This window comes from Pyrus communis, chromosome 1 (genome assembly GCF_963583255.1).
Source record: "Pyrus communis chromosome 1, drPyrComm1.1, whole genome shotgun sequence".
NCBI lineage: Eukaryota > Viridiplantae > Streptophyta > Magnoliopsida > Rosales > Rosaceae > Pyrus > Pyrus communis.
The window spans coordinates 42,253,888-42,390,765 of record NC_084803.1 but is presented as its reverse complement, the minus strand read 5'-3'; the positions used below and the strand labels follow the sequence as shown (position 1 = coordinate 42,390,765).

Here is a 136,878-nt window from a genome sequence, read left to right as displayed (position 1 = left end):
ATACCATGTATAGTGTGTATGCACATTGGTAGTCCTGTATCGAGACTTTTCAATCCAAATCATACGCATGCGGCCACAGATAGCACCAAACGAATTGGAACCAACTCAAGCTAACCCACAGATAATATATCAAAATGAAATGCAAGAACAGAATATAAAAGACACAAAGATTTTAACGAGGTTCCTCAACGGTCAGTTTAATTGGAGTACGTTCTCGGAGCAGCAGGAGCTCACCCAATAATCCACTATCAATCAAATGGGAGTTTACTAAGTGTTGACAATCTCACAACCCAAAACTCATTACACCCAATAGCTCTCACATACCAAAGAAACAAATAGAGAAGGAAATATAATCAATAATTTCCTCCCTATACATAACTCAAAACTGTAACAACAACAACTACTTTGATGGATAATTGCTAACCAAGAAGAGGAGCACTTTCTTATTTTCTTCAACTGGGGGCTGCGGCACCCCTTTTACTTTTTCTCTGCTGCTCTTAAACAAAGGCAGCTGCTGTTGCCAATTAAAACCCCAGCCACACCCGTGGCTTTTCAAATGGACCAAAATAAAAAGGCCCCTTTAAATGGGCTGTTGGGCTTCCAAATAGAAGGCCACTCCAATTTGGTAGTTAAATGAATCAAAACCTGAATTGAAAGTGTTAATTCATTCTGACTTTTACCTAAATTTCAAGTTTATTTCTCTCATCCAAACATAGTGTCATTTTCAAAAACCTAACCATTAATAGTACGTACTAGAAAAATTACCCGTGCTTTGCTGCGGGTTTTGAAACTAATTATCCACAATAGGCATGAATAATTTGCACTGAAAGATGCAGTACAAAGGCAAGATGAACAGAGTTACACCCCAAGATGAACCAATGCAGATAAACACATTTCAAGACTAAATTCAACAAAATCACAAATCAAAACAGGCATCTCTAGAGAATTCAAATAACTAAGAGATGGGTGAAGTGAGATGATAAGATAAGCAGTTTGGATTTCGTTTACATTCAATTAAGCTGACATCAAGAGCTAGTGCACAATCAAAAGGATGAACTCCAAGCGACAGATTGTTAGCTGGGTAGAAAAAAAATGAAACAGGCACAAATTAAATTTAAATTTTCCGTCACCTAAATTGTAATTAAAACAAATACACATCTTAATCACAAAAGGATTTTCAAATGCCACAATGTTTAACAACTACTGTTCTATCAATTCCTAATCTTATAAATCATTTTGTGACAGCTGGGAACGTTTACTAAATAACAGAGAAAAAAGAGTAAAAATAATCAATCTTTGGGTTTGAAATAGAATCAAAGTTGAGCTTATGTACCAATGTGAAAGTTTTGAGGAACAACGGAAAGATTGCTGAGGTCCTGGTGGTAGCGGTGGTTGAAACTTGGAAGGGATCTAGTTTAATCTTATTTGCAGCGAAGCAGTGAGCGACATAAAAGGTGGAGGAAACTGGCGATCCCATTCGTCAAAATGAGCAATTTCATAAATTCATTGTGCTGCAGAGAAAATAAAGAAGAGACTGCACAATAAATACGTGAAAATCAGTAAAATCTTAAATTAAAACACAAAAGAAAACCTCAGAAGAAAACAACCCTAATTATCATTGAAGTTATTGAAAAAGCACCATAATTACAGAAGAATAAACTGAGAGAATCCACATTAAACAAAAAAAAAAAAAAAAAAAAAAAAAATCTCACATTCCGAATTCATAAATATAAATTATCACTATTATGGTTGATTATATGACATTACTACACATATTATGACCGAGTTCATTTCTCACTCCTTTTAAACTAAAGTGACAATTTTAAAGTGAGAGCTTACAATCTAAAACTTTAAAAATGTACAAAATGAGAATTGATATAGGTGGATATCATTTGCACGTACCAATTAATTTCATCATTTTCTGGGACCTTAAAATTGCCATTAGCAGGAACCTTAATTTTTTTAGTTGAATCCTAAAGAGGGCAAACCGTCCCCACATCTAATTTTAAACCTTTTAAGGTATCTAATTTTGAGTACCAACTCACCCTCCTATATCTGTCCGTCCATATGTTGTGTTCAATCCTACTGCACTACACAGAGAAGAAGGAATACGGACTGAACCTGCATTTTTACATTGATTAAGCATCCAATAGTATAAACAAATTAAGAAACAATATTAAGCCCTTCATAACTCTTTTTTGCCCACTCACCATCAGTTCTAAACGCTGCAAAGCACAGCCCAGAAGCTACAATTGCCAAAGGGCCTGAGGAAGATCCACCTGTACGCCTTTTGGTGCATGGGGAATTCTTCTTCTAATGAAACAAAATTGGGAAAAATAAATCAGTAAATAAGACTCAAGTGAGAAAACCAAGCAAACTGTGAAACAAAAGAAAATAAAGCTACTTGTATTTATCTCTCACACGGGTAAAAAGTACTAAATTAAAAGGAAAATTAATTTGGGTGTATCCACAAACTGACCATCCTGAATCTCCTGCTTAATTCTCTAAGCCACATTGTTTGATTTCGGCAGTCTATTGCCATCTATCTTTGATACGTCTTTGAGCAGAGGACCCCATGAAAGCTACAATGTGCACGGTTCTTACCCAAATTTGAATTCGAAGAAAGGCAAAATTAGGATTAGAGTTTTACGGTTCTCACCCAAATTTGGAAAAATTGAAGCCTACCCTCGACAATTCCAGTTCATACAACCTCAAATCACCATCACCTAGACGAATGTTAAACATGCAACACGAAAACGAATGAATTCCCTAAAATTTTGAAATTGGGAATGATCTGAATATGCACTAAAACCTAGAATAACTTACCCTTGAGTAGAGAGGGTTTTAGAGGGTGGTGACTGCATGGTGAAGCTCAAGAGTTAAAAAGATTTGCTTCTTTCTTTCCTATCGAGTACTTTTTGGTTGTAATTTCTTTTATGTGACATTTAGCAGAAGCTACATCTGTGTGGCTTCACATTCTGCAGAAATCCAGTTAACATATAAATTTATGAAAACGATCAGTCATAAGCTCTTTGGGGGGGGGGGGGGGGGGGGGGGGGGGGTGATTGGAGGGGAGAGAGAGCATACGTGCTAAGAAGTCACTGCAGCAGAACAATGGATTCTCAATACCATTTTTTCAAAAACTTGCATCTTCCAAATTATCAGATTCTCAATACCATTTTCTCAAAAACTTGCATACAACAGATTTAGGTTTCTTTCTTACCCAAACTGAAAAAAAAGATTTAGGTTTCTTTCTTATCCAAATCCACCAATTTGAATCAAATCTCTGCAGCCCTTTCAACCAAACACAAATTAATACAACTTTGCAATCAATAAACAAAACGCAAGTTAATACAACACTGCAATCAATAAACAAAACCCAGACTTTAAGAATTAAAATAATAAAAAATAATCTAGAAACCAAACCAAACCTATCAATCAATTCCTAAAATCAACATTAAAGTAAAATTTGGTCCAGAACAACTAAAATAAAAGGGCATAATGTAAGAACTTTTGTGTGAGAAATGGTCCAAACCATTTAATAAAGGAAATATGGTTATAGTATACGTTATATACATTAAGTACACGTTTAATATAGAGTGAGAAAATCATATTACTTGTACAAATTATGGATGGAAGACAGTTACAAAACTTGAAGAAAACTGACAGCAACTGCTACCATGATAGGTGGAGCAGTTGCGTCCTATAAGTCAGGTTTTGATCCTCTTTCTCGAGTAAGTTACAAGGTTCTTATAATGTGAATGCTCGCCCTATCGAGAGTAAGAGTTCCATTCCGTTTCCAAGAGAAAGGAAGGTCCAAATCTCATCTCAATCATCTCGTCTATGATAGCAAGTGCATCCCTAGTTTCTGCAAAATTATGATTTAATGAATATTATGACTAGTACAAATGCATGCGTGTATATTAGTTTGTAGTTCATCATACAAGGTTGATCTTGATCTCTGAATGACGTATATAATTAAGTTGAACACATAATTGTCATTTTACTGTTTAAACGAGGAAATAAAGCATTGACAGAAAAAACTTGGAGGGCATTTTCGTCACTTAACTGTTAATGAACAGTAACTTTAGGTAAAGAAATTTTTTTGAACTTGACGAGTAAATATAGTACGATGATGATGAGAGACAAAGCGGTTAAGAATCCCAAAACTATCCGAATCTTATTCTTCTGCAAACACGTCTTCCTCCTTATCTGAGTGTCCAGCTGCCTGAAATATTGTGCCTGCATCGCCAAACCAACACAGCATACGTAAGAAAGCGAATCCGACAAATTTTCCAGTTAAGAAAGCGAGGGCGGAAGCAGCACCATTGAAGGATTGCGATATCGATCTCGGTCTCGGCCTCTCTCTCTATCCCGATCTCGGTCTTGATCAGAATTGGCGGTGGTTGCGAGCGGTGCGGCGTCGGAGGAACGGCATGAGGGGCAGAGACTGGAGAGGAAATGGTGCTGGTGGCGGTTTTGACCTTCGGTTTGTCCTTGACGGCGTTCGAGGGCTAATTGCTCGCGATCGAGGACAGGAGCAGATCCAAGATCCAAAAAAACCGAACTGGATTGTTTGACACGTGACTCTAAAACTTGGACCGAAATATCTTCAACAATTTTTTGAATAAATTTATATTCATGCCTACAAGTTTAAAAGCATAAAAAAGAACATTATTATAATTAAACTAGAAGAAATCCCTGACTGTTCCATGTAATCAATATTTCAAGTGCAGACAGACAACTCTACTTAAAAAAAATAAAAAATAAAAAGTCAAACACTTGGACTAAATGAATAATATTACACTATATTAGAAGAAAGATATTCCACGTAATAGTAAAATACTAATCATAAAAATACAATAAAAAAATTCTTGTGACCCCAAATGGGTTGTTGGCATTATATATTAAGTATGGATGAATGGGTTTAGCTACGTGTTGATAAATTTTATAGGCCAAACATGATTTACCATCAAGATTACCGATAGTGTCTTAATTTAATCTCCTACTACTCGGTATTAGATTTTACCACACAAATTCTCGCTAGTATTAGGAGTGCAAACTCTTATATATTTGTTGTATATTATTTTATCATATGACCAATGTTGGATCATATTCTCCAATATGTGTTTGCTTCACATACTAATAATGAATAACTTAAACAAGTTTTCCTATAATATTGTGAGGGAATAATATCAAAATATTATGAAAAATGCTAAGGATAATTTCTCAAAAGTGATACTCTCCATGAACTTTTTGCCACCTCATTTTTTGCCGCAATGTTTTATAATGTTGGCAAGAGAACTAACACTAAACTATGAGATGTGAGAGAGCTTATGAAGAGAGTTCCACTTTGAGAGGGTCTCCTTAGCATTTCTCAAATATTATATATTTTTGTTAGTCTTTTTAACTAAAATAATTGCTGAAATGGTTATAACTCTTCATTTTGGTCACTGAAATTTAAAATCGATAAAAGTGGTTCTTGAGAGTATCCATCGTCAATTATTTTGGTCATTCTATGAGAAATCTTAGCTAAACTGAAGAAATCACTAGTTCAAGTGGAGTGATTGATTGGACAAAAATACACTCAATTTAACAGAGATTTTTTTTTCACGGAATAACCAAAATGATTAACGATGGAATAACCATTTCCATCGATTTTAAATCTTAAAGAACAAAGTAAAGAATTATGCTCATTTCAGAAAAACTATTTTGGCCAAAAAACCTTCATATTATGCTTATGAATTGAAGCTTATTAGTACATAGAGGTCAGAAAAATACCCGTCGGCCAGGAATGACCAGCCAGACAAATTTGCTGCTTTTGTAAGAGTTTCTCTCCATCTCAACACCTTGTCCATGTTATCATTGAGTTTGCTTTCATGGTCAGCAAGTGCCTTACCGAAACTCTTTCTTTGGTTCCTCACATCCGATGGATCCACCTTATAAAAAACTGGAAAAACCATCTGCTGCAGTTGTTCTTTACAGTGAAAGATGTGAACGAGTTCATCTAAGCACCAGTGTGAGGAAGCGTAGTTTTCGGAGAAGACAACAATAGAAATCCTCGACTGCTTGATTGCTTTGAGAAGCGCCAACGATATTTCCTCTCCTCTTTGAAGCGCCTCGTCGTCTATGAAGGTTTTGATTCCCTTCAGAACCAAATTGTTGTATAGATGACCTACAAAATTGTAGCGGGTATCCTCTCCTCTAAAACTGAGGAAGACATCATATGTCCATGAATGGGTGCAAGAAGACGAAGAGGAAGAGGCAGAGGCTCCTTCATTTGTCGTTGAATCCATGATCGTTCGATTGCTAAAAAGGATGAGATGCTGAGAGAATAAATGTCAACGACTGATCCGTCTCTTGTGTTATGAACTTATGATAAGGCCTGTTTTCTCTCAACTTCACAATATGCGAAGCAGTTTCCTTGCCATCTTCCACGCTGACCTGAAGTCAAGGAAATTAGAATATGCATTGGCATGTTCTAGGAAAAACCTGAATTGAACCAAGGCCACAAAAACCTGTGGTCGCTTGAAACCGCAGAATTCCGAGTATAATTCATGATGTAAAAGTATACCATGTATAGTGTGTATGCACATTGGTAGTCCTGTATTGAGACTTTTCAATCTAAATCATACGCATGTGGCCACAGATAGCACCAAACGAATTGGAACCAACTCAAGCCAACCCACAGATAATATATCAAAATAAAATGCAAGAACAGAATATAAAAAAACACTAAGATTTTAACGAGGTTCCTCAGCAATTAGTGTAATTGAAGTACGTTCTCGGAGCAGTAGGAGCTCACCCAATAATCCACTATCAACCAAATGGGAGTTTACAAAGTGTTGGCAATCTCACAGCCCAAAACTCATTACATCCAATAACTCTCACACACCAAATAAACAAATAGAGAAGAAAATATAATGATTAATTTCCTCTCTATACATGACTCAAAACTGTAACAACAACAAATACTTTGATGGATAATTGCTAACCAAGGAGAGGAGCACTTTCTCCTTTTCTTCAACTGAGGGCTGCGACACCCCTTTTACTTTTTCTCTGCTGCTCTTAAACAAAGGCAGCTGCTGTTGCCAATGAAAACCCCAGCCACACCCGTGGCTTTTCAAATGGACCAAAATAAAAAGGCCCCTTTATACGGGCTGTTGGGCTTCCACATAGAAGGCCACTCCAATTTGGTAGTTAAGTGAATCAAAACCTGAATCGAAAACATTAATTCATTCACTGATTGGTCTTCCTTATCAATCTTCATAAAATTGCCTTATGCTTCCTATGAAGCTCATAAATTGCAAAACCAGCTTACTTTTGTGTCTAATAAAATGGATGACACAAAACTTTTGCAATTTAAGACTTTCGCTGCTACTTTATGTGTTCTGAAATACAAAACTTAAGTACAAAACTCAATCCTCCTAGTACTTAGAACGCAACTAAAAATACATTTTTGCTACTCTATGGAATTCACAACATAAACTAAAGATTAAATCAATACTTTAATGCAACTAGTAAGTTTTGTTGCTTCCTTATGTTCATGAATTACAAACTAAACTAACTAACAGCTGCATAAAAACCTTCACAACTTAGTAATGTTGGGATGATACATTAGCCAGCCACATTAGCACAGCCATGTCAGCAGTGTTTGTTAGAATTGTTAGAAGGTTGTTAAAGAATTAGTTAACCTTGTAGCCGATTGACTTGGGATATAAAAGAACATATTGTAATTCATTTTGTGTGTTCTCAAGATAATACAAAGATTAGATTCTTCCCTCTCTCTCTCTCTCTCTCTCTCTCTCTCTCTCTCTCTCTCTCGAACATTCATCTTTCTCTGCTTACTTCTCTGTAATCTTAGTACTTCATTTCAATTCCTTTGGTTTGGTTATCATGGTATCAGAGCCAGGTTGATCCTTGGTGCCGTTTTTTCTTCCGTTGAAGCATAAAGACTGAAGATCCTTGTTTGGGTTTCTTGATTTGGGTTTTCTTCATCTACGGTTATTGATTCAAGATTGGGGTTTCGATTCATGGCTGCTGTTTTCTCAGTTGATTCTTGAACTTTTATGCACCGTTGGTGTTTGATAAATTGCTATAGGGAGTTTCTGTAAAAAAAATTCTGAGAAATTGTGTGAAAGTCGATGAAATTTCATAAAGTATGTGGATTAAAGATTGTGAATTGAAGATTGTGAAATGAAAATTGTAATAGACAACAGGGATAAATCTAAGATTCACAAATACTAGATTAAAACAGATAAGTCAAACTGGATGTCATGGTACTTAGGGGATTTCAGATTCACAGTAGTATAGTTCAAATGTTAATGCAGCATCTCCAGAATTACAACAGCATCATCACTCACTCCATCATCACTCTGGTACATCATCAATGTTGCCCATCTTTATGCAATCTGATTCATCTACAGACAATGGGCTATCTACACACTTTATGACAACCAGATTAAAGAGTGGTACTATGCCTAGAAAGAATTATGCAACATTAATTGCATCTTGTCCTGAACTAAATTCTCTTCAATTAACTGAGGATGAACCATTTGTTGGGGGCTTTTCCTTTCTGTCTGAGATTGTTGATGCTTCAGAGCCCTCATCATTTAGTAAAGCTGCAACATTGCCTCAATGGCAGGCAGCAATGCAAGAGGAATATGATTCACTTAGAGGACAAGGAACTTGGACTTTGGTACCACCTCCAGAAGATAGGGCAATAGTTGGGAGTCAATGGGTATACAAGGTTAAAAAGAATCCAGATGGGAGTATTGCAAGATATAAGGCACGATTAGTGGTTTTCATCTCCTTTGGTTATTAAAACAGTGTTGTTGGCTAGGGATACGTCAATTTCTCTAAAAGATTTTCGAGCATAGCTTCTTGGTGCTGAGGCTTACGTAGAATCCAAGATTACAAGTCTGTCATCCACTGTGTCAGCTATGTGTGTTCAAGATGAGTCTAACAATTCACTGCGATATCAAGAAGGCTCTCAAGGGTATGAACACGGAGAGAGCACTAATTCTAACAGATCACAGGGAGAAGTATACTTTGGTGGAGGATTTGATTATGTTGGAAATGGGGGAAAATCATTTCAGCCACAGCAGCGAAATAATTACCACAACTACAATAATAGGAGGTACTCTGGACATCACAACAACAATTTTCGTTCTAATTTTGGGGATAAGACAGGAAGTTCTACTTTTGACAGAGGAGATAGTTCAAATACTAGAGGCTCTCAAACCAGTTTTGGTGGGAATGGTTCAAATGGATCTTTTTCTGGAAATGGTTCAAGACACGGTAGTAATTGGCAGGGTAATACAAATTATAGGTCACCAGTGTCACCAGAATGTTAGATATGTTCTAGAAGAGGGCACATTGCCTATAATTGCTATTACAGAAGTACTCAACATCAGAATCAATCATTTGGAAATGGGAATGTGTGTCAAATTTGTGGAAAAAATGGGCACATAGCACTGGACTGCTACCACAGAAACAACTACTCATATCAAGGCAATCCCCTACCATCGCCATCACTTGCTGGTATGACTTCTCACGGATCGAATGGTATTGGTCCCAATTCAACTGTTTATGATTTTTCTACAGATGATACATGGGTAGTGGACACAGGAGCCACTCAGCACATGACAGCTAATCTTGATATCATCAATCGGGCTACTCCTTACAATGGTGATGCTAAGATCACTGTTGGTATTGGTGAAGGTTTGCAAGTTCAACATATTGGATCTTCGATTATACGAACATCATCTAATGATCTTATTCTGCATAATGTTTTACATGTTCCCAAAATAACTATGAATTTGTTATCAGTTAAAAAGTTATGCCGAGATAATGGTTATTGGTTTGTCTGTGACGATTTGATCTTCTTTATACAAGACAAGGCAACAAGAGTGATTTTGTACCAGGGAAAAATTGATGATGGTGAGTTGTTCAAGATACCAGTCAGGGTGTTTTCTCATTCATTTGCTGCAAAGTTGGGAAAGTGTGTTGCGTTCTTAGGGAGGAAAATAAAGACATCATTATGGCATAGGAGACTGGGACATCCTGCAGAAGAAGTATTAAGCGTCATGTTACAGAGTGCACAATTACCAGTTAGTGTTGATTCATCTCCTTCGATATGTTCAACATGTATTCAAGGCAAGATGAGCAAACTGCCTTTCCATGTAAACCAAGAGAGATCAAAATCTGTATTTCAAAAGATACATTCAGATGTCTGAGGTCCTTCACCTCAGAAATCTATAGAAGGCTATAGATATTACATTAGCTTTATAGATGATTTCTCTAGGTTTGTATGGATTTACCCTATGATGAATAAATCAGATACCTTCTCAGTGTTTGTCAAGTTCTACAATTTTGTGTTTAATCAGTTTAATACCACTATTAAATGTCTGCAATCTGATGGTGGATGGGAATATATGAGTAACATGTTCAAGAATTTTCTGGTAGATAAAGGAATTACTCATCAAGTGTCATGTCCTCATACCGCTTAGCAAAAATGAGGTTGCTGAAAGGAAACAGACACTTAGTTGAGATAGCTTTGACTTTGATGACAGAAGCAAACATTCCAATCTCTTTCTGGTACCACTCATGTTCACATGCAGCTTTGCTAAGTAACAGAATGCCCTGTAAAGGTTTAGAGATAAAATCACCTTATCAGGTTCTTTTTGGACAGAATCCAGAAGTGCATAATCTCAAAATTTTTTGAACTGCTGTGTATCCATTATTGAGGCCCTTTAATGCAAATAAACTACAATCTAGAGCCATTCAATGTGTGTTTATGGGTTTTGTTATGGGATATAAAGGGGTCATCTGTTATGATATTAAATCCAGAAAGTTTGTTGTCTCTAGGCATGTAATACATGATGAAAAGGTATATCATTTACATATTTTATATCAGTCTGTTTCCAGGAGTATATCAAATCATAAATCAGCACATCAGTCTCATGTTGTAATTCGCTTACCTGATACACTTGGAAACTCAGCAAGCACTAACCAAAGTTCGCAGGAGGTTTATACAGTGGCCACTACTGATTCAAGCAATACAACTGTGTGTTCTAATGGTACTGATGGGATTTCAGATTCACAGCAGTATAATTCAAATGTTAATGCAAAATTACAACAGCATCATCACTCTGGTACATCATTAATGTTGCATGTCCATTCACCCACACAACTCGAGGTAATTCTTCATATCTCTATGCAATCTGATTCATCTACAGACAATGGGTTATCTACACACTCTATGACAACCAGATTAAAGAGTGGTACTATGCCTAGAAAGAATTATGCAACATTACTTGCATCTTGTCCTAAACTAAATTCTCTTTAATTAACTGAGGATGAACCATTTGTTAGGGGCTTTTCCTTTCTGTCTGAGATTGTTAATGCTTCAGAGCCCTCATCGTTTAGAAAAGCTGCAACATTGCCTCAATGGCAGGCAGCAATGCAAGAGGAATATGATTCACTTAGAGAACAAGGAACTTGGACTTTGGTACCACCTCCAAAAGATAGGGCAATAGTTGGGGGTAAATGGGTATACAAGGTTAAAAAGAATCCAGGTGGGAGTATTGCAAGATGTAAGGCACGATTACGGGCTCAAAGGTTCTCACATGAGCATGATATTGATTATTTAGACACTTTTAGCCCCGTGGTAAGGCATACAACTGTTCAAATGATTCTAGCTTTGGCAGGAATAAAGCATTGGGATCTTAGACAACTTGATATCAAAAATGCATTTCTACATGGTGATTTACAAAAGGAGGTGTTTATGAAACAACCTAAGGGATTTGTAGATGCATCTCATCCTACATATGTGTGCAAGTTAATTAAATCCTTGTATGGATTAAAGCAAGCCCCATGGGCATGGAATTCTAAGTTCACTAGTTATTTGACAGCTCTACAGTTTGTTGCTTCATCATCTAATACAAGTTTATTTGTTAAAACAGATGGCCTAGATATGACAATTCTATTACTTTATGTGGATGACATCTTTCTCACAGATAAACTTCATCATCTGCTGTGTTTGAGCTTAAAGATATAGACAAACTAACCTATTTCTTGGGATTGCAAGTTCACTACAAAACCAGCGGGGACATATTTGTGAATCAGTCCAAATACATTAAAGATTTGATTCACAAGGCAGGAATGGATTCTTGTAAACCTGCAACAACTCCATGTAAGCCACATCAGCAGTTACTTGATGCAGAATGTACTGTTTTGACCGATCCCACACTGTATAGAAGCCTGGTTGGTTCATTGCAGTATTTGACCTTCACAAGGTTGGATATTGCATATGCAGTTAACTTAGTCTGTCAGTTTATCTCTTCACCAACAGAAGTACATTTTGCATTTGTCAAACGAATACTGCGATATCTTCAGGGTACAATTCACCATGGCGTTCTATATTCCTCAGACATGGTGCTTGATCTTAATGCATTTTTAGACTCGGATTGGGCAGCTGATCTCAATACTAGACGATCAGTTACTGGTTATGTTGTACTCTTGGGAAACAATCTGATATCTTGGCAGTCAAAATGACAGAATTCAGTTTCCAGAAGCTCTACAGAAGTTGAGTATAAAGCATTAGCTCACACTATAGCGAATGTTGCTTGGGTGCGAAATATTTTGAAAGATTTAGGTGTTGGTTTGCTTACACCTCCAATTATTCACTGTGATAACATGTGGGCCATAGCTTTGAGTGCCAATCCGGTCTTCCATTCAAGAATTAAACACTTGGACATGGACTATCACTTTGTTCGAGAACGAGTTCAAAAAGGTGATTTGGAAGTGGTATACATTCCTACTGATGAGCAAACTGCTGACATTTTAACAAAAGGACTTCACAGCCCTACGTTCATTCGACACTGTTACAATCTCAAGCTTGGGAATCCTAGCTGAGATTGAGAGGGGATGTTGGGATGACACATCAGCCAGCCACATCAGCACAGCCATGTCAGCAGTGTTTGTTAGAATTGTTAGAAGGTTGTTAAAAAATTAGTTAGCCTTGTAGCTGACTGACTTGGGATATAAAAGAACATATTGTAATTCATTTTGTGTGTTCTGAAGATAATACAAAGATTAGATTCTTCCCTCTCTCACTCTTTGTCTCTCTCTCTCTTTCTTTCTCTCGAACATTCATCTGTCTCTGCTTACTTCTCTGTAATCTTAGTACTTCATTTCAATTCCTTTGGTTTGGTTATTAAGTAAATCACGACAACCTTACATGAATGTGTTATGCCAACTTGGATCCTTATTTGACTAGTCATAACCGGCCACAAATTCAACTATATATATATAAGAACTGAAATTTAAACCCACATTCATAAATCAAACAAGTGAGGCACATATCAACATAATTAGCTAAACATCCCTTATGACATAAGCCACACATTTAAGTTGTTCCTCCCATTAATCAATTATATCTTATATTGAATGCGAGAAACAAATACCATAACTAGATGCGTATAATCATAAAAAAAGCAAGTTATTGCGCCTTACACTTAATCATACTATATGACAATGAATATGTTAAGCCAAATTCGTTTAGCAAGTATAACTGCATGTCAATTATTTCAATCATTACTTCCAAATAGTATGTACCAAACAACCGAAAAGGCTATTGTCTTTACAAGAACTTAACCAAATAGTATTAACCATGTATGGTACGAGTGTTAAAACATGAGAATACTGTCATGCATACAAATTCGAAAACAACCGTGGAACAATTATAGGATTGAAAACTGGACAATCCTAATAAAATCTAGAATATTTCAATCATGCATCTTTTTTTCACAAACTCGACTTTAAAATTCTAGGGAGAAACTTAAAACACTAACTTGAAAGAATCCATAAATTATGCTCAATTAATAAAGTACTCGAATATGGCATGTAGGAAAGATGAACCATCTTTATGCGAAATAGGCTCAACCATGTACTTCTCCTTATCGTGGAAATCGTATTGGAATCCTGCGCAATAATATGTTAGTTGACCAAAGTTTTCTGCACACTCAACACTCCTTCATACTCGAACTAATGGGGCATTCATATATGTTTCTCTGTGTTGTGAGTAGAGACCTTAGCCTTGTATTTGTATGGACTTAACCCTGATGAATCTTCCCGTAATAATATCATTAGGAATCCTTGCAGTCCAAGAATAATTGATACACCAAATCTCATTCCAAATAGGATAGAATTATGAGCCCTTATTTCCCAAGGAAATTCAGAATATATTAACTTTATTTGGGGTATAAGCTATTACTATTAACTAAATCCTAATCTTATTTATTTTCCAAACAATCCTTAAATTAACTGTGTAGATCTATTAAATTAACTGTGTAGATCTATTAACCGTTAGATTATGATCCTATGTCCAACTATATTAACCTTGGTTGAGGTCCCGTTAGCCTCAATTGATTGCCATTAAATGATGCTTATATGTTCTAGACCTTGCGTTCTTGCCAGAGCTACAGAGTTTGAAATGTCAATCTTAAATCTGGTCCATTGAATGCAGAAGATGGACAAAAACAAAAATAACTCAACCCACTACTGTTAATGTTGGTGCTGATGAAGAAGCATCTGAAGGTCCTCACGCTAGACCCAGCAGTTTCTGACACGACACGAAAATAACGTGTTTTGGATCAACACGATAACTAATCGGGTCATTATCGGGTGACGGGTATACATGTGGGTAACCCGTTTTGACCCGTTAAGAAAAAAATTATTATAATAATTTTAAAGTTTAATTACTAAAAGATTTATTATAAAATATAATAGCCATATTAATATATACAATATATTCTATATTAAATATATAGTTTTGTATTATTATTCTATATAAGTTGAAAAAAAAAAGTTTTAGTCGTTATTTATTTTTATTATGAGAGTTCCTTATTATCATTACTCGGATAAATTTTACTTAACATGTTGTTGTCCAAAATTAAAATAAACTAGTATAGTATTTGTATAGAAGTGTAAAAAATGAAAAAAAAAAGTTATACAATCATTCATAGTGACAAGCTTTACAACTTTTATGAAGATGTCATCTTCGAAATCCAACACTATAATCCATAAACCTGAAATTTATATTTAACCGTCTATTGTAATTTACGTTTTATTTTTGTTATTGAATTTCATTTTTAAAATTTTCTTTTTTGAAAACATGATCATCTGGCGGATGTAAGAAGATGAACGGTTCAAATATTTGATATCACGTTTCGATATTTACGGTTAACTGAAAAATGAGTCGATGTCATATATTTTGTAGAAACTTTATAAACATCAAACAATATTTTCACTAACCATAAAAATCTTAACACAATATCAATGATCCAAACCATTCATCTTCATGCATCCTCTAATAGATCATGTTTTCAAAAATGAAAATCCGAAAAAACAAAATTTGATGAGAAAAATGAAGCGTGAATGTAAATAACAATTAACGGTTAAATTTTGATCTATGGTTTATATGATTATAGTGGCGAATTTCGAAGTTAAGCTTTCATGAACGTTGTAAAGCTTGTCATTACGAGTGTATATATATATTTTTCTATATTTTTTACACTTCTACATTAATTAAAAAACAATTAAAGACTCTACTTAAATAACAGCCGTAAGATAAATGAAAATAAATCTATATCGTTGTATTCTATTTCACTTATATTATTAAAACTTTTCTGAATGAAAAAACCCCTTCTCTATTCCATTATTATCCAATTTAACTATTTGATCAAAACTAAAGCGTTAATCCCTTTCGAGAAAGGAGGGTTCAGCGTGCGTGCGAAAGGCGCCGCGTGCGCAACAAGGCATGTGGAGGTCTCAAGTCCCAACGACGACCGACGACGAGCAACGGCGAGCTGCACTCACTGAGAAACGGTGACCACCGGTGACCTGAGCTTCTCCAGTGGTGACCAAGGAGGGGCTGCGCGACAAGGCCAGAATAAGTTTCAGTCCCAACGACGACCAACGGTGAAGCGGCAGTGAGCTTCTCTAACTAAGCAATGATGAACACTGGTGAGTGTAGGAGAGATTCTTGACTGCTGCTGCGTGACTGCCCGAGCTTATCCAACGGTGACTAACGGCGGGGCTCTGTCGTAATACCAGGTACGTGTGGGTTTTTGCTGGATATCTGGGATATACAATGGCGAAGACTGGGGAAAAAATTGATGGTGTCGGATCTACAAGCGGAGGAGACTGAGACCAACCCTGTGGGGTCTCCAAAGTTTTGTTTAGGTTTGATTAGCCTCTCCGCCCCTATTTCCAATTCCATGTTCTCTCAGAAGCCCACATACTCTTAACCCCTTCCCTTCTTCTCTGCAATTAGTTGTTAAGCAATCTCTTTGCAGGTTTCAATATCATATTTTAATCATGTTATTGGCATTGTTCTACAGGGTCCTTTGCAGGTTTCAATATCATATTTTAATCATGTTATTGATATTAAATGTGATAATGAAGCTTTATAATCAGTGTAATGTATTATCTAATAATATGATGTTGATTTTGTCATCGGAGTTTCTTAGAAAGCTCGCAGGTTGGTTACTTTTCTGACTTGGGGATTTACTTTTATTTGTATTTTTTAGGAAATTGCAGAAACCTCGCATTGAGATTTGGTTCTTACCTCAGGATTGAAGACTGAATTATTGTAAGTTTGTTTTCTTTTTCTTTTGTTTTGTCAAGCGAAATCTCAATTATGCTCCACTATTGTTTTATAGTATTTTTGTTGATTTTGGTACACTCTGTAAAATGAGCTCTTTATCTTTGTTTGTTATAATTTTAACTACTCTAATTGATATGCCCAAGTTACAAATAAGGATTATTAGGGAAAAAAATTAGTTGTATAATTCCAGGAAAGGTGTAAATGAGAACTATCAGGGAAAAGAATAATAGTAGGATGTGACAATATGATATGTATATATTTATTTAGTATTATGTTTTTCATTTGATTATTTATTGGTTTAAAATATATTTTCCTTAATAGGTAAAGGGTCGGGTCATATTAACTGTTAATATTATTGGGTCAATTTACTCGTTTATTTTAATGGGTGTTACACGACACGACCCGTTAAGATATCAAGTATGACACGAAAACGACATGAACACAGAAAACACAACAGGAATGTCAGGTCTACCTCAGGGATGTTCCCTGTGTGATGATTTGCTTATTGTTTTTATCACTTTCTATTAATTATATGCACAGTTGATTATATACTATTTTATTGTGTATGTAATTATTGGAATGGAAAGTGAACAAAGTAGTCAACCAAAAGTAAGTAGAAGGGTTTGGAAACAATATGAAGAAGATGCATTGTTGTCCATACTTAAGGAGGCAGTTGTTAAGAATTTACGATGTGATAATGGTTGTTTCAAACCCGGAACAATGGTTCAGTTTGAAACAACTATTAATTTGAAATGTAATGATTGTAGTTGTGTTTTGTGAACCTTTTTTTTCTGTTATTGGAAAATATTTTGAATTTGATGTATGGAATTTATTATTTTTCTTTGTTATTTGAAAATTTGTGTGGTTTTCAATACGTATAAATATGAGAAAAGTGTATCAAACAAACAAAGATTTGTCAAATTTTTTTCCTTCCATTTTCTTATCCGGTTCAGTACCAAACAAAGTATAAATAATACGATGATGTGAGCCTAAAATAACCAAAGCTAAGGCCATCTCCCACCAAGCTGATCAAAAGGTTATAAATCAAAACATAACTCGTTTTTGATACAAAATTCATTTCCAATAGAAGGCTAGGCTAAAAACATTTGAGACCCACATGGCCAAAATATAGTCTTTGTTGTGCTTTGCAACTCCAACTTTTGACCCAAATGTATTGACATGGATTGGAATTTTTTTGAGATGGTGTGGATTTGATTTAAATTACCAAGCCAATAGTACATTACGGGCCTATTTCAAAATACATAATTGTATTGAGATACATACATTGCAAATTAAAATGATATAAATTATAAAGTATTAAACATACTAAAAACATAGTGAACAATCATATAATAAATGTTCATTGAAGTATTCAAAAGTCCCTTCCATTTCATTAAAAAAATGAAATGCAAAATAAAAATTATTCTTTTTTTTTTTTCAAACAATACTTGATTACTTAAAGATGAGTAGAAAGCTTATAAGGTGATTTATAATTTGAATGATTCTAATTATAAACACGAAATTCTATAAATTGACAATGAATAATTTAAAAAAAATTTAAATAAGAATTCCTACTCATATTTTTCCTACTCATATTTTAAGTAGTTAAGTATTATTCTTTTTTGACCACCTCCGTAGCCTAGGCGGGCGCGTATCTACTTCTCACCACTACTATAAATAGAACGATGATGAGAAACAAAGCGGTGAATCCCAAAACTATCAGATTCTTCTTCTTCCCGTTCTGCAACCACACCTTCCTCCTCATCTGAGTTTCCAGCTGCCTGCAATCTTGTGCCTGCATCGCCAAACCAATCAGTAACACAGCATACATAAGAAAGCGAATCCTACAAATCTTCCAGCTAAGAAAGCAAGGGCGGAAGCAGCACCATTGAAGGACTGCGATCTCGATCTCGATCTCGGTCTTGATCAGAATTGGCGGTGGTTGCGGGCGGTGCGGCGTCAGAGGAGCGGTTTGAGGGGGAGAGACTGGAGAGGAAATGGTGCTGGTGGCGCTTTTGATCTTCGGTTTGTCCTTGACGGCGTTGGAGGGCTAATTGCTTGCGATCGAGGACTGGAGGATCCAAAAAAACCGAACTGGATTGTTTGACACGTGACTCTATTCCAACTGGGTACTTTGCCACATTCAAATGGGTACCCTCTAAAACATGGACCGAAATCTCTTCAACAATTTTTTGAATAAATTTATATTCATGCCTACAAGTTTAAAAGCATAAAAAAGAATATTATTATAATTAAACTGAAGAAATTCGTGGATGTTCCATGTAATCAATATTTCAAGTGACAACTCTACTTAAGAAAACGAAAGTCAAACATTTGGATTAAATTAATAATATTAGACCATGCTAGAAGAAACATTTGAATATTCTACGTCATAAAAAAAATAAATATTTTTTTATGACAAAATTACTCCTGAACTATTTTATGCATTCATTTCAGCTGGTTTTGAACTTTTTTATTTGGGGGGTCATTTGTGTCCCATTCTTTTTGGTGAAGCCCATGACCTCAAATTGGTTGTTGGCATTATATATTAAGTATAGATGAATGGCATTTAGCTATGTGTTGATGAATTTTATAGGCTGAACATGATTCACTATTAGCATTACCGATATTGTCTCAATTTAATCTCCTACTAGTCGGTATTAGATTTTATCACAAAAATTCTCGCTAATATTAACAGTGCAAACTCTCATATATTTGTTGTATATTATTTTGTCATATTACTGATGTGGGATCATATTCTTCAATATGTGTTTGCTTCATATACTAATAATGAATAACTTAAACAAGTTTTCCTATAATATTGTGATGGAATAATATCAAAATATTATGAAAAATGCTAAGGTTAATATTTCAAAAGTGAGATTCTCCATGAACTTTTTGCCACCTGATTTTTGCTATAATGTTTTATAATGTTGGCAAAGGAACTAACACTAAACTATGAGGTGTGAGAGAGCTCATGGAAAGTTCCACTTTGAGAGGGTCTCCTTAGCATTTCTCAAATGTTATATATTTATGTTAGTCTTTTTAACTAAAATAGTTGCTAAAATTGTTATAACTCTTCATTTTGATCACCAAAATTTAAAATTGATAGAAGTGGTTCATGAGAGTGTCCATTATCAATCATTTTGATCATTCTGTGAAAAATCTCAGTTAAACTGAAGAAACCCCCAATTCAAGTGGAGTGATTGATTTGACAAAAATACACTCAATTTAACAAAGATTTTTTTTACGTAATAACCAAAATGATTGATGATGGACAATTTCAAGAACCACTTCTATCGATTTTAAATCTTAAGAACAAAATAGAGAATTATGCTCATCTCAGAAAAACCATTTTGACTAAAAAGCCTTGATATTATGCTTATGAATTGAAGCAAATAATAAGCTTATTTTACATTTGAATGATAGGTTTGCAAGTACATAGAGATCAGAAAAATACCCGTCGGCCAGGAATGACCAGCCAGACAAATTTGCTGCTTTTGTAAGAGTTTCTCTCCATCTCAACACCTTGTCCATGTTATCTTTGAGTTTGCTTTCATGGTCAGCAAGTGCCTTACCGAAACTCTCTCTTTGGTTCCTCACATCCGATGGATCCAACTTGTAGAAAACTGGAAAAACCATCTGCTGCAGTTGTTCTTTACAGTGAAAGATGTGAACGAGTTCATCTAAGCACCACTGCGAGGAAGCGTAGTTTTCGGAGAAGACAACAACAGAAATCCTCGAATCCTCAATTGCTTTGAGAAGCCCCAACGATATTTCCTCTCCTCTTTTAAGCGCCTCATCGTCCATGAAGGTTTTGATTCCCTTCTGAACCAAATTGTTGAACAGATGACCTACAAAATTGTAGCGGGTATCCTCTCCTCTAAAACTGAGGAAGACATCATATGTCCATGAATGGGTGTAAGAAGTAGACGAAGAGGAAGAGGAAGAGGCTCCTTCACTGGTCGTTGAATCCATGATCGTTCGATTACTAAAAAGGATGAGATGCTGAGAGATTAAATGTCAAAGACTGATCCACCTCGTGTGTTATGAACTTACGATAAGGCCTCTTTTCTCGACTTCACAATATGCAAAGCAGCTTCCTTGCCTTCCACGCTGACCTGAAGTCAAGGAAATTATAATAATGTGGCCGGCTTTCACAATATGCGCTTCCTTGACGTCTTTCACAATATGCGAAACTTTAGGAAAAAGATCAAATAAAAATTCATTGAAGCAATTGATAGAAAAATTAAAAAAAAAAAAAGGAAAATTAAAAATAGCAGAAATCTCTATTTTTAAAGAGCTAAAAATTCGAAGAAATTTTAAACCCATAGAACCGTAGATCTTCCAGCTCTCAAAATGACATTAAGTTGTAAGAATTCAAAATTTTCAAGGAGGACCTTTTGAAGTTTTGTTGTGGGTTTGATTTCTGAAATAATTTGGGGTTGCCTTGCCTGTAAATGCAGATATTGGGCATGAGGCAGTGCTACATTGATAGGTTCTGCAAAATTGAAGGTAGAGAGAGGTTGTAAGGGTTTAAAGAGATATTCGATTCATAAATAGCGAGTTTGATCCACATTATTATGCATTCAATTGTGTGGCTTAGCCTAATTTGGTTTTTATCATAGTCTTTACTGAACTATTATTTATAGTTGTTTTAATACAAGCGAATTACTTGCCAGGACTGGGCCGTGGGCAATTAGGGAAGTCAAGGATAAACTTACAAGTATTTTGGATCAACCGTTTTTCGAAGATCGATTGAGCAAAAGAAGGAGCTAATTGGAAGATTAAATAATTTTCTTGAGCAAGAGGAGCTATTTTGGAGACAGAACAAAAGAAAATTGGGTCAAACTTGGCAATTGTAACACCAAATATTTCCACCAAAATTCAAATAGAAGACAAAAGAGGAATTGGCTGCATAGTCTTATGGATGATGGTTGGGTATGGCATGAAGACCGTAAGGAAATGGAAGATGTGGTGGTATCCTATTTTTCCACCTTATTTACTTCCAATGGTGCTGCTAATTTCGAAGATATTTTATGTAATATCACACCTTCGGTAATAGAGGAGATGAACAACGACCTTGGGAGGCCTATCACGGATGAGAAGTGTGCAGTCTTCCAAATGCATTCCACCAAAGCACCTGAACCCGATGGTATGTCTCCCGGGTTTTATCAAAAACACTGGGGGATTGTAGGTCTTGATGTGTGTAATGGAATCCGTGCTATGGTTTTATCAGGGCAAATCCTAAGGAAGTTGACATAACCTTATAAGCCTGTGTAATGTTCTTTATAAAATTATGGTGAAGGTATTAACAAATAGACTGAAGCTAATTCTTCCCCATATCATATCTCCCACCCAGAATGCTTTTATTTCGGGGCGGTTGATTTCCGAATATTATTTAGTTGCCGCGGAAGTTGCTCATTATATGGATAAACGGTCCTCGGGGTTGAATGGGCTTATGGCATTGAAGGTGGACATTAGGTAATTCACCAACATGAATGAACACGTTTATCAACATTTAGGTAATAAACCAATTAACAACTTCCATGTCCTTTAGTTTCTAAAACTTTATCTACAAATTTAGTCTCCCTAGCATTACTCAAATTTGCAAACTAAATGATGTGTCACCAATAAGAAATAAGCATGTTTATCAACGTTTAAGTAATAATCCAATCATCAACTTTCAATTCATTTAGTTTTTAACATTTAGTCTAAAAATTTAGTCTCGCTAAAGTTGAATGGCGATCTGGTAGGGTATGTGCATCCCATAAGGGGAATTCGACAAGGGGATCCTTTATGCCCTTATTTATTTGTTACATGTGCCGAGGGCCTCTCGGCTCTCCTTACGTAGGCAAAATCCAATGGGGATCTGCAAGGTATCAAGGTGTGTTGCCTAGCTCCGAGTATTCAACATCTGTTCTTTGCAAATGACAGCTTTCTTTTCGCTCGGGGTACGCTCAATGAGTGCCAGAATATTAGGAAGGTATTGCGTGCGTATGAATTAGCATCCAGACAAGCAGTGACCTTTGAAAAGAGTTGTGTCTCTTTTAGTCCCAATCTCACAAATTATGAAAGCAACTACTTGTTGACTGTCTTGGTGTGAGGAGAGCGAACCTTCATGATAAGTATTTGGGATTACCAGTGCTAGTCAGGAAGTCGAAGAAGGAAACTTTTTCGTATGTGAAGATCGGCTTTGGAAAAAAACTACAGAGTTGGTGTGGTGGCTTATTGAGTTGCGTGGGGCGAGAATTGTTAGTGAAAATAGTGGCACAAGCCTTGCCTATGTATTCTATGCAATGTTTTCTTCTTCCCAAATTCTTATGTGAAGAATTAAACATGATGATTGCAAAATTTTGGTAGAGTGGTGATCCGGGCAAGCGGAAAATCCATTGGCTCAATTGGCGTCACTTATGCAAGCCTAAACACGAAAGAGGTCTTGGTTTAAGGGATTTCTATGCTTTTAACCTTGCCTTATTGTCGAAACAAGGATGGCGTTTCTCTCAACAACCTGACTTTTTTGCCTATTATGTTTTCAAACCCGCTACTTTCATATAACCGACTTTCTGGGTGCTCAGGTCAATGCCAATGGATCGTATATTTGGAAGAGTATTATTGGAAGAAAGCATGGGTGTATGTATGGTGCATTTGCTGTCATAGTTGTCATAGTGGTGACAGTTGTTGATTGTCCTCACCTTTAGTTGTAGGTAAAGCATAAATCAAGGAAGTACTTTTCCATGTTTTCTGCTTTACTTTTCCATGTTTTCTGCTTTGCTTTTCCTTTCTTTCTGCTTTGCTTTTCCTTGTTTTCGGCTTCTGTTTCTTTTCCTTTCTTCCGCTCATTTATATGAGCTTTCCTTGTACTTGGTTTCACATAATACAAAATATAGACATCAAAATTCAATATGGTATCAGAGCAGTGACCCTAACCGGCCTGTCTCTGTTGTGTTCTCTTGACAGATTTGTGAGTTTCTTGTCCTTCAATCATGGTTGAAGAAAGCTTAGTAAATTTGGAAGGAGACGGCTTTCATGCTACTCCACCATCACCACACTCAGATATTGATATCAACCCAAATCAACGTCTTAGTTCTGTCTTGCTAAATGAGTTTAACTATCTTCCATGGGAGAGAGCATTTTCTCTTGCTCTGGGAGGACGATCAAAGCTTGGTTATGTTAATGGTGCTATTCCAATGCCTGAGACTACCTCACCGGAGTATGATGCTTGGCTATGCAAAGACCAGTTGGTCATGTCGTGGCTACTCAATTCCATGGATCGTAAGATTGCAGAAATTTTTAGCTATGTTGAATCCTCCATGACTCTTTGGAAAAATCTCAAGGAAATGTATGGAAATCAGAACAATGCGGCTAGAGTGTTTCAGTTAAAGAAGGACATTGCTGGTTTGCAACAGGAAGGGAAGCCATTTGTGCAACATCTTGGAAAGCTGACCACTATGTGGAACGAGCTGAATGTGTATCGACCACACACCATCGACGCTGCTGTGCTAACTAAAAGAGCCGAGGAAGACAAAATATTCCAACTCCTAGCAAGCCTGAGCCCTGAATTCGAAGATCTTCGAAGCCATATCCTCATGAATCCCGACCTGCCTTCTTTTTCAAGTGTGTGTGCCACAATTCAAAGAGAAGAGGTTCGAAGGAAAGTCATGACCTTAGACATGAAGGCAAATATACCAGAAGCTAGGGCTTACTTCTCTAACCAAAAACTTGGTGAGGAGAGAGGCTACAAAGGAAAGAAAACTGGCTTAAAATGTAGCCATTGTGATGCTGGTGGGCACTCAAGAGACCGATGCTGGATTCTTCATCCAGAGTTAAAACCAAAGTTTCCTAGGGATAACAAAGGTGTCTCGAAAGGCTCGTACAACCTTTCTTACAAGGCAAATCATGTTGCCACAACTTCTTCTGATGGAGAACTGAAGTTCACCACTAATCCAGCTGCACTGATCAACGAGTTTGCTATGTTTCTTCACAAGAAACAAGGTCTTGGAGATAGTGAAGGACCACTAAATCAGTGTGACAACAATCAAACTGCACTACTAAGACAGTTTGCTGGCTTCCTGGCTGGAAATGAAGGCGTGGTACAAAGGGACATCCCAGGTATCTTACACTCCTTCTCAACTGCTCTCAACATTGGTAATGTGCATGATTATTGGATTATAGATTCTGGAGCCACTGATCATATGACTAACAAGTCTACAAACTTGCATAAATTTGAAAAATTTTCTATTCCATCTCAAGTGTCAGTTGCCAATGGAAAAAATGCTATGGTTGTGGGAAAAGGAAAAATACATTTGATCTCAAGTGATGTCGAGTCTGAGGCTCTTTATGTTCCCTCATTCCCTTTTCAACTTTTATCTGTTAGCAAGATCACAAACTCATTAAATTGTCTTGCCATTTTCTCTCCCAAAAATGTGATCTTTCAGGATGTAGTCACCAAGAAGACGATTGGTGAAGGATTTTTCTTAAATGGTCTCTACTATCTTTCCAAGCATATTCAAGTTCCCAAGGTTTTTCAAGTCACTTCAAGCTTAGCTCAAGAACAACAACTTTGGCACCAACGTCTAGCACATCCTTCTGAAAAAGTTCTATCCACCTTGTTCCCAAATATGTGCAAAGTTACAAGTCCTTGTGATGTTTGTCATTTTTCTAAGTTTACTAGATTACCATTTACTTCCTCTTTGTCTAGGGCTAGTAACCCTTTTGAAATCGTGCATTCCGATGTTTGGGGACCAACTATAGAGTCTTTTGATGGATACAAATATTTTGTAACTTTTGTGGATGATTTCACAAGGATTACTTGGTTGTATCTTTTGAAATTTAAAAGTGAAGTGATGGAAGTTTTTCAAGATTTTCATAGACTTGTGGCCACCCAATTTGCTTTAAAAATTCATATTTTACGATCAGATAACGGCACAGAATATATGTCTCATAACATGTCACACTACTTGAGCACGCATGGTATATTACACCAAACAAGCTGTGTTGGAACACCTCAACAAAATGGGGTGGCCGAGAGGAAGAATAGAGATCTACTTGAGAAGACTAGAGCTCTTATGTTTCACATGAATGTGCCTAAGAAGTTTTGGTCTCAAGGAGTCCTTACTGCGGCATATCTCATCAATAGATTGCCTAGTAAAGTGTTGAATTTTAAATCACCTTATGAGGTCTTGAAAAATAGAAAGATCAACTTTTCCCATTTGAGAGTCTTTGGGTGTACATGCTTTGTTCACATTCAAACTCAAAATCGTGACAAGCTAGACCCAAGGGCTGCCAAATGTGTCTTTCTAGGTTATTCATCTACCCAAAAAGGTTACAAGTGCTATAATTCAACAACTAAAAAAATGGTTGTTTCAAGGGATGTTAAATTTGAAGAACATGTTCCTTACTTCTCACAATCACTGGATTACTCTAGACAGGGGGAGCATTTGATGGACTTATTTCCTTTTCCATATCCAAATGGAGAAGATGCAACATGCACTCCTAGTGATCATGTGCCGGATGATGTTAACCTTCACTCGGTGGAACACCTTGAAGATGAAAACCCTTCCTCATCGGAGATTCACACTGCACCCTCCAGTGATCCTTCCAACCATGATGTTGTTCAAATACCTGTAGTTCAATCTCCTACAGTTCGTCGCAATCCTGCACGAGAAAGGAAACTTCCATCCAAGTTGCATGATTATGTGACCTACACTGCCAGATATCCCGTGACTGATGTTATTGATTATAGCAAAGTCTCATCTTCTTTTGCTACATTCCTAAGTGCCATTAATGAAGCTCGAGAACCTCAAATTTTTCAAGAAGCCAATCTTCACAGTGAGTGGAGAAATGCTATGGCAGATGAGCTTCAAGCCCTCCATGAAAATAACACATGGACTATAGTGAAACTTCCAAAAGGAAAGAAGGCAGTGGGGAGTCGTTGGGTGTACAAAACTAAGTTTCATTCAGATGGCACAATCGAAAGGAATAAGGCTCGCTTGGTTGCTCGAGGTTTTACACAAACCTATGACGTCGATTATAAAGAGACATTTGCTCCGGTGGCAAAAATGAACACTGTTAGAGTATTGTTGTCGGTTGCAATTAACAATGCATGGCCTCTCTTTCAAATGGATGTTAAAAATGCTTTCCTGCATGGTGAATTTGAAGAAGAGGTTTACATGAAGCTACCCCCAGGTTATCCTCAATCAAACAATCCAGAAATGGTGTGCAAACTCCATAAATCCATTTATGGTCTCAAGCAAAGTCCACGTGCATGGTATGCCAAGCTCAGTCATGTTCTGGAAAGGGTTGGTTTTTATCGAAGTATTGCGGATTCTTCCCTATTTGTTCGTTCCAGCTTAGTGGGTAAACTAGTTGTGCTCATTTATGTTGATGATCTAATTGTGACAGGTGATAATATGTCTAAGATTAATGCTCTTAAACAGTATCTCAACAACAAGTTTGCTATCAAGGATCTTGGCACTCTCAAATACTTTCTGGGCATCGAGATGGCACACTTTCACAAGGGTTTCTTCCTCAACCAACACAAGTATGTCATGGATCTTCTTCACGAAGCAAAAATGACAGATTGCAAGCCTGCTCGTACCCCATTGGATAGCAACTTGAAGCTAAAAACTCACGGTGATCCAGTTCCCAATTTAAGTTACTATCAAAGAATGGTTGGCAAACTCATTTATCTGACTATCACACGTCCTGATATATCATATGCTGTCAGCATTGTTAGCCAGTTTATGCACTCTCCAAGCATGGATCATTTGAAGATTGTTCATCGTGTGCTACGTTATCTTAAGGGTTCCATTGGTAGAGGAATTCTTATGCGCAACAATAGTCACACTCAGATCTCAGGCTATACCGATGCTGACTGGGCAGGCAATTCTCTCGATCGCAAGTCTACCACTGGGTTTTGTACTTTTGTGGGAGGCAACCTAGTTACCTGGAAAAGCAAGAAACAAAGTGTTGTTGCACGCTCTAGTGCAGAGGCAGAGTATCGTGCTATGGCGTCCACTGCTTGTGAACTTATTTGGCTCAAAAGCCTTCTGTTGACTTTAGGTTTTCCTCATCAACAACCCATGTCCCTACACTGTGATAATCAGGCCGCGATGCACATTGCATCGAATCCTGTATTCCATGAGCGAACTAAACATATTGAAGTTGATTGTCACTACGTCAGAAATCAAGTTCAGTCCAAGGTGATCGACACTCACTACACGCGCAGTCATGATCAACTTGCGGATATTTTCACAAAAGGATTACCCTCTGCTGATTTTCAACATCTTTTGTTCAAGCTTGGATCAATTAATCCCTTTGATCCAGCTTGAGGGGGAGTATTGGAAGAAAGCATGGGTGTATGTATGGTACATTGGCTGTCATAGTGATGACAGTTGTTGATTGTCCTCACCTTTAGTTGTAGGTAAAGCATAAATCAAGGAAGTACTTTTCCATGTTTTCTGCTTTACTTTTCCATGTTTTCTGCTTTGCTTTTCCTTTCTTGCTGCTTTGCTTTTCCTTGTTTTCGGCTTCTGTTTCTTTTCCTTTCTTCCGCTCATTTATATGAGCTTTCCTTGTACTTGGTTTCACATAATACAAAATATAGACATTCAAAATTCAATAAGTATTGTTGCTGAGCTGCCGGTGATACATAAAGGGCATCGGTGGCAGTTGGGTGATATGTAGAATATCAGAATTTGGCAAGATAATTGGTTGCCAAGAAACTCCTACTTTCGAATTTTGAGTCCACCGTTGGAGTACGAGGATTCTGAGGCCACAGTGGATAATCTCTTCCTTGCTGACTTGTGACAATGATATTTTGAGCTGCTGCATGATTTATTTTCTGAGGAGGAAATGGAACTAATTGTCAACCTTCCCCTCAGTATGCGTTCGGTTGTGGATTGTCGAATTTGGCATTATGAACGCAATGGGAAGTTCTAAGTCCGAAGTGCCTACCATGTGGCACGTGGAGTCATTCCTTCAGTTGGGGATGGCGCATGTGCTTCTTCTTATTCGTCTGATGATGGAAGGGAATAGTTATGGAAGAGATGATGGAAGGGAATAGTTATGGAAGAAATTATGGAATGCATGTGTTTCTGGGAAGGTCAAGATTTGTGTTTGGCGTGCATGTTTGGACTCTCTTCCCATAAGATCGAACCTTACAAAGAGGTGAGTGGCTGTGGATAATTTATGTGGTTTTTGTGGTTCACATGGTGAATCGACAGAACATTTACTAAGGTATTGCAGCATGGCGAAGGTGGTTTAGTTTGGTGGTTTGGAACTCAGGCTTGAGGATGGCAACACTCAACAACTTATGCAATGGTTACTACAAATTGATATGCACTTTCCACCTCGGTCTTTGACTTTTGTTTGATGACCTTACGGATGCTGTGGAAGAATAGAAATGATGCTATTTGACATGGATCTTTTTTTTTTTTCGCCACAAGAGATGGTGTTTCTAGCAGAGCGTTGGCTGCAGAAGTATCAAAAATGGCATAATCTGTTGCGAGGAAGTCAAACCGTACCCCCAGAAGTGGAGAAAACTTGATGTAGATTGGGTTAAATGTAACTTTGATGGGGCATGGATTCAACAAGGTTTACGGGGCCACTTTGGTATTGTTCTTCGGGATCACATGGGGGAGTTCATCGCTGCTGCTGCTTGTACCATTGGAAGGACACGCTCTGCTTTCCACGCTGAGCTCTTTGCTGCCCGTCAAGCTGTTTTGTTGGCCCAGGCTTATTGCCCAGTTGGTAAGAGTGTAGTATTCGAAGGAGACTCGATTATGGTATTGGCTGCCATGAAGGGTCAGGATGAAGATTGTTCACCTTTTGGTCCTATTATCAATGACCTTTGCTATTTACTCAAAACCTTGCCTCAGTTGTTGTTAAACCACGTTCAACAGGAAAGTATCTCGGCAGCGCATCGCCTTGCTCGAGTGGGAATTGGCAGTAATCAACAGTGTATGTGGTTTGAAGAACCCCCTGATTTGCTTAGGGATATTTTGCCCATGTATTGTCATTTGAGGATAAGTTTTATTGTTGTGCAGGACACTCTTTTTTCTTCGACCGGGTTGAAAGCTTTGGCAAGGTTTTATCGAGGCCTATAATGCACACTATCTTCAGTTTGTACGTTTTCTGATTTGCTCAATAAATATCATACTTTCTTAAAAAAAAAATATATATATATATACAAGCGAATTACTACTTTTAACTCACACTAGGCCCTGGAAGGACCGAGAAGGGAAAAAGTTTAAACCCAAAACAAAATAGATAGTTGAAAATGGAGGCCCAACAGTAATAATTAGGCGATACACACACACACACAAGGCATTGGCATGTTTTAGGAAAAATCCAGAATTCAAATTTAAAACTTTGACCACTCTTCCACATAACCAGACTTTCCATTTTAGTGGTGATTAGTCATTTTACCTTTCTCAACAATTATGCATAACCACCATATGCATGAAGAAGTCAAGAGCTTGTGAAGTCATTTAAATCTCTAGTCCTTATGAAGTCATTCTAAATGATAAAGAGGTCAAGAGCTTCGTGGCAATCGAAATGATAAGGAGACTCAATTGTATGACTTAGCGCAATTTGGTTTTTATCACAAGTAACTAATGAACTATTATACACAAGAGCACACAAAAATATGTTTAGAAATACATATATGTATAAATGTGTGTGTGTGTGCGCGCGCGCGCATATCATCAGGTGTCACCAAGGCACAAAGCGATCCATAAGCAAACACACAGTGTCCTCTGAACGCGAAGAAGAGTCCAAGTCCCTCTGGGTCTGAACCATCCTGCAGCTGTTCTCCTTTCGTGCTTGCTTAAACTCTCGTTGTTCTTGCTGCTGTTGTTCGGCGTGTACGGCTTTCGATGACAACACCAATCGCTTCTTAGCACCTACCTTCTCTTTCAGTTTACTCAGCTCGCTCATCCATGCCTCTACCACTGCAGCCATACTTTTGAATTACTTGAATGCTTGAAATATGCTGCCTACTTTGCTGTATTGGTTTTCTGGTTTATTAAAGCTAATAAGGAGAGCTGGCTGTATGCCTCTAGGGTTTATATACAAGAAGAAGTCGTGGCCTTCCTGTGGTTTGGAAGAAAAATCACTGTGTGCCACGGCCGTTGGATATACGGTCGCACACAGGGTATAAATTTAGGGATATACGATGGGGGTAGAGACAGAGCGGAGACGTGGGGTATAGGGGTTCAACTAGTGAATGAAAAGCCAAAAGCCATCCCAGTGGGCGCACAGAACTTGCTGTCGATTAGATTGTGGGCGTCTTTGCAATTGACATATTATTAAATGTGATGCTAGGAATACTGAATTTGTAAATAAAACTTTAGAAACTAAATGATTGGAAGTTGATAACTAAATAGTTATTTAAGCGTTGATAAATGTGCTCATTCCGATTGGTAATACATCATTCAGTTTGTAAAATTTTGTTTCTCTAACATTATCCTATTACTATTCATCAAGTCTTAGGTTTGATTCTTGTCAAAGGTGAATTTAAACCACATTACTACTAGTTCATTGTTAGGCTAGTCTACTTCATTATCTCTTAGTGTAGAAAATATCGTTCGGTTAACAAAAAAAAAAAAAAAAATTCTTTTAGGGCAACTCTAATGGTTGGGGGTTAAAACCTAACTTTCTAGTTCAGAAAATTTATATTCTAACCCAAAAATAGATTTATTTTCCAGTGATTTTAGCTTAAAATTTTAGTTCGAAATTATTAAAAAATGAATTTGGCCTAAATTTTTTTTTCCGGTAACTTCTAAAAAAATTAAATGTCATATAGATTATCCTAATTTATTTTTATAAACATTTTAACCTAAAAATATTTAGATTCCAATATATTATGAAAAATAATTGAACTGCATGAAACATGAAAGTGATGGAACAACCATTCGTAAACACTACCACCTCCCTTTCGATTGGTGTTGGAGTTGGAAATGAACTTCTCAATGATTTTAACCCATAAGACCTTTTTATTTTGATTTGTGCTGATGATACCATCTTCATTAATAGAAACTCATGCCAATCACAACACAATATCTTTATCATAAGATTTTTTTATTATTTTGAATTGTGCTGGTTCTCCACTGAAACTTCCAAGTTATTCCATGCATGAAACTCATGGAAAATATGTGCGTGAATTGATATGTGTACCACAAGTGTTGTAAACAAAAGTGTATTGCCTGCTAATTTGTGTCCTTATTTTTATCTACTACACAGACAACACATGCTTCTTGTTTTTTTTTTTTTTTTTTTTTTTTTTCCCCTTTTCTGTGGTAAATCAAACTTCTGGGGGTTATTTTGATTAATTTTTGAAAGACAATGATCAAAACGTAAAACTAAAGAGTAAAGAGGGTGCAAGATGTAATTAACGTTTTCCAATTGTTGGTGGCACCAAATAATGATTCCTGACGCGCACCGTAAATAAGAATATACCTTCTCCTCCCGGTTCTCCTAAGAACAGAAGGCCCTCCGTCCTCCGTCACAGTCAGAGTCACAGTCACAGCAGAAAACTAATTCATCGGTCTACTTAATTCTGAGAAGAATGGAAGCTACGAAGCCATGGATAAACGCTTTCAGAGAAAAATCAAAGCAAGCCACGCTGCTTTGGCTCGAGGGCTTCCGAGAGGCCTGCTGCCTTCATCGCGTCCTCATCCTCTGCCACCGGTCTCTCTCTCTCTCTCCCCTCTCTCCTCTATCTCCAATAATTACTTCAATCGCACGCTTTAATTATTTTGATTAATTTCGGTTCAATTGCCTTTACTTTTTGTTTGGTTGCCGAGAAAACGGAACAAGCAAGAGAAGAAAATTCGCTTTGTTTTGCATAATTAACATTTGATTTATTATCTTTAATTTTTTTTATGGCAGGTCGAGAAAGCTTATGATACGAACAGGACAGTGTTTTCTATTAAACGGCTTCATTTTCTTAGGAAGGTCACTCTCTCTCTCTCTCTCTCTCTCTCTCTCTCTCTCTCTCTCTCTCTCTCTCTCTCTCTCTCCCTCCCTCTGATGAGTCATGAAGACATTGCAATGACACAAGGATTGGCTATAAATCTGCGAGATTTCGTTGTGCTTTGCTCGTATTTTTCGACAGTTCAATTTTTTCTGTTGATTATGATGTTCTAGAGTAGTCGTATAGTATATTTTCATATACATCTTCCAATTTTTCTTGTTTTTTTGTGCCCCCTTCCGAGTGGTTTTTAGACCGTAGAAGTTCACGTTGATTGTTTTGGCGAAGTTTTTGGGTGCTCAATATAAGATGCAAATCCGGTTTTGTTGATCTTTCTGTGAGGTGTGAAAAATGTGAAGAACTACTTAAAATAACCACCTTTAAATGATTATATTAAGGTTGAGAAAGTTTGTAGCAATCCCTCGAAGTATTCTACAAAGATGAGCAACTAGTATTCAAATTTGGATCTTGCATTCTTTCTATTTCATCTGGTGAGGATGGAAAGATGTGAATTTAGGATGGACAAAGGGAAGAAAATCGAGGTTCCTTGTACTAAGATGGACTTAGGTCTACGGAAAATAATTGTATGTGGAAGCTATGAATAATGTTGATCAAACTTCAAAGTAGAGGGATTAGAATGATAGAAGAAAAGGTGCGCTTTATCTGATTGTTTGTTACTCTGACACTTTTGTCTTTCATACTAAGAAAAGCTTAAGAGAAGTTTGGTGTTCAATGCATTATACACCCATTGTTAATCGTCCCTTCTTTGATAATGGACTGTGGATAATCAAGGGAATGGTGTTTTCAAGCAGTTTATGTTTTTTTCACCCGTTGGACCCACAAAATTTTAAAAATGCCTGATTTTTTTTTTTTAATTGAACACTGGACATAAATCATTACAATAATCAACTACCTTCCCGTCCCAACTGTTGTGGAAATGACGTGTGGTATATTTTCTGATTCTTGAAGAACTACTCTAAACAAGAAAATTTAAAAAAACACTAAACAATAAAACATACTCAATTTGGATGGTAAATGATTAATTTTGGTTCTTAAGAAATTTTATAATGCTTTTAGGTAATGTTATTTTCTTTTATGATCCTGGTTGATTACTTGTCCACTTTACTCTCTCTTGTTTCACAACTTTTAATTCTTCTAGTAATCCCCTTTAGGGCTTATTTGACCCTCTGAGTTAGTTTCTTTGTGTTGCTGCATTCAAGAAATCAATATTTTAGCTTTCCTATGTTTTCCAAGACCACATTGGTGAAGAGAGTGCTTTTGACATCAAAGTGAACTAGACTGAATGAACTTGATTAACGCGTTGATATAGCCAATTTCTTTTGCCTAATATTATTGAGGTTTAAATGAATCAGTTAAATTAATGATTTTATAGTTTGGCTCAACTTTTCTATCTATATAGGCCTAGTTATTTCTTTTCCTGCTGAAGTTGGACTCTTATTACTTTTACTCTCGATGCTGTCAAGCTTTTAGATGCTTATATCTGGTTATCTTAGTTTCCATTTCCCAGTATTACCTCTACATAGACATCACATAACGTAGAAGCTACGTATAAAAGTGCTTTCAGTGTTTTGCTGGACAAAGTGCATTCTAAATCTGCATGTGTTAGTATTGACATTCAAATTCCTTATTCTGTCTCTTTGCAGTATAATTATCCTTAACTCAGTCATCATCCCAACTCTACACTGGATATTACCTGATAGATGCCCAGAATATAGTTCTCAAGAACTCTGCTCATTTGTTGGTACATTGAAATTTTATTCCGTCTTGCGGCATGGACTCGTACAACTCTTTTATGTAAGTATGCAGCCAATTTAAGATCCTCACTTTGTGCATGGATGGCATTCTATTGAATATTTCTTAGTGGCAAAATGGATGAATATGCATTTTTTGTGTAATGTTTTGCCTCATTAAGTTTTGTAATCTTCGTGATATGGCTAAAGAAAGTGTATGCGTCATGTAATATTGGATGTTTAATTCTCTGTTTCTGATTATTGTACTGGTATGTAATCTTGGTTTGTTTGTTATCTTACAAAATATTTCTTTATCACTATAGATGCCTGAATTACTGAAGGGATTCAATTCCTTTCTCAATTCACGGAATACATAATTTTCATTTATTTATTTTTGCTTTGCAGATAACTTGGTTCTACCCACTGTACGTATTCAGCATTATCCTGAGCAACCTCTGGTACTACCAAATTATCCCCTTTTGCTTAATTGTTTTACCCCTACGTTATTTACTTGATTCTGTTTTAACTACCATAGGTATGAACTGAGCCCAGGTAGGGTATACATCTATTTCTTGCAATGCAGAATGTTTAAAGTTCTGGAGGTCACTATGATCCTTTAGTGGTTATCAGGATTGGAGTGACAATAGTTTTTAATGTATGATATTTTGTTTAAAGTTCTGCATGTCTTGACATTTCCACTTCCTGATGCCTTTCTTTTTCCAATTTCTACTATGTGATTATCCAAATCTACAATTTTATTTTAACTAAAGGTACAATGACATTGCTAAGTATGGATTTTCTGCAATGGGGAGATCCGCGCCAACCACATTGGATACTGTCAGACAAAATGATGTTGGTTTGGAAAGACCTGCTGGCGTAGAAGGGTAATTAACTTATTCTTAAATAGAGCTTAAGTTTTTTATTATTGTTATTGTTTTATATATTTATTATTTCAGACATTTCTTGTTGAATAGATATTTATGTATCTCATGAGTTGTGTATGCATCTGTTTAATCTGCAGGGTCATGATTGGTATAGGAGAGCAGGTGTATTCAGTACTTCTTTTGACCTGTTTCTTCCTAGAGGTATAGATATCTTTTATTCTTTATTTATTTGGGTGTATGGATTCATAAAGGGAGGAACAGGATTTAGATTTCATACTTATTAGACTTAGAGAACGATAGAGAGAAAGGAGTTTATATTCAAATTGCAATATGCTCCATGGCTTATGTGCCACTTTTTGGATGACAGAATTGATGGCTTCTGCAGGTATATGTGACTGGATATATACCATATGTGGGGAAGGCAGTAAATTTTCTGCTTCTGTCCTGGATGTATGCCTATTACTGTTTCGAGTATGTGGTGCATGTACCTTTTTGGCTTAATATGTTGCACTCACTAATTGCCTAGATAAGTGTGTGCTAATGCACCTTTTGAACTCTTTTAGGTACAAATGGAATTTTTCTGAAGTTCGTCTTGAAAAAAGGCTGGATTTCTTTGAATCTAATTGGGCATTTTTTGCTGGTTTTGGTAAATATACTTCCATTCTGGGGTCATTTTTCAGTTCATACTTCATATGCATTTTTTCCCCTTCAAGTGAACGATTGTTTATCATGTACAGTTTCCTGGGCCACATTATACGCTGATTATTTCCACATGGAAAACTATACACCGATATAGATCTTCACTTAGAATTTTACTTTTGCAGCTACCTCATGACCCATGCTTGTGTAATCATAATTACCATAGCTGACACCTTTATCATGTGCCTTCAATTTTTTGTATGCGATCAGTTCTGTTTTCACTTATTTGAAAATCAACATGTGATCAACTGTATTCTATGCTTGATTTTGTTTGGTTTGAAAGAAAAAAAGGGATAATGGTTAAAGTACTAATTGTTTATTAATTTTTGGTAAATTAGGTTGCAAGCAAGACTAAAAGCAAAATAAATAAATAAAAACCGAGCACAAAGACAGTTATCTAATGGTGCCTCAAATTCCCTCTTGAAGTGCAATATTCTGACTTCAAGAGCATATCACATGGGAATATGTTCTAGATGTTTTTAGGTGCATAAACACATTTGTTTACATGTTTGGAGTTATTAACGTCCTCAATGGTTGTGCAGGGAGCCCTTGCGTTCTGCCTGTACTCTTTTTCTCACCTCTTGTGAGCTATGGATTTATGGCAATACTCTTTCCATTGGTATACTTTTCTTTTTATTTTGTTAGCAATTGACTCTTTACATGAAAGTTGACTGTGTTCTTGTTATTCACATATGTCGTAACCGTAGATGTTTCTAGTTTGTTTTGACAGCAACAGGTTCAGAGGCTGAGCAAGTTATTTCTTCTCAAAGGACAAAATGGGGAGGTGCTGGTTTGCGAAAGCTTCCAATATTTAATGTTGCAGATAAATTATCGTAAGCCCCTCATTGAATATGAAACTATGATCTCTGTGCTTAAAATGTGTTAATTCAAACTTGATTAAAAAAATAAAAATCCTAATTTCGTTATCATATATTGGATGGATATTGGAACATTTTCTGTTGAGCATATGCATTGAACTCCAAAAAATACGAACAGTTTGTCACCTTTCATGTGTCATGAGGCAGTGTTTGACATTGGTAGGACAGACTCAGTTATGCTTAAACCACGAAATTGGGGGGGGGGGGGGGGGGGTCCTCAAACTTAAAAACTGCTATTGTGATGAAATTATTGACAATATGTTCAATATTATATGGTTGGTCCTGAATTTGAGGAAGTAGCATTATTTGAGTTCTTATAGGGTCATGGAAAGCGACATTTCTATCTGTTTTGACGCTCGATTGATCCTGTACAGGATGCGGGTTTTGTCTCTGTTTCCCCTGGAATCTCAGGAATTGCTTCAAAAAAAGAAAGACCGCTAAGAAGTTTGGCTTAAAGTTTCTATATGGCCATAAAGTTTCTATTGTGCTTTCATATGTATGAGATGGTCCTAGTTCTTGAATTTTCCATTCAATCAACGAAGTCATCGATGCGTTGCGTTGCAGTTTTTATCTTATTGGTATGATAATAATTTCTTAAGTCATATGTGGTGTTTGGTGCCATCGGATGATCCATCTCCACGCAAATTTGTACATGATTTAAATGCAATGCTATTGCATCAAGATCGAGCCTCATTGGAAGTGTTTGACCGTTTCGTTCTGTATATTGTACATAGAAAGTAGATGTCGACCGAAGTTTATCAAATGTACAGAAATGGTATTTCATCAAAGACCAATTTCAGTGGTCAAATTTGATCAACATATTATGCAAACATGTCTCAGAAGTACTGCTACAACTTTTGTTACAACATGTCGCTTTCACAATTTGTTTATCGTGATTTCACCCATTGTTATGGAACTTTCATATGCAGTGCCCAATGGTAGGATTTGAGTTTGGATCCAATATTTAGGGTAGTGCTATTCACACGCTCCTATCAATTTTTTGCCGCCGGATTGAATGAATTCATGGTAAAACAAGGGTTTGTAGGAGTTAAAAATAAGTGTGAATAATATTATCCTAAATATAAGTTCCTCCACTCAAGTTCCCAATGAACAAATTTGATTATTTTATCATTATTGCTTTCATGAGTATGATAGCGTCATACCAGCTATGGTGGGGAGGGAAGACCTAAACTCAGAGCTTCAGGTGCAAGGTTAAATGATCTTATAGCCTACTAAAACTACAAGCCTCTTGCTTTAGTTAATATAGCTTAAATTGTGGAGATGAGGAGTCGAACTTGAGTGCACAAATGAGATCAAACTCGATTACCAATGTTATTTTTATAGTATTAATTTTGAAATATTCATTTTTTTATTTATTACAAAACGATATAATAACTCTGATAGTGTTAAGGGAAGTGAGGAGGATTTAAACTCGAGATAAACTGGGTTGAAAAAGAACACCCTATTTACCAACATGCATCATTAATTTGAAACATTACTTTTCCTTCCATATATATGCCAGGATTTTTTATCGTAAATAAGATGATCTAGAGTAAAGAATTCTCTGAATTTTTTAACCGTTAACTCTTTATTTAAAAATATGATAATTAAAATAAAACAATTGAAAATATCATGCATGCAATTATGCGAGAGATTTTTCAATATGTTTAGAACACAGGGCTGTACACCATATGTTAGGGTTAATTACACAAACATCCCCAGACGTTTTTTTGTGTTTTCACAAAACCCCCTCAGGTTCTCAACATATCACAAGCACCCCTTAACGTTTTAAAATCATTTCATCAACCTCCCTCCATGACAAAAAAAACCCTAGCAGTCATGACATAAGTTATGAAAATACAAAAATACCTTTACGAAGTTAAACTAGTGTTTGGCTACAAGTTTTAGTTAGACCTATCATTATTTAAAATAAATAAATAAATAAATAACCCTAATAGTTCTACCTTATAAAAACCTTTTTTCACAGCAGCGTGAACACAAATATCTCTCGTTGGTTGGTTTCTCCAACCCTTGTTGTTCTGATTGCTTGGCCTACACCTAATTAAGCTTCATTAATCAAGGTTGCTGAAATAAAGCAAAGAGCTACATTTGGCATGCATTTGAAGGTTGGTTTCATTAGGGACATGCTTTTATTCGTTATTTTTCCATAGTCTTGTTATAGTGTGGTTTCATTATTCTATTCTTCCCTCACCCAATGAAATCAGAAATGTCCTTTTAGAATTTTCATGTCATTGTATCAGAGTTTTGTGTGGTGTAATTTTTATTGTCTTGCAGCTCATGCTTTTGTGATGGTGTAATTTTGTATCTGATGTTGTATTTATTCTACTTTTTAAAGTGAGATTAGTTTAACAATATGGTAATGTTTGATATTGAGCTTCACTTTCAAAGCAACCCTACTCGAAAAAGCGTTAACGTTGACAGCGAGAAGTATTCCCTTATTGATTTGTATGATCATGTTTTCTCATTGTGCATTAATAAAGAGGATGATGGGCTGTATATGGAATTTTTGGTTGAGTTTAGGCACCCAAGTACTGGTGTGCTACAAGCTATAAAATCAAACAATGATATTAAAAGCATGTTTGAATTGCACATAAAGTTTGTGGTTGATTTGTATTTTGACATAGTTAATGAGGATGAGAACGAGGGTGAAGATAGTGATAGTAGTGGTGACGAGGGTCGAGTACCTGGAGATGTTGGTGAAGGAGAAAACGAGTTGTTCCCATTCACGGATGATGAGGACGACGATTTGGAACCTAATATAAATGGTGAAGATGTGGTTAATGGTAACGAATATGAGGATTACACATCCAAGGCTACTGATGATTATAGTATTGATGATTATGGACAAGATTTGGACAATGATGATGGGCTTTCTAATTATAATTCGTACTCCGATCATGACAAGGTAGTTAGTTCTGAGGATGAGGAAGAGGTTGACTATACGAGCGGGTTGAGTAAGAGGTTATACAGGGATTGCTCGTCAGGAAAGGTGGAGTTGAAGGATGGTCAAGTGTTTAATGATATTAAGCATTTCCGGAATACACTTCAAGACTAGGTTATACAAGAAGGATTCGAAATTCATCAAAAGAAGAATGAAAGAACTCGAGTTACTGCTGTTTGTAAGGTATGATTCATTTTCATACTATTTATAGTATACATGTTTAATATTATTGCTTTGCACTAGTGTATACTATTTATAGTATACACTTCAAGACTAGGTTATTTTTTAATTTTTTTTAATTTTTAACTCAGGCTGTTGGTTGTCCATGGCGTATTCATGCCTCTCCTACACCCACAATGTCCTCAATAACTTACATGATTAAGTCATACAACAATGAGCATATTTGCACTAGGGTTAAGAAGAACTCTAATGCAACTTCGACTTGGATAGCTAGAAAATTGGGTGATAGGTTAATCTCAGACCCAAACATGAAATCGGATGCTATGAAGAGTGAGCTAAAAGACAATTATGGGGTTAAAGCTCGCTACATATAGTTATGGAGAGCAAGACATAAGGCTAAAGAGGCCGTGGAAGGGAAGCATGCTGCATGTTATGGTAAGTTAAGAAGATATGGGAATGAGGTTCTCAAATCAAATCCAGGGAGCATTGTGAAGATTCAGGTTGATATAAACTTGGGGCATCCTATCTTCAAGCGTTTCTTCATTTGCTTTGCATCAATGAGAGATGGTTTTGTAAATGGATTCATGCATTTTATTGGAGTTGATGGGTGCTTCTTGAAAGGGCCTTTTGGAGGCCAACTATTAACAGCAGTTAATCTAGACAGTAGTTCTGGGGTGTTTCCAATAGCTATGGCAATAGTTGAATTAGAGTGCATAGAAAACTGGACATTCTTCATGACTCACTTGGAAACAATGATTGGTAGTCACAACTTAGGCAACATTCCATGGACCTTCATGTTAGATAGACAAAAGGTAGCATTATTCTTATTTTGTGTTTTTAACGTACTTTGACTAAATGAATTTTGCTAACAATGTTGTGTATTTCAAGGGTGTTATTGACGCGGTAGCAAACATATTTCCACACTATCCACATAGACATTGTTGTAGACACATCTATAGCAATATGAGAAAAAAGGAACCCTGGGTTACTTCTTCAAAGTAACTTTTGGAAAGCGGCTAGAGCATGTGGTGTTGCGAGTTTTACTGAGGCAATGGAAGAAATAAAGAAACTTGATGAAGATGTACGGAATAGGCTAAATAAAATTCACCCTTCGTAATGGAGCAAGCGTGTCTTTGATCGTCGTGTAAAGAATGATTATATTACTAACAGTATGTCATAATCATTTAATTTGACGATGAACAAGTGGAGAGGAAAACCAATATTAATGCTCATTGATACAATTAGGGAAAAAATGATGAGACGATATCCAAAAAGATGTGCAAGAGGGATGGAATGGCCAACTAGGCTAACTAAAGGCGCAAGAAAGAAGTTAAATACGAATTTGCAAGAATGTTGGAACATTACAGTAGCTCATGTAGTTAATAATTATCAAATTGTTTTTATTTATTCCATAGTACGTATATCTTTCTTTTTTTTTTTTTTCCATTTTTTTCTTTCTGAAACACTTAGTATGACTTTTTTTTTCATTGGACCAGGTGGAGACGAGTTTGAAGTGCATGACATTTCCAAAAGCACATTGTGCGATTGCCTACAAGCCACTGCAGTTGTATGGAATGGAAAATTAGTGGGATTCCATGTAACCATTTTGAAGAAGTTGCTACAACTGGATTATGACTTTTATTTTATATTTTTGGTATAATATGATAATATTATGTTTGGTTGTGCATTGTTTTTAAATTTATCATGTTAAGTTTTATTTTGAATTGTTGCAACCTTTTGAAAATATTAAATTGTTGAATGTTTAATTGTTCTTAAATCTATCGTGTTAAGTCTTATTTTGATTGTATATTGATTTAATGCTTGAAGCGCGCAGTCATAGGGTAGGCTGCACTCAATGAATTGGTTGTTAGTATAGGGGAATAGTATTTTGAACAAGAAAAAGATGATCAAGAAACACAGAGGGGAATTTTTTGTATCGTGAAAGACAAAGCCACTTGTCTAGTCTAATTGGAATAATATGATAAATATTATGTTTAAGGTGTTTGGTTGAAAGTGCATCATATTCCTAACGGGAATATCATACTTCTAATTGGAATATAAACAAGGTTAGTTTTATCATTTAAATTTTTTTTTGTTGATGTCAGCATAGAACTAACAGCTCTAACTAAAGGGGTTTTGTGAAATGATTTTAAAACGTCAGGAGGTGTTTGTGATATGTTGAGAACCTGAGGGGGTTTTATGAAAACACAAAAAACCTCAAGGAGTTTTTGTGTAACTCCCATATGTTATTATAAAAGTGGTGGAAACTTTTTTCTTTTCAAATATCCCTCTACTTAACGTATGTGCTCGTGTTCTGAGCACACTTAAAAATCCTTCATCAATTTTGCATAATTGGGTAATATGCTCATTCTTCGGCCACGCGCCGTATTCCAATCTTACCAAAACCGCATTTACGACACACATGATTGGAGCACGTGAAAGCGCGTGGAAGCATAATTGAAAGACGATCTTATTCCCTCGACAAACAGATAAACCAATACTACCAGACTGGTGGCTCCGTGACCGTTGATGATGATCGAGCAGACCAACCAGACCCCATCCTGACCGTCCATCCACTTCAAGCAAACAGTCATTTGGATAAGTTTTAAGCTTAGCATGTTGGGATTAAGTTAATCATTTTTCCTAACTTTTTGTGAGCATACAAGTCAAACTAGTATCCATAACTTAATCACTTTATTATGCTTAATCCTTACAGCATTGGGTTAAGTTATTTAATCCCAGTTTCTTAACCTTTTCCCGCGTAAATTGCGCCATCAGAGGAGCTCCTAACGATGCTAATTGCGCCTAAATTTTAATCAAGTGAATATGCTCAGAATACGTTTTTTTTTTTTTTTACATTTTCTTGTGAATTGGGTGAAAGTTGAGTTTTGTTTCCTGTGTCAATTAAAAATCCTAAGGCTTCAAATGCGCTGCTAAAGTGTTCGTTTGGAAGTACTTTTAAAATGACTGAAAGCGCTTTTAGTGAAAATATTTGAGTTTCAAAAACACTTAAAATGCTTCTTACAACAATCATCAGTTATGTGCTTCTTGCATAAAACACTTTAAGTGTTTTTTAAGGATTTACTTGCATTTTAATTAAGGATTGGTTCAAGAACATTTTCAGCAGAAAAGCTTTTATCAAATTTAAAAGCACTTTTAAACAAGCTCAAAAGTTGGTTGGTAGAGTTGAGATTACACTTGCATTTGATTCTTTTTCTTCAAAATAATGAAATTAATAAAAGCTATGTTTAATGTTTTAGGAAATTGCATTAGTGTTTTGGTGAATAATTACCAAAGGAGAAGGAGTACCTTTATACTTCCTCCCCGATTACTAACACATAATGAATAAATAAATTTTCCAATTCTTTGTTTACCGGTATGCCCAATTGTATCTTCTACATTACTAACACATAATGAATAAATAAATATTCCATCACCATCTTGATGGTTAAATTGTAATTGTGATACATACAATATGAGCTTTAATTATGCATGACTGTCATATGATGATTATATTAAATACATACAAATACTGTATCTAGTCTTTATAATTTGGCAAGTTGTTTGGGATTTAGCTTTCTTGGTCCATAGGGGTATTTTGTACACACTCAACCGATATATTCTAAGTTGTTGGATGACAGAAATATTAAGGATCGGATTGGTTTCCGGATAAAGGATGAGTCAATTGCATCATCAATCTAGGTTCAGAGTCCTAGTCAACGATGGTGAGACTTGGCGGCGATAGAGTTTCAGGCGAGAGTAATTCAGAGAAGACGTCGAAGAATTGGCCATCACGAAATTCGATAGACTTGGCTATCACGAAATTCATCCGTATAAATACAAAAGGATTTGTAACATAGAGACTTATTCCAACTCAAAACGCTTTATGCAAAAATCCTCGCTCTACACGAAACACTTCTCACAACTTTGAGAAAAACACTAATTATCCTTACTCTCTCATCGACACATCTTTAGTTTGGATAAGTAAACAACATTGTGCTGACAAACTGTGACATCTTCAGCTTTGATTAAATGTGAAATCCCATTCCTGGATTTCACTATTGAAAACTACGTATTTGTATTAACGAGATTTTATATTATTTTTGGAAATTCATATTAACCTTATTAAATTTAGATTTTAATTAAACTAATTACGAAGTTTCCATTTCGGTCAATAATCATTAAAAATCTGTAGACCTTACGATATCACACTAAGAATAATGGAACAAAGCTCGATCCTACGAGTATGCAAGTGAAAATCATTCGCTAAATGGAGTTATAACGAATGAGATATAAACGAACAAAAATAAAGGCATTTTGATCATTTGACCTTCTATTTCTAGAAGACTCCAGCTTTGCTGGAGCAGGGACTGTTGAGGTCAAGCCACGTGTGTGGCTGTAACATGGAGAAGAGAGGAGAAATGAGGGAAATGAGAGAGACTGCTGAATAGGAAAGAGAAGAAAAGATGGAAGGGAAAGAGAGGAGAGGAGCATCGGATCCCCTTTGACCCGCCGACCTGACTCGGTTCCCTTCGACTCCTCCGATGGTTTTTCATCAGTTTTTCCAATGAACCACGTCAAACAACCACCTGGAAAAAACTTCACAACCCTCCATTTTCCAATTCCACCCCACAACTGATGAAATTGGGCTCGGCAGCGATCCGAATCCTAAAGTTAACTCCATCGATTACCACCACCAATCTACTCCCCTCAACCTCAAGAACAAAGCCTAAGCAGTAGTTGAGGCGTAAGAGTTCGTTTTGAGGTTGAATCGAGAACACCCACTTGTAGGGTTTCGACAGATCATAGGCCATTTCAGTTGTTTCCAGGCCAAATTTGGCTTTGGCCTAGGTATGAATAATGTTTCCCTCATTGAGATCTACATGTCTGTAAAATTTGGTAATTTTTGGAGTTAGTCAGAAAATTGGGTTTCTGTTCGTCGGAAACCGCCGCATGCGGTGACGGGTGGCCAATGGGCCAACTTTGTCTTTGTAAGCTAAATTTGATAATCTAATTTCATATTTGACGTCCGTTTGATGAAATTTCACCGTTGAACCTAGTTCTGCTAGGATCCGCCACTTGACTAATGTAGCAAATGAGGATCCAACCGTTAAATCGTCACTGAATTTTAATATGTTATCATACGTATTATTTAAGGACTCTAGAAATTTACGGATCAGAAATCTGGCTAACGGATCTTCCTGTTTGAATTACTAGGGTTAGCTTTGATCCAAATGTTTGTAATCGTTTTTAAGTTCTAAAATTAGTATTACTAGAGACTCAGTGAAGCTTTGTGGGCCTATCTCGGTGAGTGACTTTAATATATGTGATATGGTTATTAGCCTGATTTCGTATGTAGTATCCTTTGTGGATATGACTTGGTTTTATAAAGTTGATTTATATTAAAGTGATTTTTAATATTTAGTCATCGCTCTATTATTATGAAATGTCATTTGACTTATGTATTGGACATATTTGTGAAATGTGATTTGAAATGCATGTTGAATTGTTTGTGAAATGTGAGGGCTAGTAGCGGACCATGAACCCATTGTCATGGGGATTTATTGCTTTGATCTTATTTCAGTTCTCGCTTCGTTGAGTCGTTCTGAATAAAGTAACTTGATTCATGTCTTGTTTCTTTGAGCCGTTGTTATGTTTCTTGGACTTCCGTTCGATTCTGTTGAGTGGTTCGATTCCCTACTCCGTCTGGATTCCATTGAGTGGTCCAGAATCTTTCTTGCTCTGTGATTCCGTTGAGTGGTCCGATATCTATTGTACTCTGCGATTCCGTTACATGGTCCGGAATCGTATCCTCGGATTCTGTTGAGAGGTCAAAAGTCCATTCTACTCCGTGATTCTGTTGAGTGGTTCGAAATCATATCTTGGTTTGGATTCCGTTGAGTGGTCTGGAATTCCTCGTTGTATTTTGGTTTCATTTAGTGGTCCAGAAACTGATATTGTTGGATTTTGTTGAGTGGTCTGAAATTGCATTCTTTGATTCGTTGGATTCAGTCTAAATTGAAAAAGCTTTAGAGATGTAGACTTCGGCCGAATTGTGTCGCTCTAGCCCTGCATTTTGGTGTAGTGTTGGAATATGTATGTGTGAATGGCAAGATGACAACTCTTGTTTGGCTTATGGTTCATGTGTAGTATTTTCTGCTAGGAGATGTTTTATGAAAAGTTCAGAGTTAAACAAATGATGAACTACGAATGGCTTGATCTCGTCTGAGAGTACGTAGGCAGTCTAATGAGGAGGTTAGATGCATCCATGAAATAAAAGAAAGTTACTACATGGTTGAATCATTGATTATTTTTGGTCTTGTCTCAGAGACGAGACATGATAAATAAACAAGGATGTGCTGACGTCACGTGTCGATCTTGGACGTATTCGAGATCGAGGCGTGACATTAACAACATTGGAGCTGTAAAAACAGGCAATTTAGAAGCATCTTCAGTTTGGATAAGTAAACAACATTGCTCCTGGTTGGTTGGTTTCTTTAGCTTTCTCGGCAAACTGAAGTGTTACTCTCAGAGTCCGGCACATTGAAAGCTAAACTTTTTATTGACCTTCACAGTAAAGGCAACCTTGTCTTCAGGTTTCTAAAACCCTAGGCTGAAATTGTGTTCCTTCGTCGACCATAGTCACTCAGGTGCAGAAGTCAGTGGCGCATTTGCCACCACTATCACATCTATTCTACTCAACTGACCGAGCTCGGTCGCGAGTTGACACGCTTGCATTCATAAGAAGGACATAGTTAGCTCATAATTACTCAACATGCAGGCCACGTAAACTTTGTAATTTTTAGGGTCAATAGACACACATAAGACTTTCTCCTTATCCTCATTGGTTTCATCACCTCCAAGCTGGTTTTGGACGGAATGGATCTTTCTTAATGTACAGAGAACGAACGACCATTGGCGTGCTGAGTAGATAAGCCTTGTCCATGCCAAATCGCTTCAGAATTTTTTCAATGTAAGTTGATTGATGGATCAAAATTGCATTAGCACAATGCTCGATCTACTAGCCGAGACAATATTTTGTTTTTCCAAGGTCTTTCATTTCAAATTCGCTTTTTAGATATTCAACAGTTTTATTGAGCTCTTCAGGGGTTCCAACTAAATTCATATCATCGACATATAATGCCACTATAGCAAATCCATAATTTGATTTCTTAATGAACACACAAGGGCAAATGACATTGTTGGTACATCATTCATTGATCAAATACTCACTGAAACGATTATACCACATTCGTCCAGATTGTTTCAACCCATATAATGATCGCCTTAATTTGATTGAGAGCAGACCTCATGGTTTGTTAGTCATTTTAGGCAACTTAAGTCCTTCTAGGACCTTCATATATATATATATATATATATATATATATATATATATATATATGTCAATATCTAATTCTCCACATAGATACACGGTACTGACATCCATAAGTCGCATGTCAATTTTTTCTGAAACCACTAAACTTATTAAGTAACGGAACATAATTACATCCATTACATGAGAGTATGTCTCCTCATAATCAATTCCAGGTCTTTATGAAAAACCTTGTGTAACGAGTCGTGCCTTATATCTTGCAATCTCTTTTTTCTCATTGCGCTTTCTTGTAAATACCCATTTGTAACCCATGGGGTTTACACCAGGCGAGGTTTGGACTACCGGTCCAAAAACACTTCGCCATTCTAAGGAATTTAATTCAGCCTAGCTTGCATATTTCCACTTAGGCCAATCTTATCTCTATTTGCATTCATCAACAGAGCGAGGCTCGATATCATCGCTTAACATGATTTTAGTGGCTACTGTGAATGCAAACATGTCGTCGATGATTATTTCATTTCGATCCCACAATGCATTAGTACATGCATAATTTATGGAGATTTCTTTGCTTTCATATACTTCCATCTCTTCAGGGATATATGTCTCATCAATGACATTTTCTTTTTCAAAATCATGAATTGTGGATTTGTCATTCATTGTAATTTTTCTGAATGATTTCATTTGGACTAATTTGTGCCCTCATCTTTCTCTTTCGAGGGGCTGAATCTTTTGAACCTGGGGGTCTACCACGCTTCAGGCGTGCATCGGAAGAATCATTCGTTGCCACTTTATTTTGTCTCATAGGAACATCAATTCTTATAGGCGTATTTGCAGCTGGTATATGTGAGTTTGTCACTTTCGTGGCATTGTTAAATGTATCTGAAATTTGATTAGCAATACTTTGAAGATGAACGATCATCATCACTTCATTTTCACATTGAGTGCTTCGTGGGTCAAAATGAGATAAGGTGGGTACAACCCATATCAACTCTTGCCGTTCTTCTGGAACAATCTTTTCTCCTCCTAATGACGGGAAGACTGTCTCATTAAAACGACAATCCGTTAAATGATCTGTAATCATATTACATGTCAAGGGTTCCAAATATCTAATGATAAATGGTGAATCAAAACCCATATAAATTCCCAGTCTGTGCTGATGTTCCATTTTAGTGTGTTATGGCGGTACAATAGGCACATAAACAACACGACCAAAAACTCGTAAAAGTGAAATGTTTGGCTGGTGCCCAAACACGAGTTGTACTAGGGAGTATTGATGGTTGGCTATAAGTCTCAATTAAACCAATGATGCAACATGTAAGATGGCATGTCCCCATGCAGAAACTAGCAATTTTGTTTTCATGCGCAGAGTGCGAGTTATTAATTGAAGCCACTTGATAAATGCTTCTGCTAAACCATTTTAAGTATGGACATGAGGAACATGTGTTTAACATCAATGTCTTGGGTCATGTAGTAATCATCAAAGGTTTAAGACATAAATTCACCAGCATTATCAAGTCGGATTGACTTAATAAGGTAATCCGGGAACTTTGCTTGCAACTTAATTATCTGAGCAAGAAGTCTTGCAAAAGCAACATTTCGAGTAGACAAGAAGCAAACATATGACCATTGGGTAGATGCATCAACCAAAACTATAAATATCGAAATGCTCCATAAGGTGGTTGAATAGGCCCACAAATATCCCCTTGAATTCTTTGCAAAAATGATGGGGATTTAGCATCAATCTTTAGTTGTGATGTTCTAATTACCAACGTCCCTTGATAACAAGCCTTGCAAGGCTTGTTATCAAGGGAAGTTGGTAATTAGACTAGCACAACTGAGATTGATGCTGAATCCCCATCATTTTTGCAAAGAATTCAAGGGTATATTTATGGGCCCGTTCAACCACCTTGTGGACCATTTCGATATTTTATGGTTTTGGTTGATGCATCTACCTGATGGTCACATGTTTGCCTCTTGTCTACTCGAAAAGTTGCTTTTGCAAGACTTCTTGCTTAGATAATTAAGTTGTGAGCACAGTTCCCAGATTACCCTCTTAAGTCAATCCGACTTGATAATGCTGGTGAATTTATGTCTCAAACCTTTGATGATTACTATATGACACAAGGCATTGATGTTGAAAACATGTTCCTCATGTCCATACTCAAAATGATTTAGCAGAAGCATTTATCAAGCGGCTTTAATTAATAGCTCGCATTTTGTTCATGAAAACAAAATTGCCAGTTTCTGCATGAGGACATGCCATCTTACATGTTGCATCATTAGATCGATTGAGACCTATAACCAACCACCAATACTCCCCAGTACAACTCGTGTTTGGGCATCATCCAAACATTTCACATTTACGAGTTTTTGGTTGTGTTATTTATGTGCCTATTGTATTGCCACAACGCACTAAAATGGGACTTCATGGCAGATTGTAATTTATATGGGTTTTGATTCACCATCTATCATTAGATATTTGGAACCCTTCACAGGTGATATGTTTACAACTCAATTTGTGGATTGTCACTTTGATGAGACAGTCTTCCCGTCTTTAGGGGGAGAAAATACCGTTATAGAAGAACGGCAAGAGCTGACATAGATTGTACCCACCTTATCTCATTTTGACCCACGAAGCACTCAATGTGAAAATGATCGTTCATCTTCAAAGTATTGCTAATCAAATGCTAAATGCATTTAATAATGCTGCGAAAGTAACAAAATCACATATACCAGCTGCAAATGCGCCTATAAGAATTGATGTCCTTGTGGGACAAAATAAAGTGGTAGGGAATGATTCTTCTAATGCATTCTTGAAGCGTGGTAGGCCCCCAAGTTCAAAAGATTCAGCTCCTCGAAAAAGAAAGATGAAGGCACAAATGAATCCAAATGAAATCATTCAGAAAAAGAAAATGAATGACAAATCCACAATTCATGATTCTGAAAAGGAAAATGTCCTTGATGAGACACATGTCCTTGAAAAGATAGAAGCACATGAATTATGCATGTACTAAGGAATTGTGGGATCGAAATACAATAATCATCGACGACATGTTCGCATTCGCAGTAGCCACTAAAATCATATTAAGCAATGATATTGAGCCCATCTCTATTGATGAATGCATATAGAGACAAGATTGGCCTAAGTGAAAAAATGCAATCCAGGCATAATTAAATTCCTTAGAAAGGCGAAGTGCTTTTGGACCAGTAGTCCAAACCCCGACTGGTGTAAACCCAGTGGGTTACAAATGGGTATTCACAAGAAAGCACAATGAGAAAAACGAGATTGCAAGATATAAAGCACGAATCGTTGCACAAGGTTTTTCACAAAGACTTGGAGTTAATTATGAGGAGACATACTCTCCTGTAATGGATGCAATTATGTTCTGTTACTTAATAAGTTTGGTGGTTTTAGAAAAATTTGACATGCGACTTATGGATGTCATCACCACGTATCTATATGGAGAATTAGAAACTGACATATATATAAAGGTCCCAGAAGGACTTAAGTTGCCTTAAACGACTAACAAACCACGAGGTACGCTCTCAATCAAATTAAGACGATCATTATATGGGCTGAAACAATCTGGACGAATGTGGTATAATCGTCTTAGTGAGTATTTGATCAAAGAAGGATATACAACAATGTCATTTGCCATTGTGTGTTCATTAAGAAATCAAATTCTGGATTTGCTATAGTGGCAGTATATGTCGATGATATGAACTTAGTTAGAACCCTTGAAGAGCTCAACAAAATTGTTGAATATCTGAAAAGCGAATTTGAAATGAAGAACCATGGAAAACAAAATATTGTCTCTGCCTACAGATCAAGCATTGTGCTAATGGAATTTTAGTCCTTCAATCATCTTACATTGGAAAAATCCTTAAGCGATTTGGCATGGACAAGGCTTTTCCACTAAGCACGCCAATGGTCGTTCGTTCTCTGGACATGAAAAAATATCCATTCCGTCCAAAAGAAGAAGGTGAAATGGCCTTTGGTCCAAAAGTACCATATATGAGTACAATAGGTGCTTTATTGTATTTAGCACAATGTACTAGACCAAATATAGCTTTTTTAGTCAACTTGTTAGTAAGGTATAACTCTACTCCAACAATTCGTCACTGGAAGGGAGTCAAAGATGTTTTACGATACCTTCGTGGGACAACAAACATGGGTCTCTTCTACTCAGAGAAATCCACAAATGACCAGATCTTTGTTGGATATACAAATGCTGGTTTTCTCTTTGATCCATATAAAGTCCGCTCACAAACTGGATATGTGTTCACTAATGAAGATACAACAATTTCATGGAGCTCAACAAAGCAAACATTAGTTGCTACATCTTCCAATCACTCGAAAATACTTGCTTTACATGAAGCACGTCGTGAATGTTCTTGGTTAAGATCAATGATCCATCATATCCAGAATTCATGTGGTATACCTTCAAAGATAGACACTCCAACTGTCATTCATGAAGATAATGCAGTCTGCGTTGCCCAAATGAAGGAATGATTCATCTAGGGTGATAAGACTAAACACATATTTTCAAAGTTTTTTAGTGCACACAAGCTTCAGAAGGCTAAAGTTATTGAAGTCAGACATATATGTTCCAATGAAAATTTGGCAGACCTATTCACTAAATCTCTATCAAAGTGCATGTTTCAGAAGTTAGTGCATGGTATCGGATTACGTCGACTTACCAATCAGTTAAACTTGAAGAATGAGGAATCAGGGGGAGATACATATTAGGGGGAGCATCCATGATACATGCATGTTGTACTCGTTTTCCTTCGACTAGAATTTTTCCCACTGGGTTTTTCCTATCAAGGTTTTAACGAGGCAAAATAAGCATGCTTAACACTATATGAACAATCCAAGCAAAGTTGTACTCTTTTTTCTTCGCTACGGTTTTTTCCCACTGGGTTTTTCCGAGCAAAGTTTTAACTAGGCAACTGATGTTGATATATGGGCATCCAAGGGGGCGTGTTGTGAAATTATGAGAATGAATGCCCACAGTAGTGTATTTGTTATTATGTGAAGTTTTCAAAAAGGCCACATTAGTATGATTGTTATTATGTGAAGTTTTCAACATTTTATTTTTTGGTTTGTCATGGATGTGGCTCTATATAAAGAGTACTCCGTGTGTGATTACAATACATATAAATGAAAAGTAAATCAATAATATTAGTATCCCTCCCTTTCTCTTTTTCTTACAATCTTTTGTGTTATAGTTACGAAACTAAACAATGTGATATCTTAACACCGACTTCTCTTATGTCCCTAGTAAAGGTTCTCCCTAACTTTTTTCTATTTATAACACCAACAAATGCTACAAATGAAACCTATCTTTTCATCAGACAGACCATCCATGCACTCATCTTATTACAAATTCAACTTCCAAATCTGCAAAAACACAAACCCAACAAATCTCTAGTGTTCCTGCCCATCCTCTAATTAATATTTATTAATTAATTAAATGGAAAATTGGAAGGAGGACTTCAATAGCCAAGCTGCATGCCAATGCCATCATGTAAATTACACAAAAATAAAAATAAAAATAAAAAACTGACCAAATATTATTCATGTCATTGAGAACTGTTTGGGCCTTCATCTCCACTATCTGTAGTTTGATGCTGGTGGTGTTGTTGTTGATGATGATCCAACGGATGATGATGACTCTGCTGGTGATCGGAATTCATATTTAAACCTCCTCTAGAGTAAGCATTAAGTGCTGCCAGCATGCCTAAATTCGACTCGGAAAGTCCGAGGCCAAGATGCTGAGACGGTTGTTGTTGCATTAGCATGGAGCCCAACTGGAGGGGACTCCCTCGGCTGCCGGCTGCTGCTTGCTGGAATTCAAGACTGCCCGGAAGATTGAACCTCGGCATGAAATGCAATGGCGCTTGCAAGGTGCTCACGTGACTCGCGGTTGCGGACGGAAATGTCCACATTTGGGCTGCTTCTGAAGGACCTGCCCCAGATGTTCCGGTGGCCATAGAAGGTACAGCGGAACCAGCGGTTACTGGCAACATCCAGAATGTGCTGCCAGCACCACTTGTTGGGGCTGGTGCCACTGCCCACATCGCAGTGGCGGGTAAGATGTTTGAAGGCCTCAAAACCCCGGAAGAATAAGATCCTAGCTCCGCTCCCTGCTGCTGCTGTTTCGGCAATTGTAACCCGCAACTACTCCCGCCCTTAAATGCCTTGTTCCTGGACGGCGATCCTCCTCCGCCACCACTGCCGCTTTCTCCTCGCTCTTGATTGTCATCCTTGAACAAATCTTCTCTAAAGCGTTTTCTCATATAATTCTCAGTCGATTCTCCACCTCCGCCTCCGCCACTGTCTCGGCCGCCGCTTGGAAGCGCTTCTGCAATTTGATCTGCTGTCATGAGAGGAGACTGATGCGGCTGATGATGATGCTGTGGATGCTGTTGCTGTTGAAGTTGTTGATGAAACCCCATCAGACCCGAATGGGCAAAACCCTCGTCGTAGTGAGGGTGGTGGGCGAGAGCCAAGGCGCCGTGAAAGGAGTGAGGGGCGGACTTGGAAGGCGGAGCGGAGAGACTTGACCCACTGCTGCGCAGGGAGATGTTCAAGGTTGAGAAATTGGCTGGGATGGTGCCGGTTCCGGTGGCGGCGATGATGGAAGGCTCAGCTTGCTGGAGGAGCCACTCAATGGTCTCGCCGTCAGACTTATGTCCCAGTTCTCTTGTCAACTGGAAGACTCTGGCCGCGCAGGTTGCCGGCATTCGTATGCGGCGGCCTCTGCCTTCAACTTTTGTGTGTCGGTCCTTGGTGGATCGTTTGGCCACTGGAGTGGTTGTTGCTGCTGCTGCTGGAGGCGGAGTGGTGGCGGGTGAAATAGTCAGTTGCTGTTGAATTTGGTTGTTTTTGGCGGAGTCGAGAAGGGAGCCGGGTCTGGTGGGTGGGTGGGGATCGGATCTGGTGGCCATGGCGAGGGAGGCGTCGACTAGTTGGGGAGGGGCGGTGGAGGTGGAAGTGGAGGAGGGGGAGGAGGTGGAGGAGGAAGAGGAGAAAGATGAGGAGGAAGGAGCAGAAGTTGTTGGTGGTGGTGGGGTAGAATGGGAAGTGGCGGTGAGGCCAGCTTGAATTGAGATGGAGCCCATGGAACGGGGTCCTCCTCCTCCTCCCCCTCCTCCTCCTGAAGAAGATCTGATGCCATCAAAGGGGCCCACAAAAGAAGAAGAATAAGAGGAAGAGGAGGAGGGGTGTTGTTGTTGGTGGTGGTGTTGGAATTTTTGTTGAAGATGAGGAAGAAGATGGTGGTGGTGGAGACTTGTGGTGGTGTTGTTAGAAGTGGAAGTGGAAGTGTTGTTGTTTTGCTGCTGCTGCTGCTGCTGCTTCTTGTTGTTGTTGGGTTGGAAATTTGATAAGTCCATTTGGTAGGGAAGGGTTTGGACTTGGAGGAAGAGAGAGAGAGATGATATCTTTATTTTTATGTGTTTTTTTGTTTCTTGGGTTTTAAGTTGCTGTTGGCTGATTGATCTTGATCAACTCCATCTCTCTCTCACTCATCAGTCATCCACAATAGTACTTTTCTTTTTCTTCTCTCTTGTCTTTCTCTCTCTTGAGCTGGGTTGGACTTTGGACTTTAGAGAGAGAGAGAGAGAGAGGGGCTGGGGTGGAGTGAGAATCTCTTTAAAAATATTGCAGGGATTGGATTGGAGTTGGACCAAGCTAAGACCGACTAAGAGTGAGTTTGTGGGGTTCTTACTTTCTTGGTCTATGATTAACTCTTGTCCTTCCCCTGCGCAGCACCAGAAGTAGCACTTACTCTTTAGAGAGAGAAATTAGGTCAAGCAGGTGAGGGACCTTTGTGGTGGAGCTACTAGCTATGAGGAAGGAAGTAAGACGAGAGAGAGAGAGAGAAAACCACTCCGCCCTCCGCCCTCCGCCCTCCACTCGTGGGGTCTGGTAAAAGGAATGATAAGAATCCACCTCTCTTTTTTACACTCACATTTATGCCTGCCTGAACCCCTCCTCGTCCCCAGTAATTTTATTCATATTTTTTTGGTTTTACACCCAACAGTCTCTCTCTCTCTCTCTCTCTCTCTCTCTCTCTCTATAAGCATTCTCCTTAATTTTCCATCTTTTTTTTCTGTGCTTTGAAAACCCAAAGTCACCCACCCACCCAACACTGTTCTAGGGGCAACTTGGTCTTCTCAACAGTCCTCCAGCGGCCCTTTTAACAATAATAGAGGTGCCCACATTCATAAACAAGATAAATATCAGAGTTTTCCACTCATATATTTCTTTTGCCATTCTGCAGAATTTCAGAGTCAGACCAGAATATGTTGTGAAATGGTAAATTACAGATATAGGAGGGAGGGAGGGAGTGGGAGGGTGAGTCAAGTTTCTCCCAGTCGAGGGCAGGGAAGCAAGCAGCAAGCAGCTAGACAACGCGCGTAAGCATGCAGATAAAAGCATCTAATGCACTAGCAGGACAGCTCATCCCAGCCCATTGATTTCTAATGTATAGAGATCGGTGGAGGGTTGGAAGACGACTGCTTACTTGTTGCTTTAAAAAGAGATGAACTGTTCCTCTTGTTTGTTAGCTAAAACGTAATTAGCAACTTGTATTTAATATGTAAGAGCTTTTGGTTAGTGCAAAGAGGAATGCTTGGCTCCTTCAAATAAACGAGGTGTTTCTCCTCAAGATACTTTGTGATCGATTCACAGATTTTTATGTTAATAATTCAAATTATTTATGTTATAAATTACTCTATGAAGATCACCTCCGCCCTTAATCCATCGATTGTACAAAATAGATAGACAATTCATAATGTTTTCATATCCAATCTTTTGTTTTTATACAATTCGACGACTAAATAATCTCATATTTTATTGAATTTTTGCAAAGATGATCTTTACATAGTGATTTATAATATGAACAGTTTTTAACACAAGTATGAAGTTATGTGAATAAGTTATAATTAAAACATCTTGAGGAGGAATTCCTCCTACTCATCCATTGAGGAGCCAAGTTAATTCCTACTGGAAAAGGAACAATGGTTGGCTACTCAAGAATGAGGGAGAATTCCTCCTCAAAATGTTTCGTGACCAATTCACATAACTTCATGCTTTTGATCGGATCCGTTAATATTGTAAATCAATATGTAAAGATCATTTCTGCAAAAAAATAAATTAAAACAATGGTTATTTAGTCAATCAACTGCAGCAAATAGATAATACTTTTCCAATCCGATCATATATTTTTATACAGTTTAATGATTAAACGATTTCATATCTATTGACTTAGTTAGAGAGTTGATTCCTCCAAATCAGTCTCGTTTGAGGAAGAAAGTTGATCAAACATTAGTTCACACGTGATGTGACAAGTAGTACGACTTAGTGGTATTCGTTTTTTAACTTATAATTGAGAGGTCTCTGCGATTGAATTTTCATGAATGACGAATTTAATAAGTATATAATTATAGTTGCTCTGCTGTGTTATTATTATTATTATTATTTTATTATTTTTTCAAATCTCTTCCCAATATCGTTGTATGAAAAAAAGACTCTATGATGACTACTAATATATGTATCGAACTAAAAGTTGGGTGAAGATTCTCATTTCGATACGGATTAGTAATTAAGCGAGCATGCATATATCTAACTAAATATTGGATGAGGGTTCTCTTTTTAGCATTGCATGGATGGATATAATAACATTGAGTTTTGGTAACATTTATGCTAATTATCTTGATAATTTTTGGATTAGTGCCTACCATAAAATACCTAAGTAAATGTCCCGGAGTAAAAGTTTGAGAGAATTCTCTTTTCTTACTCATCTAACAGATCAATACAACTTGGCTTAATCACCATTATATTTGATTGGATGCCTAGATTTTTGGGTTGTTGTCTCATACATTTGTTTATTTAATTTCCCATTAATTAGTGAAGCGGTGTGCTTATCTTTAACTGTTGGGTAGCTTACCACTATGTTTATTATCATTGGACTAGGTTAAATTTTGTGATTATCTCTAACTATTGAGTAATGATGCTTACCACCCTACTTATTATCATTTGATTAGGTTAAATTTTGAAATTTGTATCTATACATTATACAGATCTTGAAATTTAAACTTATTTAATGATAACAAATATAGTAGTGAGCATCACCATCATTTGAGGGTGGTGAAAAGACAAGTTGTAGAAGGGATTGCAACACAGCTAGAGGCGGAGGGAAAATCCAAGGTACCTTATTGATCTGGTACTTTATTGCTTAGTTTGGCTTTTACAGAAGCTTCAATAATTTATGGATTGGTTGTCGCATTAGCTCTTTCCCGTTTGACTAGGATTTTTAACAACGTGAAGTTAGCAGAATGATTATAAAGCATCATTACCAACAATGATGATGATAGGGATACAGGATTTTTATAGACAATTTCTTTCAATTCTCAATTTTTTTCCCTTTTTTTTTCACTTATAAAAATCTACATATAATAGTAATTCAATCCCCATTGTTAACACTTTGTTTAAGATTTTTATGACTACGATTCTAATCAATGGCAAGCCATTGCAAATGCGGTCGTAAATATTTTACAGAAGATAGATTACTCATATCAGTTATATGATGATGGTGATACATCTTCTTCAAGGGAGATCTTATGTTTTACTAATGTAGTAAAAAGTAAAATAAAAGTATAAAGCCTAGATCTCTTTTTGGTGTTTTATTAAACACATGACATCTACGAGAGTAAAATTTAGACCCCTGTGAAGACTGAATTCTAAAACTTTACTTCAGATGCAAGAAAAAGATAAAATACAATTAAAATATTCAAAATGTAGATAATCTCCCCGGTTGAAGGGTGCAGATGTTACTTGAACCCCATTTTATTTTTTCCCCCATTTTTTGCATCACTCTTTCTAGTTTGAACACCTCTTTCCCTTAATTTTGTGCTCATAGTGACCACAAAAATAGGCTCGCGTAGCACAAATCATTGCACATAACTGTTGATATCTCTTGGAATTTTCATCCGGGTTTACTCGACACCAACCTTACTATAGTGTAAAGTGGTGAGCGTTTGAATTGTCAATTTCTTTTTTGCTCGTCATCAATGAAATTCGAACATAAGACTTCTCACTTACAAATAACGATAGAGTTGACCATCTAACCTGCCCAACCAGCTCAAATGGCACTCCTCATCATTAATAAGGATGTGCCAAAATTCTACACTTGGTTTGGGCGCGCATATCATTTTCAACTTTCTCATTTAATCATATTTGAAAGGAAACTAGCAACAATTAATTACAATAGACTAATTGCTTGCCACTAATCAGCCAGGCAATCCAACTTGGACCCATTCGCTTTTATAAATTATTTTAATTTGAACAGATAATCATCTAGCTTAATTAATTCTATGAATAACCACACAAATCCAACCCACATCTCTATCTTTACCAGCATAACCATTTTTAATTCAACAACAAATATATAAGCATTTTTGTATTAGACAATAGAAGAAATACAAAACTTAAACCCTAACAATAATTTTTTTTTATTTTATTTTAATGAGGATGATGAAGGATTAAGCAAGTCGAACTACTCATAAGGTTTCTTTGACCAAAAAAAAAAAATTAATAATAATAATACTAAAAAGAAGAAGAAGAAGAAGAAGAAGATAAAACACCTACTCATAATGCTTGGTCATTAAACTACAAAAGTAACCTTACTCTCTAACACGCACAATGCGGTCAGAAAGAATCAATACCCAAGGTTTAAAGCAGACCTTGACCTCTCTCTTCTTTTCCTATGCACATATCAGTTGCGGTTCCAACTTTTTTCTAATTTCAATGAGGATGATGAAGGATTAGGCAAGTCGAACTACTCATAAGACTTGACCATTGAACTACAAACGTAGCCTTACTCCTAACACGCACAATGCGGTCAGAAAAACCAATGCCTAAGATTTAAAGTAGACCTTGACCTCTCTCTTCTTTTCCAATGCACGTATCAGTTGCAGTTCCATTTTTTTCATTTGGATTCCGCACTTGGGTTATATTTAGTAGTATGGGATTTGGAAGGCTCGAAACAAAGTTATTTAAAAATGAATTATAAAATGTTAGATAGATGGAAATAAGAATGTCATTCTGGTTCAAGAGTAGATCAAAAGCATTTGAAAGAGATTTGCAAACTTGACTCCACAAAATTACGAAGGAATTCCTTTTTACTACACTTTGTTGCTGATTCACGGAACCATTTATAAATCACCCTGTAAATATTATATTTGTTAAAAACTGATAAAATACGAAATCCTGTAGTCCTTGAACTATATAAAAACTTATGGTTAGAATCGGTGAAAATATTACGAACCGTCTATCTATTTGCCACAAAATTTCTTGAAGAGGAATTCTCCTCATTCTTGAGTAGTCAAGCATTACTTTTTTTTTTCACTAAAAATTAACTTGGTTGATCCTTAATGGATGAGAAGAAGTTCCTCACATTCAAGGGGTCGAAACTCGCTTCATGTAAACCTCATCCGATTTAAAATGTGCTGTCGCATGAGGCATACCTAATCAAAATTTTATCGTAAAGTAGTGATTTAGTTATTTAAATCTCATCCGATTTAATTTCACTGCAGTGCTTGTGAGGTGGGGGGAAAAAACAGTGGTCACAGTGGGGAATTACTGTTGCTGCATTATACACCTTTCCTTTGTTCTCCGTACTCGATGGAGACGCATCGCACCCTCTATTTATTTATTTTTTATTTTGATCACTTGAATCCCAATTCCAAGGCTTCCAACTAACAAATTTAATTAAATTTCCAAATTAATTACATCAAATTCCAAAAATTGTGTTGTCACAGCTCACAGGCAGAGGCCAGACCACCCACATGGGAGGATGACGACTTACCGATTAAAACCGTTGATTAGTGGTCTGTTTTTTCAGATTTTGGGCACCGCTGTCAGCCTAAATTTACCGTAATATCCCATCATTAATTTTTTTTTTCAGTGCTGATCTTCATTTCTTTCTGTTGCCTTTTACTTTCTCCTTTTAGCATTTATCCCTTTACTCATTTACTTTCTTGCCAGATAAAGTAAGAGGTTAAAAACTGTGATCTTTTATTACTATTGCCATTTCGTATTTAACGTTAATTTTTGTGCTAATAATATAAAATATTATGCTTAAAATATAAGGTGGTATAGAGTTATAAAGAATTTTACTTTTGAGAAAGTCTCATTAGCATTTCTCTTCACTCAAAGTCAAGTCAAAGTTGATAACATTTTAGATTCAGCATAGTCCACCAACATTACCGATATTGTCTTAACTTACAACATCTCCAATGAGAAACTCTATTTAGCGACTATTATCACTAACTTTGAGGATCATTTTGAGACTTTAAGGGAATATTCGGGTCCCTAAAGGAATATTGTCTGCAATGGGAGGTCCTTATATAATACATAAATGTAGGGACTAAAATATTAAAAAAATCATTGTTCATTTCGTTGGAGTATTGGACCGTTGATGAAAACAAAAAAAAAAACCTATCTCTACCGTTGGAAGAAAAAAAAAAAAAACCAAATAGAGAAGTTGTTGTGTAACATTCCTAAAAAGAGAAAATATCCAAAAAGATGCCTTCCACTTGGGTAACAGTGGGTCCACTCTTTGAGTCCTTATATACAGTCCTCACATTTGAGGATTTCTTTGAGGTATCAGGCGAGTCACTATATATTGAGATACTTTAGCAACTTCTATTCTAACCAATTGGAAGTCTTTTGTCCCTATATTTAGAGACTATACATTTGTAGAGACTCCATTTAGAGTTTCCATTGGAAATGCTCTTAACCACCTATAATTAGTATCGGCTTTATTACAAAATGCTTAAGTGATATTAATGGCGAAATTTGTCGTATGCTAGTTGTATAATTTTTGTCATATATATGATGTAGGATCCTATTCTCCAACGCTACGCAGATAAGAAAATCAAAATACTTCTTGGTATATAATATGAAAATGGCGTTGTTTAGCTCTAATAAAATAGAACTACAAACTAAAATTTCTAGAACAATTTTCACCATCACAAAATAAGAGGATAGGTTCTTAGAAAATAACCTCCGCAAAAATGTGACTTCATGGTATAGAATCAAAATGTCATACTAAGAAGCGTATATCCTTAATAATAGTACGCAATTTTTACGAGATTGAGAATCAATCAAGGATCGCATCAATGACAAATTTAGAATCTCCTTCCACTTGAACATGAGATATGCTTGATGCTTCATGGGCATGCAAATTTGAGAGCATCTCGAAGAATAATAGTCTCTAATGGGAATTGTGGTAAAGCTAAGTGTTGAGGTCTAAAATTTTGTACAAATTTAAGTAATGCTAATGTCGTGCCAAATAATGAAATATCTCTCGAACCACGTTTTTCATATTTCTTTAAACTCGACACTAAGCTTACAAGCATTAACTGCTTGTTTATTTTAGATGGATCCATAGCAATCCCGATATTTACAGGTACGTTTTCTACCATGCACCATAGCTAGAATCTTTCATTTGTCCCCATCGACAGGAAGGTTTGGCACCTCGATGTCGGCTCTTCTCCATCTGGAGGAACAAGTAAAAGTTATGTCTTGATCCAAGTGGGCCGGGATAGCATTTATCGGCATTGATAGGGCTCCACATGCATAGCATCTAAATACCCGGTACATGGTACGCTGTGGGTATGCTCTACTCTCTTCTTCTCCAGTCTCTAGTGTAGTGCAGGACCTGCGTCTTTATATATGTAAATAATACACACACACACACACGCAGTCCCGATGAAAACCTTGTTGTGCCAACTTCATAACCTTCTTTAACGAGCCGAACTGTTTAAATTTCAATCCATCATTGATAGAGGCTCATTGTAAAAAAAAAATTAGAGAAATTTAAAACCATTAAAACGTTCAATTTTAGTGAAGAAAATAGGCGATTATGCTTCTTTAGAGAAACATTAAAATAACTAACATTTAATCCAACAATCATATGGCTTCGATTTAAGTAAGCTTTAAAAAATGGAATTGCTATTGACATTCTAAAAATCTCATTTTGCACTCCAAACTTTCTATAATTAAAAAGAAAAGTACACTAATAAGGAGTGTAGAATGAGATTTTTGAAATACTAATAACAATTCTCTAAGAAAAACCTAAAAAGCAGACGATCAAATTGATAAAATGCATTGTAGAGTAACTTGTACAACTTATCCATCACATAATTTGATTTCAGAAACATCAATTTCTGAGGCCCCTTTAATTTCGAAGAAGAGCATCTTCAATAGTATGCAGTTTGGCGTGTGTGCCAAAACCAAAATGTAATAATAATGTCTCCCTCAAATCATTGAAGGATGTCCTACTTCAAGTGTTAAAATCGATCAGTCTCACAAGTTATGCCAAATATTTGACAACGAATTACTTCGTCAAAATCATGTCCTTGGATTTGTCGAACTTACAGTAGAGTATTGAGTTATGATTAAGATAAGTTTAGAGTTTAAATTTTTCCGGTGTAGCCGAAAAAATTATTCTTGAAAAGGAATGTCCTTCACTGAAACAAAAAATTGAACACAAGAACTCCCATATGAATGCATGGTCTAAACATGTCTAGTTAGAATGGTAATGCTGCTTAATGGGGGCATTTTCGCCCACCACCCTATTTATTACTGTTGAATGGGTTTAATTTGGAGATTTACGTCTATCTGCTACACATATCTCGAAATTTAAATTCATGTAATGATGATAAATAGGGTGATGAGCATCACCATTACTTGTAAATGGTGAGCAAAAATATTCCCGGTATCGGATCACCTCCTGAGCTTAGGAGGTTGATCCTCCTGAGCAAAGGATCTAGGCCGTTGAAATTTGATCCAACGACTGCAATTATTATAACTTTTAAAGGGGCCTCCTGTTTGTAGTTGTTGAATCAAATTTTAACGGCCCAGATCCTTTGCTTAGGAAGCTCAACCTCCTAAGCTTAGGAGGGGATCTGACTTTTCAAGAAAATGCGTATGACAACCAAAAACATGAATCGATGAGTTAAGGGTGTTCGAAAGGAAGGGTTCCAATGGCAAGTATAATGAGTCATCATGGCAAATCCCAATAAAAGCCCAAATAAAATAATTTAGTAACGTGAGCTTGTAACTAAGCAGGACATGATCAAGCACAGCGTAACCTCCGCGTCGCATAAAGAGACTAAGGCAAACTGTAAGGGTTGAACGAGCACTGAAAAGGCCCAAATGGCTAATTCATAAGTGGACGGACACTCAAAAGCAAGATCAAAACAAAACACCATTGAGGATCAAGAGGCAACTCTGCCGACGGGCCTAAGTGAACTTCCACAATGTTGCTTTGACAAAAAATCCAACCCAAAACTTTACTTCCTTTGGTTTCAGGATTCTTGAAACCCTCGGTCCTCTGCATTCTGCATCTTCCATTTTTCTCAGGTACCAACAAACAACCTCAACAGGAAAAATGAAAGAAGTCTCGTTGAGTCGGTCTCTGATATCGGTCCCTGATGCCATACGAGCTCCGTCATGGTTGTGGCAACGACAGGGGTGCTTTTGCTTCGGGGACCAAGCACCGTCAGCGGCACTTATGCTTATGCAACACGATCGCTCTCGCATCTGAAACAGATGATGTTTTGGTCCGATCAAATGGTCATCTTCTCTTTCCCTCGCATAAATCCCCTCAATTGTACAATTTTCGCAAGCCTAACGGACTCGCGAGCAACGGCCATTTTTATGACATGGACAAGGCTGGGAAGTGAAGGCCGAACGACAGAACCAGAACCCAATCATACCAGAAATCCACCATTGTTGCCACAAGTCGAATGGTAAATTGGAACCAAGCTTACGCAAAGTCCATAAAATAAACAAGGTTATAACACTAAGATTCAACATTCCATCTTTCCGGTGTTTACTACGACAAGTTAAGGAGAAGACTGAGATATACGATCTAGTTCCAGGTTGGAAACCCTGTGTGCACAGACGGTGTAAACAGGGAGCATTACCGAAAAAACAGATGAAGACCCAGAATGGGACTTCTCTAACATAATAAAATTTAACTTTAGACGATTCTCATAACACCGTGAAGATCACTTCTAAGATAAGATAACCTCATATATCGGAAGTATCCTCATACTAATTGAAAAAGAATACATCCTCATAGAAAATCAGAGTATTTCAATGAAAGCAAGCCTACAAACCCAATTGCACTTTCAAAAATGGGGGCGATATCCAGCGTTCCTCAATGATCACCAGGTAGAGTCTTTATGATATCCGAATCACCTGAAAATTATTATAACATGTGACAAGTCAGCTAAATTGGTTATCATATCAGTAGTTTGTGCAACAAATCGTGCAAAATGGTAATACAACTTTTGAATACCTGCATCGATAATGCTAAGGCACGAAACGCGGAAATACTTGCCGCAGGCTGTACCAAGCTCAACATTGTCTGAAAACAGAACAAATATGACCAACCAAATGAAAAGGTAATAGTTTTGCAAACTCAGTTATATACTAGTTGACAAACTTTACCAAAAGAAAATGAATAGAGTAAGTATAATCAACTTTATTATTTCAACTTCATTCCATCATCAAAGAGATACGACACAGCAGAAAGAAAATATAACAAAACAACACGGAAAATGTCTCACATTACTCCTACTTGTGAACAAAATGGAGATATATGCGTGTAACACGAGGTGTGAATACAACATTAGTTCTCCATGTTGAAGCAAGAAATGGATTAAATATAGTGAATTATCCAACACAAGCCACCAAACGAGGTGAGATAAACTCTCAAGTTTAACTAAACTTGTCATAGATAGCGCTAAGAAAACGACCCAACAAGAAAAGTAATGATAAATTCCACAACATCCAAGATCATAACATTCATAAACAATAACATTACTTCTGTTTTATCGATGTATCGGGCGAAAAGCAAAGTATACAACAAAGACACCAACCAAACATCCATGCCAATTCTACAAACTTGTAATATCATAAGTTCACGAAAAAAATCTACCTAAAGCAAGCAAACCCAGATTGATTATACAGAGAACCACTTACTTCCGTTGTAATGGTGAACCCCAATCTTCGCAAGCATCGCATAGTATTCGATTTCCGACTTCCGAAGAGGCGGGCAATTGTTGGAGATAATGATCAACTTGCCTGCAAAAACAATTTCCACAGCAACACAATCAAATCCCAATTACAAAAACTTGAAACGAACCCAGTACTTAGAATTCAAAAACCATAGAATTAAAACGATGAAGAAATCGGGTGCCTTTGGAGCTGCGGAGGGAATCGATGACGGTTTTGTAACCGAGAGTGTATTTGCCGCTCTTCATGACGAGAGCGAGCCTGGTGTTGATGCTCTCATGGGTCTTCTTCGTCTTCTTCGGCGCCACCATTTTCGATTCCAACCTCTCCCTCTCCGCCCTCTCTCTCTCTCTCTCTCTCTCTAGCTGCGCGGAGGCCAACACCCAGAAGAACCGCGCGAGGTTTCAGAAGGAGGCGGATGGTCCGTTCAGGGTGTATAAGTATTAAATACCAGGGACGATGAAGGTATCGCACGTGCAGATCACGTGACTTTATTAGGGTTTTTTTTTATACTTGCTTTTCGGTTTGGGCCGGCCCATATTCTAATGATGATAGTAAAGCCCACAAACGGCAACCTATGTTTTGTCGTTTAAAAGTTTGCAACTTCTGCAACTCTCTGCGTGCTTCTTCCTTCAGTTCAGCCGAACAGAGCTTTACAGGTATGCTTATTTATATATGTGTGTATATATATATTGGGCTAATTTCAAATTTATGAAGGAGTTTAATTTGGTTTGAAATTTGGGAAGTGGATTTTGCAGGAGTTGTTGGCTTACCTGGTTTAGGTAAATTTGAAATTTCTAGGGTTTTTTTTTTTTTTTAAAATTCTTCCATGTCCTTTTTTTTTTCTTGAAATTTCACAAGGGTTATGATTCTTCTGTGTTTTATTAGGATTAATCCTGTTCCTGTTTGTTTTAGGGTTTCAATTTTCCATTAGGGTTAAGTGTTTATGTATACCATTGTAATTCAATAGTTAAGATAGTTGATAAATTAAACTTTCCGAGTTTATAATCTTGCAATCGTAGTAGCTTTGGGTGAAACCAAGAACGAGCGTGAGGCCCCTGGAGCGATTCCAGTTTATCTTATTCATTGGTTAGTTTTTCAGTAGTGTTAATCTGCAATGGACAGGCCTTCGGCTTTGTGATGCAAGTGTCGATAAGTTTCTTCTGTTGTTTGTTTTTCTCCTCGACAGGATCATAGCAATGAGCAAACGGAAACAGCCAGACTCTAGTTCCCCGGCGGACTCTTTGAGCCAGAACGAGCGAATTCTATACAATGTGATCCATAGCAAGCAAGATATGGGGATTTGGACACGAGACATGAAGAAAGAGACAAACCTACCTGACAAGGTGTTTAACGCAGCCTTAAAAACACTTCAAGCAAAGAAACTGATACAAGAGGTTGTAAATGTCCAAAGCAAGGGGAGAAAGCATTACATTGCTACAGAATTTGAGCCCTCCAAGGAGTTAACCGGTGGGGCTTGGTACTCGGAGGGGAAACTCGACAAAGATTATATAAACCTTGTAAAAGATCAGTTTGCGAAGATGATATATCAGCAGAAGGTTGCTACGTTGGAGGGAATTGCGGATGCAATCAGAAAAACTAAAATATTCAAGACCGAGTTTACAAAACAGCAAACGGAGGAGATTGTGAGGGATTTGGTTTTGGACAATCGAGTCATGGAGGTGAAGAGCACCGGGATGGGGGAGTTTGCTTCTATTCAAATTGGAAAAGTTTGCTATAAATGCAAAGGCAAGGGAGGTACTAGAGGAGAAACCAAAGTTGGCGCAATGGCTTCTATTCCATGTGGAGTTTGTCCGCGGATAAGTCAATGTACACCGGATGGGATTATTTCCCCATCAACCTGTGTCTACTACGCAAAATGGTTGGACTTCTGAATCGAAGTAATATCTTTTTGCTGAACTTATACCGTCCTGCTGTATTTTTCCAGGTTATTTTCCTCCCTACCTAAATATAACTTGTTGCAAATCTTTTGGTTGTTTGATTACTTGTAGAAGTAATGCTACATTGGGTTGTCAAATTTCTGAAAGCAATTCATGTTTTACTACCACTACTTCCGTTTCAGCAGTTGAGCTATATTACCAAAGTCGATCGATATGAATAATACAGTATTCTCAAAATCTTCTGCAGGAATAAGAGTCGTCTCAAAATCGATCAATGTCTTAATCATGTCTAGGGGTGAACGAGGTCCGGGAATGTTAAGTTTTGCTGTAAAACCGTAACCAAACCAAGTTACTACAAAACCAAACCGTTTGATTCGGTTCGATTCAAATCGTTCTCATATATTGCAGTCGTATAGCTTAAGGTAAACATCAGAGGAAAAAATGCTTTCCACAATGCGACGAAGCATTTAATACCCCAAAAAAAGAACGGTCACAACAAAACTTGGAGATCTAAACGTAACAAAAAAAAAAAGATCGGAACAACCGGCTTTGTAAAAAGGGCAAAAAAAAAAAAAAAAAAAAAAACAGAAAGGAAAGAGAGTTTTGTTCTTTGTTCGAAACGGCGGTATTTGAGCATCGTTGAACACCTTGTAGGCAAGAAGATTGACAACCAGACGACCACAGGGTCATTGAAAGCGTTCTTCAGCCAGATTTCCGGCTCCACAGGGTAAATTGGCCCAGTTTGACCCATTGTGGATCAGCCCACGCGACTACTTTTCAAGGTTATTCAGGCGTTTTAGCTCCCCACTCCACATGAAGATTGTTTCGGACATTTCAACTCTTTTTTTATCGATATGATTGACCACGTTGAATTCTCAAAAATTGAAATTAGCTAAACTCCATGTTAGTACTCCACCATAAGCTTTTAACACGAACACAACATGTTTTTTTATTAGCCCAAATTCTCAAGTTCGTACCATAGGGAACTTGTGAAACAAAGGTCAAAAGTCTAAAACCAATTTATTCTCTTGTTCCTTAAATAGATGTTTGTATAAATAATAAAATATAGGGAGGTTTAACAAAACACTCCCGGTACTGTTCACTTTTAATGAAAAATCACATTTATACATTTCCCTAATACTATTCACTATTCCTTTTAAAAGGGTTTTTCATTAAAAGGAAAAAAAATTTGGACTTTTCGTTAGTTTTCCTTAAAAAATAAACAAATGAAAAAGAGGTAAAAAGTCCAAAATAACCTTGAACACAACTTATTTGGATGGAAAACATAACGAAGTTAGGGTGAGTTGATAATGATTTTGAAATCTTGGGCTAATCTTAAGTCTACTTACAACGTGATAGATCATACGGGTAGATATCCTGGGTATTCATGAAAAATGATTTTGAAATCTTCGGCTAATTTTAAGTCTACTTACAACATGATAGATCATACGGGTAGATATCCTGGGTATTCATGAAAAATGACCTCTATATTGTGAGACGGGGTGTCGGAAAATATAAAGAAAATTATTTTAGAGATTTGATTTAGGTTTTCTATGGACAAAGATTTGATTTGATTTTTTTTTCTAGTATTGCTCTATCTTATAAATACTTCATTATGAAAAAGTATTTGAGTTTGTGACATCATTAAAGTTGTATTTGAGAATTGTGAATTTGGAGGAATTCTTATATATCCTTAACTCAATATTTTCAACTGAATATATATATAGAGGACCCACAGTACCACAACAACTCGCTTATTTCGTCAGTGTTAAAAAACTCAGCGTATTCGTCCGAGAAGCTCGTCGTCTTCACCACGAACGAAGAAACACTCAGGTATGGAACGAAATATTTACTCCTAATCTCTATTCAATTTTCGTATCAGTAGCCTAAGTACTTCTTCAAATTTTCTGCACATCTAGGTTTCTATTGATTCGAGGGTTTAGGATTTCTATCTATTTGACTACATATCCAAAGTACGTAGTACAGGGTTTGGCGTTTAGGGTTGGGGCGGTGTGTTATCCACACATCCTTTTAACTTTTGGCCTCTGATCGAATTAATTAAAGAAGATTAAAGTACATAAAGGTGCTTGAGAAATAAAGAGGTGTGTAGGGTTTCTTGAATTGCAAACCAACGAATGAGGGGAATCAACCAAGTACCATGAAACATCTGCTATATTTTAATCACTTGATAAATATAACTTAGGGTTTTATCAGTTATCTACATCTCTATCAATTTCTCAATCGGTTTTCTTCATGTATAATAATGTGTATAAACATATGTATATGTGTGTGTGCATGTGTGTTGTATGTATGATGTATAAAAGTGTAGTTTTTAAAGGATACATGGCAATACGGCCATGAGTGTGTTTTAGGGTTTGATCAATTTATATCTAAATCTCTCCAATTACCTGCAGCTGGTACTGTCTCCTCCTCCCGTAAGTTAACGATCGATATGGATCCCAAAGAGTATTCCACCAGCAACCTAACCGATGTCGCACTCAAAATCACCAAGCATCTTCTCATGACTGAAGGCAAAGGGAAGAACATTGTGTACTCGCCGCTGTCCATCCAGGTCGTGTTGTTCTTGATAACAGCCGGTTCAAAGGGTCTCACTAAGGACCAGTTGCTCTCTTTCCTCAAGTCCGAGTCCTCCGACCAACTCAACTCCCTTGCCGCCCCTCTTGTAACTTTGGTCTTAGCAGACGGATCCGCTAGAGGCGGTCCTTGCCTCAACTTTGCCAATGCCCTCTGGGTTGAGGAGTCTCTCTCTATCAAACCATCTTTCAAGGAGGTTGTGGACACTGTTTACAAGGCAGCGATTAAACAAGTCAGTATCAAGACTGACCCTGACAAAGCGAGAGTTGAAGTGAATTCATGGGTTGAAAAGGAGACGAACGGCCTCATCACTGAGGTTCTTCTTCCTGGGACAGTTAAAAGCGACTCCAAGCTTATAATTGTAAATGCCTTGTACTTCAAAGGAGTTTGGAACGACCAGTTTGATGCATCAATGACATTCAAGCAGAACTTTTACCTTCTCGATGGTACTAAAGTCCTGGCGCCGTTCATGTGCAGAAGCTACGAGGACCAGTATGTAAGAGCCTTTGACAGCTTCAAGGTCGCAAAGCTTGAGTATGAACCAGGAAAAGACAAGGAGCGGCAGTTTTCAATGTACTTTTTACTTCCTAATGAAAGAGATGGGCTCCCAGCTTTGGTCGACAGAGTTTGCTCCGAGCCTGGTTTCTTAGATCGCCATCTCCCCAAAACAAGAGTCGAAGTTGGTGCCTTCAAAATCCCAAGGTTTAAGTTTTCCTCTGGCTTTAAAGCTTCCAAAATCCTCGAGGATTTAGGACTGGTTCTGCCTTTCAATGGGAATGGTGATTTGAGTGAGATGGTGGAGTCACCTCTTCGCGAGGCCAATATAATTCATAAATCCTTCATTGAGGTTGATGAAGAAGGCACAAAAGCTGCGGCTGTTTCTGTTTTTGCCGAGGAGTGTGGTTGTGCTCAGCCATTTGAACCGATTAAACGGATACACTTTGTGGCTGATCACCCATTCCTGTTTTTGATCAGAGAGGAAATGACTGGAACGGTTCAGTTCATTGGTCACGTGCTCAATCCGCTCGAAGAATGATTTTATCATAGATCGAGGGTCAGAAACGGTCTCTTCGTAGTTCACTTGGTAGTCCATGCAACTCTTTATTTTTATGTGATGACTTTTATTTCTTTTTAATCTTTTAAGATATTGGTTTTGATAGCCAATTGGATGCGCGTGATGATGGATTGTTCTCAGAATAGTACTATCTTTACCTTTTATTTGTTGTTAACTTTTGAAAATATTGTTTCTCATGTCTATTAAGAAAGTATGAACCCAAAGTCTTACATTAATGTCAGAATCTTGCATACTTATGTTGCCAAAACTTTGGTGGAGAGATAGTTGAATTATTTCCCCGTCGATCTGTGTCCACTTTACGAAATGGTTAGATTTCTGAACCGAGTGTATGGGGGAGACCCAAGCCAATAAGGTTACTCGTTTTGTGAGGGTCGGAAAACGTCCATTGTATACAGCTTTATTCTTACTTTAAAAAGTGTTGTTTCTACGACTCTAACCTGTAATCTTTTGGTTACAAACAAAACAACCTTAGATACATTATTTACACATAGTGGAATATGTGCACTTTCATCGTTAGGGATGCAAGTATTATTCCCTAAAAAAATAGATTCAAATTCAAATTAGATATATCAAAGGAGTATGATTATCTCCCCTCTAAATTTCACTCGCCTTTTCTCATTCTCTTCCTTCTAAATTTCACTCGCCTTTTCTCTTCTCCTATTTGAACGGTTACGGTTGAGTCACGTTACATCTTGTAATGACTTCTTTATAAGGAGAGAGACAAAAAAAGAAAATGAGAAAGGAGGGCAGGGAAGGGAATTAGAGGAGGGAGAATTTTACTCCAATATCAAAACGGTGTTAAGGGGGGACCACAAAAACGACCGGGCAAGCCAACCAGCATCTAAAATTCTAAAAATTTCAAATGGAGCATCGATATCTCATATCCCTCGTCAGAATCCCTTTTCTTTTTCTCAGTAGCACTACTTACTACCTTTTCCTTTTCTCAATTACTCTTTCTTTTCTATTTACTAGTTCTTCTTTTGACGTCTCCCCACAGCCGCTTTATTTGCTGGCATCTCCAAAAGCACTTCCAGTTTTTCCTCCGGCCAACTCTTACCTACATACATCTTCAATCCCCCATCAACTTCATCATCATCAAACAATAAAACCCTACATTTTGCAGGGTACCAGATTTCTTGGTTAAATGGTGAACTTTGATTATGATGAGCTTGTGAACGCAACAGGAAGCTTCTCTCCGACTCGGCTGGTCGGCAAAGGCAGCCATGGAATGGTCTACAAAGCCATGCTACTCAACAAAATTGTTGCCCTAAAGAAGCCATTGCAACATCGTGACAACTGCTCCAAGCTCGAAAACGAAATATGTGTGTTATCGTCCTTACCCGAGAACCGGCATGTTATAAGCCTTCTTGGAACAAGCCAAGTTCATTTGAACAGCAACAACAAGCTCATTGTCATGGAGTTCATGCCCAATGGCTCTCTCCATGACCTACTTCATGTTGCACCTACACCGCCTTCGTGGCCTAAACGTGTAGAAATCGCCATCCAAGTTGCCCGGGCGGTCCAATTTCTTCACGAAGGGAAGCCTACGGTGATCCACAGGGACATCAAGTCTGAAAATATTTTGTTCGATTCAGATTGGAATGCCAAGTTGGCGGATTTTGGACTTGCCGTGCTGTTTGATTTGCCGAGTCAAGTGAGTCAACCCGCTGCAGGAACTATTGGATATTTGGACCCTTGTTACACCACGCCTAGCAAATTAAGCACCAAAAGTGATATGTTTAGTTTTGGTGTTGTGTTGCTTGAGATCATTAGCTGCAGAAAAGTCATCGATGTTTATAAGTCACCCGCTTCGATAGTGGACTGGGCAGTGGCATTAATCGAAGAAGAGCGAATCAACGAGATTTGTGATGCAAGGATAGGGTTTCCCGTATACATGTCAAGCACAATAAGGCACATTTTATATGTTGCAGCAAGTTGTGTATCGTCCAATGTAGAAAATCGTCCGACGATCGGAGAGATTGTTAGGGAGATGGAAAATTCTGTTATCGAACGAGTTAGGTTACCGATTTGGATCAATATGTTGAGGAACTTGGTACTCATGAGGAGGAAGAAAAAGTTAGCAAAAAAATGGCGGCAGGAAAAATGTGCAACAGTACTAGAACAAAGTGACGATGGTGTTCGTGTCCCCAGTGGAAAGCTATTGCTGTGGCAGGTATTGGCTGATGCTGAGATGGAATAGGAGGAAAGGTTGACATGGTTTAACGGGTGAGTTGACTCGCTCCCACTCGTTGAGTAAGCAACTCGGGCGGGTGAGTCTTTCCATGTGTGTATGTATTGAAGGTTTAGAAAACCTGCCGGGCATGCACTCCAATGTAAAGTGCAAATAGGAGATTCCCAAACATTCGGTGGGCAGAGACTATCACGATGTTCTTTTCTCGGTGCCTGTCATTCCATGCTGATGGCAAATTGGCAATGCTCTTCTTTTTATTTTTCTCCTTTCATTTAAAATAATATATTGCCAATTATATATTAATTTTGGGTAATACTAGGAAAATTAAATTTGTCAACATGTGTCACTTATAGGAATGAACATATTTATCAACGTTTACGTAATAATTCAATCATCAACTTCCATGTAATTTAGTTTACAAAATTTTGTCTACGAATTTCATCTTCCTAGCATTACCCATCAGTTTTGTTTGGTGCAGATCGGCATTTGTGCTAAGTGAATTCTGATGTTGTGTTGCAGTGTCTGATTTTGTATTTTACATTTGGATTTAGACGTTGTGTTGTAGTGTTCGTTTATGGTTTATCTTCTACATTTGGATTTAGACTCTGTGTTGCAATCTCCATTTCTAGTTCTGCTTTTGTATTTGGATTCAGACTATCTTATCTTTGTAGTTCTATTTTCCTATTAATTGTCTTCTAAGTTTACAAGAGATGCAAGCATTGTCTTCCACCATTCCAAACACAAATTCAATTACAAAATTAAGTAACAAAAAAGGGCCTAAAATTCGAAGCATGAATTTCGCATATTTGATCAACCGCTCAAGTTCTTCCTCGAGCTCTTTACATGGCTTCTTCTAAACCTCATCGATACTTGGGTTCAACTTCTGCAACTTGAACCTCGACAAGCTTTCTTCTATAAACTCTCTCCAACAACTAATGTGGACCACTCTTGTCGAACCCTATTGTTAGATCTGGCATTTTGGACCCGATTTGTTAATATTAGTATTTGGGTGGATGCTTAACGTGTTGGGTTGCTAACAGATGAACCCGTTAAATAACGGGTCACTTTGGATCAACCCGTTAGCACCTGTTAGTTAAGGATGTTTTAGTAATTTCAGTCAAGTCTTAACAACAAAAAAATAAACTCTATGCAAAAATAATGATAATAATAATAATAATAATAATTGTTAACAGGTGAAACGAGTGATCAGTTAACTTAACGGGTCGGATTTAAATGACCCGTTAACTTAACGGTTCAGATGATCCAATAAATCCGACCCGTTTACAGTTATATCTGTCGTCACCACCGCTCCACGATCTTGTTGAGGTCGTTGATAATTCTAGAAGCAATTTTATATGGACCTGTTAAGACAAAAAAAAGAAAGAATAAAAAGGAGATAGAGGAAGGTCTTAGCAGCAAATCACCATTCTCCCCAGAAAAGTGCGTTGGAAGATGAGCATAATTAGAATTGTATATATGTGACAATTCAAATTCAAAGTCTAAGCAAGCTGGATGCTGCTTTTGGATCCCAATATGGCAGCAATGATACTGGGGAACAACGATGCTTAATTAGATTCTAGTTTTAGGTGTAATTAGGTTTTAACTTTGAGGGTATTTCGGTTTATTTAAGTGGATTTTAAGCTATATTTGAATTGTTTTATAAAAATAAATATTTATGATTTGTTTGTTAAAATTTGGTTATAAATGATAAAAACTCAGCAATGATATCCGATTTTGGTTTTAGGTGTAATTAGGTTTAATTTTGAGGCTAGTTCGGTCTATTTAAATAAATTTTTAGCTATGTTTGAATTGTTTGTAAAAACTAATATTTGTGAATTTGTGTACTAAATTTTGATTATAAATAATAAAAACTCAGTGATGAAATGATTAATTAGATTTCACTTTTGAGTGCAATTAGGTTTTAATTTTAAGGCTAGTTCGGTCTATTTGAGTGAATTTGTTTCCTACATTTAAATTGTTTTATAAAAAAAATAATAATATTTATGAATTTGTTAAAGAATTTGAGTGAATTTTCAGCTATAAATTAAAAAATTCCTAAATTTTGGCAACTCCCGCCAAACAGACGTCAAGTGATGAACCGACAGAACCGGAGCTGCTAAAACCTGAACCTTAATTTCCGTAACGATCTCTCCCTATTACCAAACCCTAATTCTTGCCCTAACCCTAACCCCCAATTCCTAAGCGTGGAATCCTAATAAAGACGACGAATAGAAGAAGAAGAAGAATGAGATGGAGTCCCAATTCCATCACAATTCCTCCGAGAGGCGCCCAACCTTCCGATCCAAGACTCTCCCTGTCAAATGGTTCAAAGAATGGTATCTATTTTCCCTTTTCTTTCATTTCTAATTTGATGATTTAACTTTCATCTCCGATTAATTTAGACGAAGAATTGCAAGCACAATCTTTTCGACTTCCTGGGTTTTGAATGTTAGTGCAATTTCAGTTTTCATAGTCTCTGAAGTGTCCCTTCGATTCTTGCGTTTATGGTTTCGATTTACAGTCGAAGTAAAGTTAGGTACTTTTATGGGACTCAGTTGCAGGTGTTGATTGTTGGTAAGAAGTGAGAAGGGTGCATTGGTTTCTTTGATAATTTGAAAGTCAAGTTTTTGTTTAGCAATTTCAAAACGAAAGAGAACATAATATGTCAGTTTGAAGATTTGGTTACTGTACAGCTGAGTTAAATGGCCTAATTTTATGTTCATTTAATGTTTAGGAACACGAAAGTGAAGAAAAAAAAACGACCATTTTTATCGTATCCGAAGATTTTCTCCTTTATGTGGTGATTAAGATTCAAGAACTATTCGCCTAAAAAAAAAGATTGAAGAACTATTTGTCTAGAAATAAGCTTCCAGCAACAGTGTCAGGGTCTTGTAGGACCTTATGTACGAAGCATTACTCTCATAACAAAAGAAAGAAGATAGCTGCACTTTGATAATTTGAAAGTATTTGACCTACCTTTGGCTAATGGCTTGATACAAACTCGTGGTCAGGGTTCCACAAGATGTCATAGCAACAGGTGGAGAGTGCTCTCTAATGAAGTGGGTGAAAGGTACTTCTTCCCTACCATGTTCTGTACGGTGATTCCTGAAAATACTTCTAAACCACTTTACGTTGTAGTGTGAGTTATATGAATGAGAAGGATTCTGGATTGGTAAGTGTTTATGAATTTAAAGAAACAGAAAAAAGACAAAAAGAGATAAAAATATGGAATTAGTATTGCCTTCGGTTTGATGTGTGAGTTCTGCATGCTATTCAAGCTATGACTTATGTAATTCATCATAGAAGTCTTATCTACTCAATTTTCTTGTATTTTCTTTGATTTGTAATTTTGTATGTAATATTAGTATTACATGATTAGTAGGCCATTTATTTGCATCATGGTATACACTAGTGCTCTTGTTCGGTCAGAGCCAATACTTACGTTAAGCACTGTCACTCGCTTTACTCTCCCAAGTTGATATTTCTTCAAATTCAGTGGGGATTAGTGTCTTAACTGAGATCCTTCTGCTTTTGTAAGTTTATGGTTTGACTTCTGAAGTGTTTTCTAGGTCGTACTTAAATGCGGAACCAAAGTGGAAGATGCTAATCAAAGGGTTTTTTGTCTCTTATTCTCTGGGGTTTTAGTATTTTGTTTTCCTATTTTATAAGGTTTAATTCTTTCCAATTGTATTTCGGATTAGATTTGGTTTTCTATTGTATTTTTGGATTAGGATTTCTTTCCACTGCGTTTACTTTCCTGCATTCTTTAGGTATAAGCCATTAAAAATACCCCCGTTGTAATTCAGATTGAATGAATGAAGAGTTGATGAATAGAAAAGTTTGGTTTTCCAGAGATTGGAATTCTTATCCTGCGATGGGATTGTTTTGGTGAGATGCCAAACTTCTTGGTGAGAGGCCAAGAATGGGTGTGATGCCCCTGGAGAGGCCAAGAATTGTTTAAGTTTATGTTTTCAGTGTTTTCGCTTCCGTGAAGCTATTAAATTCCGCTGCCCAACATCTGATTTAATAGTTATTAAATTCTTGATGTGTCATTTAAACAATGCATTAGATTTATAAACACATTAGTTTTACAATTGGCCTAAGACTTAATGAATCACTAATGAGTTTAGGCTTAAGAGAGCCATGTTGGATTAACATGATGGGCGAGCATGTTCTGTTGTATGTCTTTGTTCCTATGACATGAGTTTGGACTGATTTTTCTCATTTTCTGTTTTTGTTAGCGGATACATCAGAGGCTTTGGATGAGAAATCAAAGAAAACAATGGCTCCAGAGCCAGAGCCAGAACCAACAACCAAAGTACTTTTTCTTTGCAGCTATGACAGCTGTGGGAAGATCTTTATTGATGCTGGTGCTTTGAGGAAGCATGCTGACATCCATGCGGAGATACAACATGTTTGTCTGTACGAGGGTTGTGGAAAGGTATTGTTTCCAGATAGAGTAAGCTATGGGATTGAGACAGCAAGTTACTATCATGTCAAAAGAAATGGAGAAGAGTTGTCAGTTTCTTAATTTGGTAAAACCAAAAGCAAAAAACGAGAAGAAAGATTTTGTTTATGTCTAATAATTTGTTCCTGGCATTTGTAAGTCTTGTTCAGTCCCAAATGTGCAATTCCTATAGTTTCGTGTTGCACTACTGTGGGTACTTTTAAAGCAAGGATATATCTGATATTCCGGCAGAGTTTCTTATTCTTAGTTGACTTTGAAAAATAATATTTTGAATGTTACAGAAATTTTTGGATAGTTCAAAGATGGAAAGACACTTTCTTATTCATTCCGAAGAAAAGGATTATGTATGTCCTCGTGAAGGCTGTGGCAAGGTATCATCTTATCCATTACTAAAATGTTTTCTTTCAAGTTCTCTTGCCATCTAATGTTGAAGTTTTAACGGTTTAGCTGTATTTCAAACCCTCCCACCCAAAACAACACACACAACGAACTATACAATTACAATATCTGTTTGAAGGACGCAATTTATCTTCTTCCCTGCTATGTTAAGTTAGTTTCCTGTGCACACTGGCAAAGTAATTTGAATGTCAAACATATCCTCAACGTACCAATGATATCTGGTGAAACTTCTGTTTATTTTTTATTAGTTCAATATGTGTAGCTCACATTCCGTGTTGGAATGAATCAGAGTTGTATGTCTAATATAGGCTAGACTAGACCCTACAAGTGGGTAGGTTTTGAATTGCCACTCTTCACATTTGATACTGGATTTTAGAACCCGACTTAAAGGAAAATAGAATCTGGTAATGAATTGCAGTTTTGGCCATCCTTAACGAATGCTGCTTAAGATAATGATTATTGTGATACCAGTATTTAAATTTTACACATCCAATCAAGCCGAAAAACTGTCACTATATCAGTAGTATCATCCTAGCTGTTTACTTGAACCATTCTGTGCTTTTCATAAATTTGATGTCTTTTTCGGGCTTGATAAATTTCCTTTATTTGTGGTTGTTTAACATGCATAACAGATTTTGCTGTGTTATAATCAATTTCGAATATGACTTGTGCAGGCCTTCTCCCAGGAATACTTCCTTATGTACCACATGAAAACACATTCAGCAGAGAACTATTATCACTGTCCATACCCAGACTGCCTAAGGAGATATCCATATGAGTACAAGCTTAAAAACCACATTGTAGATTACCATGAAACGGTTTGTTATTCCTGCCTCACTTTTATTGTTTATGAAATATTTGAAGTTATCTTCATTTGTTTTTGGTACAGAATAGCGTGTGAATGTTTTATACCTTTATTATGATAAAGAATAGCGTGTCATACATCTATTTTTCTGGACTTTCTTAACATAGGAAGTATGACTTGATTCTCAATATTGACGCTGATTTTACAGATCGACGAGCCAGTTTGTGTGCCAAAATATGCCACCCTACCTGCAGAGAAGCAAATCAGAACTCCCAAGCCTCCTTATGGCAAAGCATCATCGGATCTTTCTTATGCTTGCATTTATGACGGGTGTCATAAGACGTACATCCATGAAGACAAGCTTAAGCGGCATTATAGGGCAGTGCATCCTGGCCATGTGTTTGATGTTGCTCGCAATGAGATCGATGAAGCCAGTGATCAAGATGCCTATGCTGGAAAACGTGTGAATGTCAAGAGCCAGCAAAACATGCTCAGACCTAACTGGAAGTGAAGAAACAGAAGAGGACAGTGAAGAAATGTTAAGAAAGTGAAGAAACAGAGGAGGACCGTGACAATGTTGAAGCTGGTTGGAGGTGTGGTGACAACAATGGCGACGATGATGAGGAAACAGAGGACGAAGCTAGATAGTAGATATGCGCGGAGGCTCTTTTTTCTTTGTTTCCTTGTTCGTCAATTTTCATCTTCTAAAAATGGAGTTGGAGGCACTTTGTATGTAACCCACCCTACTGCCATTTTTTTTGTTTCGTTTTGTGTTATCTTCCCTTTGGAAGGGGCACTGTGATTACTGATTAGGCATTTGTCCATACATTACTATTCAGTTTGGAAATCAAGTCCATAGATTACTATTTTTGATAAAATAAGCCCTTGAATTCATTATAAACTATAATTTTTCTCCGTAGTATAAGAGTCGAAGTTATTTTATTAAATGTTTTGTAAATTTAAGTCAAGCGATTTGTGCAAGACATTTTGGAGGGTAGATTGACATTTTTTTAATGAATTTAAGGACTTGCTATTTTGGAAAAAACACTCTAAAGGAGTTAACTTTAGGGGGGAAATTGATAGAATTTAAAGTCTAATCAATGTTAAGCGCTCATAAGTGAGTAAATGACAGTAGAACATTTTAAAGTGTGTTACGTTCAAGTCACATGATTTCAGTTGATGAAAGTTTGAATGTAATACTTACAAAATGGAGAAAATTGACAGTTATTAATAATTTAAAGATGTTTTTTTTTTCTTCAAAAACAATTTAGAGATGTAATTTCACTCAAATAAAAAGGGTTAACTACATTTTACACCCTTCAAGTTTGAGGCGATTTTAAAAATGGGCTATGAGATTTCAATTTTCTCATGTTACATCATGGGATTTTAAAAGTATATCAAATTTTTTTCTTTTGTCTCTTTGAACCTCTAATCATCCAATTCAATTTTCTCATGTTACATCATGGGATTTTAAAAGTATATCAATTTTTTTTCTTTTGTCTCTTTAAACCTCTAATCATCCAATAAATTGATGAGTTTTTTTGTCAATGTGTGCAAATGCAACTCACACGTTAGCTTATACAAGAGTTTCAAACTCATCGCGTCATCAATTTAATATTTGCCATACAAATAATCAAATTAAAGACACATATTAATACAATTTTAATATTTTAAGGTGCAATATGAGTAATTTGAGACATGTGCCCCATTTTGAGAATCATTCCAAACTTGAAAGGTGTAAAATGCACTAACCCAATTTAATGACAAATCAACAATTTACATTAATTTCATACAGCTCGTTTTGAAATGTTTTTAAAAGCTAATGCTAAAGAGACTAAATTTGTAAATTAATTATAAATTAAATGATATGGAAGCTAACGATTGGATTATTACTTAAGCGTTGATAAATGTGATCATCTCTATTGGTGACACATCATTTAGTTTGCAAATTTTTTCTACAAACTCAATCTTTCTAGCATTACCCGCTTTTACAATGACTGAAAATATTTTTATAAGAATGATTTTAGAACCAATTCTTAATAAAAATACAAGCGAATTATAAAAAAAAACATTTAAATACTTTATTCCAAAAGCACCAATTTGGAAGGTAAATTTAATATTTCAGTGACACTAAATTCGTTTCATCCATAAATATCGTGAGTTGGGTTGGGCTCAAAATTTGATTGAAAGTCAAGAGAATGAAAATGGAAAATGAATAAAAATCAGAATATATATAAAAAGAAGAAAAGTAGCTTCTGCTGCTGCCTCTCTCTCTAGACTTAAAACCTCAGGAGAGAGAAAGCAATTTGTTGGTGCAATGGCAGGAGTAGCAGGTGCAGGCGCAGCCTCAACCTCAACGCCATCGTCGCCAGAAGAGGAGATAACGCTGACTGTGAAGTGGAGCGGAAAGGAGTACACCGTTCGAGTGTGCGGCGACGACACGGTGGGCGAGCTGAAACGCCGCATCTGCCAACTCACCACCGTCTTGCCCAAACGTCAAAAGCTTCTCTACCCAAAACTCCTCCCATCCAAGCTCGCCGACGACACCGTTTTGCTCTCCTCTCTTCCCTTCAAGCCCTCCCAAAAGATGACCATGATCGGGTAAGTCTCCGTCTATCATTTGCCCATGTTTAAATGCCTATATATTTATGCACACCAAGTGTCTGATAAAATGTTTCTGGAATGGAATTGAATCAGTACCATGGAGGATGATATTATAGTGGATCCGGTGGAGTCTCCAGAGATTGTTGACGATTTCGAGATTGCCCAAGATGAAGCTGTTGAGATTAAAGATAAGTTTGCCAATAAGTTGAGGAGGCGTGTCGATCAATATAAGGTTAGCAGTTTCCGTCTTTCACTTTTGATTGCAGATGAATGTGATTACTGCTTTGTTTTTATGTATTTTTTTATTGTGTGAATTGGATTGTAGATTGAACTTCGAAATCCTTGCCGGGAAGGAAAGAAACTGCTTGTGCTGGATATTGATTATACTCTGTTTGATCACCGGTCCACAGCAGAGAACCCGCTTCAACTTATGCGGCCTTGTCAGTTGTTCTTTCTTCATATGAAATTTCTACTTTTCAAGAGTCTTCATGTGTGTCTTTCATTTGACTTTACACACATTGTGTTTTGTAGTTCTTCACGAGTTTCTTACAGCTGCTTATTCGGAATATGACATCATGATATGGTCTGCAACTAGGTAAGTTGTCAATTACAAAATGCAATGCTAAGAGAATTTTATAACAAAGATATATTCCCCCTTTTGTTTCAGTGTTATTAAGTATCATGCTCATTTTCTAAACGTGCTTAGGCGACTGTTGTATAGCATTGGAAGTGCATTGTTTGGATGTTTCCGTATCCTGTAATAAACTCTCATTTATAGTTACTCGCACGTAGATTTCCATGGCTTCAATTGAAGCAATTAAACACCTTGATTTCAGCTTGGATACTAATATAGCCATTTACCCAAATTCAATCATTATAAAATTGAATTCAATTTTGAAATGGGATCGTTTCTTTTCAATCTTGTTGAATTTGATTTCGCCTTTTTCTTTCTATTCTTTTCTGTTCTTTGACAAAAAATTTCTTTGAAATTGGTATATTACCTTCCTTTTTTCTATTATCTCTTGTCGGATGAATTGTTTGAATCACGAGTAAAAGAAACTGCATATGTAGAATCAAAGGAAAACTAATGAAAAGAGTTTCAAAACTTTGAGTTTTAACGACAAGGACAAAACAAGGGGTAAAATGAATAGTACCAGGTTTAACTTTTTAGTGTAAAAATGCGGTTTTTCGTTAAATTGAACAGTACCGTGAGCTTTTCGTTAGAACTCCCTAGAATCAATAATGTGTTAGCATCAAAGTAGATGAGATCTAATCTGTTATAGTAAGGTCTACTATGTTATGTTGCTAGACGTTAGGTTTGGACTACAGATTTTGAAGAGGTTATGCTAAATATGTGTGTTAGAGAAGATGTTTATGTTGAAAAGAGTAATGAATTTGAGAGATCTTCTGTATATTTTTTTTCATTACCCAAGTATCAACTCATTCCGAAAGTAAATGACTCTTACAAATTTAGGGTTTTTTTCCCCGTTCAAGTTGAAGTGAATTTGCATCAATCCTTTTGTCTTCTTCCCATCTTTGTTTTGTGTGATGGGCCTGATGGCATATGTGAAAGATTAAGTAGACTAGCAAGTCTAGAGCTTCAAATTTCTTTTTCTGATTGTAGATTACAGGGAATTGTGATGATAATAATAACTATGGACTTTATATTAAGTTCAGTAAACAAATTGGGTTATGTGCACCTGTGTAGTAATTCATATATGTTTCATTTCTACAGCATGAAATGGGTTGAATTGAAGATGAGTCAGCTTGGAGTGCTCAGCAATCCCAACTACAAAATCACAGCTCTTCTAGACCATATGGCAATGATCACAGTTCAATGCGAGTCTCGTGGAACCTTTGATTGCAAGCCATTAGGCTTGATTTGGGCTAAGTTCCCTGAGGTATGGAACAATGTACTTGTTAACCATCGTTTTTTGCTCATTTTCCCTTTTATTTCTTTATAAATTCTGAATGATGGTGAGTGTTTGCTATCTCCTTTGCATATCATATGAAGATAAATACTGTCATTTATAAATTTCCCCATTACGACTTACAGGGGGATTTTTTAAAATTGTTTTCAAATTTTCTAGATGGAATACCAACATTTTAAGAGTCTCAGACACAGTAATGATTTTGTCTTTTTAGTAATAGTAGTTAGTTTGGGATGGGTTAAATTTCAATGTCTGGTATGCAAGTAATGCAATTTTCATTTGCAGTCTAACTTTCAGTTGACTGATGACTAGCAATTTCTTGTTATACTCAGTTCTACAGTTCAAAAAACACCATAATGTTTGATGATCTGCGAAGAAACTTTGTGATGAACCCCCAAAATGGTTTGATCATCAAGCCATTCAAGAAGGCCCATTCTAGCCGAGACAGTGATCAGGAGCTCTTGAAGCTCACAACATACTTGCTTGCCATTGCAGAACTTGATGACTTGAGCAACCTTGATCACAATAACTGGCAGTCATTTTCTGAGGACAATGTCAAAAGACGTCGGCATCAGTGACCTTTAAAGGTATCATTTCTTTTATCGTTCTTGCAATTTTATTGTTTTGTTTTTTCGTTGATTATCATATTCTCCATGCTTGCAAGCAATATAATATAATGTAATGTCCCATCTAATACCTTCTGTCAAAACCAGGATTGCCGATATTCACTCCATCTCAGGGATGAACTGAGTTAACCTGAAGCCCGTGACAGGAATTCATCAAAAACTGAGACTCACTATTTCCATATCTGTATAAATTTCTTCTTAAATTTTTGCACATATTGTTTGTGCTTCCAGGGCACTGTGGGGTTCACTAGATATACCTATATATCTGCGTATAAGCATCGATAACGACGTTAGCGTGTTCTCTTGACATGAGCAACCTTGTCTCTAAAATGGTTGCAAACATGGAATGAACACAGGGATGGTACTTGGATATTTGTTTCTATGCTGATTTTCTCATGAATTTTGTTTTTCTAGTCTCTGAAATCTGGTGAAGCTTATAACCCTTTATGTTATATTTTCGTTAAATTTGAATCTGGAAATTGCTTTTATTTTCAGGCTTATTTTTCATGTGGTTGCCCCCTAAAAAATAATAGAAACAATTTTCGTATATTTTTACGAATGTGTTAGTGCGTTGTGTTTTTTGTCCTTGCATCAAACTATGACCTACGACAATTTTGAGAGCAATTTACATGAAATAGGTTTACCATTATATGATGTCCTAATACATTACTATGTGGAAAAAAAACTTATGAGGTATGTGCACTGAAGGTCTGTGTCAACTGACAATTGACATCTGTGGTATGTGCACTGAGGCATTGCCATATAAGTCCTCCAATTCTAGACACGAAAAGAAATCTATGTCAACTGACAATTGACATCTGTGGTATGTGCACTGAAGGTCTGTCTGCATCGAGTTTTTTTTTTCATGGTCCAATGGACATACGTAAATGTGAAAGTTGTAATTTGGTTTATTTAGTCTGGACTGACTACAATACTTATAAGTATGTTGTACAACCAATATTTGACGGTCAAATTTGGTTATTAGATGTTACTACATCATATCTGACCATCAGATGATGATTATACTGAGTACCAAATTCTTGAGCACGTGAATCGAAGATGATTGTAATCATAATATAGATCATAGTTTTCTTGTCAGAATGACATATTTTCTTTCTAGTTGGTGTGGGCAATAACTTTTAAACTCAAAATTTTTATTTATTTGGACTTTTTTTTAGCGAACGTATTATCTACATTAAGGATGAGGAAGTGGACTAAGCCACAGCAGGCCAACAATAATGTGTTTCAAATTTGCTTTTGAGAATAATTGTATCTAAAACTTTTCATTTACAAGTAAAGAAGAATATCACTCGATCATAATACTAAGTAACTTAGATGTAACTTTGAATACACCTACAAAACATGGAGCACCAAAAGACACAAGTAAGGATCCTACATATATTCAGGTTCCAATTCCATCATTATTATTTGATAAATTTCCTTTCTTGTCTAAATAATTTTTACCCTAAACCCTAATAAGGTCCCCTAGCTAGATAGCCCAATAATGCACTGACTGGTGGAGCATATTTTATATTTGGGTAAAAAATACAAACAAATATGTGTAGTGCTGTGTAGCAAGCTTGCTTATTTAGTTCAAGTTTCAGCAATTAATTAAAAACATGGTGTGTATAAATAGAGGAATCTTACTTAATTATTAATTTTTAATTAATGGCGTCATAGAGTTAGCTAGCTATATATGCATGAGAAATTTTTTATTGTGCTCAGAACACGGATAGACCACGTATCATTATATAAGTAGAGGGAAGTTTTATTTTTTAAGTTGTTAATTTTTTAACATAAATATCTCATTACTTGTATAGTGACATGTGATGTACCATTCCGTATTCCGAACACACTGAAAAATCTCTCTATATCGCAATGAAAGATTTTTCAATGTGCCGAAAACCAAGAAAGGTACTTCATATTGCAATATACAGCAGTGATCCAGCACTAGTGACTGACTGAGTTACTAATTTAGAAATTGATCATCGTCATCTGCGTTATCTCACACTAATAACAAATTACATACGAAAAAAAGATTAATTAGCTTTTTGAGAAGGGAATTGTTATTAGCACTCCAAAAATCTCATTACACACTCTAAATTTTCTATATTAGGAAAGAAAAATACACTTGTGAGGACTGTAGAATGAAATTTTTTGAAGTGCCAATAATAGTTTCCTTTGAGAATATAATCTCTCTCATGTGTCTGGATATATACCAGTGCAGTTCAATTTGGAGATTTTGAATTTGGAGAAAAGATGAACCTGCTCTTGGTTTTCATCTTCTCTCTCATCAACTCCTTCGGATTATCATGTAAGTAACTAGCTACCTCTCTCTCTCTCTCTCTAAGATTTTTGTTTAATTCATTTGTTGAAATTTTGGTGATAATATATGATGCAGATGGGTATGATCCATTAGATCCATATGCCAACATAACAGTCAGATGGGATTTTCTGCAGCAAAGTGGAAGCTCATCCGACGTACGTACGTGAGTTTTTGTTATTTCATTTCATTGCACTGCATTGCCAGAAGAGAACTTGCAGTCCGTCACTTGAGATATTTGTCTAGATCCTGTATTTTGTGACCTGAATTTCCAAAATAGCCCCACAGGACCAGGGAGTTTTTAACATACATATACACTTAATCTCTCGTGAAGTATTCTTGATTAAAAAAAAAAAAAAAGAATATATGAAGAAATATTTTATTGCTTTGGATTTTGGTTATTTTTAACAGTTCACACATGAAAAAAAATGTGCGGGTGAGTAAAGCTCCCACTGTTAGTAGGGCTTCCACGACAATTATGTGGGATTTGCGATATATGGACGTTGACAAAGGTTGCATTTACCGGGATAATTTTAATGACCATTTGTTGTTTCGTCACGATAAATATTCTTGTAGAGAGGGAAGTCTCAAACCGATCTTGGGCAATTAAAAAACCACCTAATTATTGCAGATAATTGCAAAACAGAATCCTTTCTACTGGGTTTGGTTAAGGAGATTTAAACTGAGCATCCCTATGAAGAATATTTACAACATTTTTTTTTTTGAAAATTATTATTTCAGATTAAAGTATCGATATACAACTTCCAGCAGTTTCGCCACGTGGACCGGCCCGGTTGGAAGTTGGGTTGGACATGGAAAGGTGATGAAGTGATATGGGACATGTGGGGAGCTGAGGCCACTGAGCAAGGAAACTGCTCCAAGTACAAAGGTTCACCAGACCTTCCCCATTGCTGTAAAAAGAAACCGGTGATTATCGATTTGTTGCCCGGAGCCCCTTTCAACAAGCAGTACTTCAATTGCTGCAAGGGAGGAGAGCTCTCTTCCATGATCCAAGACTCTTCCAAGTTCGGATCTTCTTTTGCGATGAGCGTTGGATCCTTTGCCGGGAAAGACATAGTTATGCCCACCAATTTCACCCTTGGACTCCCTGGTTACACCTGCGGCATGCCATTCCAAGTCCAACCGACAAAGTTTAGTCATGATGGCCGTCGATGGAAGCAAGTACTCGGTGAGCATTCAAAACTTTCACTTAGTATATAGCTCTCATATAACTTAGAGCGTTTATTACAAAGGTTTGCAGGAAGTAGATAAAAGCGTCTATTAAAATTTTTAGGCCTACAAAAGAACGTCTTTGGTGTATTAGATAACAAGAATTACTTTCTTACAAAGTTTGGACGCAAAAGTGCTTCTTACAGTGACAGAAGCACTAATTAAAGCATTTCTGGGGTATTGGCTGGATAACTAAAATAAGGTTTCGCAAAGTTTAGGCAAATGTTTTTAGGGTGACGAAAGCACTTTGAAACGCTTCTTGGAGAAGCAATTTTTTTTTTTTTTTTTTCAAAAAGCATTTTCTGGTCAATAATAAACTAGAAGCACTTGGCTATCAGTGACATGTTTTAGGGTTTAGTGAGAGTTAATTTTATTTGTGTAACATGTTTGATGTGGTTTTATTGTAGAGACATGGAATGTGACCTGTGTCGACTCCCTGATCAGAGCATCACCTTCTCCAAAGTGCTGTGTTTCCTTGTCTGCGTTCTACAGTAGCACCATTGTTCCGTGCCCCAAGTGCAGCTGTGGATGCCAAGGACTTCCCGGAGTGAAATGTGTGAAGTAAGAAAGATCTAGGTTATCGATTCTCTAACAAAGAAATATGAAACTAAAACATGTTTTGATGATTTAAAGCAAACTTTTCTGAAACATTTACATAGAAATTAAACAACTTTGGGACATGTTATTTCGAGTCTTTGAAGTTTTTATTTGTCTTTGTTGGAAATAGTTGCTTTTAAGAGCCTTGTGTTTTATACTTCGTGCTTCAATATTTCTTTGGTATTCTCTACAATGAATCAATTTTTGTGTATGCTACAAATCAGCAGGCCAGGTGAAGAATCTCCACCTCTTCTGCAACTTCCGCACACGCATGAGACTGAAGAACCATCACCTTTGGTGACTTGTTCGCGGCACATGTGCCCAATAAGAGTACATTGGCATGTCAAGCAGAGTTACAAGGAGTACTGGAGGGTCAAGATTACAATCACCAATTACAATTTTGTTAAAAACTATTCTTACTGGACCCTAGTCGTTCAGCACCCGAATCTGCAAAGCTTGACTCAGCTTTTCAGCTTCAACTACCACCCTCTCAATCAGTATGGAACCATAAGTAAGTTAAACAAACCGAATGCCCCATAATTTATTCTGTTTAGAATACACACTTTGCAAATAACATTGAGCTGCATTTTCTTTCTACAGATGATACAGGAATGTTTTGGGGAATCAAATACTACAACGACCTGTTACTCACTACGGGGAAGAATGGGGTCGTGCAGACGGAGATGCTACTGCACAAAAATACAGGGACTTTCACTTTTAGAGAGGGATGGACTTTTCCTAGGAAAATTTCATTCAATGGAGATGAATGTGTGATGCCCCCTCCGGACGAGTACCCTAGACTTCCAAATGCGGCTCCTAGTGCGACAGCATCAAAGCTTTCCATTGTAGCTTTCGTCTCGTTATTGATCCTTGAAGCTGTGTTCTGACATATTGTCTGAAGAGTTAATGCTGGTGATCTTAGATTCATTACTTGTAGGGAATTCGTTTTTGGTTTTCCAGCACCGTTGAAATTCGAAAAACCATGTCTGCAGTTGTTAAACTTGCGATTAATTAAAGTAGTAATGTTGTAATATTCAATGGTATATATATTTTACCAGAAGTTTCACTGTATATATATTTTGACAATGCAATGGCAGACCAATCTTAAACCAGAATTTATAGGTTGGTGATTGCAGCCATTAAGGGTCACCTTAGCCAAATTCCCTTCCCCCTATATCTGTTGAAACCTAAGTTAATTCCATCCTTTCAACTTCATCTTTCTTATTGGTCAAATCAACGGCTAGTTCTAATCTGACTACATTCGATATTATCTACACTAAAGGGTGAGAGATAGGCTAAACCTCACAATGGGCTAGCCATAAAAGGGAATTCTATTTTAGTTTTGTAGCAACTTCAGAAATATGAAAACCATGTACCACGTTTGTGTACTTACATTTATTTAATCTCAAAATTAATCCGTTTCCATACATTTTCATTATATATATATATATACATATATATATATATATATGTCAAACCAAATTTATCAGCATTATGCAAATCTAGCCATTTTTTTACAACTGAACACACTTGGCCTCCTATTTTTTTATTCAGCATAGTGGAGTTTTAGGATTCATACAGTTGATTCCACTTGCTGAAATAAAGCTTTGTTGTTTTTGATGTACTCAAAGTACAACTGAACAAAATTATTTGGACAAAAGCATTCGCGATAAATTTATTAGGATGTCATCACCAATCAAGGCCAAAGCAGAATGACCAACTTCCAACAATGAATTAATGGAGCTAAAATTATGAAACAATATATCGCTAATTGATCTCTAAACAAAAACTTAAGGTCAAATTCATTTATTGCCAAACGGTAAATCAAAAGATGAACCAATCAAAATAATTACTATTGTCCAAAAAGAAAAATCAAACTAAACATTGGTAGAAGTTCGATAACCAAGGATTAGATCCACTCATCCACCAGATGATGACGTCCTTAATGGAGTCTTCTGTGATTCTGAGATTGAAATCCATGCACTTGGAAGCATTGGACATTTCACAGACGCCGGAGGCTTTGATTGAGTGGCTGAAGTACTAGTAGTAGTCGTCGTCGTAGTATTTATTGGGTTTTGAGAGGGGTGCTTATGCACATCATGAGGCTTCTGCACATCAAAATTCGCAGGCTTCAAATGATGCGGTGTTTTGCTTGAGCTTGACTCAGGCCGGGATAAATTTCGATTTTGTTTTTCAGCATATATCGTATATCTGTCCATGGATTCAATCCTCAGTGTCGAGGCTTGTATCTTGGCTTCGAGTGAAGCGATGAGTATAGTCAATTCATCTTGTGAAAACTGGTCTATTCGAGGATCCCATGTTGGGTACTTGTCTTCAGAAATCTGTTTATTGCCCGGTTTATGAAGTTCGGGATCAACATGAGCATCATCATCGTCATCACTATCATCACCATCATCATTATCATCGTTGTCACCATTATTGTCATCTTTCTCATCTTTCTCATCTTTCTTCTTCCTGGCCTCATAAAAGTCAGACAAATCGAAGTTTCTCTTGGAAAAACCAGGGGCAGCAGTATCCCTGGAAGCCTTGTACCTGTCGAGAATGCGATTGAATTCAACTGGATCTTGTGGCCACGTCTCCGGTTGAATTGGCCTGATGTCCTTGTTTTGATCAGCTTCGTAGACAATCAAGGCTACATCAATGTCGCAAAGTTTGGAAAGCTCGTCGGCCTTCTTGTATACATTTTTCTTTCGCTTCCGGAAGGCCATCTTTCGAGCACTGTCATTGGGTATGAGTTCCAAGCTTCTTCTTGTAGGAGCCACCATCTTCTTCTGCTCGATCTTCTCCGCGATCTCTCTGAAATTCCAAATTCCGAATTCTGAATTCTAAATTGTAAGTAATACACAATGAGCAAGAAAATAGGGTGGTGATTGAGTTGTATATAGAGGGAGGGAAGTACGGGAAGAGGTGCATGTTGTACAAGGAAACCAAATTCGAATAGGAAACAAAAATTAAACTGAGAAAACTAGTTTCCAAATATATCAGGAAATCATGATTCTATTACTTGATTTACACGTCATCGACATTCTGATCTTTAATTTCCTTTTTTCCCCATGTACAAAACCCTTATTTTAAAGAAAAAAAATTAATCTTTTCCTTTTTTTCCCCAAGGAAGATAATAACGGCATCCGGTACTTTTTTTTTTTGGTAAATTGTAGTAATGGTCCCTTAACTTTAACTCAATTAGAGCAATGGTCTCTCAACTAAAACTCTATTACCATTGATCTCTCAGCTCATCAAAACGTGCAGCTATAGTCCCTCAACTAAAAATCTATTACCATTGGTCCCTCAACTATAATCCAACTGGAAAAATGGTCCCTCAACTTTAATCCAATTGGAGCAATGATCTCTCAACTTTAACCCAATTGTAGTAATGGTTCTTCAAACATAACTCATTTTGACAAAATCCTAACGAAGTTGACGAAAATGACCATAGCTACACGTTTTGATGAGTTGAGGGACCTCAATTGTAGCAATGGTCCTTCCAACGTAACTTATTTTGACAAAAGTCTAACAAAGTTGACGAAAATGACCATAACTATGCATTTTGATAAGGGATCAATGATAATGAACTTTTAGTTAGGGGACCATTGTTACAATTTACTCTTTTTTTTTATACAACGATATTCAATTTAAGGAGAGGAGGATTGGGTTAGGCCACACAATAGGTCAGCCACTAACTAGATATCGAATTCAACACAAGTATAAGGCATTTTTGTTCAAAATTGTCCCTGAGATTGACATCTCTTCACTTTGGTTCTTGATATTTGAAATCGATGTAAGTAATCTTGAGTTTGTCCACCGTCAAGGATTTTAGTCATTCCGTGAAAATCTCTGTTACATAAGAACCAAGATGACAAAAATACCCTCAACTCAATAAACAATGGGCCAAATGATTTAACAAAAATTAAGGGTACTTTTATTATGGGGCTTTTCAATCTAAGTCCAAAAACATAGGTAGTTTTTTTAACTAAGTCCAGTTATCCAATTACATATTTTTATACCAATTTTGCCCTTTTAGATAAAAATATTTAAATTCTTTAATTTTTGTATCATTTATTCAGTTTTTAATTTTGAATATTTAAATACTAACTAAAATATTATCTAGTAACCACCTAATGATGTTTACTTACAAAACCGATATAATTTAGTATCTACCTATTGTATAGGAAGAAAAATACTTTATACCAACAAAACATATGTAATCTACTGCAAAACAAAAATAAACTACCTATTGTATAGGAAGAAAAATGCTTTATACCTACAAAATAGATATAATTTACCAACAAAATAAAAATAAACTACCTATTGTATAGGAAGAAAAATGGTGAACCTTCATGGCAGAACATTAGAATAGAAATATGATATAATATACCTCCATTAAAGGAACAAATACTAAACAAAAAAAAAGGAACAAATACTAAGTTTCAGTTTACCTTTATGATACGCACAAAAATATAATAGAGCAAATATAAATGCATGATACTGTATTATTGCTTGCAATTGATACTGTATTGCCGAACGAATATGTAAAAAAATTGTGAAAGCTATGTAAAAACTGAAATTGTCATGAAGGAATTTGGAGGGAAGAACACAAAATATCACCCATGAAAGATGAGAGAAGAAAGAGGATGATTGATTCCATGATCTAACAAAGGGAATTGTTTAGAAGAAGGAAAAAAAAGGAGGGATAAAACAGACTGGGGGTTGAGATTTTATTGCTATAACTAATCCTACAATTAAGGGATTAGTTAAACCACAAATAATCATATAATTAAGAAATTTTGAATATTTACTACAATTTATAAGTCTAAGGGATAAATATGGTACAAATTATAAATAAGCTTACGTGTAATATCAATTATTGGACCTATTTCAATGCAGTGGACTAATTATAGTAATGGCTCACAAAATTGGATCTATATCAAATTATCCCTTTTATTATTTTGGTCCTTATTTAACATAGATTTTTCACGAAATAAACAAAATGATTGACAGTGGACAAACTTATTGACTACTTCTATCGATTTTAAATTTCATGGACCAAAGTGAGGAATTATGCCAATCTTAGAGACCATTTGGCTAAAAAGCCAAATATAATATCTCATCGCTATTCATGTGTGATGAACTTGAAACCCTGCAATTACAAATGAAGAGGAACATGTAAATTTTCATATTTTACCCATATCATCGCACGTCACCTTTTTTTTTTTTTTTACCATCTCAAGTAACCATATTTGACCTGGGAGTTGCTTACTGATCAACATGTTTCATTAGCTATTAGAATGTGGTTATTATGGTACGAGTAGCAGGTGGATTGGGTGCAACTTGCCACCCGGGGTGGAATTTTCGCAATTGATGGAGGATTCTTACCTCTTGCTGTTGAGTCGGACTCGATAATGGCTGTTCAAATGAATTTGCAACAGGCCAACATATTGTGTTTAATTTGAACTCACATGATCTGCAGCGAAATACAGTGAAGGTGGATGTCTGTATCGAAGATGAAACAACTACATGCTGAAACCGCCCAGATGTACAAGACGTACTTCATCATGCTCGGCTTACTAGAGTCACAAATTGGACAGTTTGCAGCAACTAATCATCTCATTTTAATTACCAGGATAACTTTATCAGGAACGAAAGCAGAAGCGAAATAACCGACTTCCAACAGTGAATTAATTGAAATAAAATTGCAAAACAATCGCAAATCTCTAAACAAAACTAAACATTAGTAGAAGACTAGAAGTTCGATAACCAAGGATTAGAAATGGTGTCCTTAATTAATCTTCTTGTGTGATTCTGAGCTTGAAAGCCACGCAATTGGCAGCATTGGACGTTTCACAGGCAATGGAGGCTTCGATTCCATGGCTGAAGTACTAGTAGCAGAAGTAGTACTCATCGGATTCTTCGGTTGCAAGGCTGAAGTACTAGTACTAGTAGTAGTACCATTCACCGAATTCTTATTAAACCACCCCATTGGGCCAATTCGTGAGTAATTTTTTTACCTAATGCGCCATGAATGAATGGCTTTACATGGTCTTGTGAGGGGGGATTCTGCACATAAAAATTCGCAGGCTTCAAGCGTCCAGGTGTTTTGCTTGCGCTTGACTCAGTTTGGGATAAATTTTGATTTTGTTTTGCAGCATAAATCTTATGTCTTTCCATGGAATCAATCTCCAGTGTCGAGGCCTGTATCTTGGATTCGAGTGAAGCAATGAGTTTAATCAATTCATCCTCTGGAAACAGGGCAATCCGAGCATCCTATATTGGGTACTTGTCCTCAGAAATCTGCTTATTGCCTTGTTTTTGAAGCTTGGGATTGACATCATCATCATCATCTCCGTCCTCATCATCATCACCATCACCATCATCGGGGCCATCATCTTTCTTCTTCTTGGCCTCATAAAAATGGGACAAACTGAAGTTTCTCTTTTGGAAACCGGGGGCAGCAGCATCCTTGGAAGTTTTTGTACCTGTCAAGAATGCGATTGAATTCAGCTGGATCTTGCAGCCACGTCTCCGGCTGAATTGGTCTAATCCCCTTCTTTTGATCAGCCTCGTAGACAACCAAGGCTACATCAATGTCACAAAGTTTGGAGAGCTCGTCGGCCTTCCTGTATACACTAGTCTTTCTCTTACGAAAGGCCGTCTTTCGAGCACTGTCGTTGGGTATGAGTTCCAAGCTTCTTCTCGTAGGAGATTATGATTTTGTTACTTGATTTACACGTCAACATTCTAATCAAAACCTTTGAACAAAACGAAAAGACACTGCACGCAAATGAGACTAGAAACTTGTTAAGCCTGTATGCACCGCCTCCGCCTCAGCCGCTAAACTTGAGCAGCAAGGAGCAATCCCTTCCCCTCCCGCAGTGATGAAACATCCCACCCCATCTTCCTCACTATCCATTGTTTACAGCAGACGCAATGCCATATGCACAACCGGCAAACCTCCGTTAAAAACTACATCATTTTGACATGTCCAGATCCTTTAGGGTGTGTTTGTTTATCTTCACTAAGCCTCACTAGACTGGACTGGACTAATAATTAGTCCAAGCCCATGTTTGTTAGCAACAAGGACTACGTTTAATGGTATTAACCGAGACTCGCATCGACTAAAACCTTCGCTAGAAGGTCTTAGCGAGAACCCTCCAGAACGAGCGGACTGCTAGTCCTGCTCTCTCCCTTCTCCTTCGCACCTTCGCCCTTTCGTCTTCTTCTTCCTCGTCGCACCTTCACCCTCTCGTCTTCTGCTCCCTTGTGGGTTTCCAGCCACGTACTCTGCGTTCGCCACCAAAAGCCTACTCAAGTGGGCGAATAAGCACTGCGTTCGCCGCCAAAGGCCCCCCTCAACGACCCATTCTCCAACCCCAACAGCCTATTAATTAGGTTTGTGTTAATGGTGTTTGATGAATTTATGTCAATTTAGGTTAAATTTTGTTAATTTGGATGAATCTCGTTAATGGGGTTTAATAAATTTATGTTAATTTGGATAAATCTTATTGGATATTAAAATTCCATTGTTGTTCTTTATTTTTTATTTTTTATTTTTTGTCTGCAGATTCTTGAAGCAGTAGAGAAAAATGGGAGTTTCAATTTTTTTGGAATCATCGGTTTTGGCATTGGAAGTCTGAGGGGTTTCTTGTTGGGTTTCTATGTTTTCGTCATTTCAGAGCATGAGGAAGTGAGGGTAAATCTTTTATTATCTTTCAGTGGAAATTATCCCTCTGTTTTTTGTTGTTGCTCATGGTGTTTGCTCAATCGATTGGGTATTTTTGTGTTTAGTGATTTTGGATTAAGCAATTGGTTGAACTTGACAGTCTTGCATGTAATTGATTGCATTCAGTATCACCTACATCTTATGAACCGCTGATTTTGCAGGGACACTGTTCTGCAGCTCTGTAAGAGGTACAATTGCTTGTGTATGATTCTTAGAATTGATGCTCTGTATGTAATTTAGAATCTTAGAATTGATTTAAATTTGAATGATGTAGGTAGATGTGAAGTTGGTTAATTTAATGGTTGAATTGGTGGCGGTGGTGGGTGCAGGTAGGGGTGGACATGGTGGCAGAGCTGGTTGGAGTTACATTGGGTTCAAAGGGAAGGAATGTGGTGCTGCAAAATAAGTATGGACCTCCAAGATTGTCAATGACGGTGAAACTCTCCTCAAATAGGTAATTGGTTCCACATTTGAATTAGCCAATTGCTGTTTTAGTATTTTGGAATCTTCGAATTGATTTAAATTTTAATACCGACATAAATTGAGTTGTCCTTGGTGGCATTAGTTTAACTTTAGTGTTAATAAACAACACTCAAAATGTTATCTACCAAATTATCGTTCATTGCTCATGTGTTCTAGTTGACATTTGTATCTAGAAGTCTGCATGAGCATCTCTTTATGGTTCCCCTTGTATTGCACACTGACTGCCCACAAAAGTTTGATCTTCCAGCTCCATTTGCATTGCACACTGCAGGACCATAGACAATTGTTGCATTCTATTTATGATGATGCAATCTGTGCATTTGGAGCGATGTAATCTGTGCATTTGGAAGGCTTGGCTGCATGTATAGTAGTGACAAATACAACATTAAACTAGACCTTGTATCTGTGGCAAAGGCTCTTCTTCTGAATATATGCCAATCAGCATTCTTGTGAGCCCAGAAGTTTCAGATGTCATATCCTCTCAAAGCAGCAAGCTTGGTTCTTTTTCTCATGGGATTACATATTCTGGACACCCCATAGCCTGTGCGGTTGGAATTGAAACACTCAAGATCTACATAATTAGTTGAAGGGCATTGAAGAATATGTGAATGAACTCAAGTTTAAGCACAAGTAGTTGCAACTTGTATATGTATTGATAGCTCAAGATGGTGAAAAAAATATGTAGACTTTCATGTAAAAGCACAATCCTTTCCCCATTTTGTTTGTGAGATGAATGATATTTTCAATAAAGCATCTTTTATCTCTTTAAAAAAATGTTTTTCAGACAAGAAAGTGGAAGTTTTCATAATTAAATATAAAAAATAAAAAATGAAAATTTAGTCCTAGCTAGTCCGGTACTGCACCAAATGCTTCACAATTTTAGTACTACTTAGTCCAAGCCAAGCCAATCCAGCTTAGTCCCTAAAGTTAGTCCAATCCAAGATAGTCCGGTGCAACAAACACACCCTTATAGACCAAACACCAACTGCTAGACGTTTTCAAATCTTTGTATTTACAAGGTTAATGTCTTCAACATGCGTGCTTGGTTACGGACGAGAAGCATCTGAAAGTATTCACGAAAGCCACTTAACTCCTTGAAAGTCATTTTCTCAAATACAAACGATATTCTACACTATGAGGAGGAAGGGTTTCCTACTTTTATCTCCTATAGTCAAATCCGTCGTCAAATTTTCCGTCCAATATGCTGACATGGCAAACGAGAACTGTACAGAAAAATAACTAAAATTTTGAACAGGTGCGATACGTGCATATCGATAATATCAACAGTGACAACAAAATCAAAGAAACCAGAGATTTCATTTGAAACATTTCACAAGTACACTTTTTTTTTGCTACCATCCAATCGGCCCATCGTTTTGTACTATGCTGAACTCTGCAACGGGCAAAAAATGGAACATACAACATTTTATGAATAAATGATTTACTTCAGACATACAATAACGATTGAAATACTGAACCTGCTTTGAGTTACCACCACCGGTAAGTCAACTGCCCCAAGTAGAATTTACTTTGGGAGTTGGCTACCAGGTGCACCGACATTAACTTAACAGACAAGGGCAATAAACAGAAATTAAATCGCACAAAGTGAGAAGAGAGAGACAGAGAGAGAAGGCGCCAGGAGTGGAATAGCTCGGCCTTATCCCGCAAAAGGGAAGCAAGAAACTTGGTCAGGCAAGGCATGCAACATCGATCAGTGGAAGAAAAGTGGAGGCAAAACACAACTTTTGGCCACATTGCACATCTAAATGCCAAGTGCGCCTGTTACAGGGTCACGACCTGCATTTGCATCCTTGTGTTTCAAAGACAGGTTTGCAAATTGGGAATCAAGGTCTCTGCTGTTAGAGCGGCTATGGCTAGAAGAAGGTCGCTGCTGTTGATGCTGCTGTTGTTGCTGATACAAGGCTCGTAGCCTCCCAATCTCCCTCTCCAATAATTCTTGTTCCACTGAAAATGGTAACACACATCTTAGTCACCTTATTAAATAATGAATACCAAAAAGGGGTAAAGAAGGTTCTGCTGTTGACATGACAGATACGTCAAAACCGCTTCCAGATACGTGGGCCTTCTAAATCTTCCATGCATTTTTCAGTGTGGTTTAAATCATGTTTTTTGTAACTTTCAATATTTTAGGAAGAGCCAAGGCATCCAATTGCAAACCCGTGAAGGTAGCCCTGGAGAGGGCGTTCACATTCATTTAAATGCAAATGTTCTGGCTTGAATTCTCCCTAAGATGCGTATGAAGGGTAAAATGTACTTTGAGCCTGCTAACTATCGCAAAAATTCCAGGTATTCAGGTGATAAAAGAGTAACCATAGGTAAAACATCTCTCGTCCAAACCCAAGGCTATTACAATCCACATGGTCCCCGCACTCAAATTGTTAAATATTATGCTTAAGTCTAACAACTCCTATGTGTTATCTAATTTTCTCCAGATCTTCATAGCATAATTTCTCATTGTTCTCCATTTGAATACCAATCATCCTCAAACAGCCATGGGTATGAAGTGTAAAATGTACCTTGAGAAAGCTTCAGTCTTATAACTTTTTCAGCTTCTGATTCAAATAATCCAAAACCTAATACACAGTTCTAATTTTACTCGAAACATATTATCCAAATTCAAGTAACAGATGAAGCCAAAAATGCATAGATTATGAAAACCTGAATGTTCAAGGTAGAAGCTTACAGTATTTGATAAGCTGCTCCTGTGCTATACTTTCTAAGCGCTGCTTGAGGGCTTTGTTCTCCATGCTCAGAATCATATTCTGCTGGTTGAGAAACTCAAGCTCAGCCGAAACTTCAGTCCCTTCTGCCTGTGGAGTAACACATGCAGGAACAATATTGTGAATCATAAAATACCTCATAAGAAAACCCAATTCAAACTTAAATAGAGTAGTTCCAGCTTTTGCTGACACTTGCCTGTAAAGCTTGTACATTCCTCTCCAGCTCTGCTATGTATTGAAGTTTCCGAACCCGTGAACGTTGAGCAAATTGCCTACAATAACTAGTATTTCAGTCTACATAAAATATAGTTTAATATTCCAATTCAAGAATACACCAACCAAGTTTCTAGAATTATGACCATTAGTGCTGTTAAAAGGAAATGATTATATCAAACCCAAAATCTGCATCATGATACAGAGCAAGTTGATAATTTTTTTGAGAAAGAAATGATTATATTAAACCCAAGAAAGGGAAAAAAGCAAAGGAGAGGTCAAAAAGACCACATCAAACAACCAGAGACACACAAACGAGAAAGAAGAAACAGCAGCAAGACTGAAAACTGAAAATCCAAACAAAACCCTAGAGAAGAATAAATAAATAGCAGCCTTCCAATCAATCCAAATTAGGAATAAAGGGGTATCTCTGAACTCTGAGGAAACAAAAGCCCAAAGCGCTGACTGAAAACAAATTCTGTCCCAAAGCTCCTCAAAACACAATCCATCGTAAGCTTAAAAACTCTCCTGTTTAGGCAACCCCCATCACCCTGGCCTTCTTGCCCTTGCACGCCAAATAATGATATTCACTAAGAAGAGATAAGCAGTCCCAAGGAATTATCCAGATAAGCAGTCACTAAGAGCCAGTTGATAATTATGAATCTAGAGTGTCCACAATTTAGTATGTAAAACAATTAGGAAAAACTTCTTGCATCAAAATTTTAACAAGGTTTAAAAAAATTATTTCACTCCACCCCAATTTTGAAAAGAAATCTGTGGAAATTTAACTTAAAACTTATGGCGATAGTCCTTAAGTGAATTACTCTTGAGATTTGAACAAGCAGCATTCAAATGCTTAAGAGCAAAGGGACAGTCCTTGTCCAGTCCTTCAACTATCTTCCTCCACTTTCCCAGAAAACTAAACTATATAAATTAAAACTATTAAATTAGCATACGTACTTCTCCACATTAGCTATAAAACAGATGATAGGTAGTATTCCACTTAGCTTCTCACGTTGTATTGTCTTCCCAAATTAGAAGAGTATATGAAGCTACACCTCATACGTAATCACGCGTAATATGTATTCCACATACATAGTCACGCCTAATACTCAGGGCCACATACTGGTCAACAACTCAACTTCATGCCTAACACCAGGTGATCTAAAGTAAATAGAGTAAACTTTCTTCATATTTGTAATATATTACAGGTGTATGCTTGCAATTAAGGACAAATTTGTCCAAATACAGCTATTTATATACTTAAATGCTTGCAGTATATTAATGTGATGTGCTTGCATGTAAGTTTTATGCATTTGTGTATGATTGTATGGATGCACTTAAAGTTGCACGCTTGCAACATGGATGTAACAATGCAAATCCCAACGCCATGTAGCCCACTAAGTAACCAAGTTGCAGAGAAGCAACGAAGTACCCCTAACATACCACATACAAAGCATTGAAGGCTCCTGTATCCGTACCATAACTAGAAAAGTACCACAGTCCTTATTTCATCTATTCAAGTGCTCATTCCAATTATTTACATTCCGTTATGCTAGTCATCACATAGATCCATTTAAGGGAACAATTCTTATTTACACAAATTTATATGCATTCTAACTACAGTAAAGACTTTTGTAAAGCAGCCTCAAATTATGTTTTTTGGAATAAATTGAGTGTGAGATAGAGGGTGTATGCTTATTTCATCAGGAAAACCTATAAAACAACCTAAAGAAAAGTAGAGACAGATCAAAGAGACAACCTAATATGTAAGAGTAATTTTGCTATATTGATGTCAGGTAAAATGAGTACGGGCGCAAAGAAATACCAAATCAATTCATCAGGAAAATCCGCAACAGCCAGGAAAAAAAAAAATTGAAGTAGAGGCAGTAAAAGAGAAAACCAAAATTTATGTAGATTAATGTCACTTTGTTGGTATCAGGTAAAATGAGTAAAAGTATAGGTAAAGTACTAAAGAAACTACATACTGTTTAGCACGTTTTGCATCTGTCTCAGATGCATAAGGCTTAGCATTGGAATTGTCCTTTCTCTCAGAAGAAGCCTTTGGATCATGAAGACCAGAATCAAAATGATCCTGCTTTTCACTCACTGTAGAGGCAATCCCATCAGCTTCTTGTGGTGTAGATAATGATCTTGAATTCTGAAGAATAATGTTATCCCTGGCAGAAGGAAGGCCCCCCAGGTTATTTACACTATTCAAGGAAGACTCCCATGCTTTATTCTTCTGCTTCACCAAGTTCAGTTCTGTGTATAATGAAGCATGTCGTAAATCTTTTCGAGGATCAAAGTCTTGAGATCCCCAAGAGGGTGCAGAAATCATATTATGATATTTGTACTCGTCTTGAGTGGCATAATCAAGGTTGGAAGCATTAATTGCATCCACATATGCAAAAGAGTCACTTGATGAACGACGATGACCTCCTCTGCGTATAGGTGTGTCTGGCTCATTAAGGAGATCATCAAGCCAAGAAGGTTGTTCCTCTATAAGTAGGCTCTCTGAGGAAGTCCTCTGGTGATGTGCATTTCCCTCTCTAGGCTTCTGAACAATTTTTGATCCAATTGCAGGACTAAGGACATAATCCGCATATGATGGGGCAACACTAGGAAATGGACTTTTAGGAGGAAGTAAAGGATGCTTTCCGGAATACATAAAATTTCTGATATTTGATGTACTCTTGGAGTTTGCCATTGCTGAAGCACAAACCAGTCCCTGTCAAACGATATAGTGTAAGATGACAGAGGCAGAAAAGGTATACAACATGGAAAACAAATGTATAACTAAAGCACAGTGTTGACAAGCCAATTGATAAATATGTCATCATCAACAAAGGAAAATAGGAAAAGAAAAACATGGGATAAAGTCAATAACTTGCCACTAAAAAATTGAAAACAGAAAGAAGACATAATAACTATAACTCTGCTATTAATATCCTTCTCCATGTTGACATGAATACACACCTACATCAATGGGCAAGAACACGTCTACTGGAAACTTCAAAATTATCAATACAATTCATAAGGCATACGAGTTTGAAACCCAAACATACACAAGCTTAAAACACAGATATGCCAGCATAGAAATACATTCAAATGGACAACACTACAACTACCCAACTTTCTGAGCAGTATGGTGATCACGAAGAAACCATTTTCATCGCTATAATAACATCGAAACCCAAATTAACACAAAACTAAAGCCTCCATCCAACTGGGTTTTCTGCTTTCTCCCCATTAAATACCACCACGTACGGTTACACTCTAAATGAATCGGAGGGCCCAACCACAAGGCTAACTGTGTTAATGAAAAGCCAAAAATTCCCAATCACCGCACGCTACTGACTCAAACCATCAAATTTGTTCCTGAAGAAAACATGGAAAGAAAAGATAAAAGATGGAAACTTTTGAATTGAATAGAATCTCCTAAACAAATGAGGTCCTAATCACAGTTGGTTGGGGTGAGGGATTCGGGTTTCTCAGCCCCAAACAACAAAAATCTTCAGAGATTCAAACCTGCAAAGCTCATTTCATTTTCCCACATTTTCTCATCAGCCAAACAGACAACGAATCTCACAATTTCCGAAATGAAAAATCACAGATAGAGCCCTCAAAAATCATCATTTGCAACGAAAAGATAATCATCAAGTGATTTATTGGACGAAATGCTGAGAATGTGTGCGATTATCAGCAAAATTAATCACAAACAGCTGCTGATTTGACGAAACACAGAAACGGAGATACACGCGCACGAAGCTAAAAATGCTTCCTTTTGGTTCGAGAAAATACACACAAACATATATATTTATATATATATATATATGTATTTGTGTATGTATTGATTACCTGTAGTGAACGAACAATCGAGATCTTGAAACGCAATGATCGAAGAATCAGAGATGTTTATCTGTCCTAGGGTTTCTGAGATATCAATGATTTAATACCCCTCTTCTCTTCGGAGAAGAAGCTCTCTCTCTCAATCTCTCTCTCCTCTCTCTCTCTCTCTCTCTATCTATCTCTCTCTACTATTTCTTCTGGTTAATGTCTGGGGTTTGGATTGAAATTATATTTTGTTTTGTCCTTTTTAATTTATTTTATTATTTAAATGTTTTTTGTAAAATTTAGTTGTCAACTTTGTATCTTTTGGATGCACAGCCTTGCAAGTTGCAAGTGGCGCCTTTTTATTCCCCCTTTCCAGTTCATTTTTGCCTACCCAAAATCCTATTCTGGGATTAAAGATGGTCAACAAAGTTGAAACCACAGAGAAAATTTACATTTCATAACCGAGTTTTTTTGTTTTTGAGACAATTTTTTTATATTTCTATAATTATTAAAAATGTGCGGATTTAGTCCTTGAATCGTTACAGTTATTACTTATTGTGATTCTTTTTAGAATAATGTGTTGATTTAGTCTCTGAATTATTAATTCAACTTCTAAACTATTTTTTTTCTTCAGAAAAGTAAGCCCTTTAACTCATTAAATTTGTCAATTGCATTTCTACTATAAGACTCAAAAGCTATTTTATTCAAATTTTCGTCGAGTCACGTAACTTACATGTAATACATTTTAAAGTATACGTTAATAGTTTCAATGCGTTTAAGAGCTTATTTTCTTGAAAAAATAATGTATAGAGTTAAATTTGGAGGGTATGTTGGCAATTTGATTCGTAATATATATGCAATATTAATTGCTTATTGACAAGATAGTAACAGTATTACTCCATAAAGTGTGTCATCTATAAGTAACATGGCTTAAATTGATGAAACATTGGATAGACTAGCTTTGAATCTTATAGTAGGGATGAAATTGTCAGTTTTAATGATTTTAAGGACTAATTTAGAAACTTAACTTTCGCATAAGTATTAATTTAGGAACCAAATCAAAATGTCAGTTCACAATTTTAGGTGTAGAAAACCTAGAGACCGAGATCATCTTGTTCTCTTGGTTATTTTTTCATCAGAAATCTAAGGGTCACGACATATTTTACTATAGTCTTAAACAAAATGGGTGAATTTTTATCGACTTTTAATAATCATTTCGATTTTTAGTTTTTAGGTTTTGGTTTTCCTTTTTTTTTTTTTATTTAAAAAAATATAATTAAAAAATAGTTACCAAACAACCATTTAGTTTTATAAACGAACATTTGGATTAAAAGTAAGTACACAAGAGAACTCAATTTCAACACATACTTCGATATTCCCAAAACGAGTTTGACTCTTTTTATTTTGTGAAAAGAATTGAAGTGATAATAATATTCTCTTCAATCAATAATTTAGATTATTATAAACCCTAATTCCCGAACCAACAATAATCTAACCCCAATTTAGAATGTTAATAGTATTAGTAGGGCCATTTTAAATTTTCTTTGTGGAGTTATGCAACTTTGTTGCACACAAGCATTTCCTTTGGTTTTATTTTCTTATTACAAACGCAAAGTATAAATGAACAATGTGGAGTGAGTTGTTGACAACGACATTTATCATCTCAACATAATTAATTAGTTAATTAATCAAATTAAATTGATTAATTAATCAATTAATTAATTAATTTAATTAATAGGGTATTGACAAATAGGAAGAGTGAGAGGAGGAGTCGGCACTTAAAAGGTGCATGATGGGAGACAGCCAATTCCTCATCAATAAAGTCAGCAACAAGATAACAAATTCAGTACAATATAAATCAAACATGTCCACATTTATTCAACCTAATTTGGAAAGAACTTGGCTGATGAAGTCCTACTTACAACCAATCCAGGATGGACACATGTCCAAGTTTTGATTAAAAAATTCTAAATTTGAACACATGTCCATCCCGGATTGGTTGTAAGCAGAATCGGCCGTTGAATTTACAACAAGCAATCCCAAACCCTAAACGGTTGGATTGTCGAAATTCACTATAGATTGGGCCCCAGAAGGTGCCTCTTTTTGGGATCCCAATGCAAACACGCATACAAATGATATTGAGCAAGGAAAGATTTGAACTTGAAACATCGACTACAAAGAGTATGCTCTTAAACAATAACAAAGCGCACCAAGCACGACCTAATTACGCCAAACTCACAAAACGTAAGGAAACCATCACCGAAATGACGTTAATTTTGAGCCAAGAAAACTCATTCATCTGTTTAACATGTACAACACTATACTAACCTACATGCCGTGTAATTCGAAATGAATCTGGCAGCATACGAAGTCATGAAATCCCTAAAAAAACTCCTTGTGCTCATACAACATGTAAACACAAGCTTACTTACAAAGCCACTGGTTAAGGGTTCGTAAATAAGTTTGCGAATCTGAGTACTATCTACAACAGATGACAGGCTCGACTCATGTATCAAGCAGCTTCTTCCACCTGGCATACCCGAATATGAGAAAGAAGAGTAACACGGAAAATGCAGTAATACCCCCAACAAAGGGCTCAAATATCCCTTTCTTGGTGTATAATATACAGGGGATGTTCATACCAAATATACCAGATATCAAGGTCTCCACTGCTATCGCAAATGATGCAATGGTCAATGTCAACTGGAGCTGAATGAGTTCGTTTCGTTGGTTATCAAGTTGTATGTTGACATAATCCTCCGTGTCATCAATATACTCCCGCACCTACATCCAATGAACACAATACGAACATGAGCAATATTCAAGGACGGATTAACACAATAACCAATCATGCTTAACATGCACAACTAACTGGTTTCTAAATTACAATTCTTATATACCAATGACAGTGAAATTAGTTCCAACTGGGAACCCACAAGAGGTCCAAAGCCTCCAAAGTATTCCAGGAGCAAGTGCAACCACAGAACTCTTACAGAAAATATGCAACATTTAAGAAATCTAACCTAAAATTCATTATCTGGAACTGAATCAAAGTTGATGCAACTGCATTAAAACACAAGCTAACGGTGACAAATGATATTTAATATTGTTTTGTAAAACGTTAAGTTCTCCAGGACGAGATCCTTTAAGAAGCATTTGTGTAAACTGAACTTAATAGTCAAGTTCTATAGTATAAAGTTGTTATAGTAGGTCATAACAATTAGCACTCACAGATAATATTTTGTTATGGGTTCCATCCAGTTGCATAAAATATGCCTCAAGCAGCATCTCTAGATCTTCTACGTTATCGTAATCCATATTGTTACTGTTTACCAAGCTCCCACTTCTGTTAGAACTAAGCCGACGTAAATAGGGTGCAGATATGCTATTTGAAGCAGAACGCCCCAACAAAGCCTCAGGTTGTTGATTCTGCATCCATTTCCTTGTTAAATATAAATGTGCCATATCTTCATTGTCATCCAACAAATGTTCGAGTTCATCCCTCACCTGAAATCAGATAGACACACGCTTCTAACTCAAAAGGAAACAAAAATATAAATATTAAATAGTGGCATACAGATAAAACATGTATGCTAAGTCCCCATTTTACAGAAACTTTTTCTAGCATATTGTCAAATAGCAAAGAGTATCAACTTCTCTTTGTACTCCTGCACAATCTAGAAACAGCTAAAGCCTCAATCCCATGCACCACACAAATTCAATCCCACGCACCATACAAATTCAATCCCACACCGACAGCTAAGTATAAAAGGATTCTATCAAGTTGCCATGAGAAATGTACATTTTTCAGCTAAACTTGACACCTCTTCCCTAGCAACAGTCATATAAAGTAAGTTATATGGATGTTGGTTTTGCCACCCCATCAAGTAGAAACAATTTCAAGAGAAGCCCCCTGTCGATCAATTTTCAACATAATAAGACCTAACTCCTGATATGATTCACTTCATATGCACTCAGTTATACAGGCTAACAATGTCAATACTAAAACCAGAACAACTCTAAAGGAAGTGTGGTAATAAAAATCTCATCAGAAATATCTTATCATTCACTAGAACGTGAGGGCTTTAAAAAATTATTCAAACCTTCGTGTCACTTACACATAGGAGGATTTAGAAAATGGAACTCTGTCATCTCAAACATCATAATTTCAATTTCATAAACCCTTTTATATTTACTTGTGCATTAAACTTAGGCTAAGGTTTGATTTAAAGCCCCACTTAGATGCCAAAAACCTTTGCCATTCTTCATATGGCATGAATGCAGGAAAGCCTATAAAAAGAACAAATGTATTACCATTGACTTAAAATATGAAACGCAGATAAAGGTAACTCAACAAAACAAGAGTTGATGACAATGGCTCTCAACTATAATCAAATTATTCAGTGTGTCAAACAACCATAGCATCTAGCCCAGACAACCAACCCGATGTAATTAGGCGACCAGAAATATATGCTGAATAAATGTAAAGATGCTTTTATTAGTGAATTGAATGGCATTTTACGAGCGCACTACCATTACAAATTTCTATCTTTGATATATTGATGTATCTGTTTGTTTCAGTTCCTAATTCATGAAACATTCTTGAAGCAGATTCTGTCGAGACACTTTATCACAAAAACTATGAAATGACAAACATTTTAACTCCAAGTTGCGTCAGGTTATTAATTCCCGAAATAATTGAAATTAGACATGCAGCACAGCAAATCATCTGAAAAAATATAACAAAGAAAATAATGACAAATGATATCCCTCAAGAAGAAGGGTTAAGCAAACATACCTTCTGTACACGTGCAAGCAAACGCGTAAGAATGCTTTTCAAACTCCTCACAAGTTCAAGGTTTTTGGTGCTAACATTTCTAGCCAGTTCATCTAAAACAGGGTAGGCTTCTCTCTCAAGGTCTGCCACACTAGAATTCAAGTATGTACAGACAACTTCTAATGCAATCTCCAGAACCTGAAACTCAAATGGGAGATCACACTGCACACCTTCAACGGCTTCAGGAACACGTAACCATTTCCTTCCGGTTGAAGCATTCATTCCACTAGCTAGTTCATCAAGTGGACTTGCTTCTTCTATCCTGGATTGCCTTTTCTGAGGAAGTTGTTGCCTTAGCTGATCCGCAAACGGAAGAACCTCCTGCCGAAGAGGATCAAGCAACAAAACCTCTTCCGCTGTAACTATGGCCTTTATAAACTCTAAATTAACCACCATGGCCTTCTCCCTAGCTGCAATTGAAATGAGAAAACATATTTCCATTGGTCATCATGGTCTGCTATGACTACACAATTAAAAAACCAGCAAATAAGGTAACCCTAACCCTAACTCTAATGAGAATTCACATATAAGATAAAAAGGGGGAAGAGGAGGATGAGGAGTACCAAGGATGCTGGAGGAATGGGAGAAGACAGGGCCGAGAATCCTCAAGTCCCGGGCGGGAATGGCGGCGAGTCGAATAATAGCATTCTTGTCACACTCGACGAGCTCTGATCCGCCAAAGCGGTCAAACCGCATCCAAAGCCTGGCTCCTCCGGCCTTCTTCTTCCCCTTCACGCCACCGCCGCCAGTAACAACCGCGTTCAGATTATTATTATTGTTGTTGGTATTGGTACTGTTGATATGGACATTGGAGGGGGGAGGATATCGAAACGGCTGCGGCGACGAGGGAAAAGGGGAAGGGGGAGGGCCAATGAACTTCTTGGGGGGGCGGCGGCGGATGCTGCTGCTGCGCTTGAAAGAGAAGGGACCCTTCCCCATTTTTGCTTCTCTTTCTCTTCCCGTTCCGTGTGTGTATTTAAGCGAGTCATGGATCTTTTTCTTCCCCTTCTTCTCTCCTGCTCCGATTCCGACTCCGACTCTGCCTCCTCATCATCCCCAGCCGCTTGCTTCTTTCACGTTTTCTCTCTCAACTCCCAAACACACTTTATTTAGTTTTTAATTGTTTTTCTATATAATAAGGAACGCGAGAATTTTATTGGCACCGGATGCCACATACACCTTTTGTGTGCCGTGGCGGTGAGGTAAAGTAAGGAGATGTATTCAATTGATATTACGTGGAATTTTAAATCTTTTAATGAATTTAAGGATTTCAATTATGATTTTAAGTGATTTTCTAAAATTCAAGGTGTATTCAATTAGGATTTTAAAGAAATTTATAATATTTCATGTATATTCAATTAGAAATTAATTTTAAAGAATTTGAGAAAGTTGAGAAATTAAAAGGAATTAAAGAGATTTCGTAGTTTTTTTTAAGCATTCACAAATCGCCTCTCCCCATGACGGAATTAAATCAAAATTTTATTTGGAATCTCTATAAATTAATTAAACTCCATAAAAATTCATGGATTTATAAATTCATTAAAATCTCTCAAATTCTCAATTGAATACACCCCCTAAGATAATACAATTGATTGAAAATTTAAAAATAAATAAACAATTGTATCAGGAAATTTGGAGTATCGGGCCAAGTTTTTGATAGCGAGTGTAGCGTGTAATGTAAGTTGTAATCATAGTTAAACTCATCTAACTTAAGAATATATACACACAATCCCTTTAAGGGAAGGAATTTCTATTTTTATTTTTTAAATTGAGATTAGTTATGAGACGCACTTTACATCGAACTTCAACTCTATAAATATAGTTTCTCGTGACCGTATTTGAAATTTCATATTTATAAAGCAAATCTTACAATTTTATTCAGGAAAAGAAAAAAAAACCAAAGAAAAGATAAAATAAATTGGCACAAAGACTCCATTTGTATAGCAGAAAAGTATAAACAAACCACACAAACGCCTCTAACGGCTGAAAAATAGTTAATAACATTCAACAATTGCATCATAAAGCTTCTTCACAGTGCGATTTTGGAACTGAGAAAATGCATTGCTCCATGGCACATTAGACAACAATGAACCAAGAACAATCGAAAACCCGAATGCAAATCCAAGCCCCAAGCTCAAATAGAACCGACCATCTTCAAGTAAATGACCTTCTATGTGCTCTTCATCACCTACCGGTAGCATCGCCTCATTTATACTGCAACGTTCTTCCAATGGATGTCCGCATAGTTTATTGCCAACATAACTAGACTGATCAAAGCTCTGAAGCTGAGTGCTTATCGGAATCTGCCCTATCAGATTGTTATAGGACAAATTTAGATAATTGAGAAATGTCAAGTTCGATATGCTTGGAGAAATTTCGCCAGAAAGTTGGTTCACGGACAAATCAAGTGACTCTAACATTTTCATATCACCGATTTTGGAAGGGATTCTTCCAGTCAGAAGATTATTGGATAAATTCAATGTTTGCAAGATAATGAGGCTGGTCAGCTCTTCGGGGATTTCTCCAGATATCATGTTGCTTGAAAGGTCCAAGCTAGTTACCAAACGAAGCACTGTGTCATATTTCACTTCTCTGCCTTTGGTCACAAAATCCGCATTCTCTATGTAGGCCTTACGAATCATATAATAAAAAAAATAGGCATCTTCAATACTGGTGCCTCCTTCGCTTGAAAGGGTAGTGGCCATGGATGAAAAATTTTGGAAGCATCTTGGTATCGTTCCCGAGAGATTGTTATAAGCAAGGTCCAAGATTTGGAGATTTGTGAGACTGCAGAGTTCATCTGGAATGAAACCATGGAACTTATTTGAACAAAGACTAAGAACTGCCAAGCTTGGGCCAAACCATATTGGAATGCCTCCAGCAAACTTGTTTCCAGCAAGGTCAAGAAGAAACAAATGCTCACAATTTTGTAGGGACACGGGTAATTCTCCAGATAGGCTATTATTGCGCAAGTGCAATGATCCAAGGGAAAGTAGGTCTCCAATAAAGCTTGGAATTTTCCCAGTCAAATTGTTGTCTTCTAAATTCACAGTTGTCAAGTTTGGCCAGTATAACAGACAATCAGGAATTTCTCCATCGAGGAGATTGTTGTCAAGATGAAGAACTTGAAGGGTTTTAGGTACATCACTCCTATCACAAAAGAAGTGAGAGAGAGTTCCCGAAACTGATGAATTGGAAAGATCAAGAATAGACACTGCCGAAGACACAAGAGGCAATGAACCGTTGAACTGGTTCGATCTTAAGTCAATTACCAAATGTAAACCTATATAGAAAGAATTGGAATGGTGTTTTGGTTTTGGCCAGTTGGCAGAAACTATGTTTGGAACCTCCCCGGACAATTGATTACTCGAGAGACCCACATAGTTTTTTACATCATATGAAAAGATGTTCCAGAACCAAGTCGGAATGGTACCTGAAATTCCTGTATTGGACATGTTAAGAGCAGACAACTGATTTTGACTTTGAAGCCATGTAGGCAACTCTGATGGGTCCAGATGCCAAGAACCTAAACTCAAGATAGAAAGTTGAAAAGGAGGAACCCAGTCATAGTTGGTTTTAAGAGTCAAGGAGTTATCATCTGCAGTAAACATTTTCAATCTTGTAAGATTAGTAAAATGAGCTTCAGAGACAACACCCTCGAATGAATTATGATCAATGCCCAAGTATTGTAAGCGTGATAGATTTCCTAGGGACACCGGAATGAGACCTGATATAGAATTATACGAAAGATCAAGAGAACTTAAATTTTTAAAAATTCCTAACATACCAGATAAATGACCTGAAAAATTATTATTCGAAAAATCTAAATTATCTATTTGATCAAAACTACACCGAGACAAACTTTCTAAGATTTCTGATACCCTCCCCCTAAAATTGTTCACCCTTAGACCAACAGAAGTCAACCTACAAAGATTTCCCAAGGAGTTTGGGATTTCCCCTTCAAGCTCATTCCCACTTAATTGAAGATCAACAAGGGCTGTCAAGTTTCCAAGGGAACTCGAAATTTCACCATGGAAAGCATTCAAAGAAAGATCAAGGGACTCAAGATTGCCCAAACTGTACAACCATGTAGGTATGGTAGAGTTGACATCATTGTGAGCAAGATCAAGAACTTTAAGATTTGTCAAGTTCGCAATACCACTTGGCATGTGATGAAGTTCGCAGTCAGGAAAATGCAACTCTACCAGCAGAGAAGGGAGTGTGTTTACTTGTAACCAACGAGATGCGTTGGTAAGATCTACTGAACTCATGTCAAGATGTTTCAACTGAGAAAGACCAGAGAGCCATTCAAGATTCTCGACCATCAAATCAAAGTTGTAAGAAAGGTCGAGATAACGTAGACTTGAGAGATTTCCCAACTGATGAGGAATGGTTCCGTTGAACCCTGCACTCGAGAGATCAAGATATCTTAAACCTTTAAGAGAACCCAAAAAGCTGGGAATCTACAATCCTTCAAAATAATTGTGGCTTAAGTCCAAGTGGCTGAGATGCTTTAAATTGAGTAGAGAAGGATTTACCTTGCCACCCAGCTTACGGTTCTCACCAGTCACTTCATCCAAATAACCAGCAAGGTGGAGCTCATGGACATGACCGGTTAAATTACTGCAGGTAACACCGGTCCAGTTGCAACAATCACCTTCACCATCCCAAGAGGAAATCATATTTGAAGAATCATTGAGATCTTTCTTGAACATAAGAAGTGTTTGTCTCTCATTTTCTTTGCAAGGCAAATGGACCAGGTTTCCATTGCATAAGGTAAGTGTAAAAGACGCAATGGATAGAAGAAAGGTGAGTAGGTAAACAAGTGTCATGACTGTCATCGTATAGAAATGGAGTAGGTGATGGATGTGAGGAATGAGTAATTTAGAGGAGTGCTATATATACACACGTTAGTAAAGAGTAAAGGTCCAACCTCGGCCCTACTCTTTCTATTTACTACAAATCATTTTTCTACATCCCTCCCGGCAAAGACGGAAGCGGGTCAAGAGATTTAAGACAGAAAGGATGGTCCATCCCCAAAACAAATTCCAGGCAGTGATGGATATGGTTCACCCCTAAAGAAACGTCAGGACCATATATAGCAATAATTGATCTACTTAAATTAGTTTTAAAAATCATTTTCCGGAAGAGAATTGAAGTATAGATTGACGAGGCCGAATGCCCTTATTTTACTCTACTACTATTGGATATTTAATTGAGAAAATTATAATTAGATGCGTCATTGTAGACATTTAGAAGTGAGTCATTTTTCTACATCGAGACCTACAAAGTCGTTATGGAAAAATTTAGGGGTAAATGAATTTTAATCCTTGTATTAGATTAATTTTTCATTAAAACCTGGTGTAGTATTAGTTATTTGATCTTGGTCTTCCATGTCATCATGATTACTATAACTCATATTTTGTTGTTTTTAAACTCCTTAATGGCTCTTTTTGTTCCCATTGTGCCCCTATAATTAATTATTCGACCTTCTTGGTATGTTCCACATTATTAGAAACTAATTTTGACTTTGATTAATTGATTTCTTCCATGATTTATATATAGTGCCTGGAAAGATTTTTCATATCATCATGCCTAAATTACAAGATGAAAAAAGTTAAGGTATCAAACGTATAACACACCAACAAAGTGTGTGTATCTAAATATTAGTACCTAGTTGAAAAAATCTAATCATAGTATCTAGTTGAACGCATCTAAATCATAGTACCTAATCGAATGTATCTACGTTATAGTACCTAATCAAATTTATCTAAATTATCGTACGTACCTAATCGAATGTATAACTTATCGTACCTAATCGAATACAAATGCAATAGATCAAACCCAACTCCAAACTCAACAATTCATACACTAATAAAATGATCAAAACCCAATAATAAAATCAACCATACTAAATAACAAAAAAAAAAAAAAAAAAAACGGTAATATAATAAGAAATATCACAAGCACAATGCCACAAAAAAAGTTACTGAAGTTGAACCCATTCTCTTCTTTGCAAATCGTTGGAATCCACCTAGTAACACAAGCCATATGCCATTCAAAACCAACGGAAAGAAAATAGAGAGAGACCTAATGCAAATGATGAGAAAAAAGGGGAAAATCGTAATTAGCAAATGTACGTGAAGAAATCAGCCAATATATGGATGGTTGCCTCATCTCTTTTTCAATTGCAGAAGCCTAATCTCTTTTTCTAAGGAGAAGCTTAATCTGTCACTCAGTACTACGGTCTGGTGGTATTTCTCTTCACTTGGAAGTGAAAGGTCTTAACTTCGAATATCGTGGATAACGAATTCGATACAAAATTAGGCTACCCATTGTGTGACTTAGCCGAATTCTCCCTCGATGTACTAAAAAAAAGAAGAAGAAGCCTAATCTCTAATTCATTTGATGTTGCATCTTTAAATGCTCATTTCGAATTTAAAAAAAAAAAAAATTCATTCAATTGTGAAACCATTCAAAAGCAATACTTAGGGGTAATATAGGATAAAACATAGTAAAATTACATAAAAGAAATTAAATATGACGTGTAATAAAAATGATGATTTGGACACGAGTCAAAGAACTAAATTTAAATTTAAATTTATAGTTTAAACGTAATCAACAATTAAATTTAAATTTATAGTTTATGGGATTATGGTGACAATCAACGAGCATTTGTAAATTTTTTTTTTTGAGTTTTAACGAAAAACCCACGATATTGATCACTTTAACGAAAAATCACCTTTTTATACTAAAAAGTCAAACCTGAAACTATTCACTTTACCCTTTATGCCTTTCAAGTAATTCGATTCATAACTTAAAAATCACGTTATATGCTTTTCAAGTAATTTAATTCATAACAATTGACAGCTCAACATTAGTCTTGCATAATATTCTAGAGCTGATCTTATTTCTGTTTTTGTCTTAAGATTTTTATTTTTTCTTTTCCAAAGAAAGGTATAATTGGAGGAGAAGTCTTTTCTCAACCTTGGAATTTTATGAAAAGAGCTTCCTTTTTCTACACCCATCCCCCACAAAGACGGTAGACAAAGTTGTTATGGAAAATTTATCGGTCAACAGAAATAGGACAAAAGTCACATGGTTGTAATCAGGCATGCAGATGGTACTAATTGTTCTACAATTCAGAGGGCAAAGAAACCCAAACCACAAGAAATGAGAGAAAAAGAAACATGACAAGTTCTTGTATTTCACCGTGTTTGCAAATTGCAAGCGCATCCAGACTTAGTAACTTGAGAAATACAACTCTTAGAAGGTTTTCTGAAATAAACGTTGTGCAATGAATGAGTATAAGTCATTTAGAAGACAAATTATGTATCAGAGTAAACAGAGTTTACTCTCATTGGTCAAGGAAGAAGACTATATCCATCAAGACAATCCACCACTTGCATATACAGTTATATATCTCACAATGAATAATATTCTATAGGCCTTATTTCTTTTATTTTTGTCTTAAGATGGTTTTTTTTTTTTTTTTTTTTTTTTTAATTTTTTAATTTTTTACCGGTGAAAAGTATAATTGGAGGAGATTTTGCTCAACCTGTGAAATTTATGAAAAGAGCTTGATTCTTCTACATCCAGCCCCATAATGACGGTAGACAAAGTCCTTGTGGAAACATTTATAAGTCAATCAAGAGATATATGACAAAAATGATGTCCCATCCCCAATATAATTCCAACTTCATCCCAAAAGAAAAGTCACAAGAGTTCTAGGAAAAAATAAAAAATATTCATGAGAGACTTATGGCTAGTTTCGGGTTGATTGATAGAGAATCAAAGCAAATTTACTGATGAATTGCAATTTCAAAAAGAAAATCTGAAGAATAAAAAAACGAAATACAACGAGAAGAATGAGCATTTGTAAATTTAAATTTATAGTTTATGGGATTATGGTGACAATCAACGAGCATTTGTAAATTTTTTTTTTTTTTGGAGTTTTAACGAAAAACCCACGATATTGATCACTTTAACGAAAAATCACGTTTTTATACTAAAAAGTGAAACCTGAAACTATTCATTTTACCCTTTATTTTGTTTTTATCGTTAAAACTCAAAATTTTTAAACTTTTTTCTTTAATTTTCTTTTTTTTTTCCTTCTATATTTTCATGCTTCTACATTAATTAAAAAAATTACTCCAACAACGACCACATAAGTGAGTAAAATCCTTACTGTTGGATTCTTTTATCTTACTAACATTTTTAGTATTACACTAGAAATATAGCCCGCGCGTTACTGCGGGATTAGAAACCGTATGATAAAAATATGTTTCGAAGCTATAAGAGATTGTTAAAGAAGGTTAATGTTATTTACACTGAAAGATATTTGAGCTTTTTGAAAGAATTTTTACATGAGCAGAAATTGGGTGAATGAAGCTCTTGAAATTCTTTAAACCATTATGAATAGCATGACCTGTGAGTGATTGATAGTGTAACAAAAATTAGTAAAAGAGTGAAAGAATATTATACATGAAACTATATTATTGGAACCACTTAATGGAAAGTTGTAGAGCTATGGTATACTCGGCTATAGTTTCAATACCAACGAAAGAATGCAAGACATAATATATACACAGAAAAGTAAAAACTAATAAGTTTGAAAGATACGAACGATTGAGCATGCAGAAAACGTGGAGAGCGATTGAGAAAAGGGAGCACCAAATTAACTGTTTTTCCTTTCCTTCCCTTCCCTTGCTGCATAAACGGTAGAGTAGCTCTAGTTTTTCAGTTTTTTTCATGCCATTCTTCATGCCAAGCCAAAATCAACAACTAAATTATAACATGCATGTTAATAATACCATGAAAAATTCCACTTCAATATACATGCATATCATTTTCTTAGTTCATATATGAATTGGATATTATCTCTTCCAAAACCACCAACCAAAATCACTTCTCAAAGAGATTATAAATAGAAGAGAGTGGAAGCTTACCCAAAGCCAATTTTGCGTAGTAGTGTTGTGCTACTCTCTCCATTTTCTTATTTTTGACCCACCAAACAATATCTGCATTTAAATGCATAATGTTTTTCTTTCTTTTTTTTTTTTTATAAAAAAAATTTCAGCAAGCCCATATCAATTCCAGAACATTTTAAAAACCGAAATTAGGCATAATCAAAGATGGACCATTTCATCAGCATATGCGAAGGGTCTCAAAACATACCAAGAAAAGGGTAGGCAACAAAAAGAAATTAAACGCAGAAACTCAACAAAATAAACAATTTAGAGTTTAAGCATCTAAGGTACAATCTTAAAGATAAGAACTTACAGAGATTATCAGGCAATTTCAGTTTTTTGAATTGGGGATTAAATGATTCAAATAAGCACTTGAAAGAGTGATTGATAACAAAAATCTGAAGTCAACACAACATGCAGTCATCTACAGAGCTCAAATACACATTCACTAAACATAGTCCACCATCAATCCATACACATATTTGGTTAAAGGAAAAAAGCGAGTTTAACCTGTTGTGCAACCACAGCATCTTGAGGATCATCCATGAGGAGCAGAAAGCAAAGTTTGTACAAAAAGAAGTGCTGTTTTCAATGTTAGGGTGCCTTCCAACATATGAGATAACATACACCAAAAAAACATTATTAGTGATCCCTATGCATATTGTTTCTCTGAGTATTCCAATTCAGCAGTCCTAGAATCTTACACAGTGGCACTTGGCTGTTTCTCTGACTCTATGAACTGTTTCTTCTTTAAAGCGCACTCTACTGATAAATAGATTATTCACAAAAATTATGAAATACAATTGTACATTGAGTGCTAATAATTTTCATAAATTGGCTAATTACATTTCCTCACAACTTGAGTGATGTCTAAAATACATGATCGATGAGGTTATAGTTTATAAGTTTCACATTTACATTTACCCACAATTTAAGTGGTATATTTAAACTCCAAACGATGCATAGGTTATCAAGCAGTTACATCATTATTTTAAAAATTCACATCCAATAAGAGTATAAATACACCTAATTGGTAATATCTTGAGAGAGAGATACCTGGCAATGGGTCGACTTGCAATGAACTAAAGAACTCGACTTTTTCTTATGATTACATCACCACCTTCAAGAAATACATTAATCAGTAAAATCAGTAGCAACAACACAAAAGAAAATCCCAAGTAAAGTTCTCATTAGCAGTGAAATTATTAGTATTGCACTAAAAGATTTAGAGATAAGGAGATAATGATTTAAACAATATTATCTCAATCATCGTTCGGATAAAGAGATTATGTTACTTGTCCAAAACTACCAATCAGGTCAAAACCTTTCATAATAGTAAATTATTGTTCTTTCTTAAGATTCCAAATACTTGGATACACAATCCTTTTATAGTTTATATGGATACTTGACCCTCATCAGTCTTATATACTCCCTTCGTGGCCATGAGACTTTTTTATGAGAGCATTAGACAGAAGGGCATGCTTTGAGTATTCAAAATTTTTCAATTTCTCAGTTTTCTTTAAACCTCATGATATGCCGATAATAGTATAAAGATGAATGAACAAAAAAAAAAAAAAAAAAAAAAAAAAAAGAAAGGGTTAAAACCAAAGGAGAACTGAAATAGAGAAACAAAGAAAGAAAACCATAAATGAAACCCAAACACAAAGAGAGTGAGAGAGTTAAACCCAAAAGCTTAACGCAATCTCACTTGCATACCATTTGACCATATTAAGAAAAATATGAAATTTGCACCCCCATTTGACCATATTAAGGATAGAGGGCACTCACATCGTTGTAGTAGTACCCTTCTTTGTTATGCTTTTCCTCAAAACTGCCATAAAAAAACCCAAAAAGCATAAAAATTTAGAAGCAGAAAAGAAAAGGTTTGAAATTGCCATTGGAAATGCAGAATGTACAGATGGAAACCAAATTGAATTATTATGCCATTTCTCCTCCTTCAATCCATATACTGGTAGTTACTGTCAATCTATTTAACTTATTCCCAACTTCATCAAAACAACCAAGAAGTATAAAATAGCAAGGTTAATTCTCACTTTCTTTAATCAAAATGAATTCTACTTCTTCCCATCTATTTGCACATCCCTTCAACACTCTCAATTGATGTTAAAACAGAAAACAAATTGTGTCAAGAAAGAAGCGAGAGGAAACATCGAGAAGGGAAGCCGAACAGTGAACAACCTGTGTAATTTTGTGAAGATTGGCAAAGAGATCCTATAGAGATGGGAGAAAATGACACTGAAATAGGAATCCCAATCCAAATATCATCCCAGAAACAAAACCTCCCCCTTTCCAACTGTGAAAGGAAGATTACAAAAGATCATGGAAAGGACCTGAGCTTGTCTTTCCATGGGTATCCCCATGACCCCCTAATAAACTCGAATAAGTCACGTCGTACAACATGTATTTACTCCATAGTCCATACAACAAAATTCCACACAGAACTAGTTCCCAAGAGTAGCGAAGAAATTATCAATGTTATTTAGTCATACATTTTCATATATACTAAAGCAATATTACCCTCACCAGTCATTTCCAAGTCAATCCATACCAGTGGCATTTTGTACTCTTCGGTATCTCTGTAATTTGCTTACTCTGCTTCTCATTTACGCGTGACATGTTATCAGAGTCATTGACTTTTTTCTTGCTATTGCCTACCTCAAAAGATGCATAATCAGAACAAAGATACTCATATTTTTCAATCCGCATACAGGGATTATCAACAAATATTCACCTAAGTAAATCATTTATTATGGTTATTAGTTATTATATATGCCCAATGCCTAGTCTATCATGAATGTGGCTTACATTTCGAGAAAAAATAGGCTAAGAAATAAGTTTTTTTTTGTTTATAAATAAAAATTTATACTTCAGCTTCATCAAAATTGCAGGATCCATTCAAACAGTACGAACTTTTTTAGAGAAATATTAAGAAAAATAACCTAAAATGGTAGTTCATAGATTCAGTTGAGTTGTAAATGTTAGTATACAGCATCCAAATATATTGGAAAGATAAAAATAAATAGTAATCAACGAAATTTCCCTAGAAGAACTTAGCCCTGGAAATTGTCGAAACCAGCTCAATTTACAGGAATCAAACAGAGGATAAGAGAAAATTGGTCCGAGAAAATACCATGGTTGCGGATGAGCTGACGACGACAAAAGGGAGAGACAGCGGCGAAGGGCTGGAGTCTCAGGAACTCTCATCGTCTGCTGTGTGGAGTAAACCCTAAAACACTAATGTGCAATTTGTAGTAGGTTTTTGGGTAGAACCAGAAAATCAGCCCTACACCCATCCCTCCCTCACTCTTTGTCTGTCTCCAATCGCTTAATCCTACACCTTTTTGGACTACCATACTTCTCCCTCTCTGTCTCTGTCTCTCTCATTTCAAAGTCAGATTCTTTATCAAATTCAACAACTGGATTTTGACAAAAAAAAAAAAAACTGGATAATTCACACAGAATGAAAAAAACCTACTCACATCGAGACGGAGATATTTCGGAAGCAGCGCAAAATAGTCCTGTGGAAGATCAAAGCTGTTCTGCATAGGAAATAACAAATTGAAAAAAAAAATCAAAACTTTAAATTATAACTAAATTTATTCATTTCTTTATTGAAATCCAGAAAAAAAAAAAATGCAAAAGTTAAGCAATGCAGAGAAAACCCAGATCCCACCCCAAATTTGTACTCGAAGCCCTTTTACAATTCACGCAACCATGAATCAGAGAAGAAGCAGAGGATTGAGTATGGGGGAGGAGAGACTGCAAGAGAGAGAAAGAGAAGAGAGAGAGGGTGTGTGTGTGTGTTTGAGCGCAGTGGTGCTGTTGCAGACGCAGGGTGTGCGTGTTTGAGCGCGGTGGGGCTGTCAATAAACAGTAACCGAGAGTTTGGGTTTGGGAATTGTTATTAACAGACTTCCAACTTTCTATAATTAGAAAAAAAAATACATTTGTGAAATATTGTAAAATAAGATTTTTAGAGGATTAATAACAATTTCCTTAAGTTTTAGTATATATAAATTTTTCATTTTATTATTTATTAGGTTTAAATTTTTTTTTTAACCGGTATCAAGTCAAGTCATATTACCTGTTTATTTTAATGTACAATTCATTAAATATCATCTATGTCACGAAAACGACACGAACACAAAAATACATAACAAATGCCCTCCTCTTTATTGGCTTTAAAAAATTTCCCTAAAACGATTAATCCAGTTTAAAATTGCAGCCCCTCTCCCCACCCCACAAAAAAAAAAAAAAAAAAAAAAATGTTCACATTTAAACCCAAATCAAACATTAATCCATTTCCATATCCCAAATCGAATTGCCAGAAAGCAAAAAAAAAAATATATATTAATAAATATTAAATATATCTTTAAAAATCGAATTCCCGCCTCCTTCGGTGAGAAGTTCCCTATCCTTTTTAAAAATGCCGGATCGGTCTGCGTCAAGTGTACAAAGTGGAGCCTTATTTTATTTATAAGTAAAGTCTTGATCTAAATATGGGCTAAGATATCAAATGATAGTTTTTTAACATGTGGATGAGAGGAATAAGTAACTGATTAAGAGAGATGTGAGAAGCAGGTTGTACTGTAATCTAACGTTGTGGTGTGAAAAATTTCGTAAAAGAAGCACATTCTACTATACTATTGTACTAACCATTTGCGTTCATTAGAGCACCTTCGCCCTACATACATAAGCTTATCAAGGTTGGGAACCCTTTTTCTATTTGAATGAAAAAATTCAGGCACCTACCAAATTGGTAAGGCAGACGTATCAATCCAACCTGTACTATTCTCATTAAAAAATTTACAAGTGCTAACGACAATGGGACTTCTGCGGGCAATGAGAAACTTAAAAAAATAAAGGAAAACTAATGAAAATGGTTTGAAAACTTTGAGTTTTAATGATAAGGACAAAATAAATGGTAAAGTAAATAGTACCAGAATTGACTTTTTAGTGCAAAAATGTGGTTTTTCTAAGTCCAGGAAGGGATGGGGCATATAACAAGAACCGCCTCTAATATTCATTGGGGTCTTAAACAAACTACTACATTGTTGGAATCCATAACAATTGCTGGAATTTCTTTGGGATAAACTCTAGCAATTTAAGAACTAAAGCATGCTATGTGCCTCGACTCAAAGTGAGAAATAATTTTTTTTTTTTTTGCAATGGGTTATGTTTTCGACAGGGAACAATCTAAGAATTAAAGCAGGTTATGTGTTTATGCATCCTAAGAACTAGCGAGAGTACGTAGATGTACGATATTGGTTTGAAATGCAACGCGCTTTCTATAAGTTGGCCATTGATCATGCTCATTTTGTTCGCGAGTCAAGTGGATTTGAGGAGTTGGGTGCCATGCATTGGACTCATACTCTGCGTTATGCCATATGTTGATTTAAGTTAGAAGTTTATAACTGTTATAAGTTGGTTGAAAGAAGCCTACATTTGCCAAATTTTTCTGTTATTAGGAAAATTATTTTATCAATTGGATGTTGCCAGCCATTCCAGAGTTATTATTTTCATGATATCGAGCTTTGGTTACAAATTGTTCACTCATTTATTTGTCAGAAGTAATTAACTATCGAAGGCCTTTTCAGCGTTGGATTTTCTGTATCAAGCTAGACTATAGACACAATATTTTGTTGATTTCAACTGAGTGAGATTTTCAGTGCTAAATTTCCTTTAAAAAAAAATCTCGAGCCATGGATTTTCTGTATCAAGCTAGACTATAGACACAATATTTTGTTGATTTCAACTGAGTGAGATTTTCAGTGCTAAATTTCCTTTAAAAAAAATCTCGAGCCAAGAAGACCAGAAAGTAGTTCTTTAGCCTTTCGTTGAGTTCAACGGAGAGAGATTTTCGAGAGAGAGTCTCTTTTTCAATACCTTAAACTCTCCTACACAATACATCCTATTTGTGCGCAGCCATATTGACTTCCAAGCCAAAAAAGCAAAATACTAACGTGGCCTTCACAAAGCCACAAAAGTCACCACGAAACATTACGCAAAAGGACATTTGATGAAGATGTCAGCTCCTCTTCTGCAATAGACGAGATTAATTTCTTTTTCTTCAACAACATTTCTAATGAAGTAGTTCTTTTGTTTAATGTGCCTAGTAGCAAGTAAACACATAAAATATGCTATTAAGATCTTTAAGGATGAGCATTCGAAATATCAAAAGCTTATAGTGGTGGCAAAAGTAAACAATTTTTCACTTTTTGACTGTTTGCATTATTCATGGGACCAAACAAGCATGCGTTTGACACCTTGAGGGATTTAAGCAAATAAACACATATAATATGCTACTATGACCTTAAGAATGAGTACTCAATTGATCAAAAGTTTTTTGGGTGATAAAAGTACATAGTTCTTCACTTTGGAGTGTATTTAGACTGTTTATGGCATTCATGGGATCAAACGAGCGTGCGTTTGACACTCTTTAGAACGTAAGCAAATAAACACATACTATGTTACTAGGGCTTTAAGATCAAAAGCTTAATAGTTGTCAAAAGAACACAGTTTTTTCTTTTGGAGTGTATTTTGACTGTTTTCGACATTCATGGGATCAAACGAGTGTGTATTTGGCACTTTTTGGAACTTAAGTAAAAAACACATAATTTGCTGCTAAAACAATAACAATGAGTACTCAAAAAGATTATTAGGTGTCAAATGTACACAATTTTTTTTTTATTTTGGAGTGTATTTGGACATTTGCAATGGAGTGATTATTCAGTGGTAGATAGTGTTCTTCAATGTAGCACCATGATGGACAGCCTGGCAATGGGCCACATAAGTGTCTCACTTTTTCTCAATTTATCTCCTTCAATGGTAGACAGTGTTCTTCACTAAGTTATAAGAGGACCGGGGAAGAAAAATGAAGGAGAAGACATTAATCACTGGGACTACCGACTGGAACTATGAAGGCGAATTTTGTTAACACAAACGAGTTCATCGTTTATCCCAAAGGAAGAGTTTGAGATTTTTCCAAGTCCAGCCAGGGAGCGGGCATAGAACAAGAACCACCTCTAATATTCAATGGGGTCTTAAACTAACTAAAACATCGTTGGAATCCATAACAATTGCTGGTGTTTTCTTTGGAATCCATAACCATTTAATAATTAAAGCATGTTCTGTGCCTCGACTAAACGTGACACATAAAAGGTTTTCCTGCAATTGGTTCTGTTTTCGGTAGGGTAACAATCTAAGAATTAAAGCATGTTATGTGTATATGCATCATAAGAACTAGTAAGAGTACGTAGATGTACGTTATTGGTTTGCAATACAACACGCCTTGTCTATGTTGACCATGGATCTAAAAGTGAAGCCTCATCATCTCCAGATATCAAGCATCCCAGCTAGGCAAATCAACCGTTGACTTTTACATAATCTCTAATTGTTAATTTGCTTATATAGCTGCTGCTAATTACCTGTTTTCATTTATTACTTTCCGTGTAAAGTCACTCCTGGACTAGTATATCATCTTGTATTAGTCCTTGTAAATAAATTAATGAAAGCTATTCAGCCAAACTCAAAACATTATATGTTATCAACGAGCCCTAAGCTCTAATGAGCAGTTTCTTAATATTTTTTCCCTATGTGCTCACAATGTCAGACGAGCAATCAACCAACTCCGGTTCCGTTGCCCACCCATCCAACTCTTTGCTTTCAGTTGACAACTCCAAATCGGTTATTACGATCAACGTCGCTGCCCAACAGCCTGTCAAACTCACGCCCATGAACTATCCCTTTTGGTGTGCTCAATTTATTGCCCTCCTCATAAGGTATGATCTCCTGAGATATGTCGATGAAACATATCCCTGCCCAGAAAAATCAAACACCTTGTCGTTGACATCGGCGTATAATCTTTGGCTACGCCAAGATCAGCTGCTGCTCCATGCCATCCTCACATCCTTTTCCGAACAAGTTGTCTCTCTTATTGCCTCTGCCCCAACCTCCAAGGCTGCCTGGGACAAACTCAAACAACTTTATGCCAATCGAGCTCGATCTCATGTTATGGGTCTCAAAGAACGAATTACTTCTATGCATTATGACTCCAAGCCGTCAAAGCCATTACCGATGAACTCGCTCTTATTGATGCTCCCATCAGTGATGATGACCTCGTCAACACATCTTAAACGGTGTTGGACTTGAGTTCAAAGAACTTGCAGCTCCTGTTCGTGCCCATGACATCCCTATTTCCTTTTAGGACCTCCATGTTAAACTTATTGAATGTGAAATTGCTCTTAAACGCGAAGACCATATTGCCTCCTCCAGTCCCATCACTGCCAACACTCCGCCACTTCCCGTTCTTTCCATCGTGGCTCTCGTAACGACAACAATTACTAGCCTTGATCATCTTCTGGTCCACACAACAATAATAACTTTCGAGATATTTATGGTTTTAGTTCCTCAAGTCGGGGTTCTTCAAATGGTTCCACCTCTCGTCGCCCCAATCCTCCTGGCACAGGGTATCGTGGAACTTGTCACTTGTCAGTAGTGTGCCCAACAGGGTCATAGCGCCAAATTCTACCCTCAATTGACTTCACAGCACAAACTGGTTGCCAACTACACTCGTGCCCCTAATTGGATTCTTGACTTAGGGGCCTCGCATCATATTGCATCGGACGTCAACAGGTTTGCATATTACCCATGTTGGTCCTACCCCCTTCCATCCCCCTCGCCTTCCAACGTTTCCTTAGCTAATGTTTTGTGCGTTCATTCGATTCGAAAGGATTTAATTTCTATTTCCAAATTGAATAAAAAAAAAACACCTCTATTGAATTGTTTCTTGATTTTTTCCTTGTGAAGGATATGAGCACGGGGGCAAGCCTTCTTCAAGGCCCGAATAAGGATGATGAATATGTATGGCCAAACTCCTCCTTCCATTCAACAGTTCAACCTCATGCTATGGTGGGTGTGGCGGCCTCTCAACCTCTCTGGCATCGTCGTCTTGGTCATCCCAATCATCGCACTCTCCAACACATCATCACCTCTAATTCCTTACCTATGTCCTCCAAGTCCCATGTCGAGTCTACTTGTGTTTCTTGTCAATGTAATAAAAGCCATAGGCTTCCATTTGGTGTCTCTTCTTTCACTAGTCAGGGTCATCTAGATCTCATTTATAGTGACGTTTGGGGTCCTATTCCTTATTATTCTATTGACGGGTTTTGTTATTATGTTATTTTTGTTGATCATTATTCCAAATATATTTGGCTTTATCCAATTAAACTTAAGTCTGATGTCTTTTCTATTTTTACTAATTCAAAGCCTTTGTTAAAAATTACTTCAAAACAAAAATTGTATCTTTACATTCTGATGGGGGTGGTGAATTTGTTAAACTCAAAAACTTCCTTGCCACAAATGGTATTACTCATCTTACTACCCCACCTCATACTCCCGAACACAATGGCATGGCTGAACGTCGGCATCACCATGTTGTTGAAACTGGTCTCACACTCCTCCATTATGCCTCCATGTCTCTCTCCTATTGGTCATATGCCTTCCAAACTGCTGTTTACCTTATCAATCGTATGCCTACACAAACACTCACCAACGTCTCTCCGTAAACCACTCTCTTTGGACAAAATCTGCATTATCACAAACTTCGTGTATTTGGATGCCAATGTTTTCCATGGTTAAGACCCTACAACTCTAATAAACTAGAATCCCATTCACGCCCGTCTCTTTCTCGGCTACTCCACCTCTCAAAGTGCCTATCAGTGCCTCGATTTGTCTACTAATTGTCTGTTTATATCCTGTCATGTCAAATTCGGTCAATTTACCTTTCCTTTTTCCTCCTATGATCCAAATTCTCCTCGTGTGTCGTCAAAGAGTCTGGCCACTTGGTCTTCTCTTCTTCCCTAGGTCATCATGGTTCCTTTCGTCCATACCACAACGCCACCCCACCATGATGCCATCCCTTCTCCTACTGAAGCCATTTCTCATTCTACGTCATCATCTGCCTCGGAGGAATCTCGCCATCTGCATGCCCCCATGCCCATTCCTAGAGCCATCTTCCCCAAATCCACCTTCTTCATCTCCTTTCCCACACCCTGCCCCACCTCCCCTGCCCACTCCCTCACCCAATCACCTACCTTCTCCTCCACCTAACCCTCACAATAATCACCCCATGACCACCCGTTCCTAAAACCTCATTGTCAAACCCAAACACCTATGTGTTGCCACCAAGCACCCTCTTCTCCCCTCATTGGAACCAACGTGTGTTTCTCAAGCTGTACGTGACCCTCATTGGCGTGCTGCCATGTCCGATGAATTTAATGCATTGATCCGAAATGGCACTTGGGAACTTGTTCCTTATCACCCTCGGCAAAACCTTATTGGTTGTAAGTGGATATTTCGTATCAAACGCCATCCTGATGGTAGCATTGAAAGATATAAAGCTCGCTTGGTGGCCAAGGGGTTTCATCAACACCTTGGCATTGATTTTTCGGACACCTTTAGCTCGGTTGTGAAACCTACCACTATCAGTGTGGTTTTGCATCTTGCTTTGTCACATGGCTTGCCTATTCATCAACTTGATGTCAATAATGTCTTTCTCCATGGCACCCTTTCTGAAGATGTGTATATGTCTCAGCCCTCCGGCTTCGACGACTCTAATTTTCCCTCTCATGTTTGCAAACTTTGTAAAGCCCTCTATGGTCTCAAACAGGCTCCCTGTGCATGGTACAAGGAATTGGGTTCATTTTTGCTCTCTTATGGTTTTACTAATGCTCTCTCAGATGCCTCCTTTTTTATTTTTCGCAATGGTGGTGCTGTTATATATTTTCTTGTCTACATTGATGATCTCATTGTTACAGGAAACCAAAGTTTGGTTATCTCTCAGTTTGTCCATGCTCTTGCCAAAAAGTTTTCAATCAAAGACTTGGGGGACCTTCAATACTTTCTTGGCATTGAGGTTGTGCCCACTAATGGTGTTTTATTTCTCGCCCAACATAAGTATATAAGGGAGCTTCTGACTAAAGTCAATATGGATGGTGCCAAGGAAGTTAGCACACCGTTGTCTACTTCTGATTCCTTGGTCCTTCATGATGGTTCTCCTTCCACCGATGCCAGTATGCCACCATGTTTCGTCGACTTGTTGGTGTCCAGTACCTCAATCTTACTCGTCCCGACATCTCATTTGTGGTTAACAAGCTCTCACAATTTATGCACCAACTGTCATCTCTTCATTGGCAAGCTCTTAAACGTGTACTTCGCTATTTGAAAGGTACCCTCTATCATGGCCTCTTTCTTCGACGGTCCTTCTCTTCCACTTTATATGCCTTCTCCAATGCGGATTTGGGCTGGCAATCGTGATGACCGCGCCTCCACCATATCAGATGTTATCTACCTTGGCAGAAATCTAATATCTTGGAGTTCCTAAAAACAACATTCCGTTGCTCGCTCTTCCACTGAAGTGAAGTACTGTGCCATTGCTTGCATCGCTGCTAAACTCGCATGGATTCAATCATTGCTCCGTGAACTTGGTGTTTCTTCTTCCACCAAGCCTACAATCTCCTGTGACAAAATTGGTGCAACCTTCTATTGTGCCAATCCAGTACTCCACTCTCGAATGAAACACATTGATATCGACTTTCAGTTTGTTCGTAATCGTGTCACTCGTGGCCTTCTTCAAGTATCCCACGTCTCCACCACTGATCAACTTGCAGATACCTTGACTAAACCATTGTCTCGTCCTCGGTTTCAATTTCTTCGGTCCAAGATCGGTGTAACCGACGGCTCCACCGTCTTGCGGGGGCGTAAAAGGGAAGTCTCATCATCTCCATCTATCACTCCCACACCAGCCATGACGGCACCATCTCCTCCAGATATCAAGCATCCCAGCTAGGCAAATCAACCGTTGACTTTTACATAATCTCTAATTGTTAATTTGTATATATAGCTGCTGCTAATTACCTGTTTTCATTTATTACTTTCCGTGTAAAGTCACTCCTGGACTAGTATATCATCTTGTATTATTCCTTGTAAAAAAATTAATGAAAGCTATTCAGCCAGACTCAAAACATTATAGGATCATGCTCATTTTGTCCACGAGTCAAGTGGATTTGAGGACTGGGTACCATGTATTGGACTCATCCTTTGTGCTAGCTAGTACCTACTATAGGTGGACCACTGTTGCAAATTGGTCGCTGCCACCGACGCTCTTGGCCTTGAGTTTCATCCAGTTTTTCGTTCTTATTGATGTTTCTTTGTTTTTTCCTTCGCGGATTTAGGTCTCGTCTCCTTGCTTGTTTTCTTTTATCATTGCTTTTCATTATTGAATAATTTCGGAGATAGGGGACCGCGGGTGGTATTCATTCTTTTGGGAAATTAACACTTTTTAATTATTAAGAGCGGAAAAGAATTAGCATACTTTGTAGTTGGTGATATTGGTTCTTTCTAGAGAGTAAAGTCATTATTACATTCCCAATTATTCCGTTATTGGGACAATTTTTTTTTTTTTTATCAGTTGGATGTAACCAGCCATTCTTGATCAGTTATTGTTCTTAGGAAGAATTGTAGATCTCATATTTTTTTTCGAATTCATATGTTATGAGTGCAAAACTAACACGTCAGATGAAAGTAGTGTTAATCCAAACAACAGAAAAATTCAAAATATCCACTTACACGATATGGCAGTAGCAAATTACCTCTTAACCCGTAAATTACTAATTTTCCAATCTTACTATTGTGTTAACGAACCGACCTGTTTTTCTTCAAACCAGATCCTGTAAGGCAAATTCGTTATCAGTCCTAAGTCATTTGCCAATCTGTTCACCATTGTCCGTGTTCCCGTTAGTGGAATAATAAAATCTTGATCTCCGCTGTACAAAACATTTAAGATCATCGAGTGACTATTGCGAAAATTAAACTAATCGAAATCAGTCCAATTTGGCTCCAAGTTTTATGCTCGTAAGTGTATGAAATCGTTCAGTAGTAAACACTTTATATCGTCCCACATAAACCAATCTAATTCTGATCGCCAAACTCAATTCAATTTGCAACTTGGTTGCAACAAATGTTCAACCTCATTGATATTCAAATTCCCCCAACTCATGTAACATCTATGACGTCTAAATTATTATGTATATCTCAATATGAAACCGTTCATGGCATCTGGATTAGTTGAATATAATAAAACTCACTACGATCAGTGAGAATTTATATAAAGACTACACACTTCCTAGAGTAAGTTGATTTGGAAGGCTGATGTTCCATCTCTCTAATTTAGCTTCAATTTAAAGCCCTCTTCTCTGAAAGATGGGAGAGAAAACTCTTCTCTTTTTAGTGCAAATAAGAGAATAAAAGCTACTCTTGAATGGCTTAAGCAGTCAGGTGCTCGAATGGTCCTACAAAATAAAGTGAATGGCTGCTTGCAATGTTTGCAAAAAGGATATGCACAAAACTTGAAGCTGCAATCTTCTGAAGTTCTTGGTTAAAATTGCCAAACGTGCCTGATTTAGCTAGCCTCTTGGAGAAGCTGTTAGGGACACATGTTTTCTTTAAGATTGGAATTCAACAAGGAAAATCTTACAATTTTATAAAGCAAATCTTACAATTTTGTACTGGAAAAATGAAAACCAAGGAAAAGATAAAAAACTATGCCACAAAATAGTTAATAACGTTCAACGATTGTAGCATAGAGCTTCTTCACAATGTTATTCTAGAACTGAGAAAATGCATTGCTCCTCGGCACATTGGACATCAATGAACTAAGAACAATACAAAACCCGAATGCAAATCCGAGCCCCAAGCTCAGATAGAACCCACTATCTTCAAGTAAATGACCTTCTTCGCGCTTCTCATCACCTACTGGTGGCATGGCCTCATTTGTACTGCAGCGCTCCAGCAATGGAGGTCCGCAAAGTTTATTCCCAGCATAACTGGACAGATCAAAGCTTTGAAGCTGAACGCTTTTTGCAATCTGCCCTATCAGATTGCTATAGGACAAATTCAGGTAATCGAGAAATGTCAAATTAGAGACGCTTAGAGAAATTTCGCCAGAAAGTTGGTTCATGGACAAATCAAGCGACTCTAATGTTCCCATATCACTGATTTTGGAAGGGATTCTTCCGGTCAAAAGATTATTAGATAAATTCAACATTTCTAAGCTAATGAGGCTGGTCAGCTCTTTAGGGATTTCTCCAGATAACATGTTGCTGGAAAGGTCCAAACTAGCTACCAAATGAAGCATTGTTTTATATTTCACTTCTTTGCCCTTGGTCACCAACACTGCATTCTCTATGTAGGACTCCTCAAAAGTACCAAAAATTTCAGTTGCAACACTGATGATTACAATTCCGGTATCTCCTCCTCTTGAAAAGGTGGTGACCATGTATTTCCATGCGACTTAAAATATGAAACATGGATAAAGGTAACTTAAGAAAACAAGAGTTGATGACAATGGCTCTCAACTATAATCAAATTATTCAATGAGCCAAACAACCACAGTAGCCCAGACAACCAACCAGATGTGACTAGGTGACCAGAAAGATATGCTGAATGACCGTAAAGATGCTTTTATTAGTGAATTGAATGACATTTTACAAGCGCACTACCACTACAAAGTTCTATCTTTGACATTGTTTCAGTTCCTAATTCATGAAACGTTCTTAAAGTGGATTCTGTGGAGACACTTAATTGGGGTTTATTTATGTCAATCTTGGATTTACTGCTTCATGTACATATTTGATAGTGTTAAATTATTTAAGGCACCAGCGCTCCAAAAACATTTTTCAGTTTCAAAACAAATTGAAATATCACAAAAACTGACTCAACAAATATTTTAACTCAAGTTGGCTCAAGTCATTGATGCTGAAAGAATTGAAATTAGACATACGGCATAGCAAATCATCTGAAAAAAATATAAAAAAGAGAACAATGACAAAATGATATCCCTCAAGAAGAGGGATTAAGCAAACATACCTTCTGTACACGTGCAACCAAATGCGTAAGATCGCTTTTCAAACTTCTCAAAAGTTCAAGGTTTTTGGTGCTAACATTTCTGGCCAGTTCATCTAAAACAGTGTAGGATTCTCTCTCAAGGTCTGACACACTAGAATTCAAGTATGTACAGACAACTTCTAATGCAATCTCCAGAACCTGAAACTCAAATGGGAGATCACACTGCACACCTTCAACAGCTTCAGGAACAGGTAACCATTGCCTTCCGGTTGAAACATTCATTCCACTAACTTGTTCATCAAGCGGACTAGTCTTCTATCCTGGATTGCCTTTTCTGAGGAAGTTGTTGCCTTAGCTGATCCGCAAATGGAAGAACCTCCTGCCGAAGAGGATCAAGCAACAAAACCTCTTCCGCTGTAACTATAGCCTTTATAAACTCTAAATTAACCACCATGGCCTTCTCCCTAGCTGCAATTGAAATGAGAAAACATATTTCCATTGGTCATCATGGTCTGCTATGGCTACACAATTAAAAAACCAGCAAATAAGGTAACCCTAACCCTAACCCTAATGAGAATTCACATATAAGATAAAAAGGGGGAGGAGGAGGAGGATGAGTACCAAGGATGCTGGAGGAATGGGAGAAGACAGGGCTGAGAATCCTCAAGTCCCGAGCGGGAATGGCAGCGCGTCGAATAATAGCATTCTTGTCACACTCGACGAGCTCTGATCCGCCAAAGCGGTCAAACCGCATCCAAAGACTGGCTCCTCCGGCCTTCTTCTTCCCCTTCACGCCACCGCCGCCAGCAACAACCGCGTTCAGATTATTATTATTGTTGTTGGTATTGGTATTGTTGATATGGACACTGGAGGGCGGAGGAGATCGAAACGGCTGCGGCGGCGAGGGAAAAGGGGAAAGGGGAGGGCCAATGAACTTCTTGGGGCGGCGCCGGATGCTGCTGCTGCACTTGAAAGAGAAGGGACCCTTACCCATTTTTGCTTCTCTTTCTTTTCCCGTTCTGTGTGTGTATTTAAACGAGTCATGGATCTTTCTCTTCCCCTTCTTCCCTCCTGCTCCGACTCGGACTCGGACTCGGACTCCGCCTCCTCATCATCCCCAGCCGCTTGCTTCTTTCACGTTCTCTCTCTCTCAACTCCCAAACACACTTTATATAGTTTTTAGGGAGTTGTAACGAAAACTCCGTGTTATTGTTTACTTTAACGAAAAGTCATATTGTTACATTAAAAAGTCAATCATGGTACTATTTACTTTACATTTTATTTTGTCCTTATCATCAAAGTTTTCAAGCCCTTTTCATTAGTTTTCCTTAGTTTTTAATTGTTTTTCTACATAATAGGGAACGCGGGAATTTTATTGGCACCGAATGCCAAAAAGACCTTTTGTGTGCTGTGGTGGTCAACTAAGGAGATGTATTCAATTGAGATTTTGAAGAATTGTAATTGTTTTAATGAATATAGGGTTATTCAATCAAAATTTTAAGTGATTCTCTGAGATTCAAGGTGTATTTAATTATGATTTTAAACAAGTTTATAACTTTTCATGTGTATTCAATTAGAAATTGATTTTAAAGAATTTGAGAAAGTTGAGAAATTAGAAGGAATTAGAGAGATTTCGTAGTTTATTTTAAGCATCCATAAATCTCACCTCTCCCCATGAGAGTTCGAGGGAATTGAATCATTGGAATCTCTATAAATCAATTAAACTCTATAAAAATTCATGGATTTATAAATCCATTAAAATCTCTCAAATTCTTAATTGAATACACCCCTAAATGTTATAATACAATTGATTGAAAATTTAAAAATAAATATTTTAAACAATCAAGAAATTTGGAGTATTGGGCCATGATTTTGATAGCTAGTGTAGCGTGTAATGTAAGTTGTAATCATAATTAAACTCATCTAAGTTAAGAATATATATTATATACACACAATCCCTTTAAGGGAAGGAATTTCTATTTTTATTTTTTAAATGGAGATTAGTTATGAGATGCACTTCACCTCGAATTTCAACTCTATATGATCTTTAAACTGAGATGCTCTAAATTGAGTAGATAAGGATTTACCTTGCCACCCAGCATATGTTCCTCACCAGTCACTTCATCATAATAACCAACAAGGTGGAGCACACGGACATGACCGGTTAAATTATTGCAGGCAACACCGGTCCAGTTGCAACAATCGCCTTCACCATCCCAAGAGGAAAGCATATTTGAAGAATCATTGAGATCTTTCTTGAACATAAGAAGTGTTTGTCTCTCATTTTCTTTGCAAGGCAAATGGACCAGGTTTCCATTGCATAAGGTAAGTGTAAAAAACTATTTCCAGGCTAATAGTTTATAACTATTGCCCATCTGTTTTGTTGAGGTATTTTTCAATTTTTTTGTTGTTTAAATTTATATGTTATTCATCTTTGTGAGCATTCGTTCCAGGATTTTACGAAATTCTTAAAATTTTATTTAATTGAATTTATGGTCGTTCGGTAATTTTTTTATTTCCAGAATCTTCTAATCCTATTGATGCAACGAGTCGTAGGGGAGCCACGAGTTCACCGAAGCTTTCAAATTTTGCCCACTCACTCATTGTAATCTCCCCCTATTTCTCTTTCTGTTGATCTAATTTGAGGTGAAGTTTGAATTTTGGTTGAATTGGAATGTGGGTTTGATGGGTTTCCTTTCGGTTGTCGATTCGACTTTGGTAGGATTGGCATGTGGTTTTTCAAGCTTTTGCAACCACTTTGGGTCTGGCAAAGGTAATAATCTTACTCTTCATTCCATAAGCTTCATTTTGTATGCCCAAAAAAATTTGGAATGGAAAACATGATGGGAGTTTTAGGAAATGCCCATGTTCTGTAATTTTCCCCATTTGTTGTTTTTTGCAATTTCTTTGATGATATTAGCCATATAAGCATGTTTTCCTCTCTTCATTACATTCCGAATCTTTAAAATCCTTGCTGATTCGTGTAATTTCTCATATATGTTTCTATGTTTGTTTGATTTTGGTTTCTAGGTTATAATCTTAATCGACAAGATGCAAAACGAGGAGTCAATCATCACCGAGCTCTACATCCCGAGAAAATGGTATTCAATCGAATCTAATCGGTGAACGTATACATGAGAGTTAACATCGTTGTTTCTTTGCAAATACCACTGCTGACCTTATTCAAGAACCATTTTAACATAATAGGTTCTATTTGGATGATTAGAGTTTTGAACCTTTTCTTTCCCCCAATTCCACATGAACTGAGTTTTATTGCTGAACAGACCTTGGTAAATATTTATTGCCAACTAAAAGTGTTTTCTTTTGATTATTTTCCAATATATTTTTTAGCCAATTGACAACCCTAAAAGATTTACTTACACACACATCAAATCTGTGTTTCATAAATATACCTAAGATGTAATGCTAGATATTTTTTTATAGTTTCTTCTGCTCTATTCTATGCTGGATAATACTGTTTTTCTGTATATTGTAGATCATTAAAATTCTGCCATGTTTGTGAAATTGAGATTTTTAAATCGAAGAACTTAACAAAGAAAATTGTACATATTTTTTTGGATAAATAATATTATCCACGTCTCATGTTATATAAAAAAAATTTAAAGTACTCTCTCTGTGTGCATGAATTTGAAACTTATTATATTTTCTAGAAAGGGAGACAATACAATTGCGTTTTATTGTAAGAGAAAGATGTGTCATTCTGGATTTGCTTAAAAATGCATAAATAATTTGTCGTTGTGCAAACAGGTCCATTGTGGGTATGAAGGGAATATGTGAATATCTCTTACATGAATGACTTTTATCATTTCCAGAACAATGTGATTTCGCTCGATTGAACCAAATTGATTTGTTATTTCCCCATTTGAAGTTGAAGAGTCGGATTGGTGGGAAGCAATTGAGAGGCACATATCATCTTCTAACTAGGTCAGCTGCAAATCACTACCAACGAATAACTGGGTCGTCGTCTTCTTTCTTCACTTATGAGCTTTTGGGGTAGAAGGAGTCATCTACTTCTTCTAGGATTTCGGGGCTATATTTGTGCCTTTGTCCGAGGATTTGGTATAATTCCCCTTTTTTAATTTATTTTTTTGAAATTCTTGATGGATATTTCTATTGTTTTCTTCGATTATTTATTTGGATTTTGATTTTTATCTTTGCCATTTTTGTTTTCGCTTTTAATTTTTTATGTTAAAAGATGTCGTATTGTGTTTTCATACCAAGTTATCCTTATTTGTATCTCTCACCAAAATATGTACATGTAAAATCGAAGGAGACTGTAGTGTAACTCATTATAAAGTGACAAGCCCTATATACATTGATGCAATAAAATATAAACGATATCAATCCCTTGCAAATAAATGTTATTATGTTAACAAAAGTAACTTCAATTCTTAATCGTTAGTTCAATTACGTTTTTTCCATTCTATCTAGAATCTTAAATAGGGAATTTCATGTGTCTTAACAAATAATTCCTGGAGTTTTATTAAATTGTTTCATCTAATGTATCAAATATTTTAATAATTGCTTATTCCTTTTGTTTGGTTAAAGTTTTGTTCCATTTGTTTTCTGTATTGCCTAGCATGTTGTTCCGTAGCATCAAAGAGGGCTTCTTTAAGCTTGGGTTTCTTGGCAGTGGCTTTCTCCATTGACCTCTACACCTGCGTCTCTCCTCGCTTTCCTACTTCCTCCGGTGCAATCTCTTTTTCTTTCTAATCTCTTTTGAGTTTCTTTCAATATGTCACTTTATATAATTTATTCTTTAATGTCAGATTTGGTGAGTTTGATTTGGGTTTGTGAATGTCTTCCTGGCTTTTCCACTTTGGATTCACATAATAAGTTCAATGGTTGTAAACAGAACAGAATACTGACTTGCGAACAAGTCAATTCAAAGCTTGAAAATTTGCATGTTATGCATGAGCTGACTAATATTT

At 36.7% G+C, this 136,878-nt stretch overlaps 16 protein-coding genes, 3 long non-coding RNA genes and 3 pseudogenes across 25 annotated transcripts; 10 read left to right on the top strand and 12 right to left on the bottom strand.

Moving 5' to 3' along the window:
- Positions 1-5,697: 5,697 nt before the first annotated feature.
- On the bottom strand, positions 5,698-6,440 carry LOC137727886 (disease resistance protein RPV1-like). The gene has a single exon (XM_068466727.1). It carries the CDS (start codon positions 6,294-6,296, stop codon positions 5,739-5,741), a length of 558 nt encoding a protein of 185 aa, XP_068322828.1. The 5' UTR covers positions 6,297-6,440; the 3' UTR covers positions 5,698-5,738.
- An 11,887-nt stretch (positions 6,441-18,327) lies between these two features.
- Positions 18,328-20,650, bottom strand: LOC137728200 (disease resistance protein RPV1-like). Its single transcript, XM_068467061.1, has 4 exons — positions 20,089-20,650; positions 19,932-19,983; positions 18,570-18,886; positions 18,328-18,467 (listed from the first exon to the last, which is right to left on the bottom strand). The coding sequence occupies exons 1-4, from the start codon at positions 20,648-20,650 to the stop codon at positions 18,328-18,330; spliced, it is 1,071 nt and encodes a 356-aa protein (XP_068323162.1).
- A 3,008-nt stretch (positions 20,651-23,658) lies between these two features.
- Positions 23,659-24,871, top strand: LOC137728191 (uncharacterized). Its single transcript, XM_068467056.1, has 2 exons — positions 23,659-24,765; positions 24,848-24,871. The coding sequence occupies exons 1-2, from the start codon at positions 23,659-23,661 to the stop codon at positions 24,869-24,871; spliced, it is 1,131 nt and encodes a 376-aa protein (XP_068323157.1).
- Positions 24,872-32,158: 7,287 nt separating this feature from the next.
- LOC137743280 (protein EI24 homolog) lies at positions 32,159-37,681 on the top strand. 2 transcript variants are annotated; one of them, XM_068483158.1, is made up of 11 exons: positions 32,159-32,365; positions 32,567-32,632; positions 34,313-34,463; positions 34,805-34,857; positions 35,170-35,283; positions 35,421-35,484; positions 35,669-35,733; positions 35,847-35,929; positions 36,525-36,601; positions 36,700-36,815; positions 37,235-37,681. In XM_068483158.1, the coding sequence occupies exons 1-11, from the start codon at positions 32,244-32,246 to the stop codon at positions 37,299-37,301; spliced, it is 978 nt and encodes a 325-aa protein (XP_068339259.1). In that variant the 5' UTR covers positions 32,159-32,243; the 3' UTR covers positions 37,302-37,681. The 2 variants fall into 2 exon arrangements, with proteins under 2 accessions (XP_068339259.1, XP_068339253.1); XM_068483152.1 differs by having other exon boundaries at positions 35,669-35,754.
- Positions 37,682-52,582: 14,901 nt separating this feature from the next.
- On the bottom strand, positions 52,583-55,354 carry LOC137748195 (transcription factor TCP8-like). Its single transcript, XM_068488307.1, has one exon. It carries the CDS (start codon positions 54,734-54,736, stop codon positions 52,922-52,924), a length of 1,815 nt encoding a protein of 604 aa, XP_068344408.1. The 5' UTR covers positions 54,737-55,354; the 3' UTR covers positions 52,583-52,921.
- A 9,032-nt stretch (positions 55,355-64,386) lies between these two features.
- On the bottom strand, positions 64,387-65,840 carry LOC137741296 (large ribosomal subunit protein eL30). Its single transcript, XM_068481022.1, has 4 exons — positions 65,623-65,840; positions 65,406-65,507; positions 64,720-64,788; positions 64,387-64,619 (listed from the first exon to the last, which is right to left on the bottom strand). Exons 1-4 carry the CDS (start codon positions 65,747-65,749, stop codon positions 64,579-64,581), a joined length of 339 nt encoding a protein of 112 aa, XP_068337123.1. The 5' UTR covers positions 65,750-65,840; the 3' UTR covers positions 64,387-64,578.
- A 210-nt stretch (positions 65,841-66,050) lies between these two features.
- LOC137713464 (uncharacterized) lies at positions 66,051-67,576 on the top strand. Of its 2 annotated transcripts, XM_068452766.1 has the most exons (3): positions 66,080-66,097; positions 66,461-66,527; positions 66,628-67,576. In XM_068452766.1, the coding sequence occupies exon 3, from the start codon at positions 66,638-66,640 to the stop codon at positions 67,331-67,333; it is 696 nt and encodes a 231-aa protein (XP_068308867.1). In that variant the 5' UTR covers positions 66,080-66,097; positions 66,461-66,527; positions 66,628-66,637; the 3' UTR covers positions 67,334-67,576. The 2 variants fall into 2 exon arrangements, with proteins under 2 accessions (XP_068308870.1, XP_068308867.1); XM_068452769.1 differs by lacking the exon at positions 66,461-66,527 and having other exon boundaries at positions 66,051-66,097.
- Positions 67,577-69,775: 2,199 nt separating this feature from the next.
- LOC137729669 (serpin-ZX-like) lies at positions 69,776-71,039 on the top strand. The gene has a single exon (XM_068468676.1). The coding sequence runs from the start codon at positions 69,792-69,794 to the stop codon at positions 70,968-70,970; it is 1,179 nt and encodes a 392-aa protein (XP_068324777.1). The 5' UTR covers positions 69,776-69,791; the 3' UTR covers positions 70,971-71,039.
- Positions 71,040-72,038: 999 nt separating this feature from the next.
- On the top strand, positions 72,039-73,565 carry LOC137729213 (serine/threonine-protein kinase-like protein At5g23170). The gene has a single exon (XM_068468078.1). It carries the CDS (start codon positions 72,154-72,156, stop codon positions 73,207-73,209), a length of 1,056 nt encoding a protein of 351 aa, XP_068324179.1. The 5' UTR covers positions 72,039-72,153; the 3' UTR covers positions 73,210-73,565.
- Positions 73,566-75,290: 1,725 nt separating this feature from the next.
- LOC137719853 (zinc finger transcription factor YY1-like) lies at positions 75,291-79,855 on the top strand. The gene is made up of 6 exons (XM_068458856.1): positions 75,291-75,536; positions 76,212-76,270; positions 77,442-77,641; positions 77,950-78,039; positions 78,742-78,885; positions 79,081-79,855. Exons 1-6 carry the CDS (start codon positions 75,451-75,453, stop codon positions 79,381-79,383), a joined length of 882 nt encoding a protein of 293 aa, XP_068314957.1. The 5' UTR covers positions 75,291-75,450; the 3' UTR covers positions 79,384-79,855.
- A 1,256-nt stretch (positions 79,856-81,111) lies between these two features.
- LOC137744844 (ubiquitin-like domain-containing CTD phosphatase) lies at positions 81,112-84,456 on the top strand. The gene is made up of 7 exons (XM_068484655.1): positions 81,112-81,473; positions 81,570-81,708; positions 81,802-81,916; positions 82,008-82,071; positions 83,212-83,377; positions 83,740-83,994; positions 84,121-84,456. The coding sequence occupies exons 1-6, from the start codon at positions 81,190-81,192 to the stop codon at positions 83,983-83,985; spliced, it is 1,014 nt and encodes a 337-aa protein (XP_068340756.1). The 5' UTR covers positions 81,112-81,189; the 3' UTR covers positions 83,986-83,994; positions 84,121-84,456.
- A 1,836-nt stretch (positions 84,457-86,292) lies between these two features.
- LOC137730240 (COBRA-like protein 6) lies at positions 86,293-89,084 on the top strand. Its single transcript, XM_068469588.1, has 6 exons — positions 86,293-86,347; positions 86,435-86,514; positions 87,098-87,545; positions 87,994-88,147; positions 88,408-88,694; positions 88,784-89,084. The coding sequence occupies exons 1-6, from the start codon at positions 86,293-86,295 to the stop codon at positions 89,068-89,070; spliced, it is 1,311 nt and encodes a 436-aa protein (XP_068325689.1). The 3' UTR covers positions 89,071-89,084.
- Positions 89,085-90,102: 1,018 nt separating this feature from the next.
- LOC137728174 (agamous-like MADS-box protein AGL103) lies at positions 90,103-90,969 on the bottom strand. The gene has a single exon (XM_068467042.1). The coding sequence runs from the start codon at positions 90,967-90,969 to the stop codon at positions 90,103-90,105; it is 867 nt and encodes a 288-aa protein (XP_068323143.1).
- Positions 90,970-93,980: 3,011 nt separating this feature from the next.
- On the bottom strand, positions 93,981-95,111 carry LOC137728165 (agamous-like MADS-box protein AGL103; annotated as a pseudogene).
- A 315-nt stretch (positions 95,112-95,426) lies between these two features.
- Positions 95,427-97,339, top strand: LOC137725483 (uncharacterized). The gene is made up of 5 exons (XR_011067531.1): positions 95,427-95,590; positions 95,763-95,891; positions 96,083-96,109; positions 96,251-96,375; positions 96,639-97,339. It is a non-coding gene; the product is annotated as an uncharacterized lncRNA (long non-coding RNA).
- A 365-nt stretch (positions 97,340-97,704) lies between these two features.
- LOC137712702 (uncharacterized protein At4g06598-like) lies at positions 97,705-103,425 on the bottom strand. The gene is made up of 5 exons (XM_068451839.1): positions 103,220-103,425; positions 101,347-102,089; positions 99,338-99,417; positions 99,109-99,231; positions 97,705-98,369 (listed from the first exon to the last, which is right to left on the bottom strand). The coding sequence occupies exons 2-5, from the start codon at positions 102,066-102,068 to the stop codon at positions 98,167-98,169; spliced, it is 1,128 nt and encodes a 375-aa protein (XP_068307940.1). The 5' UTR covers positions 102,069-102,089; positions 103,220-103,425; the 3' UTR covers positions 97,705-98,166.
- Positions 103,426-105,440: 2,015 nt separating this feature from the next.
- LOC137712950 (magnesium transporter MRS2-4-like) lies at positions 105,441-109,179 on the bottom strand. 2 transcript variants are annotated; one of them, XM_068452161.1, is made up of 5 exons: positions 108,596-109,179; positions 107,994-108,442; positions 106,427-106,702; positions 105,838-105,979; positions 105,441-105,725 (listed from the first exon to the last, which is right to left on the bottom strand). In XM_068452161.1, the coding sequence occupies exons 1-5, from the start codon at positions 108,969-108,971 to the stop codon at positions 105,514-105,516; spliced, it is 1,455 nt and encodes a 484-aa protein (XP_068308262.1). In that variant the 5' UTR covers positions 108,972-109,179; the 3' UTR covers positions 105,441-105,513. The 2 variants fall into 2 exon arrangements, with proteins under 2 accessions (XP_068308262.1, XP_068308270.1); XM_068452169.1 differs by having other exon boundaries at positions 105,441-105,979; positions 108,596-109,177.
- Positions 109,180-110,026: 847 nt separating this feature from the next.
- LOC137715066 (receptor-like protein EIX1) lies at positions 110,027-112,980 on the bottom strand (annotated as a pseudogene).
- Positions 112,981-116,082: 3,102 nt separating this feature from the next.
- Positions 116,083-120,870, bottom strand: LOC137709140 (uncharacterized). Of its 3 annotated transcripts, none has more exons than XR_011064845.1 (8): positions 120,696-120,870; positions 120,502-120,561; positions 119,546-120,393; positions 118,790-118,832; positions 117,512-118,121; positions 116,981-117,052; positions 116,659-116,741; positions 116,083-116,460 (listed from the first exon to the last, which is right to left on the bottom strand). It is a non-coding gene; the product is annotated as an uncharacterized lncRNA (long non-coding RNA). The 3 variants fall into 3 exon arrangements; XR_011064844.1 differs by having other exon boundaries at positions 116,083-116,741; positions 119,546-119,673; positions 120,153-120,393; XR_011064843.1 differs by having other exon boundaries at positions 116,083-116,741.
- Positions 120,871-130,685: 9,815 nt separating this feature from the next.
- On the bottom strand, positions 130,686-131,357 carry LOC137728156 (receptor-like protein EIX2). Its single transcript, XM_068467031.1, has one exon. It carries the CDS (start codon positions 131,355-131,357, stop codon positions 130,686-130,688), a length of 672 nt encoding a protein of 223 aa, XP_068323132.1.
- A 541-nt stretch (positions 131,358-131,898) lies between these two features.
- On the bottom strand, positions 131,899-132,975 carry LOC137719769 (magnesium transporter MRS2-4-like; annotated as a pseudogene).
- Positions 132,976-134,399: 1,424 nt separating this feature from the next.
- Positions 134,400-136,012, top strand: LOC137730699 (uncharacterized). 2 transcript variants are annotated; one of them, XR_011068206.1, is made up of 4 exons: positions 134,400-134,531; positions 134,649-134,699; positions 134,957-135,027; positions 135,816-136,012. It is a non-coding gene; the product is annotated as an uncharacterized lncRNA (long non-coding RNA). The 2 variants fall into 2 exon arrangements; XR_011068207.1 differs by having other exon boundaries at positions 135,760-136,012.
- Positions 136,013-136,878: the final 866 nt, after the last annotated feature.

Bases quoted from the DNA above. Each gene is read 5' to 3' on its own strand.
- LOC137727886 (XM_068466727.1), bottom strand. From the start codon at position 6,296: ATGGATTCAACGACAAATGAAGGAGCCTCTGCCTCTTCCTCTTCGTCT.
- LOC137728200 (XM_068467061.1), bottom strand. From the start codon at position 20,650: ATGGATTCAACGACCAGTGAAGGAGCCTCTTCCTCTTCCTCTTCGTCT. The intron at 18,887-19,931 runs GTTATTACGTAA...TTAAACTTGTAG, and splicing joins GTCCATCATCAATCATTTTG to GCATGAATATAAATTTATTC. The intron at 18,468-18,569 runs GTCCTTCAATGG...TTGGCGATGCAG, and splicing joins AGATCGAGATCGAGATCGCA to GCACAAGATTGCAGGCAGCT.
- LOC137728191 (XM_068467056.1), top strand. From the start codon at position 23,659: ATGGTTGAAGAAAGCTTAGTAAATTTGGAAGGAGACGGCTTTCATGCT. The intron at 24,766-24,847 runs GTACAAAGGGAC...ATTGGATTATAG, and splicing joins TGGCTGGAAATGAAGGCGTG to ATTCTGGAGCCACTGATCAT.
- LOC137743280 (XM_068483152.1), top strand. From the start codon at position 32,244: ATGGAAGCTACGAAGCCATGGATAAACGCTTTCAGAGAAAAATCAAAG. The intron at 34,464-34,804 runs GTAAGTATGCAG...TTTGCTTTGCAG, and splicing joins GACTCGTACAACTCTTTTAT to ATAACTTGGTTCTACCCACT. The intron at 35,930-36,524 runs GTAAATATACTT...ATGGTTGTGCAG, and splicing joins GGCATTTTTTGCTGGTTTTG to GGAGCCCTTGCGTTCTGCCT.
- LOC137748195 (XM_068488307.1), bottom strand. From the start codon at position 54,736: ATGGACTTATCAAATTTCCAACCCAACAACAACAAGAAGCAGCAGCAG.
- LOC137741296 (XM_068481022.1), bottom strand. From the start codon at position 65,749: ATGGTGGCGCCGAAGAAGACGAAGAAGACCCATGAGAGCATCAACACC. The intron at 65,508-65,622 runs GCACCCGATTTC...TTGTTTTTGCAG, and splicing joins TTCCCTCCGCAGCTCCAAAG to GCAAGTTGATCATTATCTCC. The intron at 64,620-64,719 runs GTATTCAAAAGT...AATAATTTTCAG, and splicing joins CCTTAGCATTATCGATGCAG to GTGATTCGGATATCATAAAG.
- LOC137713464 (XM_068452769.1), top strand. From the start codon at position 66,638: ATGAGCAAACGGAAACAGCCAGACTCTAGTTCCCCGGCGGACTCTTTG.
- LOC137729669 (XM_068468676.1), top strand. From the start codon at position 69,792: ATGGATCCCAAAGAGTATTCCACCAGCAACCTAACCGATGTCGCACTC.
- LOC137729213 (XM_068468078.1), top strand. From the start codon at position 72,154: ATGGTGAACTTTGATTATGATGAGCTTGTGAACGCAACAGGAAGCTTC.
- LOC137719853 (XM_068458856.1), top strand. From the start codon at position 75,451: ATGGAGTCCCAATTCCATCACAATTCCTCCGAGAGGCGCCCAACCTTC. The intron at 76,271-77,441 runs GTACTTCTTCCC...TGTTTTTGTTAG, and splicing joins TCTAATGAAGTGGGTGAAAG to CGGATACATCAGAGGCTTTG. The intron at 78,886-79,080 runs GTTTGTTATTCC...CTGATTTTACAG, and splicing joins TTGTAGATTACCATGAAACG to ATCGACGAGCCAGTTTGTGT.
- LOC137744844 (XM_068484655.1), top strand. From the start codon at position 81,190: ATGGCAGGAGTAGCAGGTGCAGGCGCAGCCTCAACCTCAACGCCATCG. The intron at 81,474-81,569 runs GTAAGTCTCCGT...GAATTGAATCAG, and splicing joins CAAAAGATGACCATGATCGG to TACCATGGAGGATGATATTA. The intron at 81,709-81,801 runs GTTAGCAGTTTC...ATTGGATTGTAG, and splicing joins GGCGTGTCGATCAATATAAG to ATTGAACTTCGAAATCCTTG.
- LOC137730240 (XM_068469588.1), top strand. From the start codon at position 86,293: ATGAACCTGCTCTTGGTTTTCATCTTCTCTCTCATCAACTCCTTCGGA. The intron at 86,348-86,434 runs GTAAGTAACTAG...TATATGATGCAG, and splicing joins CAACTCCTTCGGATTATCAT to ATGGGTATGATCCATTAGAT. The intron at 86,515-87,097 runs GTACGTACGTGA...TTATTATTTCAG, and splicing joins AAAGTGGAAGCTCATCCGAC to ATTAAAGTATCGATATACAA.
- LOC137728174 (XM_068467042.1), bottom strand. From the start codon at position 90,969: ATGGTGGCTCCTACAAGAAGAAGCTTGGAACTCATACCCAATGACAGT.
- LOC137712702 (XM_068451839.1), bottom strand. From the start codon at position 102,068: ATGGCAAACTCCAAGAGTACATCAAATATCAGAAATTTTATGTATTCC. The intron at 99,232-99,337 runs GTGTCAGCAAAA...CTCCACAGGCAG, and splicing joins TGTACAAGCTTTACAGGCAA to AAGGGACTGAAGTTTCGGCT. The intron at 98,370-99,108 runs GTAAGCTTCTAC...TACCATTTTCAG, and splicing joins GGAGCAGCTTATCAAATACT to TGGAACAAGAATTATTGGAG.
- LOC137712950 (XM_068452161.1), bottom strand. From the start codon at position 108,971: ATGGGGAAGGGTCCCTTCTCTTTCAAGCGCAGCAGCAGCATCCGCCGC. The intron at 106,703-107,993 runs GTATGTTTGCTT...ATCTGATTTCAG, and splicing joins TGCTTGCACGTGTACAGAAG to GTGAGGGATGAACTCGAACA. The intron at 105,726-105,837 runs GTATGAACATCC...CGGGTATGCCAG, and splicing joins CTTGATATCTGGTATATTTG to GTGGAAGAAGCTGCTTGATA.
- LOC137728156 (XM_068467031.1), bottom strand. From the start codon at position 131,357: ATGGTCACCACCTTTTCAAGAGGAGGAGATACCGGAATTGTAATCATC.